The sequence below is a fragment of the Anopheles ziemanni genome, chromosome 3 (assembly GCF_943734765.1).
Source record: "Anopheles ziemanni chromosome 3, idAnoZiCoDA_A2_x.2, whole genome shotgun sequence".
Taxonomy (NCBI): Eukaryota; Metazoa; Arthropoda; class Insecta; order Diptera; family Culicidae; genus Anopheles; species Anopheles ziemanni.
In genome coordinates, this window is record NC_080706.1 from 28,459,825 (window position 1) to 28,604,003 (window position 144,179).

The following is a 144,179-nucleotide window of genomic DNA, read 5'->3' on the forward strand; positions in this document are numbered from 1 at the left end:
ATTTGTCGGCGTATGGCTTAATCCTGGAGTACTTACAATTATACCCAGCAATGCTACCATATTAAACATTAAATGGTATGTTGTTGATTTAGTAGCTACGGTGTGCGGTAAACTGATGTATTGTGAGTTTTCTATTTCAAATATAATGTTTAAAATTTTTTTTTAAAAATCATAATATAATTTTATAAATTTCTTTGTTATTGTTTTCCCTTTGTCAGCTATGAAAATCATGAAGATGAAGGTTTTGTTTTACACATATCTCGCTAAAATCCAATCCTGCCTTGAGGCGTGTGGTCGAAGCATCTGCAACACATAATCATTTATTATAATAAAAATTAAAATGAACTACCGCTGGTCACTTGGGCGTCACCCAATCGAGTTAGCGCCAGCCGAAACCGATTAGTTGCCACGTTTGGCCAGTTTGAAGAAAAGCATGTTGTTAATCATCGACCCATTAAGTACGCGAGAATGGTTGGAAACGGTGGAGGTCGATGGTTGCGTTGGCGCCTGGGAAATGAGATGAAGCTGTTGTTTGCTAACCGTCCCCCTCAACTCCTCTTCTTTTCAGGACCTTTTCCTTTGTGTGCTGCTGGCCCAAGTCAGTACCAGTATATTTACCGTTCAGTTTCATTTTCTGCGTGCTGCTTTGATGTGGCCAGGAAACGATGTGGCTCATAAAATGCTCGTTTTATGGACAATTAAATTCTGCAGCTAATTTCACCACCTTTCAACGGTGCAACCGTCGCTCCGTGTTGATTTTTGTTCGCTTGCATTAAGCGGTGCTGCTGCTTTCATCCTGAGTTTGTTTGTTCAAATAGCCATCGTTCGTAACCTTTGAAAGCATGAAGCTGGTAAGAAAAGCTAGAAAGTAAATTTTTCATCATTCCGGCCGGTTGGCATGTATTTCTTACTATTGTCCAGGAGAAAACCTGTCACTGAATGCGGACATCTAGCAGGAAGCCTAGACTGACTAGAAAATTATGTTAATAGATATTTCGCATAACAGTTATCATGTTTCTTAAAGGAGTCAACTGCTTTTTTCACCAACTTTTTGTATGAAATGAAATCTAATTCTAATCTTCCATGTTTGCAGCAAATTTTTTTTCATGTAATTTATAATTTTTTTTAAGAGAAGGACTTTCTTGGTAACATGTCAGAAAAAAATCAATTAAGGCTACACTCATTGCTGATAAATCGAAATGCAAATCGTAGTGGATAATGTCTGAACCTATCAATTGATAAGCGTTATTTTTTTGTGTCAACTATTTGCATTCGAAATGAACGTAACATGCTTTGGTTGAAAGTTGTTCGATTGCGTCAGCTAACCTGGACTGGAAAACCGTTTTTAAAAGCCATTCGAATTTGCCTAATGCTGTGCAGATCTCAAAAGTGATTGAATGAATGCGAGATAAGGTTGTGTCGCTGGTTGATATATGGAACAACTATCCGGCGAATGGAAGAGAATGTATTTAAAAACTTGGTGTTCCATTTGCACCGAGCTGCAATTTCTGTAGCACATGGATAAGAGCTGGTTATTAGTTTTCTGCGATTGGATGTGATAAATTGAAGCAAACGCATTCGTTGCACAACAGATTAATGGCACTAAGTGTGTTTCCAATCAATAGTTTTTTTTACACATGCAATTCTTTAAAACGTTTTTTTGTTTAAATATGTTAAATACTTGCAATGCACTTGGAAAATATATATTGAAAAATTGTGACAATTTAAGAATGAGCTAAGCTATAATGATGTTAAGTATATGAGCTACCTTTAAGTTCGTGGTATAATTTGATAATTTATACTTTCATTTAACTTATACGCAAGATTCCAGTTCGTTTTTTCTTCTCACAAACGATTATTGTTGGCCATTTCTTTTGTTGCAATTTCACAGCTCTTCGCTGCTGTTTCTAAAAGGAGCAAGCGGTACCTTTGCAAAGCGTTCTCATGTGTATGATTTTCTTCTTCGGAGCAAAAAATTTATTTTTTTTACTAGCATCTACATGGTCCTACCACCTTGAGCTATCTTTTGTACGTTGGAATCACTACGCAAGACATACCCTAAACGATACAGTTCGTTGCAAATAGAGTGTAAAAGCAAGGATAAGTAAGTTGACTCTTTCATTTTTTGCCACGGCTGGTCGTAAATGTTTTTTTTCAGACAGCTAGTCTAGCTTACTTACATAAACAGCGGCAGTTTAAAAGACAAAGTTGCACTAAAAAACGGTAACAGTGAAAAAACGGTAACGAGCGAAATCGCTTTTTGCATCTACCTTATGCATGGTTTTAAGAGCACAGAATAATTTAAAATATTTTCTTTCTGATTTCACTATGTCAAGTGGAATAAAGAAATGGGTAGAATATAGTCAGTGACTGAATTAAATAACTCATCCTTCTCAGCATATTCAAATCATGATACTATTGGTCAAAGTTGGAGTAGAAAATGGCAAACAAACAAGTATTTTTTAAGTATTACTCTCTTTTACGCGTTTAGGGAAATGCATCACTTTGGTTTCTGAAATCTAGTAACTTTGTTTATGTTACTTCTACGGATAATATATTTAACGAATGATTAGTGAACCTTTTCATTGAGAGCGTTACGGTTTCAGACACTTGGTACCATTTGAGATAACTGGTGAAATACGACATCAACAAACCCTTTTGATGGCATAGAAGCCACTCTAATTACACTTGAAGGCTTTTTTCGAAAAATCCTTTCCAAGTGATTCAAGCACCTTAGAAAATGTATGCTTTTCAACTCCGCCAAGACATGTACAAATGTGTCGGGAAGCGTGCGCCAGTAGATAACCAGCTTGAGCTGACAAACGATTCACCGTTCCACCGGAGCGTTGTCGTTGCTCGCGGCAATGCATTTGTATTGTCTTCTGGTCTCTGCAATCGTAATCGCAAGCAAACAGCTGGCTCTGCTTGCCAAGACTAGCCGCATCCAAGGGTAGAGGCCCCGGGATGGCAGGGAGGAATGGTTGGTATTCCCTTCAACGAAACCACGCCGAAAGCTGCCAGCATGTCAGCAAACAACCGTTCAAACGACCGCACTGGCAAATGGTGGTTGGCTGCAACGGTTAGTTTCTTCACGGCGGCCAAGGCCAAGCCCTCTTCCGAACGGTGCTTTTATTCCATGTGCATTTGCATGCTGCTCCGAACGAGAGATAGTGTTGATCTGGTGGACGAGGAGCGTACAACTGCATGCATCTGTCGTGTTCTTTGGGGGTTTGAAGGTTCGTGCGGTAGAATACGGGACGAATTTGTTTGCCAGCGACAGAGCCTGGCACCGGGAGCAGCATGTTTTGCCCCAACTTCGTGCCAAGTGTCAACATCAACGCGAACCAGCGAACTCCTGTCTGCAAGGGCATGTGTTTGGCTGCGGATGATGGCGCCTTCGGTGATTGTATGAATGAGTGAATGACGGAATGAATGAATATATATCCCAGAGATGGCCATGTTTGCGTACATGTGAAACTATGTACCGGTGAAATGGTCGCTGTGCTTTCGCAGGAATATGCGTATTTAACTTCTGCTTCATGAAGCACAAAGAAGCTGCACAGTTGCTCTCTGAACTGCACAAAAAAGACATCGGATAGAAGTGTGCATCCAGGTGAATCTACAGACAACCGGCCACCTAGCAACGATGGGTCGGAGGGTAGCTTAACTATCTTCTCATATTCATTTCTGTAATGCCGTTTTATTATGTGCTGCATCGTTAACAGTTTCATTCGTAAGATAAACAAAACCAAACAAACATCACCGTCTGTATGGATGTGTTACTCTTTATAAGCGAGCGGAAACAGCTTCGCTGAACGGCTTTTTAGTTTTTACAAATAATGTTCCAATTTTGTTTATATTTTTTGTTTATTTTTGACATTTTCTAGTTTAATGTTAGTATTAGGATTTAAGATTTTTGAATATTATTTTACTAAAGGAGCTTTCTGAAACATAAGCTAGCCAACTAGAGTTTTCATTTGCCACCATCTATCCAGCTGCGGGTAACTTATGGTGATTGAAATTGTCGCCCGCGGCACGCTTTTGCACCAACGCCGAGGAAACAAATTAAAATTCAATCTCATTAAAACAGGCTAAGATTGAAAATTATGACTTCAAGAACGACCCCTCGCAGGCGCAAACCCCCCCCCCCCCCCCCATTGCCACTCGTCGCTCGAGTGCTGTTCAAACGTTTGACCATCGAAATGGCAGCTTGTGCCGCGGAAAATTGCAACGCGTCAGCCATGCTCACGACAACTTGCTGACCGCGAGTTTTCACCTCCTTCCGACTCCTCCCGGTAGAAAGCTGGAATGGAAACTATGTTGGCTGTATAGCGTAGAAAACTCATTACTTTCATTTCTTGCTTTTCGATCTCATTCATCTTCGGAAGCGCTAGACCAACGGTTAGTCTCAGAAAGTGCAAAGTGGAGCCTTTGCATTTATGTGCTTGTTTGTGTTGCTATGCTTCTCATCTTCCTCTGAGGAAGTTTAAAGTTCTTCTGACGGCAAGGGTGAGCTTCGGCTTTGTTTAATTTGTTCGCTAGTCTCAAAGTTCGTTGTTCGCCGTTCGCTTCAGTGGATGTATCTCTGTCGACTCTGTTCCTGTTTCTTGCGACTGCTGGTTTTTTTTTCTTTTGCAAAACTCGTTGACGTTAATTTCTAGCGAAGTGGAAACACACGGGGAAGTTTCCTACTTTTTCCTCCATCTATTTAAGCTTTTTCTGTGTGCCACGATGAGCCAGTGGTATGGTGTTACAAACGACTTTTTATTACTTTTCTTCGCTCTATTTGTGACTAAAATGGCGGTAGTTTTGCCCCTAACCGGCCTTAAAATAATCCTGTTTGTTCAAAACTTGTTTTTGATCATACATTAGTGGCTTTTGGTATATGTGTTTGAGGTTGAAAGGGCACATCATTTATTAGCCGTCCTCCATTCTCCAAGCTTTCAAGCACTTCATTTCACTTTATTTGCATTAGATAAAACTTGCTTTATCGCACAATCTCTTCCGTTACCAAGAGATTACAGTTCCGTTTTCCAAGCATCAGCCAACCCCGACCTGTCCGTCATTCCGCAATCTTCGATCGATGATAAAACTGAATCCGCAACGCAAAATCCGTATGGAAAATCCTCCGTTCGTCATTATCTTGGTCGTAAAAATGATCCGCCGTGATGCTGTTCATGGTCGGAGAAACGGAATGAAAATGAAAATAATCATAAATCGGATTCCAACAGCGTTGAAGTGTGAGCTAAAACGTAACCAAACTCCCAGCATGGTTGCAGAGGGGTATATTAGTGCGATGAATATTAAGCAGCCCATAAGCTGCTTCAGGAGAAACTGTGAGCATATTGATCGATATATTTAGCAAGTCGTAAACGCAGATTGAACATTCCGATGAGCTGCGGTTGTACCCGGCCAGTCAATGGAAGATTTTATTCGTTTTGCTTCGATAGGATCTGTGCATACCTAGCTTTGACATATTATCCTGTTCTTCCAATAACGAAGAACCAAAGAAACGTAGTGAAGAAGAGGATGATGAATATATGTGCCTTCAGTCAGGGAGATTTATGGAGAAGAAACACACGTCGATGATTAATTTTTATAGCTTTTGGACTCAATTTTGCAAAGGTCATAAAATCACTACCGCTGCCTGTTTCGTCTAGGCAGTATATAACGTTTTACGCTTGCATGCCTCTGAATCGTAGAGAATGTATATGGAACGGAATCTATCGATGAAGAAGAGATATCGGTTTTTTACTTCAGTAACATGCGTCATCTGATATGTGCGATAGCTTTACCCACAAATAGTAGGCATGCAAATTAGTAAAAACAAAACATTTGACATTTTGCAGCAATAAACAATTCTAGAAATGTGCTAATTTGAAGGAAATAATCAAAAATAGTCAAAGAGTCTTAAGTGACAGCTTGAAAGGGAAATTGGAATGATCCTCAAGCATTCGAGAAACGTCATTCATCAATGTTGTTCTGTTCAACTACACTGTTGTCCTGTTCAAGTTCGGAGTTTGCATATCAGTTTGATTGAATTGAAAATATATGACTTGATTGTGAGAGTCATCTAAGAATCCAACCAGTTTAAACTCGTTGATACGGTGTCAGATGGTGATGCATTGGTATTGTTTTCACAGCTAGCTTTACAAGCACCATCCGAAGCGCACTTGAAACAATTGACTTTTGAGTGCGCCAACTTTAAGCGATACCTCTCGCTGTGAAGAGCATGGTGTGATGGAAGAAAACGCAGAAATATTCCGCCTGCAATGACTTTGTCTGCGAAAGAAACAGTGTGCACTAGGACATACATAACCTCCTCCAAGTGGACGTCTTACTGCGTCGGTAAACCGCAAGCGATTCAGCGATCAAAAGACTATTTGCAGCCCGCAAGAAAAGCAAAAGATAAACTGCACAACTGCATACAGGCGGGCGGGAGGCAACGTAAAGCAATGATTACCAATAATGATTATTATTTTCCTTCGTGTTCAGCGATCCAATCAACGCACGTGGTACATGTTGGTTTCAGCCGCTTGCGCAAGGCACTGCGTTTTGGGTGCCTTTGCTCACATAGCTGAAGCTGAAGATTAATAGGCCCATTAACCATAAATAACACTCGCCGCACCGGGTTTTGATGCTGGAAACACTTCTAGTGGTGTTTTTTTCTTCTGGATGTTGGATATAGGCATATATTTGGTGCAGGAACAACAACTACTAATGGACTGAAACTTAACATAAATAATTTTTTCAGCATTTCAAACTTAAATATTTTTAATTTTTAAAATTATTACATGATTTCAAGAAAACTTGTAATACTATAATACAATAAAAACTCCTGTTTCTCGGAGAAATGTTTAAACGCTGTCGACCAGAAACACGCTGTTAAAACGCTGTTCCAGATGCTGACCGATGAAGACATAATCATATTAATCACTCGCTCTTGTTGAAAGACTCTGTAGATAGCTCTCTTAAGCCTGTCGATCCCCTCAATTAGGTTAAGAAATCATTTTAAAATTAGATAAATCAATTTTCCCTCGTAATATATTCATTGAGTATGCAACTCCATAGCGTACCATAACAACCAGACTACGATGGAGCGTTTGCGTGTTTGGTACTTCCTGTGGCATGTGTCCTTATGAATAGGATTGGTTGAAAAATGAGAAAGTTCCCAAGCAATACTGGTATGTTGTAAAGTCTTGTGTGTGAAATTCAATTTCCGGATCGCTTCCGAAACGATAATGGAGAGGTTTCGAGACTGTGGGTGCGTCACTTTAATAGTCTTACTTCGGAGATAGGCAGACATGGTTATCAACATGTACTAAATATTCTTGTGTTTTGCGTAGACTTTAAGTGATACGTCTTAGGAATTCCAATACAGAAAAGAAAAAGTTTTTCTAAATCAAATCTTTAAAAAAACACACTATGTAAAAATAAGATTACCTTCCTGTTACAATTAATCCCTCTAAACAATATGCATAGGTTTTTCGTTAGACCCTCTAAACAACATAGATGGGATTTTTTCCTCAACCTTATAGCAATATATTTTACGAAATATCGAAAACAATCTCTAAAAATGTGTCTTCTTTTCTCTTTCTAGGTAAGTTGTTTGCGGAACTAATAATATTGATGTACAAGTTATATGTAAGTCGTAAGCCGATTTGTCACATTTTTTATTGATTCTTAAATAATTCCTTTTTATTCCTTATTAGTTTACTTTTTAGACTACTTTGACAATTGAGGGAAATACAGTAGTACGTTCCATAACGTAACCGTTTTGAAAAACGAACCCTTTGTGGTTATGCGTTATGATTCCAATTATATCGTTGACTGAAATCACGAGTGGCCAAGTACCATTAAGGCTACTTTTATGTATACCCTATTTTATACTTTTTCAGCAAACGTACCACAACAAACTCTTGTTTGTTGGCTCGTTCCCGCACTTCAACGCACTTGTTCAATTACAAGCGAACCATTGCAGCACCGTGGATGAAACGAAGTGCCCAAGTGCACTGGAAACAGTGCTTATTTCACGTATTTTTCATGAGTTTGCTGGTGGTTGTTGTTCACAAATGCCAAATTCAAGTGGATTTTGTACATTTTGGAACAGATTCTACGCAAGCATTTGGACGTAATGCATTTTGGAAGTTGTTCTGCAATTCTGCAATGAATAAACCAAAATTCACTCAACAAAATTTTAGTAAAAATAGCAATTTATGTAACGCCCAATACTTTCTCGGGAAAACATAGTTTACATACAACATAGTAGTTGGAATTTTATGATAGTGCTCTTCGTTCGAGCATATTTACAGTCGTTTCCTTTACATTACATTTTTTTCCCAAGGGCATCATTCCATCCAAGATATGCGAAGGATATCTTCCCATGGGTTACGTTCTACCTACGGGAACTTTCTTTTCGCGTCACGTCATCATTTATTCAACGCTTAATTATCGTGCTGTCATCCTGTCATCGTCAGTGTCACCAAGGTACCAAACGCCACCATACGACACTTGGGCTTCCGTTTCCTTATCCTTCGAAAGTACTCACCCTTCGGTCGAACGTATTATCCATGTCGTTTTCTGCCATTGTTTCGACTCGGCCCCTTTAAAAATGTATGCAGAATCGGTTGCAATAACATAAGCAATTTATTACCAACTCGCTAATAAAGCCAAGACGAGGAATAGAATCGATCCGGAACACGGATTCAGTAAGATGCACGAAGAAACTAACAAAGTGTTTCGTTAAACTTCACAATTACGATCCACATTGGCTGGGATAGCATAGAGCTACTCGAATACTGCTGTGGGATATGACAGACGCTTTCTTGGGTGCAAAATAGCCACAAGCAAATGCTACGATGGCGCCGTGCAGACAGTTTGAATGTCAACCGGTCTGCAGCGCAAACCGCACCTTTATTCTGGCTTCGAAGGAAATTATTGGCACTTCCAAGACTCTTTCCGAACAAAGGAAATTAACAAGAGGTAATATTGGTTTGGACTTGGTTATTGACTTATTGATGTTAAATAGGCTGAATTTAATAGAATGGGAATATTCATTACTGCTGACTCTGTCTGATAAAAGTTAAAACTAAAGGGCTGCAATTTCCAGTAGATTAATTTATAATGTTTTTATTTATTCATTAAAAGAATGTGTTTCAGCACCAAGAACGTAGTTCAAATCTCACTTGCAAACGAGAAGGTTTCAAAGGTGACCGTGGCCTTCATACGAGCCGTATCTGCTGAACGGTGCGATAGGGTGAACGGCAATCTAGGCTCATACGTTATAGATAAATCGGCCAGACGGTGAGGACTGAAATTTAGAGTGTGTGCCCTGCCAATCGTGAGACACCCACGCAGCCAGTCAGAACGTGTTGCACTCGTCGACGACCTCTTGTCGCGCTCATATGGCGCACTATTTACCCGATCGCGCGACCAACGTTCGCCAACGGGCAAACAACGGTCTGGTGTACGTTGGACGATGCAGAAGTAATGGCGGTTGTACCGACATAGTACATCCATCCGCTCAAGGAAACAACCTCGTCCCCTCGTTGGGTTACCGCTTTCCACCGGAGTTGCTACATATTATATCAAACCATTACAAAGTTCATTAAATATGTATTTGCCTGTAGCGCCCTGGCGCCAAACGCTTCCTCGGCTCGAACGTGGCGGTAAGTTTCCGGGCCGACATTCGCGCTGACAGCGGTCCGTGAGCAGATGGAATAATGGTTGTTGGCGGGCGCGCGTGTGTGGACAGAATCGATTATTATCGCACGGAGTTATCGGTTCGACTTGCATCCCTCGATTAGGGGGTTGATCGGTTGGGGAAGTCTGACTCGGTTCCCTGCCGGCCCATTGCGAAAAATCGCTCCAGCGGCAATAATGGTGATTGCTTGATTGATTTTTCTAACTGATGAAAAATTGATTTTCTCTCAAACATCACTCTCTGTCTAGGCGAGATCTACTTTCGCTACATTATGAGGAGATTAGTGTTGCTGGGTTTTGCTAGCTTTCTGTAGTAGCATTTGAGATAAATTGAGTATTACCTTTCTAGGCATGCTTTGAAAGATTCTGTTTGCTGTATTTCTTGTAAATCTATTGACGTGTATTTCTTACACATTTAAATGAATCTAGTTGAACAAATTTGAAGGGTTTTGTTCAACTTTAAAAACTTACTCAATGTCGTTCCCTTTTATCAGTTGTATTTACCTTTCAGTGCCTAAAGTATTACCGTTTTACTCATGATTGGACGATTAAACATGAGGTGTCACATTTGCGGTTTGGTTTCTAACCACCCCCATCCCCGATGCTTGGTTCAATTGCGACAGCATGTATACTTGGCATAAATCCTACCAAACAACGGTAACATTAGCGAAACCACCAACAAAGCACAAGGCCTTACCCGAAACTACAATCCACCGTGCTAACGTGTGGCAAACGCTACGATTAACTTTCACCACGCAGACAATTTTCCGCTGCGCCGCCGGATGTGGAACATAAATTTGCGTTCTATCATGTTGTCAATTATTTCGAGATTAATTAGATCGGTGGCATGGAAGTGGAAATTTATAATCAGGAAAAACAAGCAGCACACACGCCCGAAGACGCCCGTATCCATTGCCTACCATCTGAAATCGAGTGCGGGGTTGGGTTAGACATTGGCAGGTCATGAGTCAAGCAGAAATCAACGAAATGGAAAGATTGTCCCGTTGATGGGGTTTTGCGGAAGGTGTGCTCCGTCTTCTTCGCCCTCGTCGCGGCATGTTTTCACCATCGAAGTACAGACGGGAACATGTATGACATGTTTAGTCGTGTAAGCGAACCGGAACACTACCGCAGATAAAGCGAACCGGGTTGAGTTTGAGCCGGGGGTGTTTTAGTGTTGGCGAATTACGCCGATGAGATATGTGTTGTCGGTACCGTCGTTAGTGGGATTGTTTTTCGGGATTATTGTTTATTCATGACAGCGAGTTTCGCCGGCTAATGGTGCCGGTCTGGAAGCTACATCAAGTGTAATGCCAACCAGTCCAACGCGAGCCTACCGGTTGTTTAGTACTTGCAGCAGAACAGCTCCCCATCTAGACTCGAGAGCCATTTAAATAATGATGAAATGTACTATTGGGCGCCACTCAATCCATTACGCGGGGGCATTAGCGTTAAAGGGTAATTTCGAGCCTTTACTTGAATGCGTTTCATATTGGGAAGATAGTTTGTGTGAGTTTTTGGTGCGTGACGACCACAACCGGTTTGTTTGAAAAGGATTGATAATTATTTAGTTGGATTTTTTAGATTTTCGTAATATAGATACCTAATTTTCCTATAATAAATGTATGTTATTAGTTGATCGTTACTATTGATTTTTCTAGTACACAACGAAATTCAATTTTCATTTCTATTCCTCAATTTGATATGTTGAAATTCATGACCATAGAGCGGTTTCTAAGTTTATCGTTCGAACATATTGTGGTCAGTGCATTTGTTTATAAGCCCCGTCTGTTACAAGTTCTCTGTATGAGAGAAACTCAATTTCAGAACTAACCGAATCAACTACTGCATGCTGCTTCACGCCCGCATACTACTGTTTGCATGTTAGGGGAATGGGAAGATCGATCAGATAATCATTTTCATGCAGCGGTACTCACGTAATTGCAGGATAAACAAAGCAATTCGCAAAATGCTCCGCTGTGATTCCCTGATTCCCCGCTGGCGATGTTTTCAAAGGTTGGGAAGTGAGGGTGTTCGAGGAGTAAATTAATTCCTTTGGCAACCTTTAAGGCTACTCAAAGTTTTCCCAGTCCGGGGGTGTGTGTTGATTTGTTGAATTACAAATGGATTAGAGAGTAAATTGGGCGATTAGTGCTGAAACTTGACCGTACGGAACACAGCTGTGAAGAGCATAGAACACTGATGGGCCTTTTTACTTTCTTTTTTTTCGGAATCAATGTTGTACAGCATTGAGGTTGGGCGTGTGTTGGAAAGTTTTGTTTGGAAGCATAACAAATTATTTGAATGAACGGTAAAGGTGAATTCATGGTAAACCATCATGGAAACAGCAATGTTATAACTTAGTAATGTAGTACAACTACGTGAGTATAACAACGAACAGTTTTGTTTAAACGTATGGCGCATATGTTATTTCTTTCAATGTACTTAGTTAAAATTAACCTGAAATATCTCCCCTTCGTGATAAGAATGTCTTGTGCTGACAAAATTCTAGCTACATGTGTAGAGCTCACTAACGACATGATGCTTTCGTCGGTTTTTTCCCACCTTCTTCATCGAAAGGAGAACTGCTCGTTAGCAGTTTAACATAATTGAAAGCAATTGAAAGCAAACATATCGTACGGTGTAAAACGTCAAAGAGTGGTGTACGTTTTTTTTATTATCTTTTCGCAATCATAAATCATCGGAGTGGCAACCCTCGTAGCAGCGAAACTTTCATTTCGTTTTCAAAGAATAACGAGTAGCTGAATATGCAGGTTCTTTACGGCACACGACATACGCCAGAAGTCAACGAGGAAGGAAAATATATGCTTTTCCTGCTTGTTTTTTACACTGAGGGTTCCGTGTTGCAATAGTTTGACCATAAAGGAAGCTACACAAGTGTTGAATCCCACTCCAAGTCTACCTTGGAGAAGGTGTTGCGAAGGTGACTTGTTAGATATTTTATATCCAGTCTAGGGAAAGGTCGAAGAAAACTCACATGTCTGAAAACACGAAGAAGGGGACAAGAATGAGCAGCAAGCGTGAACCACCAACGGCACGCCGTATTGAGCATTTCATGGTTGGTATCTGTTGCTGTTCCGATACGAAAATTGAAAACGGATTCTGAAATATAGAACTGAGGAGGTTTTAATCCAATAAGGTATTCCCTATCAATTATTCCACAATACATACAAATACGTTTTTATTCAAATGGTTTCATTTTTTTCTTTCAAGTGGTGCATATTGTATATACTGCCTAGTAATTTTTTGGTATAGTATTTGTTTTTATTACAAAAATTATTCTTTTCCTTTTTTGTACAAATTGTTGTGCATTTATTTATAGCTATAAGAAAAATATTATGACCAAGTGCAATCAAAGTTATTTTGTGGCTGCTTACTTATCGTGTTTGATTTCAAATCGCATTTTTATATCTCTAATTTATTTCTTTGATGGGAAATGTATTGTGAAATGTAGTGGAAAAATCCCTGTTTTATGGCTCTTTTGCCACGGCAGCCATCATTGATGGCCCACTAATTAACACCCTTAATGGAGACGCCCGGTGGTCCACAGTGAACCGATGATGCGTGACAAACATGACTCATCGGAAATCAAACAATTCGCTCTTGCCATCAGTCTTCACAAAATCGACAGCGTTCTAGAAGCTATCATTGCCACCTCCTAGCAATGCGTTCTGCCTAAAATGCTTTCCATCATTCCATTAGATAAAGCAATAAAGCTGGAACATAAAATCCCAAAAACAACCGACACTCGAAGCCATAAAACGAGCCACGCACACAAGAGAAAGTGAAACCAAACACTCCAACAAAAAGCAAACTTTCCTAGCCGTAGATAAGGTGCCCTGCCGAGAATGGAGAAACGAAGAAAAGGTCAACACGACGAAGAACGCTACGGCACGCATTCCATAAGTCCATTAGGCAGGTCGTAAATATTTGGTCTGTTTTGGCTGTGTAGCATTCGTTTCACTCGTATCCTTTCCACACCACTCGGTGCTGAAAGGATGATAGGACCTTATCGCTTTTTACGATATCGCTTTTCCTCGTTCTCACAAGCCAATGAAAGTGAAATCAAACTTTCACAACAGTATCGACCATATCATCATGCGAAGAAATGCTACTCAATATCCTTCCATGCCCTGGCCACTGTTGGTACAATCAGACGAGAAAGACAGAGATACACAGTCAAACTTTACGGGGAGTTCAAAGTTACGGAGGCCTTGTTTATGTGAGTGTGGATTTTCAATCATAACTTCACGCACCCCATCACGAAACACAATATTTCCGCTCTACAAGTTGTGCGTGTTCCTTAGTGGCCTGATTTGCGGACGATCCAACTCCTGAAGACAGCTTTCGCACTTTATCAACCACTAAACAACGCTAACTTCACCGATAAACTTGTGTGACACATGGTAAAAGCCACAAGAAAAGAAGTAAAGCAAGGAATATAATGGTTGTCCTTAGCCGTAGATGTTCTGTGTCTAGAAATGGAACAAGAAAAACCAGATTTTCTTTGTTGTTCGGCAGAGCTTTTCTATGTTTCAGCCATTCTGTTCCACGTTTATGGGGCTGCGGTGAGAGGTCGAATATTTTAGCCATAAATAAAATGCCTACTCAGGGCGAACCATTTCTTTCAATGTCCTCAAAAAGAAGCAGTTCCGAAAATTGGATGTGATAAATGGCAATGAACAAAATCGTGAGTGGAAGGGCCGCTACGTAACGAGTGGTCCCAACTCATCGGAAACAAAGGACAATGTATCTATCCTTTTTTTTAAAGAATCCTGTAAACCCATTGTTGTGGCAAGTCCTCGTCGCCTACGCGCAGTACAATGTGAAAAACACTGCAGAAAGGTTATCCTACTACTATTTCCATATTTTGGCAGCTGAAAAAGATCAGTCACATGTTGGTGGTGGTCTAGAAACTAGCCGTATTGGAGTCCAGATTCTCGGATTCCTTGAGCGGAAATTCCGTTTCGTGACTGTCTTGACCAGAGCTGCGAATTGGACGTGTCTGTTGCTGCAGTAAGATATGAAGGTTCGCTCGAAATTCTTCGGATGGCATCGTGCAGATTTTCTTTCCTACTAGCGCGTCTGAGGGTCACACTTGGGGGAATTAATAGGATTTCTGATTTGGTGCCAACACATGTGTCCGAACATTCCACCAACAACACATCCATTCCTAAGTGTTTCACAAGCGGATTCTAACTTGCTCCGGAGATACCAAACGAAGCTAGAAAACCTGCTGCGTCAGCAATGAAACTGGAATCTCTCAAGCAACGGGATGGAAAATATCGTCCGGAAATCCTTTTCTTCAACCATTCGACCTTAGGATCCCCTCAGGAAAATCATCCGACAGCCTCTAATACGGGTTAAAAAGATTTGTCGTTGCACTATTCCTTATTGCTAGCGTTTCACCTTCACCTCAGCATGAGCCCGTTTGACACCGTAGCGATGGGAATTTCACGTTGCGAGGCGGATGCAACAACTCCTGCGTCGGGCGGAAAACTGCAGAGAATCTGCAATCTCATTATTGCCTTTTGCTTTTCCTCCGTTTTTCGGAATTCTCTTTGGTGAGATTCCGTTATTTCGCTCATTTTAAACCACGACTGGGAAACTTTTGGTAGCTTCCGGATGGCACGGTGAAGATTTTAGACATTTTGTGCGCTTATCTTTTTTTTCCCCCCAGGGTGACGGTGTTGCATTTTGTCAAGAATTTTCTCGCCTCTTAGTGGAAAATATAGGTATGCCTGGTGAAAGCTTTCATTTTTTGTGTAGAGGCTTTGAGGCACAAATATTTTAGTGCGACAGTTGATGCCAACGCTGCACCATTCCAATTCATTCGCACACAACCAAGCAAAGGTAAACTATTTTGGTTTGTTTTGGCATTAACGCAAACTTTTCATTACTTTTAAAAAGAGTTTTATAAAGCGGAAAATTGTATGAATTTCACAGCTAAGCGAGTTTCAATACATTCTGAAGCCAAGAACAGATGTATGGACAGGTAAATCCTTCCCATACGAGAAACTGTTGAGTAAATCCGCTTACTTCCATCGTATATTCTACGTCATTGAGAAGGTATTTTACTGGCGTCGTGTGTTAGAAAAAGCACTACAAAATTAAAGCTTCTCCCAAACGGAAGCAGCACGAACAACACATTGACTTATTCCGTGGAAACGCTTCACCCGGCAATGGCGTTACCGAATGCAGCCAACCGCAATTCCGAACTCAATTTCTCAGCAATCAGTTGATGCACAACCGTTCCGTGTGGCATTTGTGCAGCTCCAGCCAAACGGAGATCCTTAATTCGATCCCAGCACGACCTGCGTTGTTGCCATGTAGCAAACGAAGAGTGGAGGAAAAACATCGCGAAACGAACCCTCCGCTTCGGACAAATCCACTTTGACATTCATAAATTTATATTAAATTACACCAACTTGTTTGCCGACTTTGGCTCGAGCTTCCCATCCACGGTCGGTTGGGATTACCTCTACACGGAAGGACCAGTTGGGACATGGCGGAAGTGGATTCCGCAAACTTTCCTCTCAAGAACCCTACCAGAGAACCCTCTCCTATCCACGGTGTGCGGTATCTTCAATTTGGATGAAGTTCTGCAGCGTTCCCACAGAGTAGTTGCGCAAAATAAAACTACAACCAATACCCCTCAACGCACCCCCCTTGTGCCATCTCTATGGTGAAGTTTCTGAAGATCCACTACAGTGTGGCAACAAGCTGAGAATTTGAAAAGTTTTTCTTCACCGTATTCCCAGTCCGCTCGACGTCGTTCTTTAAGGGCAGCAGCTGGCGCGTACATTTCGATGACAACGTGCATTCACTAACGTTGCACTATTTTGGACGTCCGGGGTCTGATCGAATTCCTCCTGGAAGCCGTTTCAGCCGGATACGTTGTACCAAGTTGTTTTTAGCATCATTCAAAATTTATTTTAGAAATGAATACTACTTGTGAAACTCACTGAATTTATTTGTATTAATGCTTAAAAAGGAAAATTGAAACCTGGTAAAACGTCACTTAACCTAGGCTTTAAAATTCACAGAATTGCGGAACTGTAGCAAACAATAAATTATATCAAATTTCAATTTCTTTTTGACATTAAGCAAACGTTATCGTTCCATTAAATGTCAAACAATCATTTTAAAGTACTTTATTTTGGAAACGGACGTACTAGTTGGGTGAATACTTGTATTAGAGCCTGCCGCACAAACCGAGCTGACTTTCGAAAAATTTCCCCAAGAAAAAGAATAACTATCATTCAAGGCTTTCGAGAGACAAATGAATGTGCGACGTCTCCGCACGTAAATGTACGTTTGCGAGAGTCTGTGGAAGCTTACATGTGGTAACCTCAATTAGTCTGAAAAGGAAGGGGATACTGCAAACTAAGACCACCCTAAATTGGCCGTGAGACAGCATTCTGTTACGATCTACCGAACTCGACCCATCGTCGAGACTTTGTTTGGTGACGTCCGTGAAAACCCATGTCATCAGCTTCTGGTCGCGTTTCGTCATGGTCCTTCACGTTGGCTGTGGTTCTTCCGGTATTCTGCGTTTTCTGGCGATGATTACACGGCTATTAAGGATTGGGAAGAGAAAAAATGAGCACGGCTCGATTAACGATTTTGCACACGATGACAAACGACCACGTTGTGTTCGTTGCAAACAATGACCTACAAAAACCTCACCTTCCAGCAGAAACGGAAGCCGCTCACTGGTCACTGGTTGGAGGTGCTCTGCAAAAACCCTCAATGGGTGGCCAACAGGGTTCGGGCTATGATTACTTCTTCCATCATCAGCCCTCCCAAAACCGGAATGCTCGCTTTCATCAACCGAAACCGAGAGGGTTCCGGCGCTGGCAGCGAACGTCGTCACGGCTGTCACATCTTAGCCGGCGGGTCAACATGAAAAGTGTTGCGTGCAGATTCCGCCACGGTGCTTTTTCACAGCAGATCCGCCCCATCGTCACGCTTCTTCTGTCACACCATCGCCGTTCCGTTCGCAAAGTTCGCAGGGAGCAAGTTTATGACGTGAGAATGGCAAAAGTGCTTAGTGGGCCACTTTTCTTTCACCCGTTTCACATTACTTGCTCGGTTTGCTCTCCACCCGGTGCCCCTTGCAAGACGTCAATAACTGACGGACTGACTGACTGACTGCGCTTGGCACGGGTTTTTTGTGAAACGTTTTATTTTTTAACATTTTCCTCCGTTTTATTCTCACACTTTGGCAGAAATCGGAGGCAAGTTCGTTCGAACGTGCCCTTTCGGGGTTTGAAGTCAAACGAGATGCGTTGAGTGCGCTTTTTAGTCCCAGTGAAGCCATCGAAGCGCCGCAGTACCAGACGGGGTACTTCAACTAGCGGGGGAAGTTTGGCATCGTGTTCAATCTGTTGACTGTTCCAGACGGTGCATTACAGCGGATGCTTCTCTTCATCCGTTTTGGCCCCCGGGTTGCACAGCGGTGTCATGGATCAATCGTGAACTGCATGTTTGGCAGAAAATATCGCAGCTTAAGCAAACGTATTATTGCACTTTCTTCTCGCAATCAAACTGATGGTGTCAATAATCGAGCTTCTAATACTTTTTTCTTGTACTAATGGTACTGACAATAAAACCTTCTTGGGTAAACAGAACATGTTGAAGTTACTTCTTCTCCTGTAAATTGACTTTTGTAAGAAAACTAACGTAGGACACTAAGATACTGTATTACAAATCCGAAGTTCACTTCTTCAAGGTATCATGGAACCAGTGACTTTAAAATCAATACAGATTTTTTAGAATGGAGTGAGGTCTTCAGCAGCACGCCAGAACGAGTGAATCGTTCAGCAGAAACAAATTCGGGTAGGTTGGAAAGGCAATGAATAGCTTGCGTTGTTAGTAACGAGAGCTTCCGGTAGTACAAATTTCCGAACCATCACGCCCGCACCATTTTCGATACCGCCCAACCGATGTAGGGCGATTGTGTGCAATATCTTCATATTACGTGGAACGGATATATCTGGAACCGGATAGTTTGCGATAGCATGTCCCGAATAAAGTCGTTTTCGTCCCAAAGGCTATCCATACGAATCTTAATCGTGTTCGGACGGTGCAGGGGACAGGAACAACATTACGATTGAACGCTTCCCGTTTTGGCAGACACCTTGTCTGGTCGTAGGCACAGAGAAGGAAAATATAGCAAGAACAAGCATTTTCTAGTTAGACGTTACAGCACAAATTAACCAAAAGGTACTCGTTCCTTCAGGCTCCCGGAAGGACAATACCAATTTGTCCTCGTTCGTTTTGCAATGGAGCAAGCGTTCGGCCAAATGTTCAGTTTGACATTGTAGGCATTACCGATAGAAGAACTCCGGTTTCGGCAGTGTGGCGAAACAATACAGGTTGCCCGGCTACCATCACTCTTTTCCTTCAAACGCGGCGATTACTGGAGCACGACGACCAGGAGCCGCTTGTCCGAACGGACGCTATAAAGCATTCCCAGGAAACCAGAAAACCCCTACAACCTTCGGATCGATGCGGACGCTGGACGAAAATTGCCTTCCGCGAAACACTGGAGGCTCCGTAGGCAACTTTGGCAATTTATGTTGATTGTAATTCCGGACATTGCTCGGTTTTGGGTTGCGATCACACAGCTCACTGCTCGCTGGGAATTTTCCAATTTCACTGGCCGTGCAATCATGGCCAAATCATGGTCTATAAGTGTAGAAGCTTCTCGTTCATGGGATTTAACAAACGAAGGGCAACGTTCAATCAAACTGTAATCTAAAAGAAATAGTTTCTCTCCATAATGTTGTCGATGCAGCTCACAGTAATTATTTCTGCATTTTTCGAACTTGCCGTGAAATGCAATTATAGTTTGCCGTGATCAAAGGTGTGGATCGTTTGATCTGTGCCTCTTGATCGGCGTACATCAAACCAGTACCAAGCAGCCTGGGGAGTCCTCCTTCAATCCCTTTTCAACGGTAACAAACGGTAGAAAGCGCTAGCGCCAGTGCCACACCAGACCGACCTGGTAGAGGACCTGACACAGACCATTTGCTGCACTTTCCGCCACATACATTTCCATTTCGCGCAGTATTAATTTCATTAACGAGACAGTACGATACGCCAGTAGGGCCCTTCGTCGGCTCACCAAATACGCTGATTCTGACCCAGAGAAGAGAAGGAACCGCTGCGTCAAACAAAGTACGCCACGGTGCGAAAGTAACCATCCCGCATGAAACCTTGCGAATGGCAAATGACACGATGAGGAATGGGCTACATTAAAACAGCTGAATGAAATGAATGTAAAAAGGAGAAGTCATAAAACACGTCCATACATCTTTCCGTCGCACGTTCGCTGCCGCACTCCAGCTGCATGTCCATAATTGACGGACGGAGTTGTTGGGTGGTTCATCCGTCAGCTCCAATCCCCGGCTGCCCTCCACACCGGCTTCTTGTGATGATCTTCAACCGGTTTCGACGGTCAGAAGTCGGCAGAGACACACATCGTTTGGGCGAAGGAACCGAGCTATAGTCTCACAGAAGGCAGCCAGAGACAGCGATCGACCGTTTGCGTCTCGTTAAATGCAAAGTAAATAATAAACTTTGGCACTTTGGCACATTTTCTGGCAGGTAGAGGGCTGGTTAGAGAAACCCGAGATCCAAACCAGAGAGATGGAGATTCCAGATGGATCGGGAGTAGATGAGGCGAAAATGATTTACAATTACGGAACCGCTGCGATTCTTCTCCTCGGCCGTTTTGCCCACTCGCGCAGGTTTTACAAATCTTTCCATCATCTCTGCTCTGCGAATGACGGCTACGGCTTTGCGTGTAGCAGGTTTGCCGCAGCGATGAAGGAGATTTATTGCCTCCCTTAACGAGCCAGTGCTGATGCGGATCCCAATTTTGACACCTTCCATTATGGCAATTGTATTGTGTATGTTGTTTTAGTTTCAACCGTAGAGTTTTGCGTACTCGAAAAAGATTTATGTCATCTCTAACAGTAAAAACCAGCAATCCCACGAATTTCATTTGTTTATCCATTTTGTTGTGTTTCGGGTTTTCTCTTCAAAAGTGTCTATAGTTGTACGTCAGAGAATTTTAAATAATTTTTCATAAGTTTGTAAAAAATACCATATCTTCTAATGATTGCCTTTTTAATTATACATTTTTTTTTAAATATTTGAATATTGCTGCTGCTTGTGTAAGGTTGTTTGTTCGATGTATTTACTGGTTGTTGTTTACGTTGCCTTTCTCGTTCCGAGTGCAGTTGTATAGTGCTTATTTTTATTTTCCTTAATAGATACATTCTTCTCTAATTTTTGGTAATCTACAGCATAATTACAACAAAGGAACTTCGAGTATATGGCATGCCAACCGAAACGGGAATATTTGGAGAATTCTGGGTTCTAGAATTTTACCTCTTGTATGAAATGCTTCGAACTACCACTACCTTTACTATCATCTGGCCGTTTCTTTGGGTAACTATGGTTCAGGGACATTATTAAAACATCTTTTATCCAGCAGACTGCCCTGTCGCTACTGAAACAGGGTCTTTCTGTTGACTTTGTGCTGGGTCTGTTGGCATTGTTCGAATTCTCCCAGATGGGTCGAGAGTTCTATGCAAGGATAGTCCTGTTTTGTGCCCCTATCCTGATCTAAATAGCCCACAGTTTGTCTAAACATCCAACTCCCATTCGTTTTCCCAGCGGGAGGAACGAATCGTTGGCCAACCTTCCATCGTCATTATGTTGGGGCAAGAAGGAAACAAAGCTACGTTTCGACCCTGCCCGTTCTCCAACGTAGAGCTAGCTGGACGAAAAGTTTGGCTCAATTCTTGAGGGAAAACTTTTCACCCGCCCATCTACCTTTGCCCCGGAGCGTGGTACGGTTGCATTCCTTTCATCGTTCCGTGCTGCCGAGCTGGTCGTGGTAAGCCAGAAGGACAACAATTTACCCCTAGGATCCCTTATCATGGAAGCAACAACACTCCAGCTCTCACAATGCCCCGGGCGCACTTTATCGTCCTGCGTTGTAATGTTCACGATTTCCTCTTTTTTGTACTTTTCTCTCTTTCCCGCACGCTCTGGTAAACAATCCCTAAATTGTTTTCAACTTCGGGCAAGCTTTAAAACCACCCATTGCATCCACAACCACGATGACAATCGTTTCTTTCCTCCCGCTAGGAAAAAATACCGCTCTCTGCGGAAAAATCTTTCGAGTGGGAAAGATTTCCGCAAAAGGATCGATACGTTTACCTTGGTCCCGTTCGCTGGATCAGTTCCGAAAAGTTCAGATTTTCCCCCCATCGTTTTCTCTTACAATGTTTCGAAGCAAGCATTCATGGTGCCCCGAGCGATTTAGGCAACTGCTTCACCACTCAATGGCACTTGAAACTGCTGCTACGACGAAAAAGTGGGCCATCGTGGCAGGATGGGCAGCAAGTGGGATGTTATCGATTTTCGAAGCTGCCTGAGAACTCGGTTACAGGTTGCTTGGTTCGATTCTGTGAAACATTTTGTTCTGGATTTTTGTAATAAATTCCTGAAACGTATGTTTCACAACCATCAACGATCTAAGCCAATCAACTCAAGTTCTTTTGCGCTGTTCTCAAGTATGGTCACGGAGCAATCTGAAATTTGGTCACGTGCTTGACTGGAAGTGCCTCTCCAATAAATCATTCGAAATTATAGGCAGATATTCGGGAAGTGTGCTTTTGATAACTCCATGCGTACTGGGAAAAATCATGCTACCTTTCAATTATTATCCCCTCGAAGCACAGAATCCTGACAGGAAAAGCTTGTACAATTATAAGATTCGTAAAAATTATCCAAGCGGAAACAGTGATAATGTTATGCTTCGTTGGAAAGGATTGTTAGTAACTGATTGAAAAAAAGTATTTTTTTCATTCAGCATTGGAGTTAAGATGTATGATAAGAAGCATTACAAAAGACATTTTATTTTAGTTTTAGGTTCCTAAATTTGTTGATACATCTCATGTTAACGATTTGATGAAAATATAATGTATTCTTAACACTACATGAACTCGGCATTCCAAATCGAAAATCGAGGTTCATAAGCCAAAACGCATGAAACCTCTACTCCTTCTAAGCTAATAAGCTTTATTGCTTCTAAACACTGCTCTTAAAGCCTTCCAATAGCATCAGCACCGATGATTCACGGCCCGATTCCGACAGCTTGTCTGCTAAAAGCTGCTTAGGAGCTTAGGTGATTTCCGAGACAACTGCTACGCGGCAACGAACATGTAGTGGAAGTGATCGGCAGAGCAGTCCCATTTGTCGTCACAGTAACACAATCGGCGATCGGAGGCTGGAAATGCCGGAATTTCAATCCCGCAATTAGATGCATCGTAAAACTAATATCGAACCACTGTCCCTTCCAGCCACAGCGCTTTAACGCCGTTTCCGACTCCGGATTGCTCCCGGAGTATCTGAATGTGTATTCTGTATAGGGAGGAGGTCAGCAAAGCTGGCAAACGGAGCTTCAGCGAACCTCGGACGTGTTGTTATTGTAGGCCTATTAGGCTCCCTTGAAGCCTCCACCGATGGTGGGCAATTTAAATGAGATCGAATAAAAGCAGCCATCTCATCGCCAGTGGCTAGAATCAGGCATCGTACGGAGGAGAATCGATTGGAGCTCTATGAAAGCTGTAGCTTTTGTGGGTGGAGGAATGCGTCACGGAAGGTGGTTTGAGAGAGGGAGAAAATCCATTTATCATCGCCAACCATCAACTGGCACGACCGTTTGTGATGGTATTTCTGCTTCCACTGCTGCTCGATTAGTCTCGAAAAGGGTTTCCACCGACGCAGCCATCACTTCCCTCCATTTTCCTTCCTACCTCTGAGGTCTTGTAAACGATTCTGCTTCCAGATCTCACGTGGGATCCGGACATATCGAAGGATGGTGTGAGATCAGAGGCTTGCAATTCATGCTACGCCATGACAATGACAGAGAAACGTGTAGTCCACTGCAGGCATCCGATGGTGTGTAACCTTCTGCTTTAGTCCCCACCGGAATGCCAGAGTCAATGGCAAACCCTCATTGCGCCAACCATAACCAATTGGGGCTCCGCCGAGTGCCGAAGTTAATCCAAACTCGACCATACAGGAGCACGTTTGGTGTCAGTTGTGTAGTTTTATGTTACGTTTTCCATTCCATTGCTCTCGCTGGTGTCGTATGGAGAAAAACGGTATAATATCGGAGGCATAAGATCGCCGGCCTCGTTGCCTTACCTTAGCCACTTTACCATTCAAAGAGTCATTACGCGACGCGGACTATTTGTTCGAACGATTTCACTCACAAGCCGGACGGGCAAGAAGTGGCTCCCATCGGGGAGAAAAGTAATCTAAAACGACAACTTCGAAATATACATCCAACTCCCGGCAACGGAGCTCGGTGCTGGTTCTGAAAGTCATGCCGGTAAACAAATGGATCAACCTTCTCCACGAAAACTCCCAACGCTGGTGAACGCCAAACCGGTGGCAGTTCTGGAGGAGATATTTTCTTCTGCGGCGGAGCTGGAGTTGGGGAATCCTGATTGAACTGCCGAGAACGACGTGTTCCGGTTGCTCGGAAAATGATAATCAGCATCATTATCGTTCTTTTACTGTCCATTAAACGGATTCCGTACGTGCCAGCCGCGGGAGACCGTGTGCGTTTGTTGTTTTTGTCGCTTCTGTTTGGTTTTGCTTCATTTGTTTGTTGGTTGGCGAAAATTGTCTCTTGCGATCTGGTTTTGTTTACTTTGCGTCTACTTTTTCGGATACCTTTCCATGGCCCGATCAGTTTGATTGGATTCGTTCGTGGTTCATGCTCGTTACGACTTTCCCGCCCACTGTAATCCAAACGGGCGATGAGGTGGTTAATGACGTCGAGAGATTTCCTTAAGCCAGTTTTCTTCTCTTTCAGCCGCTCCTTATCCATTCTTCTCTTTGTCATACACATGTCGACTGATTAGTTTTTTTTACTTTTCTGGTATCCACGCGTCCCAATCGATGATATTGAGAGGAGATTGATCGGTTGAAAAGTTTTGCCGTAGCCGCCTTAATGATCTATGACTGATTGATGACTGTGTTAGTAGCATTGACCCAGAAATATGTTGAATCACACGTCTGGTCAGTGTGTCGACATCGTTTAGGGGCTGATAAAGGTGCTGAAGGAACATCCGAATCGAACAAAATGAAGGTTTTATTTAAGGCACTGCCTGGTTTTTATGATACCACTGTTATTACATCGATATTTACTATAAAACTGATATTCTTCACATAAATAACATACAAAAGATTTGATCGTTGAGTGTTTATCTTTTATCCAAAATAATTGTTCATTTAAGTTTTCTTGAACACTAATTTGAAATTTCAAATGTATGCGATTGCGATCAACCCTACTCCATTTCATCGAACCGAAATGGTTGCAATCATTTTGTCGATCAAACTTGGTGCTGGCACTTAACCGACTCTTGCTTGTTGGCGTAATTAATTTAATCACTTAAGACAGAACGCAAACAAAAGCTACGAAATCAGATAGTGAACCTATTTTCACACAAATTCGTAAACCGGGATTATACCGGCATCATTTAAATGCACACTACACCAACCGTACCGACCACCACGAAGAGCTTACCGGATTGCAAACCACCCGAAGGGTGGCTCACGGAGCAGATTGCATTTAATTACCGGTCAACACGACACACGGAGCAGATAGTTGGTGGCTGCCAGCAAAATCGAGTGGCTGGTTTTTCGCTGTGGCAATTGTAGGTGTTGAACAGGGCAAAAATCGATTCGCATCTGCATCGAGCAGACACCAAACGACCGGCCGATGTCCGTTGCAGCGCTTCTCGGGAAGCCGAGGATATGTAGCTTAATTATCGACATCAGCACAGTCACGGCCGGAACGACCTCTTCGAGTGGGCGGGAGTTGTCAAGAAATGGTTTTTATAATTACTTCGGACAGCCGCGTGGCATCTCACCTTCTTGAGCTGAGCGGAGAGGCGGATGGAGATCTGATAGAGACCACCGTCGCTTCGTGGTTGTGTAGCTTGAGTTTAGGAACTTGTGTACATACGAGGTACGGTCCTTCACTCTGTTCGACCAGGTGTTGCAAAGTCGCGCAATCATTTCACAGTCGAAGTTTGTCTCTGAAGGTAAGCCCGATTCGATTCTCTAGTATTTCGAAAGGAAACGCCGTTGAATCGTCAGAAAGAGCGTCACTTATCCGTGAGCCTTTGTTGGCGCCATCATTTATCAGCGGATCGAAATGTGTCGCACTTCATGTCGGGCAGAATGCGGGCTGTGTATTTTTGATTATGCGAACGATGCACACTCTGACGGCAGAAGTGAACCATCAAAAACTGTTTGTCAATGAACTGTCTCCACTCTTCCCCGGCTAGGTGTGTAGAATGAGTCGGATTTCGAAAGGGTATGTTTCGAAATGATACTTCAAAAAGGTTCACGCCATCATTCCGAAGCGGTGATAAATGGTCCCCAAGTCCACCTAATTGCATCCCTAACGATCCGTGACCATTTAGAAGGACAACCTGGCTTTGACACCGCATGTGCACTTGAGTGCAGAAATGAAACGGTTCCACCAGAATCGTTCAACAGAGAAAACGATTGCAAACATGTTCGATGCGGAGAAATGAATCGTTTATCCTTTCCCCTGCCAATACCTAGTTCCGCTACCGCCAACTCCTGCTAACAGCAAGCTGCAGCATGTTTTATGCTAAACGACACACTTTTCTCATTTGCTCTTCAAAACTAACGATGAAAGCGAGATCTCAAGAGGTTTCTGATCCGTAAGTTCGTTCCTACATCGTTCACTGACTGATCGACAAATGTAGATAATAATCATGTGCACAAGCCGGTTGCTATTTTTATGACTCTTGACGAAGTCGTGAGTTTCGTGATCGATCACTTTCAATCATTGTGCGGTTTTTATCTTCTTTTCGCCGCGTCATCGAAATGCGATTTGTGACATTTTGTGCTTGTAGGTTGACGTTAGATTTGTATATTTATCCAGCATCATCAAGGAATGAGATTTAGTTTAGTGATATTCTATTTTATTTTGATTTATATTTCATCTTATATTTAAAACGTATTTGTGGATTTTTATACATTCATTCATTTTATTCTTATTAAGTTTAATTTGTTATTGGGCTATAGAGGTATGAACTTTATCCAAAAAATATTGAGTATTAACTAATGATATTCCTTTCTTCTTCTTTCCTTCCAGGTAAGTTTCAACGTTCCTCAAATGAATTGAAATTATTCGCATAATTCAGCATCGTGAGACGGCATAACAGTAAGAATAACATTCATCGAAACGCGATTAATATACGATTGTGCTAATGATTGCACAATCCTTTTCACAACTTCCCTGTATCTAGTGCCTGAAAGTCTAAATCGACATTAGGTAGGTGTCCTTTCTGTATTGGGTATAAAACGGTCGGTAAGACTTAATATTCAAATTCTCCATAACCCAACTTAGGACACATACGGTCACTTACATGATTTGAATCATTTTCTATGAATCGTGTTCTTCGGTTCTCTAAACACACAGGATTCATGGTCAGAGTACATTTACAATACCAGAGTCCTTTAAAAATGAATTATAATGAGGTCGGTTTAAGTGATTATGCCTTTGGCTTCACCCACCTGTGAACCTTCAGGTCTGGTTCTCAGTAAACGCTTTTTAAATAAGGAAAATCAATTTATACTTCGCCCGAACCAACGACAGCGTAACCCTGTAAGCTTCGCGACTACTAGCACACGTACCCAAACGAGCTGTTTTCGAACGAACGCACACAAACTCCATCCGATGATCTGCACGGACGTCGAACAGAAGGTAAAGTTTTTAATTCAAAACCATCGACAAAGTTTATCAATTTTGCTGTCATTTCCGATAGATTCTGGGCTGCTGGTAAACTAAACTCAGTCGTTGCCTTTTCTAGGTTCGACCTTTATAACAATGCTAGCCAATGGCAATGTTCGGGTGAACGACAGCCTTTCTGTCCCTGTTCTTGAAGTTCCTTCCGGCCGGCAACCGCTGTAATCGTCGAAGCGAGAATCTCCCAGCAGGCGGATATTTGCTTTCGAGTTTTCCATCAAATGCAAATTATTCTCCGGGTTGTCGAAAATATTAAAAGTCTAATTAGTTCTGCTTCCTGCCATCGTTTGCACGTCGTCGTCTTCGTTGATGTGGTTCGGTTCGTCAGCTGGGGACCGGTTCCTCCCCAACGCCACGATAGCGTGTCATCCGGTTGTGGGTGGCAACGGCAAGAATATTCTTTTACCACTTTCCGTACAGGAACCGGTGCTGAAATCAAAGCATTTTGGGGGATCCGGGAGACGGTTGGTCGTCAACTTCAAAAGAAAGAGTTTATGCCGGGGGAAAAAACAAAATCGAAAAATGAAAACCGTACCTCAAATGATATAATAATTTGCTAGCCACAGCTCCACTTTCCCTTTACGAAACAATCCTCCTTACACTCTGTGCCATCGTGTTTAACCGCAACCAGCCTTTCTGATGTCGATGCTCGGATGTCGAGTGTCAGTAAAGGTAGTGATTATAAAGCAATTTTATTCAAAACTTTTCTCGAAAGCTCCACCCCAACTCGCACATTGAGGAAACGCCTGTCCTAAGAAACGAACCAGAATGGTTTCGGAACACCAACTGTTCATTTCTTGACCGGAGACACCATCCTCCACTCCAACTTTCTACCATAGTTCGAACCGCATGGATTGACCTCTTGGGTGCGTCAGATAAAGCTCATGATGCTGATATCTTTGGCAATAACGATGAGTTTTATGGAACTGGAAATGGATAACCGGATCCTGCAGTACACTATAACTGTTTCATACTTTTGACTCAACAACATTGGTGCCTGGAAACTCGAGAAATTGATGAAAATTAATGTCATGACCATTCGATAGTACTGGTGCTCAAATAACAAGTCATAAACCATCAATAAAACGTCGTCACGAAAGTTTTGCTAGATGATGATGTGTTTGCAGACTCTCTTCTAGTGTATCTGAGTTTATATCCCAGTAAATCTGAGCTTATTACAATTTATGCTCCGCTTGCCCACATCCCTTCTTTAATTTTGATAACTGGGTTTTGATCATTCTTACAAAGTTCGCTTTCAAAGTTTTCCATCAACTCTGAATATACTACCTCTTTCCCTCTCTCTTTTGCATACGATAACTTCTTGTTACTAACAGGACGTTGTCTCCGAGGTGTCTCTTTTCGGTAGGAGACCGTGAATGCTTTAGGAGTTTTGCTGTGTCCTAACCATAAGCACCATAGCTCTACCTCTACCATAGCTTCACGTGGCTGTAATTCATTCCAAGCGGGTTAATAGGTACACTGGATTATAAAAGCATCAGAAGAACTTTAAATTGCCACTTGTAATGAAATTAGAATCAAGCAGTAAAAAAAAATACCAAAGTTAATTAAACTTATATTATATAAATATAAACTATTATATAAAAATAAACTTATATATTACTGATGTGCGAAGAGTGAATAATCCAATACAACAAAAGTTTGTACAATGTATTTGTTGACTACAGGTGCTACTTTTGAGTAGCACAATTAATATCCAAAGCTAAAACTTTCCGCATTCATTAACGCTTTTCTCATAGGATTTCTTGCTTAATGTGATTCGTTTGAAAACATTGTAGCTTTCCGTGAGCTTTTTCATCCATTCGTAAATAATTGTAATCTTCCATTTGCCAGACAGCCCTTGGTAGTTAAAAACTCCATTTATTTGTCAAATGGGTTTGCACCTTCGACTGCTGGGGATGAAACCCACTTCAGGATAGCAATAAAGCAAAGCTATGTTATTTGTTTCAGGGTTGTAAAATGAATCCCTGTTTACCATCTCTTTTATCACTTCACGGTTCAAACCGTCGTGCTTTTCATTAGAACTTTTCCAATTTTTGCATAAAACGTACCAGTACTTCCCACCGTTATTCCGAAGACAATTTTGCGACGGGCAGGAGAGTAAAAAATGGAAACTCGAGCATCATAACCTCAAATCACAGAACTGTCAAACTCAGGCGACAATCACGCCATCCTCCATCCCGCTTCATTTCTATTTTCTCCGCCATGCTCCAAAAGTTCTTTGTGTACCATTTGCTCTTGTTTTCTTCCCTTTCCCAAGGGGTTTGGGGGTAATCGCTAGTCGATTGCAAACTCTATTTTTCAAGCACGAACGTTTCTCGTTTTTTTCATATTTCCCGGATAAGTTTTGTTGCATAAAAATACTGAACCGTGCGTCAGTGTGCGGCACACGGTCATCGCTGGATCCGGTTGTCACTTCCGGCAAATAGGAGGAAAATGCTACCGCGGAATGAAAGCGGTGTCCGTGTGATCCAATCCAACAGATGCGCGGACAGCGAACTTTGCAAAATAAGTCCTTTTAAATGGAAAATCCAAATGATCGAAAGTGTTATTCACCGAGAACCTTGCAGTGGGCACTCTATAGAAAAGGATTTTATGTTTACTTCGTTTGAACAAAAAGTTGTTTCTTTTGACCGTGTCTGCATTGATTTTGCTACTCCTTTTTTAATCAAAGCCCTTACCGTCATGTTCTGCCCGAAGGCGGTTTTCAATTTGCTGGGCAAGTATTCCAGCAACCTCGTGCCCTGGTTGAGTCTCCGGTGCTGTGACCGATAATTGTTAGCAACGAGTGAACTATCTTCCGTTGCCATTGATTTTGTGCTTCCGGTTTGGTTCACACTGACCAACATGAATGGAAGTGTTTGAATGGCTGCACGGCGAGAGAATGGCAGGATGAATGCAGATGCTTTGTTGTGCATTGCACTGCAGTTAAACGATAAGCCACCGGAAGTAGGGCAGCTTGATTGGAACATCGCAAAAAAAGAGTAAAAGAACTTCCCTTTTCAACTATTTCGAACATCGACTGGTACGAATGATTGAATATATAAAATATTTATATATTATTTAACTCATATCATATATCTTAACTTTTGCTTCCAGTTTTGCAAGGGCAACCAATGTGATGTAGAACGTAGTGTAAAACATGGGTTTGGTTAATTTTATTATGCACTATGTAATGTAATGATTGTAGGCTCCAACTATAAAATGATGCGTTCTACAAAACAAGTTGCTTTACGTGTGTTACGCTAATCGTTGATCATGCTCTGCTATTATTAAAAGAATGCGAGAAGAAGATGAGAGAAGTGCTACTTTTAGCGCCGTTTTTGCTGTTCGTTTTGTTTCTTTCGAAACACGAAGCTTCCTAGTCATATTTACGCCCTATTCGACATGAAGCCGTCGGCAAGGAGAACCACTGCGTAAATCTTCACTAAGAGGTATTAAGAAGATTGCATTACCATGTTCAAGGACTTTAAGATGCGCGCCTTCGGGGCGTAGACGCCTTTGGGTATCGTTTACACAAGCGTTCGAACTTGTATGAAGATTTTGCCGAAGGCATGCCATAAAAGACCCTAGAAGAACCATGAACAAGCGTGTCCATGTTTTAAAACATGTACCTATCTTCAACCGGTGCAAAGGATTAAATATCTTCACACGGCACATGATAGTTGAGAGATTTTCTACGTCCGATGAATCATCATTCCATTGACAAAGTCGAGCTAAATCGAATGTGGACGAAAGTGACGGTGAGCAACTACCGAATTTACATTTTAGGTAATGATAATTTAATAAGCGTGTTCAGAGGTAATTTATCATAGGGTCCGATACATTCACTGTTTTTACTGCATTTCCTCTTGGAAACAAGGCGTTCCCCGCTCCCCTGCGACATGAAGCTTATTTTATAGTTTTCCGTACTTGCCTCATTCGCTTTTACACTCGTGCTGGAAAATTAAACCTCGGCTAAATGGTTGGGTTTTCACCATTCTCTCACTCCTCTGATTTTACCTCAATTTTTCGGCAAGATGCAGACGAGCGTTAGTAGAACTTTTATATTGTTGAATAACTTCAAAAATTCGTTGAAAATGGTTTGCTACCGCTCCGGTTCACATGTCTTTCATATTTGAGAAAAATATGTTTATTAGCAGCATCTGGAAGAAGTCCAAACCGGTGACATTTGGAAGGAAACCTTTTTTTCTTGTTCCTGGTTTTTGAAAGGTAAAGTCCTTTTTCAATCAATTGTTGAAACATTCTATTCCTTCCTCCCCATCCAACCAACTCCCTTCCATGTCGGGTGCTGAACGAAGTTTGTTCTTTGTAGTCTGCAGTCCGGAAATATGCTGTCTGAAAAGATTGTCGGGTGGAACGAGGAAAGCAGGTCGGTCCAATCTCCGAAACTGTGTATATTTGTACATTTTTCAATTTCCTAGGGACCAATATCAGTGCGACACGATCGACCGTGTATCGACACGCTTCGGGCGGCGATACATGCAGAGGTAAAGTGAACGAAGCCGGTCGAATGGAGATACCTTGACAATGTAGATTGGCTCAAGCATTTGGCCGGCAGCCCGACCTGGGGAGATATGATGATAGGCCTTCCGGTGCAGGGGAAGTTTTTAGAAGCTGATATTGCCCAGGTTTGGTGTCGTGTGCAAGTGCGAGCTCCGCTAAGGAAGGCCAAACGGAATGAGAAAATCGCAAAGTGATGCTGGTGCATGGGGTTGTCGTAGGATAACCGCTTCTGCAAAAAGCGGCAATTTAGCTATTGGCAGGAGAGGCTTCACGTGTAAAAAGTCGGGATGGAGAGATCTGATCTGGTCATGTACTCTTTCTCTGCTGTGTTATGAATTGATGACATGTGATGCGGAATTGCTTTTCCATCACTTGCTTTGCTGTGCTCTGCTGGCGCCACCGTACTCGTCTGGACTGGATGTAACGTACAGCAAAGCTACCTGGTGAATATTACTGGCAACATTTACCTACACACGGTAGTATGCGCCAAAGACGAGGCATGTCCTGCCATATGTTTTTGAGCTGAAGAAAGGAAAAAAAGATCAAACCTGGTAGCTCCCGGTATTTGCAAAACATGTACACATTCTCTCCGGTCTGGTTGATTCGTTCGTGCTCAGCTGAATGGGGCTTCTCAAAAAAAAAAAAAATAGAAAAAGTTGTCCGGAACTGAGACACATGTTTGAATATCCGGAATTTCCCTAGAACGGTTTGCCACTTCCCTTTTTTCCATCATCCTTTTCGAACTACGGAAGTAACTTACCGACGTATGATTTTTTATCCGCATGATCGGTGGCAGCAGGTTTAAGGAAAAACTCATGTTTTGAGCTACATTTTTCGTTCAGCATAAACATTGATAATCGAGAAAATCTACTTAAGCATCGATGCGACTTTACCCATCACTTTTGCTGTTACAGGATTTTACAGGATGTTTTGAGGGCACTGATTCAATTTTAGTCTTGTTGAATACGCTTAAATACTGCACTCCTTGCTTGATTCTTGATTCTGCTGACAGATTTCGAAAGGTAATAAATTGAAACGGTGGTGGAAGTTTAAGAAACTGACAAGTCTTTCTTTAAAAATGGGTGCAACTGTAGCGTTCTAACAGAATCGTTTTGTAAGCTGAGCAAGAATGCTTAAGCTGTATGATGTATGCATATAATCCTCTTTAACTCTCTGGTATAAACTGGATCGACAATATTTCTTTTTTCCGCTATTGTTATGAAAATAGTTGATACGGTTCTGAACAATCACTTCTCCGCACGTCATTTGTCAGGCGAAAATAAAAAACCCATCAGCACCTTCCGATTCTTTGCGGGAGATCTCCTGAAGAAAAAATCATCCTCTTTCAGACTGAGAGTTATAAGCCATTTATTTTTTCCGTTTTTGATTCTGGCACGCTTCTCGCCACCGTTGTTGATTCATGCCGATCTGATGCTAATGCAATCCAAAGGCGTTTCCACCCACTGTGGGATGCACATTTTTCTCCTTCCTTTCATGTTTATCCCCGAAACATAGGCAACCGGATCAGAACCGGAGAACCATGGGTAGGTTGGTTTCAGAAGTCGTAAGGAAAACATGATTTGAATAATCCGCTTCATCATCATCATCAACAACGCAAGTCGGAGTTTTGTACCTTGTGGAGACTGCTGGAGCAAAGGTACGTCGATAGCTCTCAAGGCAGGGTCTGGCTATAATTCGGTAGCTTATAAGGTGAAGAGAGAAACTCCCGGGCAAGCGTATGATAAAGCAACAGAAGGGAAAAGGCTGAAAAGACTAAAGTAAATAGATAATCCTCATCATGACGCACAGGACACGGTGGAGCGTTCGTTTCATTGAGAACGTATTATGCTCGGTCGGCTCAATCTTTCATCAATGATTCGGCGCATATGTGTGAGTAACATCAACACATGGCTTTTTCATGAGTCGCTGACTTTTGGTATTTTCAGCGATAGAAAACGTTGGTTTTCCGAATGCTAGCCAAACAAAAAGTACATACAAACCATGGAACACGGAAGCTCGATGGCAGTCACAATGTCAATCGATTGTTGACGAGAATATGTTGTTGTGTGGCGAAGGTGACAGCCACCGTTGGGTTGGTTGAGGAGGAAAGAGAAAGAGGAAGAAGGGAAATGCCAACAAGGCTCCAACGCCATCACGCTACGAAAAATGTGAGCCCGACGGGAATGTTTACAAACCAGCGAACCGTTGCCGGTGAAAGGGTTGAATGGTTTTTCATTTCACCCGACTCTCACCCCCCATGACTGGATGCTGGTGGGTGGGATTTTCCCTCCCACGTCGAAGGTATTGTTCTCGACAAGCGTTCGATTTGTAGTCGATTTTCCGGCGAGATGCCATCGCCGTATCGGATCGTTCGGGAGTGGTTGTGATGTTTGCGGTTTTACTTTCAGCCCATTTTCCACCGCGACAAAGTGATCCCCGATACGGGAAATTTATTTCATTACTCCTGCCCTACTTCCATCCTCCGTTTTGCTTTCCCCAGCGACTTCCTACAGTTGAGTGTTTCGGTAGATGTTCCATCAATTTGCGATGAGGACGTTTGTTGTAAGATGATGGATTTATCCTATCGCATTGTTAGACTTTCTTCTTTTCTTGCCTTGGCTCGCTCCTAAAAACCACCATCTTTTCAACCTTTGCAAGGTTTTGTGTTTGGTTTTGTTCTCTCACAAGATTCATTATGCCTTTAACTTTTCATGTTTCTGTCAAATTTTCAGCTTCTTTTATTATTTTGCGAGTGAATGATAAGGACTTCCTGAAACAAATCTCTTTGGAAATCATTTCAGCTGGTTGATTGTGCACAGACGTAATAGAGGCATAGGCTGATCATGGTGGAACTACAGTCGACTACTACTGGGAGTCCTTTCGATTTTACTCTTCTTGAGCGTTATCAAAATTTTTCTCCAGAGAATCGTTTGATATTCTGACGTTTTCCGGGTTAGTCATCCAAAAATCGATTTCATCTTTCTGATAACTAATTGTTCCAGAACACTTATAAGCAGGGAAAATATGTCTCTAAAGGCATCTTTTTTATACATACATTTTAGAGTACTGACGAACCTTCAATCAGAGAAGAATCAACAAAGTTTGTTGCAATTCATTTATCTTATTTGCACAAAGAGCATATTTCGCGAAACATGCAATGATTGGTTGGTTTGTTGTTGTCTTGTTGTCAGTTATATGTTTTCCTTTTTTTCTGCTTTAAACTACTGTTTAATATTCAACGTAGACTTTATTCATCTGCTTTAAAAATAAGCTTTTAAAATGTGTTATGTTGTTGAATGGATTTACTTTTTTCGGTCCAATCCTCAGTGGTTAAGATAGTTAAACCAATTATTTTCATTTTTATGTATTTTCCATTATAACTGTATTTTATGGAGCCTTATACTATCGATAAAATGGTTACACATTGGAGTCAAACCATTGCACGAGACGGCAGTATATCCAATAGTTTTTATCTGGAACTCCGTTCAACGATAGTGAATTTAGGCGAGAGTGAAGCGTTTCCAAACATGCATACGAACCATTACTAATTCAATTCAATCACGTGTGCAAACAGTATTGGGTTCAAACCGGGCATAACGACTTTCAGGCCAGCAACCTAGCACCAGACAGTAAACAGTTTTAATTTTGAATGCGTAACAAGGAATTTGATTGTCTGCATCCGAGGGTGAAAGTTACGTTTGTCCACAGTAATATTCCTAAGGGATGCTTGGGTGAATCCAAGGGCTCTAATTGATAGAATGAATGACAATCGCGTCGTACTCACCGTGATGATCGTTTAGATTGATCGTTTTTACAATTGGTTCCAGTTTTGGCATGAATTGTCCAATACGTCCTTTTAAATACGGGTTGTGCCTGAAATATGCACCTTTTGATCCATTTGCTTCTCCGTATCATATGCTGGTCGATTCGGTGACCAATTCATATTGAATTATTTGAACTGGCCTCTCCCTCAATAATCCAACATGACTCGTATTCCAGGGCCAATGGGCAGTATAGTATGCTTCCTACTACTTCCCCATCCTACCTTTTGATCGACCTTAATTGTCCCTCAGTTGTTTCCCCCAGTAAATGCTGATTTTATCGAAACCTCAGTCCCTCACTTTATAATAAATTGTCTGCATCAGATACGGGTTTTTAATTGGTACAATCGAACGGTAAACGAAACGATCGTCGAGTTAATTGGAAGACTATTTTTCACTCCCAACTTTACCATTGAAAAAAAAGCTTTGTACGTTGCTTCCGTGCCTCTTCCTCCACTCTCAATGCGGGCCGGGATTTATGAATTTATGCACTGGTTAACGTATCGATTTCACACCACAGAGTCGTGTAAGCGGTCGCTGGAAGATGGCGTAACCTGTTGTGAATTATGTTCATAACAAACACGCATCCCCTTTCCAGGATCGAAGGTTATTCCTGTACGACGAGCATATTACAGGTGGATTAAATGGATTATGCTGTTTGTTTCGGGGTGTCCTTTTGAAACTCGTTTCCAAACCGTATATGTTAGTGTACCCGTTATCCGATTAGAAACCTTACACGGGTACTGTGTTTTCATCCGCGAACTGAATGTTAATCATGAAAAGTTGCCATGAAGACCACAGTGGATTAATGTGGCTCTACAGGAACATCATTCCGGTAATGGTTCGTTTCGAGTATCACTTTTGGTATTTTTGTTTTGCATTATACAACCAAGACCTATTTGAAATCTGCTGCCTAACATAGGTGTACGGAGAAGGTAAAAGAGACCCTGCTTCATCGTATACATACTAGGATGCTACAGAATACCAACATCTAGGCGAAAGATTGATAAATGGCGTGCAATATATTTTAATTAAATTCGCCACACCCTCCATCCGACTCCTCACACGTGCCTGAACAACAGGTAACAATCGCTTAAATAGTAAACATCCGGTGCGGACCTTCTTTCCTCGAGGAGGATGGTTGGTCGGAGAGCTTTCCAGTTTTGTGTCGAGTGGATTTTCTCGCAACGAAATGGCACGCACAAAAAAAAAAGATGTGCAAAAGGTTGTTGAGTAGCAGAGAACAGACTCGTGTTATACAGCCTGCTTCGCGGTCTCGTTGGATTCTACGTTGAAAAGGGGGGTCATAGTGAGTGGGAAGGTCACCTCTGGTAGATACCATGGTGAGGCTGGGTAAGGTGTGAAACTTTCCAGTCGAGCACACCAGCCAGTAAACAGCGGAACTTTGTCGAGTGGACTAGTTTGCTTGAGCACAGATTGGAGATGGAAATGGAATGTAGAACTTGAAAAGGTATTCCTGTTGCTTCCGTGTTGTGAACTTTACTATCTTGCACAATTTGTAAAAAGAAAATCTGAGCGATGAACTTTTCCACTACTCACTACTACGCTAAAATATTTCATAAAAACTGTGCTGCCTCAGCTACGATATCACGCAATGCCGACCAGTAAGTGCGAATTTATTCGGAGTAGGAGATGTTGTCAACGAGCTGTGAAAAGGGTCGCGTCGGAAGAGGGAAAATACTACGGTTCCATAATCACAGACCAGCGAAACATTGTTGCTCTAACTTTCTTCCGTGACGAAGTTTTCTAGATGTCATTCTAATTACGTACCCAAACGAGGTTCCCCAAAAGGTCGGAAGCATTTCCTTTCACCTCGAAACGCAGCAACTCAACAAGCGTAATTTAATTTCCAATCTCCTCGACGCTCGAGTAAACCCGTCAACGACTTTGTTTAACAATCCGTGGCTGGCGATCCAATCGCACCGAACTAATTTGGTACACGTTCGGTAATTTATTAACATTCCTTGCCAGCAACAGCTGTCTTTTACGTGATCCGGGTTATCCGGTGGCGTGAAATACAACTCTTTCCGTTGTAGGTGATTCCTTCCGGCTACCAGCTGGCCTTCAATGCTCATTTACATTCCATACTTTCTCCCGGGCTGTCGCAGAAATGCTGCATTTTCTAATTCAATTTGCTTCAGCCAACTAATGGAACAACTATAGGGAGTCGTAATTCGATTCGCGTTTGGGTTCTGCTAAGGTTGGGGAAGTCGAAGAAATTTCACCCGATGTAGGTTGAGTTCTTGGTACCTTAACGATACGAGTAATTCTTCGACATTCCTTGCAGACTTGGAATTTATTTTATTTTCGACCGTTCAAATTGAAGCATCATCCATGATTGCTCCAAAATTGAAATGCCAATTCATATCTTTCAATAAAAATGAAAAAGAAAACTGAGCTACAAAAAATGAATTCCTATACAGAATGTCGGAATAGTCCCGTGAAAGCCTGCTTCTCAAAGGTTTACTCCCAAGTGTGCTGTAATAATTCCTTCACGTGCATGTTTGCAAAAGCAACTGCCGCCACCGTGGAAACATCCGCATCGTCTCACTCACACCTTTTCCGGAACCACGGGTCGATGGAGCAGACGGGAACGAATTTAGTTAAATTTTTGATGAACAGAAACGTCAATAAAATATTTCTCCTTTCCTACACGTTCGAAGCAGGACTGAGGATGAAAGGGGGAGCAGCGAAACGAGTCCCTGACCAGCACGTAACATGCGTGCGTTGGGATGTTGTTTTGCTTCGGCTTCGGAAATCGCAATTTGCTCCACTGCAACGACGGCGTTGGCCGCCTGGCGGTGCAAATGGGGAAAAAATTGCTTCCTAAAAGGTTTCGGCAAGGGTTTGAGTGTGTACGTGTGTGTCTACTAGGGATGCTCAATTTTTCAAACTGCCAGTTTGACGCTACTATGTGTGGGGCCGTTTGCCTTCCAGCGCTTTTGCAGAATCCTTCGAACGTAAACGCTGTTCGGGAAGGTTTTCCGGAAGCGGGCATCCGTTCGGCTACTTTGAAGGGGGGTGAAAAGGGGTGTCGTCGTCAAATAAGCGAAGCAAACCGGAGACCAAAAGGATGGATCCGTAAGACGACGAACCGGGACGAACCGGGACGAACCGGGACGAACCGGGCCAACCTGGAAATGCACAAATTATTGTTTGAAAAAGAATGCTACGTGACTGGAATGTGCATCACTCGTTCGGGAAACATGCAGCAGCCAGTTTATTTTCTCCCACACCTCCCGACGTGCCATGCTTCACTTCATGTACTACGCTTCCGGCTCAGGATGTTGTTTTGTCCATCACACTCGGGTACTCAGTCTGGAGCCCGCAGGAACCACTGGAGCGTTGCAACGCTTCCGTCGGAGACGTCTGAAGGCAAATGGATGATGGTAAATGAAACGTAACCATTGTCGAACCCCGCACGCAAACTCCAGCCGACCCACTTGCCACCTTTTCGCCAAAAGAAACAGGGAAACTTGAAAAAACTAGAGGGAAAACGAAGCATGATATAAAAGGTGGGACTGGTACATTTTCACACCCTCATTTTGAGTCTTGCTCGGACGGAACCAGCCGGAAATGGCGGCTGTTTGGGGCAAGGAGGAAAGTAAATAGAATAAAATGAAGCAGAACGGGGCGATGGGTTCTACTTTTCCTTCCTTGCTTTGCCTTTAAGAATCGTAAGTCTTCAGGCCCAAGACGAAAGACGCGTCGGCGAGGGTTGATTCAATTTTGCGCTACCTTTCTCCATCGGTTGCTTTAATTGTATGTCATTTTGTTTTAACCGAACTCCTGTGTCCTGTGACCGCGATAAAGAAGGACGCCTGTGACATCGATGGGAGGAAGAGAAAAACAGTTTAACTGATCCTGATTAATTATTCACTGAACGTTTTCTTTGGTAGAGCGTGGCAAGGCTTCTCTTGCTTAAAGAAAAAGAGAAAAGCACATAAAATGTAAAACAGAAAAATAGCTACTTGAAGTATTTAAATGTTTTGTTCTCAAATTTGCCATTTATATATTTCTTTTCAGCTCTTAGCTCTTCTGAAAGCGAAGCTCGTGTTGTTCTTCGTTTTGATATTCTGCTTCGACTATTAACAAACATGTTTAGTGATACTGTTTTTCTTTGCTAATTTCAACGCTTATCGTATCTGGTCGTACTATTCTTTATCCCATTATCTTTCAAGTGCCAGCATGAATCACTAAAGTGTGCGAGAGAAGAAGCTCCGAGCTAGGCTGGGCTAGAGATACTGTTTGTCTAGTCTTATATCTAGAGTTCCAGACTAGTCAGCCTTCCGCCCCGCCCATCTTTGCCAAGGCGATATTAATTACGGCCTTTTTCGCACTCGCGTCCTTTCGATGCGCCCGGTGAAGTAATTTATTCCAATTAATGCTAATTACTCTCCACTTGGCGATACTCGAGGCCAAGACGGTCTAACGCCCGGCGCCACTCCGGTTCCGATTTATCCTCACCATCGCAAGCCACGATGGGCGGAAAAAGGATCAAACTTTCCATGGGTCCCGCGCGTTCTAGAAGTGAAAAGACAAACGCCACATCGAGCTTCGATGGATAAAGGTGTATATTAAGCATTACTTTCCATGTTGGGGTGACATTTAAATTTAAATATTCACATAATTAACCTATCCTTATTCGGCTTCCCGGTATGCCTTCTGCATAATGTAGATTTTTGGTGTCTACCTATAAGCAGGTAGCAAATTAAAAGGAAGGATTGTATCGCTTGATGGGCACAGAAAACCTCCTCTAAAAGCATTATTAGGCTTTGCATAATATTCACTCGGTTATCCATTACCAACGGCTTTTATTTAAGTTAAAAAGGCTGTTCCGGTTTTACCCATAGTTGTTTTTCTCTGTTGATCACGTTCCATTATCACGAATATTTTCATAGGAGAGATTGTGGTCTCGTGCTGCAAAGAAGTGCCAAAACATGTCTTATTTTAATTGCATTCTTGCGAGTGAGAATGATTGGAATATTTACTGCAAGTCAGTCATAATTATCCGAGACAGATCAGTAACCGTTAGCTAGATAATAAGACGTACCTAATAGCATTATTCATAACTGTCACAATTCCAATGTTTCAATTTATCCTCAAAGACACAATTAATCTACGGCAAGATCACTTTATCACTTTCACTTAAGCAAGGTTTATGACACTTTCATCATCAAACCATTAACTTCTTTTTAAACAAACACATGGAACGTTATACCATCTTCATCGTGGAAGGAAAGGATGTGGAATACAACGCCTCTTGAATAATAAACTGCTGAAAATGTTTCCCGCATGTTTCAGCTTACTGCTTGCTTTTACGCTCAGCAGTTTTTCTTTGCGTTCGGTGATTAACCATCCTCTCAGTGGGTTTCGCTAGTCCCACTGTGCCGTGAGTTGTGGCGCACGCAATGAAAATTTGTCACTCGTTTGCACTGTTAACGCTTTTATCTTTCGACGGAAGCCACGAACTGAGCCGGAAGCTCCATTTGTTTCCTTTCTACCGCCCTGAAACGAGCCTCCAATTCCCTGGAGGGCAGGACAGATATGAGCCTCGAATGCAGGAACACGACCACAAGCGAGTAAAACCGCCCGGTGGCTCCCCAAACATACTCGGTGGAACATGTTATCCTTCAGTTCATGAGTTTTGGTCCTTCCCTCACTCAGTTAAAGGACACAGTCGCAGGCAAGGAAACCCTGCTGGGACTTAATCGTACATAATAAACTCACTCGGCCGGATTCGCACCGACACACTCACCCGAAAGAATCCGACAAATGGAAGCCAACCCACCGCTGCCGGTATGTTTACGATTATTGACTTCGTGTGTTTTGGGAATTTATTTCGTTGGTTAATTACTTTTTACTGCCCGATAGCATGCCCGCAACGAATTGACAACGGTGTCCTGGCTCGATTTTGGGAGAAATTTTTACATTCGGACTAGCGAAATGTATCTGTGCATGTTGGTGTTTCTGTGTGACCAACTGTTGTCCTGTGATGAAAAGCGCCCCAACTGCGTACGTGGAAAAAGGAAAATAGAAACCAACAGGAACAGGTTTTTATAGTTAGGAAGGACATTCAGTTAGCGAAAAACAAGAGGGTCGTAAATGTTCGCGCAAATGGCGTCCCTGGAGAAAGCGACATAAAAAGTGTCCTTGAGTAGTGCGTTTTATTATGCTACTTGCTTAAAGCCGTTTACACACAAATACTATGTAAACCTTTCAAAAATGTTGTCATGTAGAAAAATCATCTTCAACAGGACAATTCTATCGTTTTTCTAATCATTACTCGTTGAAATGAATCAGTGTGAAGAAGTTTCGATGAGCTGAAGCTTTTGATAAACATTGAATATTGAATATTAAAGAAATATCATTCTCTTGGCTTCAACAGTTTAGGTCATCTCGCGAGCTGTTGATCTACGCTCCTTGCGTTGCTTTCAATCGTTTTTATTTCCAACTTCTTGTTTCGCTTTAGCAATTTCTTTCCACACCTTCTGTCGTAAAGTTTGTCTCGCTAAGAAAAAACCGGGTGCCCAAGCGATGATTGGCGCTGGCAGACGCCCAGACAAAATATTCATAAACGTAAATTAAATTTTCGATTTTCCTGCCCTTTTTCCTACGTTTGTGCGAGAGTGAGCCAGTAATAAACGGTCGTCAGATGCTGTGCGCGTTTATCGGTCGATTTTCGTTTGTGTTTTCACACCATCTTTTTCACGTGGCGCCCGAAAAGTTTACGTTTGCCTTCAGGTTGCATCATAAATGGTGGATGATGGCTTTTCTCCCCCTTGCTGTGCGGCTTCGGATAGAAATAAGAAAGTCTAAGAAATCAGAGTCGAGGCCAAGGCGGTTAGTGGTGTTTCTGGTATCGTGGGTGTAATTTCTTTCTTAATGGTGAAATAAATTACATTCCATTTAAAGTTTTTAACTTGCAGGAATGTAGCAGTATTAGTAAAGTAAAACAGACTGGGTGTACAATTAAACGGGCGTATAATCAACTGGAACCATACACCCACAACGTGATAAACTACCGTTTCTATGGAAGTTTATTTAAAATAGCTATTGGTGTTTTTATTTCCTTTGTCAAATTTTATACTTTGCAAAACCCAGAAAAAAAATATGCAAAGCGTTTCATTTGCAAGACTGTTTCCTTCTTTTAGGTCGATTGTTTAAAAGGAACAGCTTGCTGTAAAGCAATCTGCATCCAATTTAAAGAATGGGTTTCGATCTTCCTCAAGACAAAGAATTACTACCTGCACCCTTTTCTTCATTGGCTGGCATAACAAGTATCACACACATAAAAAAAACTAAATTTGCCTACGAAGCAATTTTGTGACTTTTCAAAACCTTTTCTTCTTTGTCTGGTTAAGCGCAAAAATCGAAAACGTTTGATGTAGAAAGTGGAAACCTATCCAAACCGAACATAAAACCCCATTCCTCGGCCGAAGATTTCGACGGTTTCCTTTCATCGACTTTCCGCCAGTTGGGGTTCGAATTGTGTGTAAATTTGGCAAAAGTTGCGCTTCGGGGAGTAGAACAAATTGTAAAACATTGGAAAACCGACGCCTTGGGAACGATGTGTGAGAGGAAAATTGAAAATGACTTTTCCCATACGTGCTGACCCGTTTGGGGAGGGTGAGCGACTCGACGAATCTTTTATATAAGTTCCACTAGCGGCTTGGTCCGAAGTATCAGGGGAGTTTTTTCTTTCTCCGGGCAACGCTTTCCCCCTTCGATTCCTTCGTCCCTCGATCCACTGAATTGAAACACGCACGAACGACAAAATAAAGCCGTTTTGGCAACGACCCGAAGAGGAAAAGTTTTATTTTCCCCCCAACGACACTTAAATAAGGACCTGATCAGCAGTAGGATCCAAGCGTTCGGGTCTTCTTACGCGGCAGACTGGCCGAAAAGGACCGCCACAGGAAAGATTGCGTATCTGATGCCATAAATATTTACGGACCGAACGTTGGCTTCTCGCCAGCGACTTCCACTTCCTACAGTCTTGGCTAAGCTATTTCCTTCCTGTTTATTTATTATTTTTTTAACCAACTTTCCCTTTTCCATGCATCCCTGAAAGGAACTATTCTATAGAATGGAAACAACGGGAAAAGAACGGTGAAAGCGTGTTACATGGAAATACTGCCCGTTTCGTAAAGCGTTGCAAAATATTTGCATTATTTCCACCGCAAAACCCTTCCCCTTTCGATAGCAACACTGTGCTGCGGTCAGTTTATAGAGTCTCCTGCATGTATGGGTGCGTTGAAAGTTTTCCACAGGAAGATGCCTTTCCTTTGCTCGATGAAAGGTTTCCGGTGGATGGGTTTTGTTTCTGCCCGAAGCCCGAACCGCCCCCTCTTGGTCACTTGGTCTTCGGCGGTGAATGGAAAAGTTTGTGCACGTTTAGGCTTGTTGACAGTAGGAAAAATAGTTTCCATAAAGGATTGTACGGTGGGTCTGGATGCAACCTCAAGCAATCTCGGGTCGAAGGTGCGGTGCGGCACACCACGAGTTTCGAAATTTGCCTCGAGTACCACTCGGTTGGCATAGCAAAGTTTTGTTTAGAATTTAATAGTGTGGGCTAAGTAGAAAGTTGCTTTTGCCACCGAGTGACCCAAGAACATAAATTAGGAGTTGTAGTATCCAAGTTGATATATTAAGCTCAAGAGAAAAGTCCATTTGATCTAGTGATATTAGATCGTTTTATTTAATTCATTTTCATACAAATTTCAAATTTGTGAATTTCAATGGTTGATAGGAAATGTTTTGCAAAACTTCTCAAGCTATAAACTAGGTTTTTGTTAACCCCATTTGTAAATGCTCTTTCTTTCCTTTGCATGAATTTTGAAAATTAAATTTCAGTATCACATCAAATTACTTGTCTTTTATTAGTTTCCTGCTTGCGTAAATTATATGCAATATCAAGTTTTTTTTTATTATTTCTTTGTCTTTTGGCGCAGCACAAAGTCATGGTAGGAAAAGCCAAAGTATACCATTACCATAATTAGAGCCTTCCGTTGTTTCTTTGGATCCGACCCTATTTTAAACTGTAATGAAAAAGAACGCCTCCCTCATCCACGCGGGGTCAAAATGGGGCACGTTTAGGATCAAGAAAAAAGTCCTTTTTAAAAATGCAAGTAAAAAAACGAGGTGTTTTGCTCCCCGCCATTCCGTTCGGGCTTCTTGGCGAAAGCAGGTTGAATGGGGTGGAAAATATTTGCATTGCCAGTCTAATGCAGAGACTAGAAGTGGCCGGGAAAATTAGTTTCATCTTTCGCCCAATTTCCCCGACACTGGTCTGGACTGCCTTCTTCGCAAAGCCTTCGAGAAAACAAAAATAAATGAAAACATAGCGGAAACCGTGCGGATGGCGAAAGACACTGCATTAAGTTGATTTTTTACCCTTTTTTCTCGAAGTGTTGGCTTAAAGGTAGTATCGTATTTACCCGTTTTTGATAAAAATAAGGCAACCGATAAAAATGTGTTAATTTATTTCGTCTGGTACATTTAACAATTACGAGTAATTGGATGGACAATGTTTCCTTATTTTTTCTGTCATGTTTTATCTCCAGTGTCTTAAAGCCTATCATAAAAGATTCTTCACAAAAACGCCAATGGAACCAGACTGCTCCTTGTAGTGACTCTCATTAACATTCCAAATTAAAAAAAAAACATTCTTTTATGCAAGAATAGTTTTCTATCTATTCTTACTTCTCCGATTCTGATTCCAATAACTACTCTCTTAATTATACGAAACTATATAACCATGTCTACTGGTGACATATTATTAAACTAACATACACCTTGTCCATAGGCATAGGAAAAAGCAATTTAAGCGACATAACCGAGCACTGGCAAAGAATGTACCTATTCAAGGGAATAAATAATGCTGCTAAAACAACAATCGCAATCTCCAACGAGCGATTGCAGCGATAGACACGAGTCGGTGGCCTATTACAGCCTGTGTCCCAAGAGTACGACTCCATCGGTCTAGCTCTTCCTCCGTCGTTGTGGCTTCGATAGAAACTAAAGAGCCTTTACGGTAATCCAGTCTACAGCTTCACCTTGTGGAGCTCAGCTGCTGGTCGGCTCGCCATAACAACCGACTCCGCGACCCTACTGGCGATAAGGTGGGACAAGGCGAGTGTATAAATTTATGGAAACGACAACCATTGGCGGGGTGTCAGATATATATCATATAATTAATAGGGAGTCACGGCGTTCCACCATCGTTGTTGGTGAATTTTCCCGCAGGCTGTGGGGAGGCGTTTTTTCACTCCTTCCACCTTGGTTCATTTTTGTGTTTCGCTGGTGTACGTGGTGTGCAGTCTATCGAGCAATAGGAAGTTTTTTGTAGAACCATAGATCCGTACAGTTTGGTGACATAGGCCTGGAACGGTCCGGCAGAACAGAAGAAAACTATAAACGAACGGTATTGCGTGCAGCATGAAAACCTAGGTGTGGAAGAGCGAATAACCTATACACCACCGTAGGGCGGTTTCCGAAAGGTAGCCGGAAAATTTTATTGTTATTGCCATTTCATTTCGAACAAGCGCCAGATAACAACGCCATTCGTAGGCGCAGCAAATGGCCGGCTGTACAAACAAACGACGGGTAGGAAGGCTGGTGAAACGGTCTCCAAAAACGGACCCTCCCATAATTCATTGCTACCTATCTTGGGCGCCATCCGCTGGAAGTTGTTTGTCGCGCTCCACTTCCAAAAATATTAAGCAAGGTGCTAAACAGATCAATAAAATTATGTCTAATAATTTCATTTCACGTAAGCCCAATCAACGTTCCGGCGTCAGATTGGTGCTGCCTAGAATAGATGGCCCAAGATTGGGAGTGTAATAAATCGTTCAAATCTTCACCCAAGCTACCGGCACTTCCCGTCTCCACCGCTCCAACAAGTCACCTCCAAAACCAACCACGTTCCGGTTTGCTCCAATATTTTACCGGTATCCGAGGCGATGATGATAGCAGGACTCAGGTTTCTCTGAACCGTTTTTCCCTTCAGGTGCGGTGGTTATGGTTTCCTCCACACCTTCTATCATCAACGCAAACCATCGGGCTTCCCCCATCCCGCGAGTCATATATTTTAATTCAATTAATTTTTGCTATCTGATAACCGATAGCGTAGCATTCCATCCCATTTCTTCTCTTCGGGGAGATTTCTCCGGTTTGTGAGTGTGTGTTTTTGTGTGTGGCTTTCAGTCGGCGAGCGCGCGCTTGTGTGCAATCAACGAAGAAAAATCGTGCCAAGATTTTTCATGATATAACAGCGTGGGTTGGTGTCGGCGTTTCCGGTTGCCCGGGTCTCGAATGAAGGTGGCCAAGAAAGTGATTCTGCTAGGATTTTTTCTTACGCTTTCGCCTGCCCGCGGCATTCCATTTCATGCTCATTATTCGTTCATTTTCATTCCTTTTGCAAATCGTTTTTCCCTTGCGTTATTTCCGACAAGGTATCCTCTCGCGCGCTGGTGTTCGTTCTAGTGCTTTCTCATTTGCAGCTATCTAAATTTGACTCCCTCTGCCGTCCATGCTTGGCTGTGTAGTTTTCTGTTGGTGACGGAACGAAAAAATGAAGCGAACGAACGGAAAAATGTGTAATAATAGACGAACCATGTTTTTCTGCAGAAAATCGCAATGGAAAGGCAGGCACCGGTGGCTCGTTGGAATTTTCCGTACGCATAAATCATAGCAATGAATGCTAATAAATCGGAAAAATATTGATCCAAATTGGTACCGGGTAGCAGAGACAGCTTGTTAGTGCATGAAAATGAGATGCTTTTTCAGTGTTTTCCTGTGTCTTCGTGGCTCCGATGGCTCTGGCTGCGATATTTCTGACAAGGCGGTGATATGACACGGCAAGGATTCGGTAACATTCCGCTACACTCCCGCTTGTCGACGAGTGTACGGAACCCGTTGAGAGGGGGTGAAAGGATTCGAAATCGATAAAGCTTATGATGATATATTGAATGCTTCAAACGATTCCAATTTCATGCAGACGCGGGAATTGGCGCATGGGGTGTGAGTAGATTGTGATACATTTTTCATTGGACCTGTTGTTTGTGGGAGCCTTTTGCGAGTTAAACGAGTTTTCAACAAAAAAAAAAAAAAACACGAGGAAAAGATTGCAGGTGGAAACCCTGCCACCGACAATAAATCATTTTTTGTTAATTTTACACTTCACGAACGTTCGACGGTTAGTCTCGCTGCTGTTTGTTCCCAATAAATGGCCTAATCAAACAGCCATTGATTGTCACAGTAACGAGATTGATTACCTTCTTTTTCAAATATGCTAATTTGTTTTGTAACAACTTTGTTCGTCACTTGTAGTCTCTCCTCATGATTTAAACGAAGATGGATATTAAATTTAAATTTGTTTTATATCTATTTGATGGATGACTATTAAATTATGCTCAACACTTGTAACAAGCGAAGTGGTAAACCTTTTCTGCATGTATATTTTTATGTGTTCACTTAGTACAATTTGTTCTGCGTATTCTTTTCTCGTTAATTAGCATGCTTATTTATTATTTCAGAAGTAAATGAAACCGTAAAGAAGTAAACACAAGTACTATATTTTTCATCCTTATCCTACAATAAATATGTTCTGTCGAAAAAGGCAACAAATGAAGAAAGTGAATTGATTACTGCAGACATTTTAACCCCAAAAACCTGTTCTGAGTCAATTGCCCTAGAAATAGAAACACATTTTCCAGGAAGATGCAAAATGTAGCACCTAGACCAGTTTTTTCGTTTTTTACTAGCCTCACCTTATTGTGCTTACTTCAATCTCCCTAAAACTTCGGTTCAAAGGCTACAGTCGGAAGTATCATGCCACTACCCTTTTTTACTAAAATGCAGAGAAAAAGGTCCTTTGCATTCATAAAATTTTTTTTTTTATCCAGCGATGAAGAGTTTTCATTCAGAGTTGCTTTTTCTACACTTTGCTTACTTCTCAGTCTTAACTAACCCATAGTGGACGAGCGAGGAGTATCTTTCTCAATAGTCTTTTGTGCGCTGGCTTGCGAAGGATACGGACAGGGCTTACGGAATCCTCCAGGGAGACAAACTGTGAAGTGTTGCAAGATTCTTTCATTCCTAAGTTTCTTCCCATCTACGGTCCTCCTGCATGGTCTTGCGCCATTTTGAACTACTATCTGTTTTATTCTTCCCTAGCAGAAGGACGACCCACCGAGGATGGTCTACTTTCTACGGGGCAATCTAACATGAGTTTGGTTCTCCTTTCACGGAAGCTCGGTTCTCTCCGGAAGCCCAACGTTCGATGGGTCTATTTCCCGCTTCCAGCGGAAGCCTTAAAGACGAAAGTAGCTTTATGAATTTGTTATACCTGAGCAAACGTGCTACCGTGGTCGGGATGGTTATCTTCCACTTGGAGTTTTTGTGTGTATGTGCTTTTCTATAAGTTTCACTAGCACTCAGCACACCTATCCTGCCTAAAGCCATGAACCGGTGTGTGCGGTTAGACGGATCGTTGTGTTATAAGCTCACTAGCAGGAAGAAAGGTTGAAAACTTTTTCAAAGAAAATTGGTTCACACAACGAGGCGGTTCGGAATTGGAAAAGCTGGAGCTTAGAGCGGAAAAGGTTTGCAATCGACTTAAAGCCACCTTATTTCACTTCCAGCTACGCACATTCTGGTTATTGGTAATCCGTCGGGGCTTGTTTCACCTTTTTTTCACTTTAAGAATTGCCTTCGAAATCGTACGGCCAACGCGAATCTTGAAGCCGTCCACAAAATCAAACCCTTTCATTGAGAAAGTGATCCTTTTTTCCTTCGTAAAGACATCTTGTTTGACCTCAAACAAGCTTCGGCATTTCTTGCTGCGATTTTGTTCAATGCCGTGCTGTTCCCTTACATCAAATAAAATCCTACCGAGAAGTTCCGATGCCGCTTTTCATCTGATAAAGGAAGAGGAAAAGATGTTTTCGGTCCCTTTCAGCCAACTTCCATCCGGAATTCCGGAGAAAAAGTGGAGGCAATCAAATTACATCAGCTTATTTAGCCGCGTACTCGGTCGGCAATCGATGGATGCCCGCAGTTAAATGCTTCGGAAGACAGGACCGTCCACTTCACTGTAGCTCTTTCCACCGCCGTCGAACTAAATCGTCTTCCAGTGCAACCTTTCGCAAGGCGGGCAACCCTCGTGGGCAGAAGTATTATTGATCCGACATCAATGGAACTCCTAATTCGCCAATCGAGTTCCGTGATTGCTCTCCTGACGCCTTCGCAGGCAATCTTTGTCGGATTGGTTTGCTGCAACTTTTCATCCTTACCTCCGTATCCCATTTGTGTGTGCCCTTCAGGTTTGGTTTTGTGGGGTAAAGTGATGTTGTTTTATTTATTTTTTTTATTCTTCTGTATCTTCCTCTTTTTGGTGTTCTTTTTCGGGAAAATCCCGAAAGCTTTTCCTCTCCTCCGGAACGAGGATCCCTTGATTTTTATCCCGACTTTAGTATGGACATCGATTACTTCCGGTCGGTTTCAGCGAGGAGATGGATGATAGCGATGGAAGGTGTCTAGTGTTTGCGTTGGTGTCCGATAGTGTCGTAAAGTATAAGAATTTCTCGTGAGCGAATCATGGTTGTACCCGAAAAAAAAAAACTGGCAGACGAAGATCAATATTTGACGATGGTTGGGCGTGAAACGATGATCGATTTGAGGAGGGACCGTAAAAGTGGCCCCTGTCACATTATTGGGTAAATTGTTTGAATTGGATTTTTTACGTACCGCTCGGTATGACGTATCGTCACACATTTGATTGGTGTTTTTATAACTAGATTGGGCGAACAATTTCAGCACTTTTCGTCGAGCCTTTGACAAATGTTTTTATAGCCGTGATATTACGTTTGATGCTAGAAATAATAGTATTTCTTTGGGTTATATGATATATTGTATCTGATAAATTATAATATGACTGTTAGTAACGAACAGTTCTGGGGAAAGTATTTTTCATTTATTAGTTTATTTACAAATTTATCTTGGTTCTGTATGGTTGTTTTCCAAATCACATTTTCTTTAGCTCGTTCGCAGCTGGTCACATCATTTGCTTTTCAATTTAGATTAATTAATCTAAGTGAGTCTGGCTATTATTTAACTGCAACATAATTTAATGTATGGAACTATCGTTCCAATCCAGCCCCAAATTGTCAGCCATCGCCGAGCTACGGTGCTTTTTTAAAGAGATCAACATCCGTATTGAGTTAGCAATGGGTGTGAGAGAAACAAACTCTACCCGTGGATTATACTTACGTTGATACTGGCTGGAGACTATGGAATTCTTCTGCGGGTTGTGGTTTTTCTTTTGCTTAGATTTTTTTTTTTTTGAACCACTCTTAATCTTAGCAGCAAAGGAATGTTTGAACCTCTTCAAGGGAAAGAAAAGACCCATATATAAATTAAAATAGAAAACCTCGACAGCCGTCCAGTTCTTGAATACATAATTCGTCTAGCTGGAATGTTGAAAGCATGTGACGATACGAAAATATGCATTAGTTATTAGGTTTATTTTGTAGGAGGACGTTCTCTATAGTTTAAGAAGACTATCCGCTACTGCTTTCAACTAATTTTCATTGGCGTTTAGTCAAACGATGCGATGATTTGCTTATCCTTTAATCATTATAATCTAAGTATAATCTTTCCTGCTTCCTGTCACTTGATGCCATCTTCAATGTTTAGAAATTTTATTTTGCGAAAAAACGATGAAGTTTTCATCTTTCGAAGAATAACTTAAAGGGCAGCATAATTAAGAGAGAACAAAAAGGCCTATTTTTGCTACCTATTTTTGCTCTAGTGTTTAAACATTTATTGCTTAAATCAGCAGTTTTAGTGTGGTACTTATGATATGAGAATCTATTAAAGTGCGGTAATAATAACATTGATACAACATTTGAGTAAAGTTAATCAGGCAGTGAACCAGAGAACAGAGAATAGTATTATTCGCAGCTGAATTTAATACACAAATAATAAGTCATCATAACGATGGAATGTGAATACTCATATTAATCGTAGTGCATAAACGGAAATTACTCAATGTATTCAGAGTGCAATCAGCGAAAGCTCCACCATGAAACGGAAGGGTACACATTGATATTCCGTATCCGTACACCATAACCGGACCTGCACCAGGCCAACTTTCATTCCGGAGAACAATTAAGGGCACTTCCCATCTTCCGCCAAACGCATTCGACAATGCCTAAGCAATGACAGCAAACGATGCATAAAACAGGACCACTATCCCTGCGCTACTGAACCAGTTCATACGCATAGCGGATGCCTTATCGAATGACTAAAATATCGCCTACCATCGCTGCGTGCTATCGTACTCAAGGCATGCACGTGTGCAGAACAGTGACATCAAGTTTGTCACAACAGTTGCACAGCGTCCCAATAACATATTATTGTTCGACGACGACGCATCCCACTATATCCAATGCAGAAGGACGAACTGCTGGTGGGACAAAGCTCCACTTTACGTCGGTATTTGTATGCGGGATGAAACAATGGGTTTTCATATTTCAATATTTGCATACTGCTGTGAAAATTTGTATGTGCACCTATTTGCACCGGCAATGTAGCTATCGTAGCGTGTACAGATCACGGCGCTCCATATCATCTTTTGACGGTTGTGGTGGTTGTTTTCGTTCCCGATCGGTTTATACTGGGTCATTGTTGGCACTGGCTCTCTATTCACGGCCTAGTCGATATTTTGATGACAAAGCCGCACTAGTGGATAGCGATGCTTTTCATGTTTACCAACCACAGGTCAGACGAAATTTATGAACTTTATCGAGCAGGGAATGAGATAAGACAAAGTCCAGTGGCAAAAGACTCCTTCTTAATGTCCTAGCGCGAAAGAAAATCGATCGATTGGAAGACTACAGGTTTCCTATTCCGCAACATTTTACGAATATACTCTACCTCCTTTGTCCGAGTGGACCTGTTAATCTTGTCATCCCAGTGCTCTTGATTGTTCACCGCACCAAATGATAATTATGCACTGATTAGGAATGAACGTTATGCACCAGCATCTACAATAAGCACATTTCGGTTGTTTGTCGACCCTGCATACAAACACCTTGGCCGCAAATATGATGGCGCATTTGTGTGCCCCGATAAATACCGCATCGAACCGCACGGTCACACATTAGAAAGCTATTGCGCATTGGGAGGGATGCGTCTGTGGGCAGAACTCGGCCACACAGTCATCCCGTGCTGTTCATTTATATTATGGTTTTCAATATTTGCTTATCGATTCCGGTTGATGGAAACCACGTAATGCAGTTGGTGCTGAGCATTTGGAATGTATTTAAAATACTGCATAGCGATTGATCATCCAACCAGACGGGGGTAATTGCCGTAAACACACCAAACGATTGCGGTTATGCGTATCTGATCGATTAAAATCATGCATATGATCAACTTGTAACTAGTCAATTTGTTTTTCTGATTTCCACTGGCTACCATCCATCAGGACACCATTAATTAAAACACATTTTGTAATTATATTTTCCCATTCTTTTTTCTTTCTTTCAGGTAAGTGGATTGGAATCAATTTACTGTGATGAATACTTAAATTTACTTCCATTTTGTAAGTATCAATTTTAATACCTGCACTTCAGCTTAACATCGAGATATCTCATTGCGACGTGCAATTTATTTAACGCCCTTTTACTCCGGAAGGATTACACCATAACCATTGAAAACTTCTTCTTCAGCTGCCTTTCATCGGACTATCATTCCGTACATTTGCATACAAATTGCCGATGGCTCTATTCAACGCCTTGAGACCACTGCCGCACTTTTGTCTTCGGCTTCGGTTGTTGATCCGGTTCTAAATAAAGTGAAATGGCAGCACATTCTGCTGGTCGACTGATTGCTGAAAAATTAACATAGTTTCTTCAAGTATTTGGAAAACGCAATATTCCCGAAGCGTTTTGCGTGCAAACACCCGAGATAGACAGTTAATGGGCTTACGCTTGAGCTCTTACTTTCTGCTTCCCTCGCTTCGGCGTTACCATCCGACAGGGTGAAGCCCGAGGACATCAACCTTAAAACGAATGGCGAAGAGAGGCGCAAGTATCATTGGAACAGAATGACGAAGGACTCCCATCTAACTTTGCGCTCAACGTCTGAACGTGTAGCTAGAGTATGCAATCGGCCTCCCGGCGTGCCCTCCTTACGTCTGACCTCTCCAATGCAAATTGGGACACGCTAAATGGATAAAAACCTTTAAGCGATGCCCGTAGTAGAGGGAGTAGGGAAGAGAAGGTATCAGATTTACGATAACACCAAAGCCATTCAAAAGTCCTATCATGGTGTTATTGCCCCTGCCTGCCTGGTGGTAGTATTATCCTTTTGGTCCTGTTCGTCGCCGTGTCGGGAAAATCCTTTCAACCGACATCCGACGACGACCGTCGCTGTGGAGAGGACAATCGATAAAGATTCGACATGGCGATAGCATCCGAACCACGGCCAACATCACATTCTTTAGCGAGCACGGTGATACTTTTAAACATCGTCTTGGAAAACCACCAGCTACGCTTTGTCTAACAGCTGGATGCAGTTTAGATAAAGTGGATCAATTTCATGTTCCTCCTCTGATAGCTCACGACAGGAGGGAGAGGAGAAAAAACCACTTTGAATAGCGTTGCGATTACATTGATGGCAATTGCATGATTGAACGATACCCAGCAGCGACAAACCTCTAACTTAGTCTTCACGAACGGTTGAACTAGTTCCCGTACGCAAATTGTATCATTTTTCAGAACGTCCCTAGCCTGCGTCGGATCCTTGGGAAGTAATATTCATACATTCCAATTTGGGCGGTACGATGGGAAAAGATCGCTCGCACGGCACGAGCCTCTCGGCACCTATCTCGAGTGAGCATTTAGTCGGTTAAGTATTCGCCTCACGCAAACTCATCCGTTTGGCGGCCGGTGGAATAGAACGAAGGTGCGGAAATTGCGGGCGTTCCTGTGGATTTTCTTTTTTCCAACTGACGAAGAGACGGTTGAAAGGCGCAGAATGATAGATGAACTAATATTTTATTTCTGAGAAGTGTTTCTGATGTAGGTTGCTTGTAGAACCTCCTGCTAGTAACAGCAGGTCCATCGGAAAAAAATGAATGTCCCTGCTTGTCTTTGGCCGCATGGTTCCATGTGAAGGTGTGTAGCATCGCATCAGAATAAATTGCCGTTTGTGTTGTTTTTTTTCATTCATGCCTAATGCTCTAGCGTAGATGCTCGAGATGTTTGCTTGCTTCTCTTATGTTGTTGTTCTTCTTCGTTGTTCGGTTCTTGAATACCTTAAAGAAAAATGGCAAACTCCACGCCGTCAGGTGGAAGAGGTATCCAATGACAAACTCACCACTAGCCATTCAAATGGTAGCAAATGACTTCATCCCACTTTATCGATCTGGTGCGGACTTCTTGCTGTGCGGCCATTTGTAACGAAACAGCTTTGCACACGGGTTGGGAGGCTGTTGTTTACTCTGCATGCTTGATGACTCCGGGGAGCGATAGAAAAATTTGCATTCAGTAAATTGTTGACGACAGTCACACGCACTTTTTGATCGCATAAAAGGAAACTCGGCAAGTTCATTCCACTACGGAAATTCGATATCGGTGTCGATTATGACGATGGAGAGTACTTCTGTTTCGGCATTCTGGTCTACTCTCGAGGGAACCCTTTGGCTTTTTCGGTATCCACCAAGGGTGTGTCACGCCTCTAACACGGTTTGTTTGACGATTTCCATTCGAATAATCGAACGATTTGCAGAACATCTAAAAAGAAAAGAACCAACCCTCCTTTCAGGCTACCACTTTTCAATTTCAATTGAACTCACCCTGTTTGCTTGTCACGAGGATATGTAATGCGTCCTCGCAGTAAGAGGCAAACTCAACACTGGAACAGGAATTGGAGTGTGGAAAATTACATCAGATGTGCACACACTACCAACACAATATAACGCCTGCTCTCGACGGTGGACCACCGCATTGTTGGCGATGTCTCGTAAATGTCACTTATCTTGATGGCGTAGAAATCGAGTCGGGTTTGTCATCTGCCCGCTTAAATGCGCTCAAGAGCTCGTTCCCGGCCCAGACATCGCCGGGCATTTCCCAGCGTGCAATGAGTTCACGATAATGTTTAATCAGCTTACGGCCCACTTTCCACACCGCTGCAACTTCCCGGGAAAAGCTGGGATCAATGAAACTTCACCCATCCCCATTTACCGCACCCCGTTTTCGCAGGGTGATAAGTGGCCCATCAAGATGGTTTCGCTCCGACGGCTTTCAATTGGTTCGTCTCGGTACCGGAGGAGCTCACTACCATTTGTGCGAAAAAAAAGGCTTTTCACTGTCAAGTGTGTGATGTAGGGATTCAAAAAGAGGTTCAGTAAAAGGGCTACTGTTTTACGGTATGTTTACAGATGGTATCACATGTGAAGCCAATGTACTTTTTTGTTGTCATGTTCAATAGAATGAAAAATAATACTTTGAATGTCAAAGGATAAGTCTGGACAGTAATCCTAAGTTATTAAGTAATGTTTATAATTTCTTTATAAAATATCATATAAACCAGGAACTATGATTAAACTAACCGAATTAACTCAAGCATAAAATTTTATGCTACGGTCGTAGTTTCCTTTTTGAAAGCAAATTGGGACAAGAACCAGTAGCCTGTTGCGTTTTTCTTGAGCGTTTTCAAAGTCCAACAGCCCATAGCGTGTGTTGATGAGCACGAAAGACTAATTACTTTCCACATCGAACTGATGAATGGTCAACTTCCGGTCTACTTTAGACGACGCAACAGGCCAGCCTAGGGTCGGTTTGTCTTTAACCTTTCGTTATCTTCTTTCTCTTCCTTACGCAAAGATGGACCAGACTTGATTCTGCGTTGAGTTTGTCTGCATGATTTCTCCATCCATCTAGCCCTTACATTGTAGTCCACGGTTATGTGATGTCTACAGCGACCACAACATCGGCGACGACGACGTTTAAAAATATTTATGACGAACCTTGCGTCCCGAACTGACCATATGGATCGAGCCCGAACGACTTTCTCTCCGTAGCATAGTGTTCGTTGAGAAACGGCGTAAAAAATGTTGGCCATGTCCATTCCTCCACCAAGTCGCCACAGTGGGAGGTCATCTTTCGGTGGGGCCGTTTTTGTCTGTTGCGTCCGTTTTTTTATGCGTGTGTGTGTATTCTCTAGAGACTTTGGATATTTGTTGCAGACCCATTCGGTTGGCCATAATGCAATCAAACACCGAACCCATAAAGTGGCTAGTCCCGTTCGTATTCGTGACCCACCCTGTTTATTTTGGGGAGACCATAATTAAAACTCGCCCCAAAACAGAAGCGAAAGATCAGCTCCCCGTTTACAAACAAACGTGCAGTTGGGTGCACGTGTTGCGCGCACTGCTGGGTTTATTGATATTTAATAGGAGACTACATTTTATCAGCTCATAAACATCATACACCGTGTGTACCTCGGTTATTGGGTCTGTTCGTACGTGTGACCGCACACAAAGGCGTGGATTCAATGGTTGTAATTAATTTGAACCATCATAAATCAATGTTTGCTGTTGACTGGAGCAAATGGATCGTACAATTGAACTTCAGCTTAGCTTCAACGTTGTTAGCAGATGAAAAAGGTTTTCCAAATGAAATTAGACGACAAAAGAATGGGTTTTAGTAACAATGTTGTTGTTACAGGTTGTCTGGGCTAGGTTCACGATTGTGGATAAAAATATCCTACTAGCAAACGATCAACTTTCTTACATAGTTTAATGCGATCACTATCTTGCATAATTTGCATACGATCTACGATCTTCGTACTCAAACTGGGTCATCCAAAGAGCCATTGCACCTCTAGGAGACGAATCGGAGCCGGTTCAGGATCCATCTTTCAAACTATCGCTCATCGTGTTGATCCAAGAGCAACATAAAATGCGCTCAGTCGACAGTTATGCGTCTTAGGCCTAACACCCTAGGGCAGATATCTTGCCCCACATGGGAACCCCTTTCACTTGGAGACAAGCCTCAACTGCATCTCTGAGCATCTGTAGAGTCTTAGGAGACGGTAGAATAAACCGTCCATCCGGCGACGGCGAGTCCGTCAGCGTGGAAAACAGTGGTCAGAGCTCTGAGGTTGTTGAGCCGATGCGGTCACACGAGTCAGTTAATTATCGGGGAAATATATTTCATTCATAAATTTTAATTAGCACAATAAATTAGAGGGACGGACCGGAGACACCGTGTGGAAAACCACATGCCGCAACGGGAGCTATCGTCACGTGTTTTGAAGTGCGCAATGAATATTATGTTTATTTCACATAAATTCTCCACCACTCCTCAAACTCCTCTACGGTATCCCCCCCCTTTCGGATTATTTTGACCTTTTTTTAGTTGAGACTGCAAGAGGAAAGAATGTTACGGTGCATCGTGGGAGTGCGTGGAGGGTGGCTTCTGGTCTTCTGTTTCTCTCAATCAGACACTCTTCAGTTCTTTGTAGATTTGGCAGGGGTGTAGCAGCAACAATTTCGTTTATAGATGCGCTACGCGTTTCTTTTTATCTACATCACTTAGAGTCGTGCATTCTTCGTGCGTTTTGAATTTCCTATAAATAAACAAATCGTTTGCTTCACCCTCTTGCATTCCTCTTGTAAAATTCAATCTTAAACGTGGGGAAGTTTTGAGGAACCTCACAAAATACGCAGACTCATAGAATGACTGACAGTTTACGGTTGATAGGTTCTGTGGAATTTGATTTTAACACCAATTTGCTCCTGGGATATCGCTTGCTTTAAATTCAGATTCAGAATTATGGGAATAGTGGACGTATATAATTAGTTTCATCGCACAATAAAAATCATTTACGGGCTTCTTAAAGAAAAAATAATCCTATCGAACAACCTTTTGCCTAAAACAAGATGAGTAAATTGGAGCTCGTGAATGCATTAAATAGAAAAAGTTGACACCATTCTTCATGCTTTCTAGTAGTGAAACAAATGAAACACTTTGATAAATGTGCTATTTCAAAGTTGTTAACCAAGCCCGGTTCTGATTGTAACGTGAATTATCCAACCCAATGGTGCGCAATGAACTGTAAAGCATGCCGGCATGTTTCTTTTGCACGTACCTCCCGAACAATCGAACGGAAAAGTAATAACCGAACCAAACTCCTCGTCGTTGAGTCGTTTGCAATAATGCAGCAAAGCAACTCAATTAATCATACATCGTACCATGGTCTCTCGCTTCGGTCCGATGCCCGAAGGCCACGTTTGAGCACGGGAACAGCGTCACCGGGCCTCCATCGGATCTGGCGGGAAAATAAAACAACAACACAGACTCGAAAAGCTATAAACATTATCGAAGATCCCACCGGGATACAGAGATCCTCCCCTGAGCTGGACTCAATTCCGATGCAGTCTCGTTGCGGTGCGAGCAGGCGTAAAATGTCGACCATTCGCGACCATCGGGTTTGCCATCGTGGTGAGAGGGAATGGGGGTGATGAGAGGGGATGATGATACTCACTCCCTCGCGCTATGAATCCGCCGGGTGTGTGGCACTATCGCGATCGATCACTTTTACTGACATTCGCCGTTCGGTGGAAAGGTTTAGCCATCGCCTCGACAGGAAATCCCCCGATGCTTGACCATCAAACAATCTGAAGGAACGCCGATTCCAACACGGCATGACGTGTCGCTTAGAGCGGTTTTTATTGAGCTACGCACTATACAGTTGCATCCAATTTTGACGCAGCACCGTTGTAGTCCATTTTGGATCGATTTTACTCGAGGCGATTCGTAAGGCCGACGTGTCATCAGATGCCCGCCTTATGCTTACACCAACGACGCCGAGCCAATAAATCGGTGCCGTAGGTGATTGTAAATCGATTAGCTGGCAGCGAGCCACTTACAGGCTTCTGTATTGCACAATAACAGCGCATAGGCAGCGATAATGATTTCCCAATGGTCGTGCTCCATCAGTCATAAGGGAGAAGCCCTTAAAGGTACAGTGTACAAAATGGAGTCGTCATAGGAAGAACGACATGTGTCTCCACCATTAACTCTTAAATAACCTTAAAGTTCTGTTACTCAAGTAAACTTCTTGTGGATCAACAATTTTGCAACCTAGTATATTTTAGAATCACAACGAGAGCTCAAGCAGTAGCAAGCGAGTTTGCTCGTTCAGTTCTGCAAAGTTCTACTCCACATGAGGTCGCGAAAGTTTATGGCTGACTAATCGACAGTACCTACACTGGTTCATTGGTTCGTTTTCGTGTATCGACATTGTCTCCACGGATCCATTGCTCGGAGCGCTCGTACTAATGAAGCTCCCAGTGCTCGAAACCGTGCCGTTACTAACAACCCGCCGAGTGAACGAACGAACGAGTGGTTCCCGTACAAACCTAATGCAATTTCCTTCCACTTTACCCTAATTTGATGCGCCTGGATCGATTTATGTTTATTGCCCCGATTACGAAGAGATTCCGGCATAGACCCCCGGGAGACAAATGGTGATTCCGACAGTTGTGTCTCGCGTACTAACGCTTGCGAAGGAGAACTCGTGCCGTAGTTGCATGCGATGTGGCATCTAATATGAGCACACGCTTGTGTGGCACGGTGGTTTGGGAGTCTAATTAGGGAATGTGGAAGTTATCGGATCGCTGTCACACTAGGGATTTTGACAACCGCGAGAAGACTGTCGGTAACGGGAAGAAGAAATGCTAAACACTCGTATCCAAGAGGGTGGATAATACACGTACGTTTCACCCATGAGCTTTGAGTTGACACGCAGGAAGCGGCGTACTTTATGGAAAAGTGATCTAGAATAGGCAATTTTTGACGCGGTTGCTTAATTTATGACTCGTCTCTGTTGCCATTAGAGATAACTTCACGAAGCGACTGAATTTTGATGTTTTGCTAGTGGAAAGGTTAATTTTAGTAAAACAGGAGAAGTAGTGGAGAAAACTATACTTTGAATCGGTATCATTCATCATTATCTGTTCGATCTATTTAGAGCAGACTTCCCACAACTTTCTTGGTTCATTTGGTAGCACTGACAACAGTGAGCACGAGGCTCCGTCTTATGTACCTCCGCCTCTTCGGCCATTATGTAAATTACATTTCAAACAAATTACATTTTCTCTGCCGTATCCTGTCTGTTTTGACATTTATGCGATAAGATTAATGATCTCGATAGATAATTTATACTACCGATTCAGAAAAAGCGTTGCAGAGATGCACCACACAACCGGCAAGCGAGTCCTACCCGCGGTGATGTGACAGTTTTTGTTTTGTCTTTTGCTCGACAGGAAACCTACAAACGAGGTCCAACATCGTTTAATGTGTTGTTGGACATGGATGTTGTTGGTTGTTGTATCTCTAATATATTCAAATTGACTCTATAGCCCCAAAAGAGTCAGTAGGTCTATTTGTCTTGGCTGAATGCCTGAGATTGGGGAGCGATTGCATACACGGCCCTGTTGAAGACGGTATGTTACGAGTATTTATGTCGAATTTCGACAAATTTATATTTAGGTATCTGGTGCATGGAGGTACGTGACGTCCACAAAATAACCGACCCCTGCATGCGGATGTTCTTCGTTTGCGCAGACCGGAAGGTATTAATTAGTTACAGTACGGTTATTTTCCCTAACCATCCAGTTGGTCGACAACTCCGCCTAAGACATAGTTTGTCCGGTGGCAAGTGGATCGGGCGTGGTGTCTCCTTCTTTTAATTTCGACTGAGGGGGTTTGTTTTACTATGGCAGACATATTTTTCCTGTTTTTTTCTTTTATATATATGCAAGGCCACTCGAACCAGGGTTTGACCATGTATTTGCAACGATGCGTTTCTTTTTTCCGGCGAGGAGTTGCATTCGGGAGGGTTTAGGAATACCGTTCAACCGTGAATTTCGTTACAGACGCCATCCGTTCCGAATTCGTTTCAACGTGACGCCATGTGAGGGGAGAAATTATGTCCACACGTCCCCATTTGTCCAATCGGAATTTCATATACGCTCTGTTTGGTGAAGGTCGCTTACGATCTGATTTTGTTGAGTTTGAAAATTCGGGGTAGAAAGTATGCGAGCTGAAAACGAATTAAGATTGTTAGAGATCATTTTTCCGAATATATAGGAAAATAAGTATTCTCCAGGCTTACGAAATTGTCTATCTCGATGATCATCTTTGTTTTGTTCCTTCAATACAAATTTATTTTTCTTGTCCAAAAATTGACTCATGCTAATTGTTTAAAAATCAACTAAACTGACATTGAACAGAATGTGTTCGTAAAATATTTAGTCACTGAACCAACATCTACGTCAGCTCGACATGACTTGTTTAATATTTAAATTAGAACACTCTCCCGTGCAAGACCGTTCGATTCCCAGGAGTAATAAAACTCTCACCAGAAGTTCGCACCGGCGCTTCGATCCTGAATAATTGCTCCCAGAATCAACGACTCGAGGAAAATCTCGAGCTCATCAAATATAAATTAAACTCTGCGCGCCACCCTCCCCCCATGCCCCACGTTCGCTGTCAAAGTTCATAATTTTATTAGCATATTTCGCCCACTGAATTATCCTTCCGTTGGTAACATCTTGAAATAAACCCGAGCAAGGTTACGATTGCGTTGATGTTTTTCGCTGGGTTATAGCATTTTATTTCCAGCATGCGCTTCATCAACTCATCCTGTAGCAGACAAACTCTCCCCTCCGGAAAAAATGGACCCCTTTTGTCCGCCACTTCAGGGCTTCACAATCACGGTGTGTCGGTGTGTACACAGTTGTCGCGTGCCGGATGACACTGATGAAGACGAAAGGAAAGACGGAACACTGCTCGGTCGGTCGGCCGGAACGTAGCATAATAATCATAGCTGTCATTTGACAGATTCCACCGACGGGATGGCGCTATGGCAGAACGGATCAGAACAGGCTCGGATGGAGGAATGAATGCTACACAGAATTATGAACCACGAACTGTACCATATCAACGATTATACAAACCGTGCTTCCACTCACCAGGGGAAAGAGGTTAAGAGAATTTCACCCTCAAATTCTCTATAGTATGATCCAGATGGGACTGTTTGTATGTTTCTCAACTTCAGACATTGCTGAAGGTAGCGCTAGTTATAATTTGCTTCCACTCAGCATCAGTTTCTTTCGTGCTTATTAAAAATTAGTCCACCAACGCACCTAATAATCTCTCACCATCTGTCGATGTACACGTTTGTTCTTGTGGGTAACGAAGCACAAAAACAAAGTACGCATGACCCAAGATGTGACTCAGACGTAATATGTGTGTACAGGCTCGCAAGTGCCGTATCAGTGGCCTAAGATTTGGCCGTTGACAGCACATTAGCAGTGGAAGAGATGTTGGCAGGAGATAAAATGGCACGAAAACGCAATATCAGAGGAACACGTTTCCTTGAAGCAAATGGAACATCAGCATCCTGTCACTTTTTCCTTATCCCTTCGGGCCAGGCATTTACTTCGCACACTCAGTGTTTCTTTATTTTCCCCCTCCTGCCGTTGGGCGCGGGTGCCCGCTGCCCTTACCCTCTTCTTTTTGGCAGGGAAAATCGTCATGCTTTGCTTAGGTTTTGCGTTTTCCGCAGAAAAGGCGAACAGTTTTGTTACATCGTTCGCACATGCTGTTCCTTTTAATTTGGGATACATTACACACCGCATTATTCACGTCGTATTCCGGTACTGCTCCGGCCATGGCTACCTTCCAAACTTATTTTGATTATTGCATAAGCCACCCCCACCACCGTCGGGCTACTGTTCGCTAAAAGTTGCTTTGAAGGCGTACGAAATGTATAAAGCTAGGTCCGTCCCGTATTTCACCGAAGAGTGGAATGGAAACGCTGCAAGGGTGGGAAATTCCCAATGGAAGAATACAACCCCAATCCAATGGTGCCCGCTCTGGTGGAACCGTTAGGGATAAACGTGAAGTCAGAATATCTTCCCGTCGACGCCAAATCGACCCTGTCACGCGTTCCGTTTGCGTAGTTGGTGCAAAAAAAGATACCGGAAAACCCTCGTTATTTTCCCGACTTTTACGTCGTTATGCTGCTTTTATGCGCTCCCGTCTTTGGTGCTGCAATAATGCCGAGGAAACACTGACACTATTTTGCCATTCTAGCCAGTGTAACTTTTTCGTCTCATTTGTCCCCTTGGTTGGATGGTGAAGGGCATGTTTTTGATGGGTGTGTTTGAGACATTTTCGTCGTCTTTTTCGTTTGAATTTTATGAAGATGTTTGCGTTAAGGGTGTCTCTTCAGGTGGTTAAGTGTGTGCGGAGGATAAAGAAATTCATGCACTAAAGGGAGTTGCTGGTCACCTCTTTTTATGATTGTGTGTTTATTATTCAGCTTCGTCCTATTTATCATCAGTTTGTGTAACAACATAAATGTGGTACCTTTTTTATGGGGTAACCGTTTGTTTTTGTTGTATTATTTCATCTTAAGAGCTTTTTGAATATACTGAACCATTTCAATGGTTCACATTTATGTTTACTAAAATCTTGTTTCATTTATTTGTAAACCAGTTTCTACAAATAGATAATTTCTAAAGCAATTTGTTAAATAAACTTGTTTTGTGATTGTTGTTCATCCAATAAAAGTACACATAAAATCAGCATAATTGCATCAACCTTGAGGGAAATAGAAACGGATGTCCCAACTCAACATCGTGCACCGAAGATCGCAAAATATTCACCCTCGGGCAAGTGCATTGAGCATTTTTGAGCGAACACGCTGTTGAATTCCTATGGCAGTGCTGGTGTATTACGACCGCAATGGGCCCAGCCATCAACCATACAGCACTTGTTGGCCATGGGCTAGCAAGTCACGACCGCTTCTTCGAATACACCGGGCGATCGATGCGCGCATTCCTGCGCATCGGTTGGAGCACAAAACATAAAATAAAAACGTTGCAGAAACAACCCGGCAAAGCCTCTCCCTGCTTTCTATCACCGCGGATCGTGGGAGAAGCAATGAAAAATTCAGCAATCAGTTGAGCGCAGATTGGCCCAAAGTGATGCAGGCAAGGCGAATAACGGCTGCAGCAACGCCAGAAGGTCAGCCGCGAACGGGATGGAACGGTGCAAGAAAATTGAGCCAATATTTCGACCGGTATCGAGCGAACCGCCAAATTGCCGACCGAACGTTCTTGACCTCAGCAGTTCCAGCGGATGAACTTGTGCTGTGATGCTGATCCACCAATAACATCGATGTGGCTGGTGCTGGAAGTAATTGGTGCTTGCGAAGGTCTCGACAATTACTCATTCGTTCCCGACAATTCCTTTCGCCCGGTTCGGTTGACCAGCTTGTCGGCTGTTCAGAGGAAATTCTTTCCAATTCTTCAGCTCGCTATATGAGATGATTGCCTAGAAACGACCTTTATCCATTCCATGGCATTCTGTCACAGATACCGTTAAATCCGATCAAAATCATTCCAATTCCGTGCAGGACAAGGTTCGAACGTATTTTTGTCACCGTTTTGGTCCAAGTCACATATTCTCAAGAGTTGCCTCAGGTCATCTAATCTCATCTGTCCCATCAGATTCGGATGCGGGTCCGAGATCACGATCAAGATCATATAGGTTACTGCCGTCATGCACTGCGATGATAAACTTTACGGCCGTCACCAAGCCTTTCCAGTTGAATTCGATTTGAGTGCATATAATCAGATTTTTACGAGGTCCAAATGGACTGAAATGAGATTAGCCCCCAGATTTCCCGCCGGTGTGATCTTCCCGGTAGGTCAGGTTGAACCTTTTTTTTCCTTTCGTTCCAACGTGAATTCCTTCCCAGTCAGAGGCTAGTAATACGATCCCGTTTGATCGGTATTGTGTTTCTAAAGAGGAAGCTTCGTCCGATGCTAAACCAAGCTTCATTTCATATGTGAGTTGATATGACCCTAGAAGCATTATGTAAACGAACGCCTGGAGCTTCCTAGGGAATCGATGGGAAATTCAGTTTTCTTATCATCCTTTCTAATCCATTGTTACGGTTGCCGAATAAGGCTGAAGATTTATGGCAACGATGTCAGTGAAGTTTTAAAACAAAGTTAAGTTTGCTTTAAGCTTAAAGAAAATAGTGTGTTAAATTGAGCAAGATATGACTCATTATCCCCCGAGTTATAGGCGTTGTAATATACGCGGTAGCTACTTCTAACACGAAGCTGGGCTCGTGTCAAGCAATTTGTATAAACTTTCACCTCATCGAGGTCTAAAGACTCAGTCTGGTTGGTGGTGTCTATTTTTCACCCCACAACATTATCCCCCGGCAAGCCACACAACACAGATTGAGCTCAGATCCCGCCTATCCCGCCCCAGATCCAAAGCCTATGTTCTCCCTAGGTGCCATTGTGACGAGTATTCAATTGTTTATTGTTCAACCATTGGTGCAGATCCGATATGCGGAGAGGGACAAGAAATGTGGAGTTGACCACAGACGACCACACCGGGTGTTAAAAAGGGTCAGTACTTACCGCATACTGTCGGGCACAACAATCTCGAGTGCAACGAAAACCACTTGGACAAAACGACGCTGGCGATCTCCTTACAAAACCGGACGTCGCCCAGGGAGGCCTTACCCAAAAGGTGGCAAAGGAGAGAGAACCAACCGAACGCTATGGCTAATGTGATATCATCGCTTCCCGGGATCGCCATCGGCGCACGATGGAGTGTAAAGCGATCGCTCGATCTTTGGTTTGGTGTTTGGTCAATGTATTTTTTCTCTAGGGAAGGCAACAGTTCAACTGGAATTGGAACAAAGACACAACCCAACCCTCTGGATGCGAAAGAGAGCCGTGTCCAACTGCACATCGGTTCCCAGTTCGGTTCCAACTCTCGACGTACTCCGCAACGATCGAAGCCACAATTCGTGACTCGTGATTCAGTCGCGTTAGGCGACCCCAAATCGGGTGGTTCCGAAGGGACCCTAGCGCGGAAAGGAGTTGGTGGTGATGTTGTTAGCCATTTCTCAAATTTATTGACCAGTCTCAGCCGCCGTCCGCTGTGTCGTCTAGTCTCGGCTGTGTCCAGCTCCAGACATCCCAGAAGTGTGCCCCATCCAACTCCAGGCTCTAGATAAGTGTCCGTGCGGTCGTGCCACCCCAGGTCTTGGAACGGACCGACGCGTGTCATGCAAATAATCGCGCGACCGGAATCGGTGAAGTGGAAAGTTAAGTTATTTTATTTGAACAGCCCTTACCAACCTGGACCTGAACCCAGGCACAGCCGACCGCCAGGTCTGGAAACCAGGAAATGGCCATTGTTCGATTGCTGCAATCCATGCGCTATTAGAACTGTTATTATTACCACCATTGGGTGTATTATTATTATTTTCTCAACGAGAGAGCATGGGTGATTGTTATTACTATTATTACCACCCCCACCGATTGTTCTGTTTGGAGGAAAGGAGGGTAGAAGCAGAGATAAATAATTTATAGGAAATTGAGCCGCGTTTGGCGAGCATCGCCAATCCGTCGTCGTACATTGTGCAGCTCGGGGATGCATTTCGGTTGGCTTACGATTTAACCGTGGAGTGCCTTCGTCTTCTTCTGCTCTTCGCTACGCAGTCCGATAGGCAACCGCCCTTTGGATGAACAAGAAAATCCCTTTCCCCAATGGCCCAGGGAACAGGTCAAACGCAAATCAGTTACCCTTTCCTTTGCCCGGAGCAACTCTCTGCTCAATTAGTACAATTTTCTTCATCCGACCAAAAGAATACTATCATTCGCTGGGAAACCGATGACCCCTGCGATGGCGCCATGCGGTGTGAAACAATGCGCCATCTGTAGACAATCTGGAGGTTTTTTTTTATGGTTATTTGCTTTTAGAGTCGCCAAGAAAAATGTTCCAACGTTACAGTATTCAGTGGAAGAGATTATTAGTTGCAGAATTGTTGTTTGTTGTTTGGGGGTGCCCATGGCGCAGCGGTAGCGCGAGGAAACACCACGCCACAGGTGTGGGATCGAATCTCGAGTCTGGCACCCTCCGGTATTACGAACGGCTGACCACCGATCTATAATATACCGTCTTTCGGTCACACAAACTCTCTTCGGAGAGAGGCCTTGTCCCACTAGGGGATGTTGGCCACATAAAAAAACAAAGAATGGTTGTTTTCCCTGTAAGATAGCGTAAAATTTGTACTCTGCACAAAGTAGTTTTTACGTTTTTCAACAAAATCAAATTCATTAATTCTTTCACTCACCATTTAATTAGCTATGACACTAAAATATTGGCTTATCAGCGTATAAAATAAATGCATCGGCCTCACGTTGCGCGAACCGTTCGCTCGTGATATGATTTATTCTACCCTGATTAATACCTTTCACACGAACACCTTGTACATACCCTGCTGGGTCGCTGTATCTTCCAAGCTTCATTCTGTAGACCGTTGGTCGCTTGTCGTCGTCGTCGTCGTCGTCGCCGGGTGTCGTGGGGTGTGCGTAGACATAAATTTCAACATATCGCGAGCGCACATGATGCATCACTCTCGGTGCAATAAATTACAATTACGCGAAACAATTAAAAGCGTGAAGTGGGCGGACAACATTCATCTAACCCCGTGTGGAACACATGAACTTCATGCGGTCATGCAGAAATCCGTGCCGTCTCGCTAAATGTACATTATTATCAAACATAAGTGAAGTTTGATAAGCTGCGATTAAATTTCCCGCCCGGAGTTGCAAAATCGGCGGTCCGTTGCGTTTGAATGCTGAAGGTGTTGAAAATCACACTGTACTGTCTGTCCCACCAGAGATGGTTAATTAATTTTCCACCCATTCGAGAGAGAACATTGAGGAACGGATGGTAGGTGACATTTGGGCCTCCAGGCTTCACGGGAAGACCACACCATCGTTGTGAGTTCCGGACGGCGCAGTAGGCGTGATGTTGGTGTCAGTTCACGTCAGTCGTTTAATGCACTTTCATCACCATTCCACCGAATCAGAGCAGGCGTTTGCGTTTTGCTTTCTTATCTGCACTTAACATTTCAGCTCGAACGCTCTGTATAGTCAGAATCATCAACAGCATCGGTTAGTGAAAGTGCATAGCTTCGCGGTTGTCATTGCGTTTTCCTCGGGCAGAAGAAGAATCGTATCTTTCGCAACACCATAGAGAGAGAGAGAGAAAGAGAGAGAGCCAAGAAATGCCACGCTAAATGCATCAACAGTCAACAGGTTAATTTAAATGTCGGGTATGAATATTTTGTAGCATTCAATTAATCTTGCTCTACGATGGACTTGCGTTGGCCAGTCGGCGTCAGCAACCAACGAGCTCCACCGGTTTGTAGATCTAGAAATAATTTTCCGGTGTTTATTGCCAGCAGCTCATCGCAGCTTGACGCTTTCGCTTTGCATAAATCACCATAATAATTTTGCGATCCGGCCGTGCCGTTTGTGAAACTGGTTGGCCTGGCTGGCGATAATGAAACACTTTGGCGCTGTGTTGCAAGTGTTTGCAGCCGTTCAACGGGATGAAGACGGTCTTTCTCCAAAGCCTACGCCAACGAAGAATTTCTTCAACTTCGTTCGAAACCCCGAATGCTGTTGACGCCCGGATGGAAAAAAACGTAACCATTCAGGGCACATCCATCTTCGACCACACGGTCGGTTTATCATCCACTTTCGGTTCGCTCCGTGGGTAAGATGATTAGCCATCAATCATTTTTTTCCCCCTAAAATGAGCCTCGGTTCAAGATGGTACGAGATAAGGTACACTGCACGAGAGGCAGTAGCTGGAAATGTAGGATTCTTCCCGGCGTTGTGGAGGCTTTTGCAGGAGGTACAGAAGAAGGCACACCATTCACACATCCTCCAACGCTCGTTCTCTCACGATGGTCACGCTTATTTTCACGGTACGATTTGTGCCACTTCGTCGAATGGATTAAAAATGAATCGAGAGGAGCAAGCGAGAGAAAGAGAGGATTGTGGAAAAAAAGAACCGGAAAACCGAAACAACCGGAGCTAATCATGAAATTGAAAAACCCCACCACCCCCAATCATCTCCCTCACCCTGCAGAAAGGGGGGTCCCAGCTTCAATGAGCAAAGCAGTCGATGGTACCAAAACCGGCCTGCCATTTATCCACCGGATCAACGGATAAACTCTAAAGCGTTAAAACTAATCATCATTATGTTCGACCCCCCACCTCCCTGTTGGTGCCCTGGAGAGAACCGTGTTCGGGTTCGTGATTTGATCGAGAGCCGGTCGTGGCCGACAAATGGGTGCCCATTAGCCGTCAAAATTGGTGCTTAATATTTACCCATTTCTCAGGTCAAACTTTTGAAACCGTCAACGCAAAACCTGACCGGGTCCAAGCCGATGGATTGCTCACAATGTTTGGCTGTCTTTTACAATTGCCTTCGAAACGGAACCTGGTTGTTGTACGAGCTGAATGTGTTTGTTATGTACTTACAATTGCAAAAATATCATCCGAGTTCGGAGAATTGTATTCCCAATCGATAACTTGTATTTTATTCCATACAAATAGTTCATCCTGACTAGACTAATCAAGTTATTAATTTAAAATATATTTTGTTGGCCCTTAGTTTACGCATAAGATGCTCGTTTTTTCCGCACACGATGCCATACCAGGAGTGCCCACTTGCGGACTCAAGTGCTAAAACGTGTGTATATTTAGCGTAAGTGATCTTAACACTCTCACCGTGCGTACTCGGACGGCGCAAAAGGATCTGAGAAATGCAAATTTCCCACCAATTGTTCCACCCTAAGGGCCACGTTCATGTTTCTCTTATTGTGAAAGACTGCGAATAATTGAAGCTCACCCGCGGGCTGAACTCGCGCGAGCCGTTTTGAAGATTTCCATTTCCGAAGTACGCACCAGCCAGGAGACTGTGCGGGGGTTCGGCGGGGGCGTTGGCAACGATGATGATGATGATGAGGCTTGCAAAAACAGAATAATTGAGTCGTTAAAGTAAACGACGCTACTCAGTCTACACTTGTACGTCGTGTCGTGCCCTTGGGAAGGGCGCCAGCAGGAAGTGGCTAACTTCTTTTTGCTGTGAAAGGTGCGTTTGGCCTTTTCCTGGATTTCATTGTTTTTTATTCATCTCTCCCTCTCTCTCTCTCTCTCTCTCCCTCTTATCGGAAGTACGCGATTTGCGGCAAATGCCGAGGCAATTGTTTACGGAATTGTCATTATCATTGTCGTTCGGGTGAGAATGGCTTTTCAAACTTTTGTTTTTCATTCGATTCACAGATGAGAAAATGACGGTTGACTGAGATTTTTTGGAGGTGATTTCCAGTGATGACGATTCACGCATTTTAACGATGGTTGGTTTTTATAATCCAATGTATTGTTATTGCCACAAGTGAACTTTTCTCGCAACCGAATGTTGGTAATCGTCTTACATGGATAATTCTGACACTAGATAACACGTCACATAACGTATAACACTCATCTGAAAGTGTGTAATTTATGTGATATCCGATAGAACAATGTTCATATGCGAACCTCTCTGCCAGATGGGCGAAAACTTCAAAGTAATAATCATTAGCATTCGCAATCCCGGATACCGTTAGCTTATCTCGGTCAAATGCTCCCCCAAGACTTTCTAATCACAAAGTTCGGCGCACGAGAAAATTACATGCTTTCGATTCGATGCCTTTCTGCATACTCCAAATTTTCGTACCACACACTTCCATTCACGGCACGCAGGAATGGAAGAAACTGGAGTTACCTCTTGTGCCATTGGGGTCCTTCGGGTGCGTCACTCTTCGGCTGCGATCAAAAGACGCGCTTGGGAGTGGCTTCGAGGCGGTGCTTAAGGCGGGTAATTAAGGTGCTACTGTTTACGTTACCCTCACGGCGTACCTTTGAAGTGCTCGAGGTGCGTCTTACCTTTCATAAGCGTCGGCAGATCATAAAGAGGATCATTTGGTTTGACTTTGTCGTTGGGCGGCCACCGATCGCCAGGTACGGATAGCGTCAAATTATAGCTGCCGAATTGCGTTCGGTATCTGGACTTTTTTTTTTACTGATAGAAAGTTTGCTCAGATCGCCTCGGCGTAATTTAATGATACTGTTTATGCTCAGGAATATTTTTTTATCGTTCATTTGGTACTTCCTGTGTTTTTTCCTGGGTTTCGATTTTAGCTGGTTCATTTTTGCAACGGTAAAACCAACCCATTCCGTTGTCCACCATCTGCACGTGAAACGATCCAATTCTCGTCAAAGGGCAATATTGGCAGAGAGAATCACAGCCGGACGAGACATACCAACATAACACGCAATCGAAGCGGACACACCAAAATGCTACTGGAATTCCCGGCAGCGTCTCAACTGTCGCCCCGGATTCGACATCGGTTGAAACCCGCTTCGCCATATACGGCGAAGCTGAACAGGATCCGCGTTGTTCTCGATGTCCAAAGATTTTTCATCGTCTTCGTCGCCCTCTTATAGCGACTCGGGCAACATGGATGTGCCTAATTAATGCTGTAGCAATTTTTATGGCTCAGCTTCAGCACCGAGCGCCGGTCCGTTATCGCGCCGGACGAACCCTCGAGGAGGACAGTCGTTTGTTAGAGATGAACTTAACAAATTTGCTACCATGAATCTTGTGCGGATCTTTTCTGTTACCCCCGCTCCGCAGGTAAGGGTGGTTGATGTTTATGTGATTTGTTTTACGACACAAATGATGTAGTGGAGCCGAGAAGCGCCTTTCGTTGTCTTCGATGCTAGATAGAGGATAATGATTCGTTCCTGTCAGTGACGTTAATGAATTTCTCCCGCGAACTTTCTGCGAAAAAACAGTTTTTTTTTGTCGTGCTATAATAATTTTGCTAAATGGTACTAAACATGCTCTTTATTCTTTAATAATACATTCACTTGTTATGTGTTTATAAAACACTACACGAGCAGTTATATTAGTTATGAGAGGGTTCTCATAGCACTTGTCTTTTTATAACTGGTAACGTACTTTAACAATGACAACCGTCCAGAAAATGACTTGGAATATTATGCTGTTAAGAATGGTACAACTCACGGCTCTGTTTCGTATCGATTAAATCATAATCATATAACGGCTATCCTTGTTCCATGCCGTGCTACCGGTTTTCACAGTTTCGACTAAACCCAGGGACAAAAAATATCCCCTTTTTTGGAACATCCGTACGTCCCCGTTCTTGCCGATATTTTACTCGGTCCGAACCCCGGTCAGTTCATATTAGGGACAAATTTAATTAACTCCCCACTATCGGTCTGTCGGATCCACACCCTTGCTGGACCTCTCACACACACACACACGCGCGCACACTTTGCGCAACCATATAATTGTAGCTGAGTGTTTAGAAACCACCAAAATTATAGGTTCCTAAATTAATGATGACAGGTTCTGTGGGGGTTCTATTTTTGTTATTCATGATTTAAGTGTATAGCGTGTATCTTTCTTTTTTTGTTCTTCCTCGGTTCGCTACCGTTGGCTGGTTCTTATACACATAAGGAACCGTTTTTTTACAGGCGAGCAGGATGTTGTATTTTCTTTCGGTTTTATTTCGGTTGGTAGTTTCAAGTTATTTTATGTCATCTTCCCACACGTTTGCGGGGCTACGTGTTCTCCACAATTGGGTCGTTTAATTTGGTTGAATTGTAAGACTTCCACAGTGTGTCCTTTCTTATGAACCTTCTGTTCAACAGATTTCTTGTAGGATGGTACAAGTCTTTGAAGTTGGTTCAAGTTTTCTGCCATCGATGGAATGTTACTGAGAATATATTTCGCTGGTCTGCTTGAACAAGCCCAGACACCGGTGAACGAAAAACAAGCCGGAATCGAAGCGACATCGATGCTGTCCAGTGATATGAGCGAGTCAATGGTTCGGAAGTGGGACGAAAAAGAAAATTCTGTAAGAAGGCACAATTCTGACAAACCTGAACGGTGGCATCTCACGAACGAAACCAGAACTTCAACCGTCCTCTTATGCCACCGTTTCACAGCTATGCCAAACGGCAAACTTCTACCACACGATGGAACAAAACGAAAAGTAAGACGGTTAACAACGGACTCCTGTTTTGTTTTGGTTCGGTTTCCGATCGAACAACGGCGACATGAACGAGTCAGATCTAGATGTGGAGCACCAGAAGGGGCTGGAAACGCGAAGATCAGAAGATCGAATCACGAATACATGAACGGGAAGCACACCGGGAGTTTCTCGATAAACGCGAGAAGCATGAAACGTTAGAATCGACCGAACAACGTCTTCGGTGTACAGCAAAAGTTACTGCCAGACAGGGCGCAAACCAGAGTCAAATCAAATTATAAAATAACACAAAACATTATTGGAGCGACGGGAGATCGACGGGGCGAAGCAGAGACCCCCGGAGTAGCGCTGGCAGTGAACATCCTGGCGTCGCAAAATGGCCCATAATGGTGTTCGCGGGTCTCGGCTATTATGGAGCACCCCGATAACTGTCTACTTCCTCTGGCTCTGCTCTGAGACTCCAGCGGCGCAATAGATCCTACCGGCGTTACGTTACGTTTCGCTATCGTACGCTTTCTTCCTTCTTCAGCAAAAGATGGTGCCCGAAAAGCCGAACAAACGAAAGCCCCTCAGTCGTGAAGCAGCGCTACTTGGGAAGCGCTTCTCTGTTGATGTCGAATCGAATTTTCACGGGTAATTCGAGACATAGTCGAATGGTGCCGGGAGCATATAATTTGCTGTTGGGCCCAAGCACCAATCAAGCATAGCTGATCACATTCTGCCTATTCGACGTGACCACCGGGACTGGAGTCGATGCTTGGTGGATGTCTGCCTAACGGGAATGGCACAATCGATAGCCGTAGAAGTCGTGAACGATTTCTTTGGCGAACAGTTCCCATGACTCTGGTCACAAATGGTTTCGAGTTGAACGAACCATGCATCAGTTCATTGCGGCGAGATATCTCCTGAGAAGACCAAATCTTGGGAATATGATTTTCGAATTTAGGTTAATAATCGTTGATTCAATTACAATTAACGATTCTCACCTTTAAGTACGTAAGTCGTACGATAATAGTTTTGAAAACATTCATTCACGACTTGTATACAATATTTCCTAATATATTCTGAAAGGGACATTTATGTATGAACCGAAATAAGAGTTTTAATATTGAAAACTCATCATTATTATCCTGAATAAACGAAAAAACCGTAAGGCAGCATAAATACATAACAAAAAATTCGACAGAAAGAAGCCAAAAAAACTAGCAATCAATAATAATCACCTTCACAAAATTGGTATATTATAGGAGATGACTAATAGAAGAAACAAATTAAAAAGCCAATTAGAACAAAACCAATTAGCGCAAGGATAGAGCATAAAAGATCGAAGTCACAGCAACCTTCAAACATTCACACTCATTTTAAACAAGAACCGAAACTCGTTTGATTAGAAAAACACTAAAGCCACTGCAGTGTTCACGAATAGAATCAAACATAAAATCTCAAAATTTATTGCTCTTTATCGTTTCCTCATGTCCTGAAAAAACACGCAATGCCACTTTCCTGTCGACAAATAAGTTGTGTTGCAGCAATGTTTCACCATGTTGCTTTCGTGCGGTTGAAACCAATAACACATACTTGCGAACGCAAACAAACGCCACATCGTTTGGGTCCTCCGGCAAACACCTCAGTCTGCAATCCATGTTCGACGAATGCACGTGGTTTATGGTTTGCATAAATTAACACTGATCGCTTCGTAGGGTCAGGGATTTGGGTCGTTGGTTACGCGAAATGCCACAACCGAAAACCGATAAATTGCCAAATTGTGCGAGTCACAGTCATGACGGTTCACGCAATTTTTGCCTCCGGGGGCGAAAACATTTGCGAACCGTTTGCCTGATGCAGTTGTCGCTGCATCACGCTGCATCATCGATGCCGAATTCTTTCTATGCTTTAGGCAGACTTATGCGTCGGCATGCTGCGGCCATTTTCCACCCACTTGAACCCGTGACACGAACACAGCCTCTGGCAACCGGTAGATAAAAACAATGCGTCCATCGCGATATTGTTTTAGTTTTTTTATCGATAAGGTTTATGATTTTAAAATTTATTGTATCTTCTCAACCCGACACTATATCCACTGTTTGCCGTTCCATTTATGATCAATTTCTTTCCTGATTGATTGTGTCCTCAGGGAAGCAAGAAGGTTTTTCCCCCAATTCACGTACTTTTTTTCTCTTCGTTTCGCGGTTTTCGAAATCGATAAAACACATGAACTGTTCGACGTTCATGCTATATGCCCTGGAGTCGCAATGAAATTGCTAAATCAAGAGTAAAGACAAATTGTATTTTTGTGCGATCGAAAATTGATGATCCGATGGTCAAAAGTGGACAACAACAAAAAACTGACCAAACAATATAATAGCGACTTGCGCCAGTGGAAAGGATGCACCAAAACGGAACAGAATAATCTGTTTACGGTCATATTGGTTCAGCGCACGCGGATCGGTTGTTTAACTTGCTTCCCAAGGAGTTGCATAATTTTGACAAACTTCCCACTGGCTACAACGATTGGCTTTTGGCGCTTGGCACGGGATGAAAAATCATCTCTTCCGGTCAGCCGCTAATTCACTGCACCCGGGTTGGGAGATTACTGCGAGATGAGAAATGTGTTTCGTTTGCAGCGAGAGGGGGAGGCGGACGGGAAGGGAAAGCTGAACAACCCTGCCTTCGGGGAATCAACCCGCTCCGAGGGTCGTAAAATGGAAGAGAAAAGCCACGAGGGTTGCCTTGCGTTGAACTTGTTTGCCATAATTTGCAACGAAATGGAGATTCCACCGGGAAACATTCGTACATCCCGCAGGCGCAGGTACCTACAGAGCCGTGGCAACCTTTCGATCCTTTCCTTAATGGAACGACATGGCCCGCGAATACACACACACACACACACAAAAGGCAAAACGCAGCTCGGTAGAAAGGTGGCACCATAAATCATATAATGATGTCAAAATTTCATAAAAGTGTAATTAATCATGGTGCTGGCGGTGCTTTCGTTGGGTCTTCGTTTTTTACGCTTTTCGACAGGTTTTTCAAACCCTTGTTGCATGCTTTTTGTTTTTGTCGTTAACGCATTTAGCTCGGTTTCATTTAAGATGCTTTTTAATATGAAACCTAGCTTTTTGCCTTGGATCGAATAAAAAATTGAAAATATTAATTGTACCGATTCGGTCCATGGAAACGGTTAGCAATTGAGTTATAATCGTTTGAAGCCGTTTTTTGCATCACACCGTAATTGAGTTGTGGCCTGACTTTTCTTGTTTGTCATGGTTTCATTTTAGAGAATTAAAAAAATCCATCCAAAAATCCAAAAATCCAAAAAAGGGTTATATTAATTTGCTATATTACATTATATTACATTATTTAGCTTTTCTAGGAAATAACTTAGCGAAACTTATATCTTTTTCGAAATTCAAATTCAAATACATCACGCTCGTTTTTAGCGATCTTTCATGTACCAACAATTTATTTTCATCACCAATGAATTGCTTTTTTCTCGCGTTCTCCTAACGACCGCCAATATAAACCCCAAGAAATATGTTTATTGTCAGCAATGTCTTTATTGGTTAATTTACTCCGGTGCGCGCTGTTCGATTCCTCCACCACTGTGGGAATTCCGCCGGGAATTGTTCACGTCTCACGTCAAACAAATGTCACCAAAGTTCGCCACAAGCCTTGTTTCGAAGATTTTATTGAATCCTAGACCCGCTGACACTATCGACCATCGCGCCATTCCGGGACAGGAAAGGTAATAAACAAAACAAACACCACATCCTCTCCGGCGCCGACGTTATACAAGTCAGGCAGGCTTCGAACGCGGCAAAGAAGCTGGAAAGCACCTTTTACGGGGCGGACCCGGCCTGCGACTTCCCAGCCGACCGGGAATGGCCATGACGGGTTTGGGAAAATTGAAATTTATTACTGCACCGGGGCAACGCAACGGTGAATAACGAAAAAGGTTCAATTAGTTTTCTCAGCCCCCCCGGCGAAGGTTCGAGCTGCCAAAAACAAACTATCACAAATTGGATGCAGTATTCCGTCGGCCGCAGTAACGGCGGTCTTTTGACTTCGCCGTCGAACTGGGTTCCTTCGATCCGTCTCCGTGCTGGCACTTTTTTACTGGTGTGCGATGATGGAGATCCTGCCTAATTTAAAGGTTCCTGGATTATTTGACGTCTCATATGAGTTTGTTTGTTCTTAGTAACCTGCGAAGTCGATCCAACCTAAACTAACGAACCTTTACCGGACCCTTACCGGAAGCCAAGGTACGGGAGGCAATGCGCAATACATATTCGTTAGAAAAACAGCAGCAAATAGTCGCCTAATAAAAAGTTACGACTCCCCTGGTAGCAGTAGCTCCATGTAAGCCTCGGCGTTGATGCTCCCTACGCTTGCAGGTTAACCATCCATAACTCCCCACGCGCCCACGTTGGCGTTCTGCTATGGCGACGGATCATAAACAGGTCGTCGGGGCCAGCGGGGTGATGCCGTGCCGGGCGACATTCTGGCAAACTCTCTTGGCTCACGTTGGTCCTTGTATTCTCCACAGACGGACGGCACTAAACAGCCTTTTTCCAATAAAAGGTCTGCTGAAAAACATTGCTTCCGGAAATGAGCACAAAAGAACCGGGCTGCGAGGGTACACGGCCGAGCCCGGTCTGATGAAGGATGAGCCACAACGGATCATAAAAATTGTCCATTAGTTGCCGACACCGACTCCGACGTTCCCGGCGGTACCCTGGAGTAGTCCATTGAGCCCTAAAATCTCACGTAGAAGCAACAGGGTTTTAACCACCACTCATCCTTTTCCCTGTTGCCGGTCAATTGCACCGCACTGTGTGCTGCTCAGTCTCGGGTGTTTGCCCATCCTCCTCTTTTCCATTATCCTCCGAATCAAATCCATTCTTTCCGGAATGTCGGGTCCCGGGATTGAATGGTTGTACTGATTTAATAATACCGTCGCGACGCTTGTAGACGCCATGGTAAAAGTGTACCGCTTCGTACCGGGGGGCCAAACTTTATCCTACGTGAGTCATGCCTGAGCCGCCGGCTTTTGGGTTGAGATCCACTGCAGTGCCGGAAGTAGACGACGCGGTGGAAGTATCCTGCAGCCATCCCGTTGATGGTTCCTTTCAAATCGATGTGAGTCATGTACCTAATGGTGGAGAAGTAATGGGTGATATCCTTCAGAGTTTATCGCCGCAGTGGGGAAACAGGCAGGGTGAGCGAGAGGTCACCATTTCGATGGCGGCTAAGAACCTTTTTGAATGCACATTGAAACTGTGATAAGTTTCAACTCTACAAACGAGTGGGGAGTGTTACCGTTCATTCACAATTGCGTCCAATTTGGTTTGACAAAACGCTCGCAATGGGAGAAGTGCTAAAATCCTAACCTCGTGCTGGGAACTCAAGAGTATCTTGAACTCGTTTCAACGCTACAATCGTTGTTCAAACTTTCGTTGAATGGAGTTATTAAACGATACTCTTATGCAAGCTATCGAATCAAACTGTAATGGTTTACAAATGTTTCACCCATAAAACTCTTTGAAATTATTGAATGTCATCGATTTAATTGATTTTCGACGACTTTTGAGAGACTCAAAGTGCTGAATAGAGAATCGAAAAGTATTTTCCTTTTTGAAATATTGATGCGACATGATTGCCGATGGCGCAAAAACCCCCATCAAACTCGGCTCCACTTTACATGACACTAATAAAATCAATCATCTCACAATTCCAATATTCAATCAGTGTCAAAACCAGCCTGACAATAAACTTTCCACTTATAAAAAGGACTCAACAATTGATCGTCAATCGGCCACTATGGCACTGATTTTCCCGGAAAAGCTTTTGCCATCGGCAAACACAATATAAAATAAAACACTCACAGCTCTCTGACTTTGACACACACGCAACGATGACAATTGGGATTGTCCTGCCCAGTGCGTATCGCGCGCTTCGTCATAATGCATAATCGATGGTGACAGGCGACAGATAAATTATCTCCCGCGGATTGTCGCCTCGCGATCGCGACGAGCTGTGTCCGGATAAGGACGAAAACAAAAGCTGCGCGTTACGCGCCACACTACCAACACACAATGCACTCGAGGACCCGGGCGCGCGAGCCATAAATATATCGCGGGTGGGAAAAATAACACGTATAATTTGTTGACCGAATGTTGGGGACGCGCGTGGAATGGACGTTAATTAAGTTAAATTATTGGATTCCAATTTAATCTTTTGTCAATAAATTTCCACTCGATTTCCATCGCGCCAAAGATATCCAGCAAGCGAGTGGGGGATAAAATCCTGGTTTCCCGGCTTACCCTTTTGTTTCCACAACACTTTTACGTTCGATTGGATTTTATTGGTTTTTCGAAACTGACAGTTTTTCCCGATCATTTGTGCACGGATTGTTGATTTAGCAGCGCGACCGGTGCCACTTCATAAGCGCTTAACTCAGGGGAGTTTGATAAATTTGTCAAATTAAATAAAACAATCACCGTGCAAATGGATGTGCCTTGGGTCGTACGTGCAACAATGTTACATTTGCGCAATTAAGGTGAAATAAAAGCGACCCGTTTTCCCGCTTATCACACACATGAATCGTAATCGAATGTAGCGCGTGGGTATGAAATTATTCTCTTTTACTACTTATAAGGCCCTCCGAGCTCACGAGGGGACTTAAAAATCCATTACCGGGTTGCGATTTCAATTTGCTCTTCTCACTACCAACGCAAATCCGGGACAAAACTCAATAAGAATAAAACATGCATGCGCCGCCTCTTTGTCTGGCGACCATGGCAAATACTCCTGCCGAAGTATGCTTTTACGGGCAAGTAAAGCATAGCACGTTTGCCCCCGGATTTGCATATCCCAACCCAACCTCGCTTTGTTTCATTCCCTTCCTTCCCCTCCCCGAGTGGCCACCGTCGCGGCATCCTTAGCATTTTTCCAACATACTTTATCCTCGCCACTCACATGAGGGAATAAAATTGTTAAGAAAACCCCAAACATGAAGGAAACATTCTTTCGAAACTCCCAAGAAAACTGGAACCGGCAGGAAAAAAAGCAAAGTGAGGAGGAGTACGAACGAATTCAACTAGAGAGAAAAAAGATTTGTACGTAAGATTCAAATGATGGAAACCGCACACCGAAAACCAACCGCAGCAACCACACGTGGGCAAACACTTTTCCTCCGGCACCGGCAGGAAAATGTAACTCCGGTCGAATGTCGGACGCTGGAGGCGGCGAACGGCGGCCGGGAAAATAGAAAAGCGAACCATTGACACGTTCTCCGTGTCGGGCTTTTCTTCCCATAACAATATTTCACGTCCCGGCTTTCGGTCGTGCGATGACTTTCTGTACGGCCAGCGCTCACAATGGTAATGGGGGGAAAAAAGTGATGGTGATTGAAATTGAACGCAGAAAAGTTGGAACAAAAGTGGTGGGCACACTGGTACGAAGATATGAACCGAACGAACGAGAATCACATACGACAGCCGCAGCAGCAGAACGAAAGCCGATCCTCCGACGAAGAAAAATGTTGCAGTGAAATTTATGTCCGAATCAAGACGAATAAAAATGCCACCATAGTGGAAGCTGTGTGGGGGTTGGAGTTCTATTACCAGCGGGGGAAAAAAGAGTGGGGTGGAGGAATGGCGAGGGCGAAAATAGAAAATTTGAATTCACTTTCGTGTCACGGTTGGTTTATGTACACTTCAAGGAAGTGAAAATGAAGACGTAACAACTTATCAGTCACGTTTGATGTTTTAAATTTTTCCACTCCACCACGCTGTGAAAAACAACTTCTTTCTCTTTTTTTATTTGTTTGATCAGTAATGTCTTTTGAACAGAGTCTTTCATGTTCCGATCCAAAATCTAAAATCAATTTATTGAATGGTTGGATGAGTATAATTGCAAAGAAAAACTTTTGATGACGACGAAAAAGAGATTTACTTTTTCTTGGTTCTTTGCTTGAAACTTTCTCCAACTATTCCATCGTAAACAACTCTATAAATCATCTTTTCCACGGAAGGAGCGAAATCAACACCACCAGGAAAATGATGCTTTTCCGCTACATTCGCATCTAATGCACTCGATCGCTGATCGCTCATCGTTAGGAAAGTGCAAAGAAAGATAAATGAGCTCCCCGTTGCACTTCATCAAACTGTCCTTGGCGTACACTTTTTCCTACACGATTGCAACCATTCGCATCCGATGCACTCTAAGCGCTGATGCAATAGAATAAAAATAAAAACTTGATCGGAAAGTTTGCACTCCTATTCAGGTCGGATGATTTCAGAACCGTTCATTTGAAAACTACAGTGATGTGATTTCCTTTTTCCATTACGGCGGTGGTACAATTGAATAAAGTGCGGGCAAAATAACGAACTGCAGGATGGATATTGGAACTCCGCCATCAATGCCACCCCGCCCACAACCGGAGCTCGGTAGACAGAAAACTTTGTGGAAACTATTTTCGGATCGTCTGGAATTTATGACGAACGTCGGGATTTTTCTTTCCGCCCAGTATCGGTGCGGAAGACGTCGCTCCGGAGTTTATTACCGGCTGTGGGACAACTTTCCTTGCTGTGGGAGGGTGGTGGATGTGCACATGTGTCGGTCGGTCACTAGTTGTTTAGTCTGTCGCGGAGAAAAAAACGCCCCTACGAAGTGAAGACTTTTGATTTGGAATGCGAGACTCAAGCAAACATTTTTCATCGTTTTTGAAGACATGATACTTTTTTCACAAACTTTTTCACCATCACTTACTCTCTTCGGCTTCCGATGTTGTTTTGATATGAATTAATTAACTACCGGAAGCGTCGGAAGATGTTCAACCTCCTGGTGCGAAAAGCATTAGAGTGTCGGCACTGTATGTAAACAAGGTTTTCCCTGCGCTTCAGGCTAAACGATGCGAAGAAACCAGTCCCGGGCAGACGTGATAATGGGAGATGAACTTAATCCGAGCTCCCCATTTTCTACCGCCACGAGCTGCATCGATCGGCTGAAGAAAGTGATTCCATGTTTGCTTAGCAATTACGATTCGGTAACACAAACATAAACATCACACTGTCGGTGGCGTTGCATCTTACCACCAACGCCACGTTGAAATCGGGTAATGTGATGGACAACCGTCCTCACGGGTTTGTGGATTGATGTTTTCCGTTTGGAAGCCTTGGAACAGCACAGCGGGACTCCCCGAAGTCCACTCCATGAAATGGATAAATAGTCCCGCTAATGTTTACAGACATCTTTTAGTGTGATATCTGTTACGAATCTGAGTGTATTTTTAGAAAAAAAAAAGAGTGAGATGCCACAATAATTCATCGGAAGAAAATCTATTCATAATAAATAGCATTTATCCTTTCCATCGAATAATATCTCCTAACGGACGTTGCGATCCCCTGAGGCCACCCATTTTGCTGCGTAGCACCTACATTTATTTTATTTTGACAAATATATTTTGAATCGGAAATGAACCGGGAAAGTCGAATGTCCCCGCCTGCAAATGGTTTACTGAATAAGAGAGTATCCTTCAAACGATGATGCACAACAACCACGGTGAAAGCAAAAATAAATCTTTTGAAAAATAAAATCGAAATGATATCGCCTTAGACCACCCGGCAAAGGGAGGAAAATATTGACAATATAACAATAAAAATCTGGCAAACTCTACCGTCCACACAAAGCATTTGCGCAATCGAAAACCTTCCCAAGCGGTGTTTGATTTAGCAAAACGGATTGTTTTCTTTTAAAAAACGAGTCTTAATGCCCACCCCCAAAGCGTCATGGTCCAGTTTCGATGGAGAAAAAGAAGAAACCATAAAATGAAATAAAATCACCACCAACCAATAGGGAAAATGTCTGCCACTAATGTTTCTTGGAAAAGTGCGCCCCACCGGAGCCACACGGTGCGCCTTCTTTCGTGGTAAAACACAGCACGATACCAAGAATGTCTCCGCAATTCGACCGGCAAGGCAAGATCTTGAAATCATCCCAACCACAACACGATTCCCAGGCGATAGTTTTACCATCCAACTGAATTTTTCGAGCACATAAATTATAAATATTTTTATTTTTATAAAGTCATCCTCGACCAGCGCTTGCGGAGCCGGATTGGGTTGGGAGGTGTTTCCTTCGATTCCTTCTGAACGTTCGGGCCACATTCTGGATCGGAGCACCGTCTTAAAATATTCATCAACTTCGAAAGGGATGAGCAATGGTGTAGTTTTCTTTTTATTTTTTTCATCCCGTTGGCCGAACATAGAGTTCGTTTTTTAACCTTTCTGTCTGTTTCTCACTGTATGTCCTTTATCATCCTTTTTTCATGCCTTAAGAAGGGTGTACTGCTTCGCTCACGGTCTTTTCCGGCTTCTTCCAACAATTCGAAGCTTCTGGATATTATTTTTGCCTTTTTTAAGTGTTTATGGAATGGGAACAGAATGAAAATCACAGAGACGCCAGCGAACCGAAGAGTCCTTAACGTCTTTATCATAAATCGGACATGGCAGATGCACTGGGCTCTCTATATATCTTTTGCTGCAGTAAGAAATGTTCCCTCCGACGATGCTGCACGGTGGGTTCGATTGAACATTAAAAGTTCTAGAGTTCTCGACAGTCGACAATTTCAGGAATAATGCAGCCTTCGTTCGGCAGCGAAGGGTGTGTTCGCTCTTGAGTGAAACATCCCGTAAAGCGAGATAGTCTGTCTCTGATTTGGTCAGATGTTTGCCTTGCGGAGATTTATTGAAATATCAAATTATGAAAAATGAAGCAAGTTGTTCTGCCAACGCCAGGGATGATGTATAACCCCGACGTCCCACGATCATTTGTTCAAGGACGAAGCGGACATCACGGGCATGGTTGAAATTTTAAAGCTAAAAAACAAAAACGCCCCAACCATCTCAGCAAGATCTCTGATATGACCGGCAAACTAATGAGTAATTTATACGAAGTATTATTTGTTTTTCGCTCGTTCCTTGCATCCCATTTTTCGCTACCGATCTTCCCAGCGTCCTACACTCGTTTTTGGTATGTTCAACAACGTAAAAAAAAGACGATCCCCTGCAAACACGTAATCCGAGACATGACGTGATGAAAGCTGAAGGGTGCACAAATTGAAGATTTATCGCTGATAGCACCGGCGTGCAAAGAAGCGAACCGTAAGATGAGCCGAAAGATGTTCTTACGGAAAGGGTTGTTGTTTCAGGCGAACGTCCATGTTCCACATCTCAACCGTTTCTGGCAGGTTCGTAGGTGTAATCGGATCAGATTTGACATGGAAGACATACTTTAAGCATTTATCAAAAATATATTCCGTAACACGCGATCCAATAAATCATCCATATGAATTCGAATATGACATATTTGATCCTGAGATATTCAAAATTTGTTTAATCATTATTTTTATAACTCCACAAAAGTATATTGACAGCATGCCAGTGTTCAAAGTTAAGGTTTTATTTGGCTATTTTCTGATTTTCTCAGTAGCAAATTACATTAACGTTGACAAATGTCAAACATTAGGATTTCATTCTTGATTATTACTTATACATAAGATAAATGTATTGTCCGTTACCGTACAAGTGAGTTAATTTATTGTAAAGAATAATTCCAATTATAAGGCAAGACGCATGCACAGAACAGAACGAAGCAAAATGCACGGTTCATCACGCGGTTGCTGCTATTTTGCATAATCAAATCATCTTGTCAGGAGCCATTAATTTGACATATTGTTTCGACCCGCCCCGGCCCGCCTTTATGCATCGCACACTACGAGCCGTGGATTTCTTTTTATTGCGAAGGTGCCTTGGTCAAATGCCGAGTAAATGGAGTGAAATAAAACATTTATGGCGCTGCCCCGGTCCAGACGGTTCGCTGTATAAACAAAAGTATTCATAATTCTTTAAGTCTTATACCTGTACTTTGGGACTTGAAGGGAAAACGAAACGTCACCCAAAACACCAACGCAACGCACGTATCCACGTTCCGACCGGGAAAGCGTTCGGGATGCGACGAAATTTACGACCGTCGGGGCAATTAACGTTGGATGATGATTTTTGCCTGTGTTTAGCGGACAGTCAGGGTGAAAGCTTTCCCGTCTCTTTCGGTGCCGCTGTCCTCGAGGACCTGCCCAAGAAAGCAAACCCCCAACGGAGGTACAAGTCACACGCGCGTCCAGACGGCTAGACTTCACCTTCCACCGGTAATATATTGACGATTCAGATCGATTCCGATGCATCACTGCCGGTAAGAAGGCTGATCCCACCCAAAATGGAAGACCCATTAATCACCGTGTTGGTATTAAGAGGGGGAAGAAAAACCACATTTTGCCAGCTCAAACCACGCACCTCACCAACCATGGAGAAAAGCCGCCGACACATCGCACGCAGCGGTCAAATTAAATTCGCTCCAGTCACAATTTACGACCGTCGTTCGTCCGTATTGTGGTTGAGATTTTTTTTAGTCCGGAGCAATGGATGGAGACAAACTCCCTCTTCCTATGTATGCCCTGTCTGTACCATTAGTTAAGCTTTCCGACTTCCTTCCTAAGGTGGCACGGCAATGTGAACAGCTAAGAAAGCAACCAATCACATTCAACTTAGTCTAAAAATTATATCGAATCAAATCCCCCGCGATATCAGCCTCGGCTTCACAACAAAATGACAACCGCCATCTATCTCACCACTCTTATTCATTAAACTGTACTTATGGGAAGCAAAAAATGCAAGTAAGGTAACGCGTAATGCTTTTTGAAGATGGAAACATAAACGTATCACTTTGTCGTTGGCTTTCAATCTCGACACTCTAATAGGCTTACAAATGCGCATTTTCCAGTCGCTTCTTCAGGAGAATCTCTTATAATCAGATTGGGTGGCTTGCGGCCTGTTAGCGGGAAGGTGTTCTCGGAAAAATGCCAAATCCGAAAAAAAGCTAAGATCCCCCAACAAAAAACACCCGCCTAAGAGGGTGGTAGGGAAACATTGGGTATGTGAAAGATTTATGGTACATCCGAGATATGCCGCGCTGATTGGAGGCGTACGTATTCATCCAATGGAGTGATATATTGTTGATCCCCCTTGACCCTGGAACTGTTGCATTTTGGTTTCTTATCGTGTTATGTTGTAGAAGGCATTATCCTACTGTCGAAGTTCCATGGAGAATGTCTACGCGCGAGTTTGAACATAATCTTAAACACGTGTTCAATGGGGAGTCATCGAATTTTCTGAGATTGATAGAGCTGTAAAAAGCGCCTGGTTTGCCTCTTTATTTAAAAAACAGCGTGATTTGAAAATTTGTTCTTCTGTCTGTTTGTAAAATTTTGAGTTTTTTTTCTTGCCAATCGATATAATTTCCCCCTCTGGCCAACTGAATATATCGATCGAGTTTTTTTTCGAATGTGTTGCTCCCGACGAATCAATTGTACTCTTCCGAACCGTACAACATCTTAATTAGTCTCGAGTACCTACTTCTCCAACGTAGCTGGACCTTTTTTTAAAACCAAAAACTTCGGCTACCTCGGGTATGCCTTTATCTTTTATCCCTTTCTTCACCCTTATCCGACCGGTAATAATTAATCAGTCAATTAACTGTTCCTTTTTTCTTTCTTTTCCCCTCTTTTTTTCCAGGTAAGCACTTCCACATTCTCCAGTCGGTAAAGCGATCCCTTAGCGTCCTCCAACAGCCGCGAGGCACTTCAGCACACCGCCAGAGTGCAATTTCTTGCCACTAACACTGGTTAAAGAACGGTAAAAAGGATGATCAAATTCAACGCGTTGGTGTTGGAAAACTGATAAGCGAAGAAGAATAACAGGACCGATGGAGCGGAAACCACCGGAATGCATCCCAAACCCCGTAACACCGGAAAGTGAAGAAAGGTGGCCACAGTGTAGTAGCGGTGTACGAAACGTGCCCTGCATGTATGCGCTTGCCGGGAAACGAAAACAGGATGATTTTATCTGAAAGCATAAATCAGATTAAGTATTTAACCTCTTTGGTGGAAGTGGAAAATCAATTTGGCTTGAAATTTACTCGACCAACGGTTTTTGTTATCGAGTTTGCCTTCGCACCTTCGGACTTGCGCGGTATAAAAGGTCTTCAAACCTCAAACTTGCCACTCATTGACCATTGTGGTGAGCCCACACCGCCTTAAATTGTCAAAGGCGTTCGACCCAAAGAAGGGATGAAGTCATAAACTGTGTTTTTTGTGACTACTTATCGAACGTTTTGGTTTTGTTTTTGCCAAGCCTGACTAGCTGAGGAATGCTAGAAGGTAGTCAATATTTAAGGAGTGTCTCGGGCGTGAAGGATCTTGCATCATAAACACATAATTTTTTAAACATAGACGTAGACATACTCTGTAGACATGTTTGCACTTTGAATTTATAATTATATATTCAGCAACAAGTTAAAAACTGGAGATTACTTTGAAAGGAAAAGGACAACTCCCACAATTTGTTGTTTGTTAAATGGAATGTGTTTGCTTATCCGTTATGGTGATCCATTGATATAGATTTTTTTGTCATTCCAAAAATCATACGAACTGTCGATTCAACATTTCGATTACCCAATGGCGTTTCAGCTGTCACAATAACCACTTCCCAAAACCAACACACTTCACCAAAGGCTCACGATTATGAGTCGGGGCCTTTTTAAAAACGTGGGAGCAAAGAAATGTTTTCTTTTTAGGTTCGATGACATCGCGATTTCGTTTGGCCACAATCAAGGCGATTCGATCACTCATCAGATAAGTCTCTCTGCCTCCAGTCAATCAATGCACATCGAATGCACTCGTGTCGTAAACGATCCGATCAAAACTTTGTGGGGAAGAAAGTAATCCCCAACCCACGAACATGTGGCTTTCGGCTTTGTTGGTCCAATGCCCGATGGAATCATTTAGAGGCCCCGTCATTCACCTTATTTCTTTCCCGGGACAGTCAGGGAAACGCCGCGTCATTGTTTGTCAAATCTGTCACATTGGTTGAGCTTCCGTAAATCCATTGGTCCGGTTATTCGGAGTTTTTTTACTGATCTTCACCGATAGGCGTCGGGTGTTTACCAAGGCGTGACGTTTGTGTGGCAAGTTTCCCTTTGGTCGACGGCGTTTTCGAACCACATCCACCTTTTCTTGGTTATTCGGTTGTGTTCTTTTTCCCTCCGTCACCGTGACGACCAAATACCATAACATCAGGGCCGTGCCATTCATGTCACACGGAAAGGGGTACCACGGGGCCGCTTTAACACATCTGTCAACATAATTTTGAAACCAACAGGCAGCAGGTTGTAGAACGAAATAATTAACAGGCGCTCTAGAACCCTTCGGGACCGCTTCGGGGAGACGGACAACCCAAAACCGACCGTGTTGCAATGTTTAGGAACGCCTCTTCAGCGGTCGGTATCAACGACTCCATTCTGTCAGTAGATACACAAAACCGCACAAAAGTAATGGCATAACATAAATGCATCCCTGAACCTGCTCCTCAGTCGCTAAGCCGAACGACATGGGCACTGTCAGCTTATGATTATATGCGTCTGTCATGCGAGACAGGACTTGAGAATAGAGCTAGTTTTTTTTTTCTACCGAGATTTGAGGTCTATTTCTGTTCTAGGCCGTATTCACGTTACTATGCTTGGAAATACCAATGTGGATTATGTTGCATAGAGATGCGTTCCAGACAACAATCCGGTTCACCCTTCAGTTTATTGGAGCGGAATATGGCTCTCGGCTGTCAGACTGAGTACAAAAAGAGACTTTTTTTCTTATCCTCATTTCACTGCTCACTATTGTCATCATCTTAACTAGAGTAAAATTATCTAAATTTACTGAACAAATAGACAGTTCTTTGGTGATTGTCACGCTTTCAGTTTTCTTCCATTTTTTTAAATTTCAACATACTAAAAATAAAAAGGGGTTGAAGTTGGTGAAGGAGATACATTTTAGAAAATATGTTTCTCATTCTACAACAATGTACACAAAATACTGCGTAATGAAACCTATGTTTCTAATTATCAAAAGTGCAACACGACTTGATCAGGGTATTCTATTAACTGCGTACCATAAAATCAACGAAAGTAAATTCTTGCAAGCTAGGACTACTTATTAGTCGGGTGTCCCTTGACCCGGGATGGGTTGGCATAACTTCATCATCACGTACCAACAATCTCCGGGACATCATCAATCCATCGCACGACTGCGGTTTAATTAAACGCTCGAAATATTCTTCAACGTCGGCTAAATTACCAATTTTGGTCACCGGTGTTTTCTTGAACATTCCGTTCGGTAGTGCGGCTATACCAAGAACAACGTATCCATTCCAACGTCTCCGGTTACCACCAACTTCGGCGCCGCCACAATATTGCTAGCTCCGCAAATTGCTAGTTCCCTAGCGACATACACACCTACCATTTTGACTTGCACATGCCTTATGATATCTGTAAACATACATAATTACATGCTCATCTACACCAGCATCCGTAGTATATCTGGCTGAACCGAGACCAAACCCGCAAGGATATTTCGTTTCCAATGGTTGTATGTGCGCCTTCTTTCCACATCCCCCGAAAGCATATCCCCCCAAACGGATGAAGACTGCCTCCTTAGCTCAGCCTTCACTTACACTCGCAACCACTAGAGCCTGGAAATGGATGTATTTTCCCGTTTGCATCCTAGCCACAACCCCGCCCGTACTAACCGGTTCTCCGTAGATTTGTAAGTCAAATCTGTCCCAGCGCTCAAGAAGTGCTCTAGGAATGGCGCAACTCTCGCCCGTTGGCGTCGGAAGAACGTTTACTAGAAGACCGTCAAAGGGGGCTGGTACCAACAAGATGAAACCTGGGGGTTGTGGTGGGTAGACCCATGTTTGCCCGTCCTCCAACGCAGCCAATAAATTGCTCGACTTTTGTTATACTGATGCTCAGATCCTAGGGAGTATCTTCCGGCTCTCCGGTTTCTGCGGTAGGCGAAGCCGAGCTGGAAAGGATTGCTGGTAAACCAATCTGTTATTACAAACGAATCGGTGTTTCTTTATCACTTAAGTAAACAACACCCACACGGGAAGCTTATCTTGCGTGATGAGTTAGAGGAAACATGTCAACACCAGGGATATGCACAAATCCGTATTTTTATTTCTTGAGATTGGATGAAACTAAGGATCTAAAATACAACCTGTCGAGATTGACTGACGTTACAAATATTTGTAATTTACTCGAAAACTATTTTGGTCCCTGATAACCCTCATCAAATCCAGCGAAAGGTAGAGAAACAATGTTTAAATTTATCCCGCGTCCTTCGCCGAATCTAAACATCAACCTGTTTGAGCATCTTCTCACTCCAACGGACCAAAATGTGATCAGAGGAATCGGAGGACATCCTGGTGTGCAAAGAGGTGATGATTATAAATTCTAATCAGGATGTTGCTAGCATGGCCACGGTGTTGATGAGTTCGATAGCTCGGGAAAGCTGCCATTCTCGCATCATTGCGCATCGGATGAGACAGAGAATCTGGATGACCGCTGAAAGGAGCAGGATGTATGCTCTTTACGAACATAACACGGTTATATTGTCGACAGCGTGCTCGTGTGTGTCGCAGTATCTGCAGACTGATGGATTAAATTCGACGGCACTTGCGGTGACACGAAAACGGTAACACCGGGTGGCCTCATTTCGTCGAGACCCATTTATTACCCGCCATTAGCATCGAACATCAGACGGGCTCGGCAGGATCTCCGGGTGTTCCAAGCCCCATTGCGTGTCATGGCGCACTGTATGTGTCCACCACCGCCTCGACAGGAACACATAAATGCATGCAAATACACGCCCGAAACCGCGACGTGTCGGTGGAGTCGCGTTATCAGCTCATCAAATTCCATTCTCAGTTAATTTATGAACCTATTCAAACCCAACTTCATTGTTATTTTGTTGCCTCATCGCTAGATGTCGCTGTCGATGCGGGACGGAACTGACCGGGGGAAGGGGCTTGATAGTAGATTAGATGATCATCGTCTCGACTGTGAATCTAATATGCATCAAACATGCAAACGCGCGCTCACATGTCACCATCGATTTGTCGCGCTCGTTGTGTTTGACACACGGATGCGAAAAATTGCATTCCATCAACAGTCGGGACGGGACGCAAACACCATGGGATGGATATGCAAATTTTACGCCATCGATTTCTACCCTGCAGGGTTTCCTCGTAGAACATGAACATGTGGCCAATGGCCCCCACACCGGTTTGTCATGCTGAGCGCCACTCCTCGAGTCGGTTTGAAATCTAAAAAACGAATCTAAAAACATGTGGATGTAAGGTGAATACTGTTTCAGGAATTGGTTCTGCTTGAAAACCCTCTTTCCAATGTATTAGCAGCATCACACGTCAATGTTGACAGGTTTATAATAAGATGTCGAATCCATGCTCCATCCAACCGTCCATTCCGATTGATCTGAATTGACGGAAATTTGCCAATGAATAAGAAAAAAAAATGTTAGTAATCATTTGCATATCACAGCTTTGACACATTTCGATGCTAAAACAATCGTTATCGTAATCAAAATTCGGATCATAAATTCTCATATACGATTAATATTGCTAATATATATGAAAATATATTTAAAAGAAAGAATAAAAAAAACAATGCTTTTAATTATGTATAAATAAGGAAAATTATGCAGGTTGCATTGGTCAAAGATCAATGGTCTCTGTAGTGAAATAATGTCTAAACATGATAATAATGTCTGTATAAAATTGTTCCCTTGAAATGAAGCGATAAAGATTGTGCAACCAAATACGTGTTCCGGCTTAATGTCCCGTTAATCCTTAAATCGTGGCAGGGTATTGTGTGAGCTTTGCATTAAAAATTAACCATTTCAATCACTCGCCAGTCAAAAAGGTTAATCCACCAAAAGCTTTTAAACGGAGGCAGGAAAATTTAATGCGTCACAAACACTCACCCCAACCAATCGCCCGTGGCATGAAGTGAACGCTTTTTCCCGAAAATGGGGGAGAAAAACCGGTGAAACTCGAACGCTAAAAGGTGCGTCAGCTGTTCGTGGCTCATGATGTCATGGAGCTCATCATTATCAATGGCAGCAAATGTTGCTGAGTCGGCAGTGGAGAACTGCCTCGCTAGTGCTTCATTGGGTTTTATAATTTTCGATCCGACACGAAAATCTGCTTACTCTCCGGTAATGTGCGTAGTCCATACATGACATTCGCATTATCCTTTTAGTGCCCAGCCCCCTTTATAGCCGAGTGGCGTTGGCATGTCATGGCCGTTTTTCGGTCACTCATGAAGTGGTTGGCATTTCAAACCCTTCCCCTCCACACATGTCGAGGGCACTTGAGAATTCAATCACCCGGTTTTTGGGATGCATGGTGCCATTTTTCTCACACAATTTGGGTTTCGGTGCCCTTGGGTCTTCTGCTCTATTTTGCTCGCTTCGTCACATACTCAACCGACTCTTGCTCATATGGTGCTAGTGCTAGATGTTATAAAAGTAAAACCTACCACTATCATAATACGAACCCGCTTGAAGTTATGAAGACTGCAGTTGATTGCAGATTCGTTTGCATTTTAGTGTATTCACTTCTCCTGCATCGTAGCCCACGCCAGGCACGATGTGTGCCTCGAACTCCCAGCTTTACCGTTCACATCCTCTCTGCCTCTAAAAGACCCGTATTTTTATTTCCTTTCTATCAAATATTCCCATCCGATGCAGGTTGCACTTTAGGCCATGCGTTGATGTCGAGGGTCGGGTGCAACATTTTATTTATTTTCCTTGCCACCTATTCAGAGCAACGCGTTGGTGTACTTGGCAAGAGGATGCTTCTGTGCCATTGTATCCACAAAATGCAGCTGCTGAAATATCGGGCCAAAAGGAAGATTTACCACGTCGTCGTCTCACCTTCGCATCAATCCAAACCCGGGTGAATTCAACCGTGTTCCATACATCAGCCAGTCTATCCAGAATACCCACCACCTTGCCTCTGGCCAGCTCGGTACACTTTCACTTTACTTCTCTTTCTCTCTTTCCTAAAAGTGCAAACACTCGTAAATCCGTTGTGTAAACATTCGTTCGCATGCCGAATCTGGGATGGAGCATAAATTCTGGCAGAATGTGTCATGAATATTAACAGCTGGCGGAAGACGTGTGCGACGATGCAAAGCAGAATTTACATTTTACTTTACATTTGACGTCCACCTTTTTTTGTTTGTTGTCACTAGATAGAAATGTCGCCATTTAGGAATCGCACTCTCCGCTGCGCATCTATGGGATTCTATTTCCTCTGCTTGTGACGTTCGAGACGAATAGCTCCCTCAGGATATCCCGTTGGGTTATTTTTTGGTTAATACAAATCAACTCATAAAACATCAAACAACATCGGCAACCAATCGGTCTAAACCGCAAAAATGGACAGAAGTACGAGTGGTCATATAAAATATTATAGAATATCTACTGGCCTGATAGGTTACCATAAACGAATATCGGAACAGGACCCCCCCCCAGTGGTGAAGAGGAAAACCTGCATGGAGTATCATCAAAATAATTTTGATACAAGCTGAACAAGTTGTTCACGCTGTTCAATAATTAGATACGGGTGACATTCTCCATTCTCCATGGGTGGCGTTTAGAACCTCTCCATAGTTGGATGGACTTCCGAAAAATGTTAATTGCAGCGAACTCGAATACACTCCAGGGTGCTTGACCTCCATAAAACCATTTGTGGTATTTGCGCATCGCGCATTTGAAATATATTTCAAGCTAACATTTTTTTCGTTCCACATAATGTCACACATGTTAAAGTACGTCAAAACAATGCTATTGATGTTCGTCGTTTGTTCTCAACATTTCCTGGAATGGAAACATCACAATCATCATTACGTACCCGTGTATCCTTCGGTTTGGAGATAACATAATGACGATAATCGAGAAGGCTGCTTTCCCTGACACTCACTTTAGAGTGGTTTTGTTTGATTTTAAACACACTATGGCACATTTTCCATTGCCGGTAGCCATTCCAAGAGCAGACGGTCAACTTCCAGCTCCCAACACTCGGCTCCGTCCGACTTTAATCGACCGTTCCGACCGGTCGACAGGACGACGGAAAATGTTGTGTCTGTGATTACGCTGCCTACTTTCACTCCTCGGGACGATGTCGGAGCCAATCAGCCGTGTTCGTAAATGGCTTCGCCCGACAAAACTAGTCCGAGCCACTCATCTCCGCGCGTCGTCTGTGTCGACGGCTTCGGGCCATTCCACTGCAGATGAAAGCGAAGATGAAGCTTTCAGGCGAAAGGTTCAGGCTCTACGGTTCGACCTATGTAAACATTTAAATGCTTGTCCCTTGGCGCTCAGGTCCACTTCATCTTCAATTTAATTTAAAAGAATGTTCCTTCCACTTCGCCTAATATGATTTTGTCACTTTCAAGCATGACTAGCTTTTTGTCGTTTAAGGCAAGAGGCTGTCTTCAGCACCGGATTGGATAAGACACTTCAAGCAAATTCATAATAATAAACCTATGGCGTTGGCTGTACTCCGTAGTGAAGGCCTGTCAGGATCTTAAGATACATCGTTTCTCGGGCTTTTTTGTTTCTCTAAATTGTGCCGGAATGAACATATATTTACATTGGGGTAATTGCCAGATCGTGCAATTATGTTTTCATGTAATTATTAGTATTCTCATTCTACCGGAGTACATCCTATACTTAACTGTTTTGTTGGAATTTTTATGGTTTCAAATTAAAGATACTTTAAACATAATGCGTTGACGTTCATTTTAAAGGAAATATTTGTCTCAGTTTTATCTTCTGACGCATCATAAAATCATCATCAAATCCATCGCTAACTATCTTCAAAGGAATAGACTTTAAGAAGTGCTCTGTTCAAAGTTCATCATTGCTTTAAAATGTCACCATGATTGAATCAAACAAATCAATCTAATTACCGGTTCTCGCATGATCATAGATCAAAGTGTAACCGATTCCCATTTGAAACTCTACTAATTACTTTTTCTTGTCTTGTTTTCTCCTTTCCAGGGATCTGCAAGGCAACAACATAAGTGTCATCTACGAGTCGGACTTGCAAGGATTGGCGAAACTGCGAATACTGTAAGTAACGTTTCCCCTTTAACATACTCCATACGTAAGTTTCTCGCCGAAGCCAACACCGAAGATGCACAAACGCCTTTTACCAGTGTCGGTTGCCTCTCCCGGTTGCGTCTTGCGGTAATTAAATAAAACCCCAAAATTTCCCCCCTTCAAACGACACGAACTATCAACTAAACTAGATGAGTGTTGGCGTAGTGTTTTACTTTCCCACTCACGAAGGGTGAAGAATGCACAGAGGAACGACACTTTTTTAAACTAATTACTACACAACCGGGAACATCGCCAGTTTTACCCGCATGCAAAGTGAGCGCGCGGAGAAAACACACTAATAGAATGTCCTTCTTGCTCTTTTTCGCCACTTCCGGAAGCGGTGGCTTTTAATAGTGTTACGCGAAGTGCTTGCTTAATAGGCTATGATGGTCCTGATGGCAAAGAGGCGCCATCTGAAGTTGTGATCAACAGCGACCTCCGGTTCGCGGAAATGAAGTTACACCATGCAGTTAAACCAGTCTAACCGAGTTAGGGGTCTGGGGTTTTTTTTTGTAATTTTATTATACTTGCTATACCGCCCAAGGAGCACTACAATGCGCTGCTGATGAGGTGAAATGGAAGCCATTAAACTAAACCAAATTGCGCTGAACCTTAAATATTCATGGTTGATTTGGGTTGTCTACCTGCTAGAAATAAAGGTTTAAAGACATCCGGTGTGGAAATATGCAACTCCGAGCCTATAGTCGAGGTGGTTAAATCATTAGCAACTTGTGTTAATCAATCCTAAACAGGCGGCCAGTCTATGACGCTCCGGGGACCAACGTGTTCGAATGACACTGTTTAGTGTCACCATAAAATCGCCTCGCAGCACTGTGTTGCCTCGTCCCTAGTGATTTATGCATACAGGCACGCTCTTACCTGTTTACAGAGCCCTAAAGCATAACATTATTCAAATCGAAGCCCCTGGGGGAACGGTTTAAAGATTCAACCCCAAGCTCAAGCGATCTGTCCCGAGCATGTCCTTCCCATTTGTTTATCATTTAAATCGATTCCCAATCATTTCCTAACTTTCATCGATTTAAACAGACGATCGCGCGGTCCGGCAACGTCAGTTCATCGTGAAGCCGTGTAGATGGTGTGATGCATTTTACTAGTTCATCTCCCAGCGGGAGACGGACGATCCCTCATCGGGACCGCATAAACAACCAATGCTGGACTTTAGTCAAAATGCTTACAAATCCCCCATAAAACAATTGTCCCACTTTCCCTTACCCATCTGAGCTGCTCCGAAACCGGCGATGCATTGTGTCGGTTGGGTCATTAATTTGCATAAGTGGAATATGAGATATTTCAAACCGCTCCAGCGAACATGTTACATGCTGCATACGAATGGCCGTTGGGATTGGATCCTGTCCTCTTGGTTTTTGGAGGGTTTTAAGTAATTACGAAACCTCACCTTACAGCCGCTGGGCTGAATAACGTGATACTCTAGAAAGGTTTACTGCCAATTCCGTAGACGGTCGACGCTTTAATGAGAGTTCATCACCAACCTGCACAGCATGTGGTGATAACCGCGTGACACCTCCGTAATCAACTGCTAAAATGGAACTGGTTCATTTCTATCTCTAGAGTAGCGAGTATTTTTTTCCCCCGTCGCCGGAAATGAATAATCCGTTTCACACCACGCTGAAGCGAAGCGAAAACCGCATATATCAAAAATGAAACGGTCACTTAACAGATAACCTCTTCCGGTGCCTGGACTATCTCACGCCCCAATCGAACGATCGATATCGCACGGAATGATCACAACCATCGACCGACGGTTGCGGTGGATTAAATTTCAATTAATTTATTATTCAAATACGATACGGCTACCATTCGCGCTTGCTTCCATAGGGAATCGATATCTTTCTGGCGACGAATTTAATTAGCCACCGCTTTCGCCATTCAAAAACGGTTCGTGTGTTTTTTGTTTTGAAATATTTTTGGATTTTATGTTTCGATAATTCATCAACCAATATATAGTTTCTTTTTTCATATCGTATTAAAAACATGTTTACTGACAATTCAATGTCACTGATATAAAATACACTCCAGTTTAAGTTCTTATCACGATTTTTCCAAAGATAAACTCTAGAAGATGTATTTGAAGTTTTATCCGTATTGTGTAACTTTATCTTTTACTCATGAGTATCACTCATTCCTTATTTATCTCATTTTATCTTATTTATTTTATCTCTTAATTGACTTCGAGAAGCATTAGGAATATTGTTCAAGACGCTCGTCTAACTTTAAACATTTTTCTCTTTCTTTTCTTGATTTTATAAATCTGCAGGCAGTTAACAGACAACCATATCTACAACATCGAGAAGGATGCCCTGCACGATCTGATATCACTGGAGCGATTGTAAGTAAACAGTTTTCGTTTTTGTTTCTTTGAAATCTCGTGACAAATTAGTTCCCCTTGGGCCCATTCAATATTTTCGATTGGAAGCCTCCCTAACCTAACACGGAACTTTGAGAAAGGAATCTCGCCCCCTCGTCTTATGCAAATTACCATCAAAATCACACCACTCGTCTACAAACAAAACCGTACGTTAGGGTAACTTCTGACGTGTGTTAGAAAGTAAACCAAAATGAAAAGGAACTGCTTTTGACACTCACATGACAACCAAATCTTTTGCCACGCGCAAATCGCACGAGCGCGCGAGTCAACATTTTAAAAGGAACCGCAAAAAGAAGTCCCACAACATGTGTTAACTGACAGGCGGCATCAAATCACCTGTCGCAATGCTAACGCTCCCTGTCGCAGTCAATCAGGTTGCTTTATGGCGGTTCCGATACTTCGGTGTTCCGTATGCAAATTTTGTTGTTATTTATCACTCAGCTCGTTTAGCTACATTTCACTCCTACAAGATCGCAGCGGGAGAAGCTATCATCTGTTTTGACAGAAATCGGGAAGCTTTTTCTTTTTTGCATCCGCTAGATCCGCGAACGAGTGAGTTTTTTTTCGAATCCCCTTTTTTGTATGTTTGTTATTTGTCACTATCTTGACATTCCATTGACAAGGCCTTCAGCAAAATTTAAAAAATCGTCCAAAACATGCTATTCCAATCTCATTTCATTCCCAAACCGACGGCACCCTTCTTAGTATTAATTTATGCGCAATTCACCAAATGGAGGATAATTTACAACTGTTTTACGTCAAGGGTTTTGCAATCGAGAATAAAATCGATTGAGTTATTATTGCCCACACGTCGACCAATGGCTAATTTGTAAAGCTTTTATATTTTCAACCCGTTTGATGAAGTGATTTTTATTTGTCTGCTGCTTTTTGCGTAAGCCATTCAAATATATCCTCTTCTAAGATGCCGATGGAAAGCAATAATTTATGCACACAATGTGGTGTAAATATCATGTAATATTGCCTTGGGTCATATGACCGAAAAGATTTACTGTTTATGTTCCTAAATGATGTTTTTAGTAGGTTGCATGTGTTCAAAGATTCTCCAGCTCCTGTAGGTGTGGTTCAGTATAATGAAATTTTAATCATTACTAACCGGAGCCACGTTTTGAGTGCCACTTGATTGTGTCATAAAAACGACGTAAAATACAGAATCAAACAAAAACCAAAATCTTTTACAACAGAAAAATAAACAGCTTGCAGAACGGAAGAAGATTTTCTCCATTTTTCCTCCCTCTAGACACAAAATAGCGAGGGAAGGTTGGCTTACGTCCGGTCGCTCGTTAAAAGGCCCCCTTTGGAGGCAACGCTGGTGGCCAGTTTCTGTCATTTCCCCTCACTTTCGAACCCTCCTGATCCGATCCGCGAGAACCCCTCGGAAGGCAGCGGGTTTGCATCTCGATTGGAAATCGATTTCCGTTAATTATCCGATGACTCTCGTTATCCTACATCGAACCGATCGACTTGACGTAATTGATCACGCCTTCCTTCATTCTTGGGCTGGTGTAGCTGGAACAACGTTTCTGCCAAGTCCGGCTTGAAGTCTCGCTCCCCAACAACATTTGCCTTCGTCCTCGTAGGCTTCGATTCTGACACGGAAATAATCGTTGCTGTGTCAGCATAAGACAAAAACCCTCCGGACCGAACATTATCGAGCATGCGAACAGTCAACAGAAGGCGTGTTTCGAAATGCGACACATTTTTAATTAAGTTTCGATATGCTCACCCTCAATTCCGCTTCGATTCATTTTCGCAGCTTATCCTGCCTTTAGACACAACACAGCTTCACGGCAACATTCCAAGATTAAAATCTACTCACCCCACACACTATTTTGTGTTATGGTTATTTCATCATTATTATAATTATTGTTATCTTATGTTTGTTTCCTTTATTTTCAGACGACTTAATAGCAATCGCTTAAAATCAATACCTGATAATTTTTTATCCAGTGCCGCTAATTTATTACGATTGTAAGTAGTAGAATGTAGTGATTTGTTTTCGTTTCAGATGTGTTGAATCGTTTACGTTTCGTTGTTCGATTTTGTGTTGTTTTGCACAAAAACCTTCCCCATGAGGCGTTGTCTAACCGTCCAATACCCATTCTTATAAGCTTTCAATTCCAAGAGTGTGCCTAATGGCCCAAAAAAAACTATAAACAGATGTTTTGTTTTCTTACTCTGCTTCAAAGACGGCAAATTTGTTGATTTCTCCATGCACGTTCACTGTCGTTAAAGATTTATCGGTTTGTTTTGCTTTCGAACCGTTTCTGTTTTAGAGATCTTCTGATCGCTCCCACTTCCACCATTAGAACGGCGATTCGTTTAGGCTTTGCATGATTTACGTTTCCTACATGGCAATGAATGTTTTACTAATTATCATCATTTGTTCGTTTTCTGTTTATAGATTTTTACATTTTATTATAGCTTTCATCCATGCTCACGAATGCTTTGAACATGGTTTACTTTTGGTTGAGTTGTGTGTTAATGAATGTTAGTTCTAGCATCTTCATTTTTATAAGTTTTTGAAAAAGCAATTTATAGAGTATATTTTTCCCCGATGTGGTTTCAAAATAAATATTATATTATTAGTTTTCCTTAGCCACTACATGAATGCAGCCATTGAAAACACAAAAACGAAACACTAAACAATAAACCATAATTGGAAAGTTAAAAAAATAATCCATTGAGAATCGTCATATGAATGAAATTGATGTCTATTGCATACTACTCAAATGTCTACTAGAAAAACAGTATTATATTTGTCCTCAAACCGAACGAAATGAAATTAACGATGACTTGACGTTTTTCAGGGACCTTTCACACAATGCCATCTCCGCCGTACCGAAGCGTGCGTTCAAAGGAGCACCGGCCCTTCGCAGCCTACAACTGGACAACAATCAAATCACCTGCCTGGACGAAGGTGCCGTGAAAGGGCTGACCGAGCTAGAAATTCTGTAAGTACCACCGGGAAAAGTCCACCGTGCGATGAACATTGTTTCCGACGTGCGGGCAGCGACCACCAGGACTTAATTTCAACGAAATAAATTAACTCTCACACCTGACTTTTTCCACCGTCCAACCACGATGGACGTCTCCCCTTTTTCCCCTTCGGCAGGACACTGAACAACAACAACATTACCACGCTTCCGCGCGACATGTTCGCCGGAATGCCGCGCCTTCGAGCGTTGCGCCTTTCGGAGAACCCATTTGCGTGCGATTGTCATCTTTCCTGGCTGGCCCGCTACCTGAAGAATGCATCCCGCCTGGCCCCGTACACCCGGTGCCACTCGCCCAGCCAGCTCAAGGGCCAGAACGTGGCGGACCTGCACGAGCAGGAGTTCAAATGTTCCGGTAAGTTGGATGCACCCTCCCGGTAGAAGTCGACGTTGGACAGAGGCCGTGTTCTTTGGTACAGTGTTGTACGTGAAATGTTCCAATGGATAAACAATCCACCGAGTGTGTTTGCACGATGTAACTCGATTATTTTCCCCGCGGAACAAGTATCGACCAATATCACAAACTTCACTGTAACATGCCGGAACTCCCTTTTTGATGCACGCGAAGAGCTTTGCTTGGTACCGTCTATGGGAATGGCAAGGTAGGGCAAAAACATCAAATTCGTGCCTTCGGTCCGTCAAGAATGGGACAATCTGGGAGCGGCCTTGGAGCAGCAACAAAGCCCTTCCTCAGTGATGCGAACGACATTCCCATTAACTATTTTCCTGCTTCATGCTCCCCGAAGCTTCCGATACGACATTCTCCTTCAACCTTTTGTCTTTTCCATCGCATCCCAATACTCCATCCGAAACCAATCAATGAAGCAGTGATAGGAGAAGAGTCAGAAACACCATGTAGCTTTCATTACAAATCCCACGATTGTGAATTGCAAGTGATTTGCATATTTGTTAAATTGCTCCTTCGATGTATCGATTGTCTCCACGGGAACAAACACGAAAGATCTTCGCTCGAGTGGCCACAAACATACATGGCATTTCGGTGGTTTTGTGAAATGAGTCGTACTCGGAGCTCACCGTCGTGCAATGAAGCGCATCGTGATGGAATTTATTCCTTCATTTCTTCTTCCATTATCTCATACACACTCCAATAAATTTTCGACATGAATTGTGGTTTGGTGAACACACTTCCTTCTCGGGAAGAAATGTGATCCCTCCGGAGGTCAACTCACGTTCCTTCGGGGCCGTGAGCTCGGTGTCACGGTCAGCGAGCATGTGCCTGACGTGGTGCTGGATATGAATACAAAATTTCACGTAGCATAGGGCAGTTTTCAGATGCGTGAGCAATTTTAAATACCCTGAGCTAATTTTCCGTACGCCTCTTGGCAAATTGCCATGTTTGAACTGTGAGTGGACACAAAATCTGGCACTCATTAAGTGCTAGGTTTTTTTCCACTGCATGCTCATAATTATAATGCCGTGTTGTGCTGCAACGAATTTTCCTAACACGTCCGCAGTTGGCGCAAAACCATATCAAACGTGCTGGGACAGTAATTTATTTTGCACCCGCATTCTAATGAAGTTGTCGAGTTGTTTTTTTCTGTCGCTTTTGTGCATCGTGTCACACGGAGTTGAAAATTGCATTCAAAAGTAGTAGCACTAACATGGCACGAATAAAAAACCGTTCACCTCCCGCGTTTGCGACATAAATGACCTGGAAAAGGAAATAAAAATCCTCCGGTGGATTGCCCAATCAAATCTGCCACAAAATGGCATGGCTCACTCTGCAATGGACGTTTCAAACGGTGCGCCTTTAAAAGCAGGTCACACACGTAGATTTTTGGCTCGGGAAAATAGGCTCCCGAGCGTCCGACCCGATGCGGTGTACATCAATTTTCCTCGTACGCGTCGACGTGTTTCCGGGAAAACCATCATCCCACCTCCGGAAGGAAAACTCATAAACCTCATGTGCTCACCACCATCGGTAGCTATCATCAACGGCACACCAACGCCGCTTGTAAAAACCGCGGAAACGTGGCCATCCCTCCCGGCCGTCTCTTCATCCCTCCGGTGAAATTTCGGGCTCCGACACCGGAACGCAATCTCGGCTTCAAGCGGACTGTCCGGTCGTCTACCTCCCGCTGACCATCACACCTCGCAGACGGAGCAGGACTCATTTTCCGAGCCTCACCCATGCTGGTGTTCGAGGTGGGTGGGCATTACGTGGCCGGGTAACGTACCATCGCACGATTGGAAACACTTCCTACGTACGTGACACTCATGAATATGTAAATGTTAATTTATGCCACCTAGGCGTCCAACAACGTCCCGAGGCAGAACTTTTGTTAACGCGTCCATTTTCGACACACTCTGGTGGGTGGGTTTGCATTTTCACACTTTGTGCAGCGTGCAGAGATGAAAGGAGCGGCCCCGTTCGTGCCATGTTCCTGGAGTGGGACTAGAACTTGATTTTTATTTCTATTTTCACACAGATACATGTGCGTTTGGATCAATAAAATCAAATTACTGGAAAAATAATCGCCCATTCAACCGAATCCGTCGAACGCTACGACCGACTTGTTCTAGCACTCTTGTCTAGACGCATACTGTCGGTTACACATGGAAGAAGCTGGCTGTATGTCTTGTGGATAGGATGGTTATGGGAAACATGTTTTACATCATTGGTTTCAATCCGTTCAATTTTATTCTCAACAACTTGTAGAACACGTAGCTCATTCGTTTTTATATTGATTCTTATTGCGTTTGGTATTTTACCCAGCCAAGGAAAATACATAACATTTGTATGTGGCTTGATGTATAATGTCCCGGTCGCTTCTTTTGGTTTTATGTGCCGTTTTTTCATGATTTTAATATACGAGAAAAGAAAACGGAAAAATCTGTGTTGCTACTCAATCACATATAGCATCAACAACGAGTTAAATCGAGAGATTTAAAACATTTGGGAAATGTATAAGAAAACAAATGTCGTCAAATATAAAATATCCTTTTCTTTTAATCCAGTAGAGCACACAACCAACCAAACACATTTGAAAACCGGGAAGATTATTTCAAAGAATGTTTTCCTCCTACAGCGACTTGAAATTTGTCTTTCTTTAAGGCGCATTAAAAAATAATGCAATCCATTAAATTGCTCTCTCCTTTTGTAACAACATTATTGTAATGTCGTTTTTACCTCCTCCTCCAAATCCCATCCGCAGGACTGACGGAAAACGCGCCGATGGAATGCGGTGGCCGCAGCCTTTGCCCGCATCCGTGCCGCTGCGCCGACGGCATCGTGGACTGCCGGGAGAAAAGTCTCACCACCGTCCCGTCGATGCTGCCGGAAGACACCACGGAGCTGTACGTATACTTTATCGGCCACGGAGGTGCGCGAGCGCCTCGAGAGAGCCCGAAAAACATTAATATGTAATCCAAATATTTTTACAGCCGGCTCGAGCAGAACTACATCACCGAGATTCCACCGAAGGCGTTCGCCAACCACCGGCGCCTTAAGCGGATCGACTTGTCGAACAATAACATTTCGCGGGTAGCCTACGACGCCTTCAGTGGACTGAAGTCCCTCACGTCACTGTAAGTATGCTGTGGGGACTATCCTCGGACCGTATTTCTTGCCGGCGGAGGAGGGTATTAAAATATTTAGCCCAAACCGACCGAACCGAAAAAAAGGGGGACTGGAAAAATTCTTATCATAAGTAAGCAGTAAGGGCTCCAACGCCTAAGCTGCCCGCAATATATAAGAAAACCCCGTGGCACAAAGCCATTCGTAGGCAAATGACAGTGTGGGACCGTTTTTTGGTCGCTCCCAAGAAATTGTAACCCGCTATCTTAGCCGTTTGACTCACCCATTGCGCACTTTCTTGTGGGTTTGCCGTTACAGCGTTCTTTATGGTAATAAAATCAAGGATTTACCGGCGAGCGTTTTCAAAGGATTAACCTCACTCCAGCTGCTGCTGCTGAACGCGAACGAAATCAGCTGCGTGCGAAGGGACGCTTTTAAGGATTTGCATAGTCTGAGCCTGTTGTCGCTGTACGATAACAACATTCAGACGCTGGCCAACGGCACGTTCGACTACTTGCGGAGCATCCAAACGCTGTAAGTATTTTTATGCACGTAAAAGTAATGGCACCGAGCGACAAAAAATAGCTATAGTGCGGCCAGTACGGTTCCTTGTGCGGCGGATTCGGCAAAGCAAAACCCAAGAGACCATTGTTGTTTGTCGTCTTAATTTACTGCTTCCCCGCTTAAGGATTAAACCGTCTCAAGTCGGCACCGTTTAACATGCACTAACCCCAATTGATTCGTTTTTTTACAGACACTTGGCACGCAACCCGTTCATCTGCGATTGCAATCTCCGCTGGCTGGGCGACTATTTGCACAAGAACCCGATCGAAACCAGCGGGGCCAAGTGCGATGCGCCCAAGCGGATGCAACGGCGCCGGATCGATGCGTTGAAGGATGAAAAGTTTAAATGTAGGTTCCATTAGAACGGTGTATGCCTTAAATGCTGCAAGTGCTAAATCGGATTAAAATACTTTAAATCTCTCCCTGCAAAAACACTCCCATAGGCACGGAGGACTTTAGTAAGATGAAAAATGCCGGCGAGTGCCGCATGGACCAGGAGTGCCCGGCGGCCTGCCATTGCGATCGGACGACGGTGGACTGTTCGGCGCGCGGTTTGAAGGAAATTCCACGGGATATTCCACTCTACACAACGGAACTGTAAGTGTGAAGCCAAACGTAACGGGAGGCTGTCTTACTCGTCTCGTTTTTCTCCAAAATCCTTTTCTAACGAAACCGATCACCGAACATCGCTTCCAGGTTGCTGAACGATAATGAGCTTAATCGCATTAAGTCGGACGGTCTGTTCGGTCGGTTGCCGAACCTGGCCAAGCTGGACCTTCGGCGGAATCAAATATCCGGCATCGAACCGAACGCGTTCGAGGGGGCAACGAAAATTCAGGAGTTGTTCCTGAGCGAGAACAAAATCGCCGAAGTGCACAACAAGATGTTCCTGGGGCTGCACCACTTGAAGACTTTGTAAGTTGGGTGGACTGGTATGTCTAGGGGTGGAGTGCTTTATAATTGTTCTTTCCTCTTCAGATCGCTGTACGATAACATCATTAGCTGCGTGATGCCCGGATCGTTTGACTTTTTGACCTCACTGACACAGCTGTACGTAGGAAGGAGATGATTTTAAGGAATGAAAAATAATGAACACATCCCTTTCCGTTACAGCAATCTCGCCTCGAATCCCTTCCGGTGTAACTGCCATCTGGCCTGGTTCTCGGATTGGTTGCGCAAAAAGCAACTGAACGGACCACCGGCTCGCTGCACATTTCCCTCAAAGGTGCGCGATGTTCCGATCAAAGATTTACCACACTTCGATTTCAAATGTTCATCGGACATGGATCAGGGCTGCCTCGGGGAAGGCTACTGCCCACCGTCCTGCACCTGCACCGGCACGGTCGTACGATGCTCCCGCAACAAGCTGAAGGAAATCCCTAAATCCATCCCGGCCGAAACGACCGAACTGTACCTGGAGTCGAACGAAATCTCAATGATACACTCGAATCGGATCAATCATCTGAAGGCTTTGACCAGGCTGTAAGTTTAACGATACACGGCACGTTTGCTTGACGGATTCTGAGTTTCATTTCAACCAACCAAACATATCTTGTTTTCCGCAGGGATTTGAGTAACAATAAAATTGGTATCCTTTCTAACCACACCTTTGCTAATTTGAGCAAACTTTCCACGCTGTAAGTACCTTCATGGGAAGGGTCACGAAGAAACGATGGATTTTAATCAAACTTTTTGATTTACGCATTGCAGGATCATAAGCTACAACAATCTCCAGTGTGTTCAACAGCACGCCCTGTCCGGGCTGACGAATCTCAAAGTCCTTTCCCTGCACGGCAACCAAATTTCGATGATTCCGGAGGGCACATTCAACGACCTACAGTCCATCACGCACATGTAAGCTTGGCATAACGTTGCTATTACCAAAGAAAGCATTTATTCAATGGCGCAATTGTGGTTTTCGTTGCAGTGCCCTTGGAAGTAATCCCCTCTATTGCGACTGTTCCCTGCGGTGGCTCTCGGAGTGGGTCAAGCGGGACTACGTCGAGCCGGGTATTGCCCGTTGCGCCGAACCGGACCCGATGAAAGATAAGCTGATCCTCTCCACGCCCGCCAGTCAGTTTGTGTGCTCGGGTAAGGTCAGCAACGAGATCCTCTCCAAGTGCGACGCTTGCTACACGTTCCCGTGCAAAAACGATGCCGTATGCAGTGCGCTCCCGGAGCGGCAGTACGAATGCAAATGCAAACCGGGCTACCACGGGGCGCACTGCGAGTTTATGATCGACGCGTGCTACGGAAACCCGTGCCGCAATAACGGAACCTGCACGGTGCTGGAGGAGGGACGATTCAGCTGCCAGTGCCTGAGCGGATACTCCGGTTCGCGGTGCGAGGTGAACAACGACGATTGCGCCGGCCACAAGTGCCAGAACAATGGAACCTGCGTGGACGGGGTCAACTCGTACAGCTGCTCGTGCGCACCGAGCTTCACCGGGGAGTACTGCGAGAGCAAGATTGAGTTCTGCGGCAAAGACTTTAACCCGTGCCAGAATGGGGCCAAGTGCGTTGATCACACGACGCACTACAGCTGCGAGTGTTTGCCAGGCTACCGAGGTGTCAACTGTTCGGACAATATCGACGATTGTGTGAACCACATGTGCCAGAACGGTGGTACGTGTGTGGATGGTATTAACGATTACACGTGCGAGTGCCCGAACGAGTTTACCGGCAAGTTCTGCGAAGGTGCACCGATGGTGGCCATGATGTACCCGCAAACTTCACCGTGCCAGCAGCACGAGTGTAAGTTCGGCGTTTGCTTCCAACCGGACCCATCCAGTGCGGACTATGTGTGCAAGTGTAGCCCGGGGTATTCGGGCAAACGGTGCGAGTATCTAACGAGCCTTACGTTCTTGCACAACAATTCGTTCGTCGAGCTAGAACCGCTGCGCACCAAACCGGAAGCGAACGTGACGATCGTGTTCAGCAGTACGCAACAGAACGGGGTACTGATGTACGATGGACACAACGAGCATCTTGCCGTGGAACTGTTCAACGGGCGCATTCGGGTTAGCTACGACGTCGGTAATGATCCCGTGTCCACAATGTACAGCTTCGAGATGGTTGCTGACGGCAAGTACCATTCGGTGGAGCTGCTAGCCATCAAGAAAAACTTCACCCTTCGGGTCGATCGCGGACTCGCGCGGTCGATCATCAACGAGGGCTCGAAGGACTATCTGAAGCTAACGAGTCCGATGTACTTGGGCGGTTTGCCGGCGGAACCGGGTCAGCAGGCGTACAAGCAGTGGCACCTACGTAACTTGACCAGCTTCAAGGGCTGCATGAAGGAGGTTTGGATCAACCACAAGCAGGTGGACTTTTTGAACGCCGCCCGGCAGCAGAAGATCACGCCCGGCTGTGCCATACTCGATCAGGACAATGAAAGCGAAATGGATGACGATTTTATCCGAGAGAGTCCCGTGATTCTAAAAGAAGTAAGTATGAACTGGTAACGATTGGAAATTCGTAGAGCATCGCTAACATCAATCTCAATCCTCTTTTAAGGTGAATCCTTGCGAGAACCATCAGTGCAAGCGGGGAGGCAAGTGCGTGCCCAACGGTAAGGGTGGCTACACCTGCAAGTGCAAGAAGGGCACCAAGGGCAAGTTCTGTGACCAAGGTGAGGGATCCGTATCGCTAGTGATCGACGAGGACCCGTTCAAAACTTCCTCTTCCGGTATAGCAACAATTTTTTGATATACTTTTACCAATCGATTTGTTTTTTCTTCGCAAACTAATCAGACCAACTAATGTTTGTGCCTTGTTTATTTTGTTTTTCAAACAACAAGAAAACCAGTTAATTTTAAATGCAAACTATTGTTTAATACAAATTGTGTGTTTTTTAAAAAAAATTGTAATTTACTCTTTCCGTAAAAACTGGTTTTCGTTTAATTTTGTCACATTTTGTAGAAAAAAACAAACACTTACAAACAGTTTTTAATTTATCATAATGCATGTTAAGCGGCAATGCTTTTTTGAAGTTTTTATTTGGTTGCCATATTAAAACATTTCAAAATTCCGATACAACGGAAGAGTAGGTTTTTGAAATTGCATGCTTTTGTAGGTTTGGTCGGATAATTTTCTAAACCACACCGTGTCCATCAATATCTCATACTATATCGTGTCTTTCATCATGCCCTCTAGCCGCCTCCACCTGCCGCAAGGAGCAGGTGCGCGAGTATTACACCGAAAACGATTGCCGCTCGAGGCAACCGCTCAAGTACGCCAAGTGCGTCGGCGGCTGCGGCAATCAGTGCTGCGCAGCCAAAGTCGTACGCCGAAGGAAGGTAAGCGCGATGTGAGAGGGGAACTAGGCTAGGGAGTTTATGTTTATATGGTTTCGAATTGTTTCAGGTACGCATGGTGTGCAGCAACAACAACAAGTATGTAAAGCAGCTCGATATTGTACGAAAGTGCCACTGTACGAAGAAATGCTACTGACTGCAAGACGCGACTACCCACCCAACAACACCACCATTAATAATATCTGTGCAGAAAGTAGCAGAAACGACGGCCACGGGCAACAGTGGCACCGACGGCCAGCAAAGTGGCCCCGTAGAATTACGAGCATCTAGGTTAAGTGAAACTAATTTAAACACTACTCCCAACAGTAGCCCTAGCAATAAGTGGATCAACTTTGCGATCGCATACGACGACGCAGACGACGGCGAGATGATGCAGAACGATGCGCCCGCCCCGGCGCCATCGCTAACCGTTGTCCCGATCGGTGGTCGACCGGCGGCGGTGGAATTGAACGGCACCACCGCCAACGCGGACGACTTCCGGAAGCTGATGAGTCAGCTCGAGGAGATGAAGGAGAAACCGCTCTTCAGCGAGGACGAGCTGGAAGAGGCGACCGAAGAGGACGACCTGGTCGAGGACGAAGACTACAATCAGAATGAGTACATTCGTCGGTACATTGAGGAGCTGGAGGAGAAACGTCGGCAGGCGGGATTCGTCGACGATGACGATGATGACTACTACGACGATTACAGTGCCGAGCAGGACGGGGACGAGCAGGAGAAAAAGCGAACGCAGGCGAAACAGACCCAGGGGGAAGGCCTGCCAGTCCGGCCGGAAGGAGACGACAGTGTGATGCAGGACTACCTGAGTAACATCAAGAGCAAGTCGGCACCGCATCGGTTCAAGTCGAAGTTCGACGACTTTGACGATGACGGCGGGGGCGAGGGGGGAGAGTTGCTGGCGGGCGGCACCAACCGGAAGCTGCGCAAGAACGACTCGATCAAGATCATCTCCACGCCGAACGGGAAGGTCGGCATCGTGTACAAGGTGGAACCGAAAGCGCCCGAAGATGCCAAGGGTGCGAAGACGGGCGAGGGAACGTCGGCGGGTGCGGGAGCTACGGCAGGGGTCGAGCAGAGGCAGAACAAAATCACCCCGGTCATTACGGCCGACGGAAAGGTGGCCCTGCTGTACCGTGGTGCCTCCGACAATGGGGACACGTTCCGCAACAAGTACGAGCCCATTACGGCCAAGGACATCCTACAACTGATCGACAATAATAACAATAGTAACGGCAGCGCGACCACCGATGGGGCGATCGGTGGTGGCAGCAGTGGCAGTAACACTAACAACAGTATTAAAAATATTACCAATAATACTATTTATAATAGTCATAAACATTACGATAATAGTTACGATAGTTTTAATAGAAACATCAAGAACAATGTGATCGTCGACTCGGCCCGGCCGGAGGCGGGAGGAGATGACTCGCGGGAGAACAATGCCGCCATCGGGGTCGTTGGTGGTGGTGGTGGTGGTGGTGTTCCGACGGTGGTACCGTACCCTTGGGCGACCTCCACAACACCCATGTCGAGGGGTGGTGGTATTGTACGCACCCCAACAACGTCCGCGCCGAGCAGTACCACGCCAACCAATCACTTCTACGGTGCCGTCGAAGACCCGGCCCGGGAAGTTCCGCTGGATGGTGGCGTGTCCGGCCCGTCGGATCGGCAGGAAAACTCTCTCCTCATCAATCGTCCCCTGTCGGAGGTGCTGGGCATTCGGAAGAACCAGTACTTGGAGACGAACACGATCAAGATACCAAATATCGAAACATCGACCAACAAAATGCGCATCACGAACAACAACAATCTGCTGTCGTCGCTGCTGCACAATCTGTACCACGGAGCGGCCACCAATGGTACGGAAGGGGCCGCGGGGGGACCGCAGCACCACCACAATCATCATCCACACGACCGGCTCGCTGGCCATCGGGCCCATGCGGAGGAAGAACAGCGCCGTGCCGGGTACAGCGTGAACGGGTTCAGTCGATCGCGGTTCTACATCAACCGACGGACGACCCCGGCCTTACCGCCTCGCGTGATCAAGGAGGAGGAAAGTGAAGAAGAAACGATCGTAACCGGGCCCGAAGATGACAACGCCCTGCCGGAGGTGGTCAATCTTGCGATCATACCGGCGTTCGAGCACGAGATCGACGAAAAGTACATCCGATCCGGCTATGGTGGGGACTTCCATCGGCGCCACCGGCACCAGTACAATGTGGCCCCGGGCCAGCCGGCGGTACACTGTGCCATGCAGGCCCTCGTCGCCTGCGCCGTAATGGCCACCTTCTTCGGTATTATCGGAACCTACTTTAGGTCGCGCGTGGTTGACCACATTCGGGTGCTGTACTGGTAGGATTCGTGCGGTATTCGATCGAACTACCACTACCGGTTACACCGGAAGTTGATAGTGGAGGTACGATAACACGCTCCCCCTCGGAGGGAGCGAGAGGACGGCTCAAATAGCTGGTGGGAGTCGATCGAATACCTTGCGCCAGTTCAGTGCGCCACTTCATACGGAGAGTTACTATTCTGACCTGTAAAGATTTCTCAAGCCGCGCCGCCAGGAAGTCCATCGGAGGGGGCTTCTCGGCGCACTCCATGACAACGTTTATAGCCACGCTTAAAAGTCCACGCCATTATTTTTTTTTTTCTACGAACCTACGAGCTTAGGATTGGAAGAACTGACACAAGCAGAAGATGCAGGTGGAGCAAGAGAGGACTCCGCACTGGAGTACAGTAACACGATGTAAGCCAATGATTGCGGAACATTAGTAGCTCGAACCCACAAGTGTTGTTATCCCTAGTAGCGATGTGTCCCTTCATGTGATGTGAATGTGTCTGAATTGCAGCAAAACCAACCATTGTCCCTTCCCTCTCGTGCACTTGAAGGCACAACCCAAAGAAGGGTCGGGTTTTGTCAGGATGTAGGTAGGACGCTACGCCGTAACAATCACAACTAGTACCATACACTGTGTCGTCGTATCAAGGATGTCATCGTATGATCGTTTCGATGTTAAAACGGCACGTGGAAGAAGCAACGCCATAACTGTATCATATGTTTTTTGTTTTTTGAGCTTAGAATGTAAAATGCAATTCTTTGATTCTCTTTAATGGCCACTAACAATAGCAGAATCCATTTACGGACGGCGGATATGCAATAACCGTAGGAAGCTATTACACCTTTTCTTTTATTCGCCACCTCAGAGGCAAACCTTTGATTCGTGGTGAAAGTCTTCGGGAATGCTTTTTGGGCAAGAAGACGAGTTGTAAAAAAAAGGAAACGAATCAATCATTGAAACCAGAACGATAAACAAAACTCACTCTTTGGTCCTAGATCATAGGCTGATTAGGCTATACATAGACGGTAAGGTTTTGCAAACTTTTCAAACCATTACCCCCGCGGAATGCGAACGGAAACGGAACGGAGAAAAGAACACCGAACTCCAAGACGAACGGAATAAACGAACAAAATAATAATGATAATAATAATGGGTAGTCGCGCAATTACAAAAAACACTTTACTGAAAGTTACACAACGGCAAATCGGTTCGTTCGAAACTAACAAATAGCGTTACGCAATCTCACGCGGGGGGGAGGGTTAAGGATAAACAGAAACAATTTAAAACCAAACGGAAACTACGCAAACTGTATCCAAACAAACGACAAAAAAAACTGACTGGTTTAGTTTGCGAGTAGCAATGGAAATGGATATACAAAAAACAACATCGGTGCACCATTATATTGTTACAGTAATAAAATTAGTTGTAGAAGTTGGAAAGCTCAGCGAGGAAATTTTCCCCCCATAAATGGCCATCGAAGAAGACGAGAGAATGAAGATAACAAACACGCAAATGCAAACGCAAACGCAAATCGGTATAGGAATAAGGAAACGAGAAGAAGAAAAAAATGGAGAAATGGAAAATGCCTTTTTAGTACGAGAAAAACAAAAACACACAAACACATAAACATACAAAACAAAGAAGTAAACTAATAAATGCACGGTGCGCGAGATAAGGAAGGATACGACCACACAGCAGAAAAAAGGGAACGGGCAAATGTCGATCAGGATCGCAGTTTTTTATGTCAGCTAAATCTAACGAATGGTAACGGGATTGCTGAAACCAGCAAAACCATGAAATCAATAAGCTAATAAGAATTTTCTGAGCTAAACGACTTTTCCCTCCCCTCAAATCCATTGCCAGATACATACAATACTCTAGGGAAGCTGCCGGCCTGCCAAATGGTGAATGTTTAATGATTTTCAAACGAAATAATACTTTCATGGATCGCTATAAAAACCAATTACAAAACATTAAACGGACGGCGTGTAGCTAAAGGATATTTAAATGTTGATTAGTTTTGGCACAGAGAGTATTTATTAACTGATTGAACTTGTTTAATTCCTCATTTTGCCCTTAAAAACTATTTCTTTTCCTTTACAAACTTGCCACCCTTTTTCACTACCACACAATGTGTTTGTTGTTTTTCTTCGTAAGAACCCTTTTCCCGCACACTTTTAGAAAGCAAAATGGAAGCTCTACGTTCTTCTACGATAGCCGATAAGAACCGAATGATGCTTTCCGCGGGAACGATCGTCTCCTTCCTCCTAAACATAGAAACAAAAACCTGGAGCAAAACAAGCGAAAAGCCTCCACAAAATTATTCTGTACGGGTTATTTTTGTAGTCGAAATGGTCGAGAACTTAGACATGTGTAATCTCTATCTATCCTGTGTACTCAAACCGTGTATACTCCCTACTAGTGTCCGACACCGGTATTATCGATCATTTCAAGCTGTTCCGTGAGCAGCACACTACTGACGACACTTTCTTTACTTCTTCTGCAACGCGTAATAGCTTTATCTTTCGTGTGACTCGAGCTTGCATATTTTATTGTATTGAGTTCCGTGAAGATGCGAAGGATTTTCTTTTTTTCGTATTGCTTTTCCAAATTACCTTATATACACTGTACTTTCGTCTGTCCGGGTACTTTCTTTTATCTTTGACTTTTCATTTAACACCATACTCGAAATTCTGCTTCGTATTCAGCATTTATGATGGTACACGCGAGAGGAAATTAAAATTTATGTTAACCTGCATTGTTACAAAGTTATAATGAAGTAAGCTAAACTTTTATTTAAAAAATCCACAGAAAAGTATATAATTGTGTATTATAGGAATAGCAGCTAAATATATTGTCTTTTTACAAAAAGAATCGAGCTGTGTCTTTCTTGTCTATCAATGATCAAAATTTTGTTATACCAGAGACGAAAGAAATGTTGATTCCAAGTGGTAAGATAGTAAGAGACTTTTCGCGAAACACCAATGCTCAAAACACACAATTCACAGTGCTCAAAACACACTCCGAATTACTTGATTCTGGCTTCGCTGATACCAGGGGTGCAGGATCGCTCGGATATACCACTTGACGCTTAGAGATCGCTGGGAGAAACCTAATCAGATTATCCAACCATTCACTTCGATCGTAGCAAATAAGAAGTAAATATCGATAGGTTTGTGATTAATACCCGAGCTAATTTATTGCACCAGCCCGTAACTATTACAAAAAATGATCCTCCCTTATATTATTATTATCCTCAAAAACAAAAGCCTACAAAAAATAAAGCTTCTTACTGAGTCTTCTATATCTGGTAACTATTCAACTTCCGGAAACCGAAAGCGAGGAACACCTTCTCCATCATAAGGGCATAAGGGTCGAAGGACGAAATCTAACTAAACTGGCGAAAGATTTTTTATGTAATTAAAATTACTACCGGTTATTTAAAAAAATTTCCGTCTCAACCAAGATGATTAAATACTGAATATATAAAGTGTGTATATATCTTGGTCTCGACTACTCAAAACTAGTGGGGGAAAATGTGAACCTTTCGAATCAACTCCGGACTAAGATCTGAACTTCTGAATCCAAATCCTAATCTTTTCAAACCTGCACCTAGAACGTGCGAATTTTTTCTAACATTTAAAACATTTTTGCATGATTCGTCTGGTTTTGGAACAAATTTGATGGTATTATAATTTTAATTGAATTCATCAAATGAAATCGCAATCGAATCAAATCGAGTCCTAAAAGAATCAGATCTGATTCGAAACCATCGAGTCTTTGAATGATCCCGATTTTGCCAACACTAATCAAAACATTGAAACCGGCGAGGTGGTTCGGTTGCGGAATGTTTACATGATTTCATTCCATCATAAACCTTTGGAAAAAGTTGTTCACGATGAAAACGTCCGATAAAAAGAGTGCCAACAAAACCAGAAAGAATGTACTGGTTCAACCTTTAAGAATAAAATTGTAAGTATTAATTCCCAGCGTTGAAATCAATCGCTGATAATCTATCCGCCGCGAGCTGATTTTGTGTTTGTGGTGATTACAAATGCCCTATTGTATTCACTCGCTAGGCAGTGGTACGTTAACCTAGACTAGATAGATTACAAACAGTCTAGGTACTATCTAAATAGTTGATTACTTCCGTCCTTCCAGACCGAAACTATACGATGAAAGCGCCGAGCTGTACTCGTTACTGGAACCGGTGGAGAGGTAAGCACACTGCGTTCGTGATAAGAATTTACACCTTGTTTACGACGACATCCGTTTCTCAATCCGTTCTCAGGAAGTACATCGTAACCGGAACCAATAGTGTCGTTAAGCTCTTGGAAAATAGCCAAGCTGTCGCCCTTCTTATACCCAGCACGTACCATCCAAAGGAATTTGCACAAATCCTCATCAGCATGGCCCGCCAACGAAATCCATCCATCCTCGTAGCAGTAGTGTCTTGGGAAAACACATTTAAACACCCGAACCATATGATGGCACTGACCTGCCCAAACGAGGAAGTACAATCGCCCGCCCTGAATGGTTTCCTACTCCGCCTGAAGGATTTATTGCTGGAACAAGGTTGGTGTGAGGAACAGCACAACGTTTCCATGCCGGAAGCGGCAACGAGAGTAAAGAAAATCGACGAACCTATGACGGAGGAAGAGGTGAGCAAACTGTACATCTTGGAACCGGTATCGGGAAATGGCGCTGGGAAAAGAAAACGCGAGGATCCGTTCAAGTCGGCCGATTTTATTTCATTCTCCGATACCGACAAACTCATCACCATCAAGAGTAAGCCAACCAAAACCCGACCGAATCAGCAGCTGATCGATCGGAAGGCGGGCAAGAAGTCCTACATACCGCTTACAGTTAATGTGGTACAGGGTAATCCCAACCGACAGGAGCAGATGAAGACGAAGAAGAAGAAAAAGAAACTAACTTCACAATAAAACACTCTGCCCGCTGTTCTCCCTCCGGATCGAATCGAACCCCCGTTTTTCTCATTACTATGATCCAATGACCACGTCCTCCGAACCTACAACGCCCAAACACGCACATAGTCAACCAGTAGGGACGCCTCGACGCTTTCGTTCTCCTCCAGCTTCCACGTCGGCAACCAGTTGGAGCGTGCGTTCCAGAAATCACGCGCTGCCGTCGGCGAGTTATTGATCCACGGTTTGTTACCGTTCGCATTCACGGCCGGCGGGGTATCGGGGAAGTAACCGTTCGTACCACCGACGGCCAGATTCATGAGGATGTAAAACTCCTGATCGAACGGTGCCATCTTTCCGCCGGAAACCCACGGATTCGATGCATTCGGGTCGCGCTGCTGGAACTGACCTAGCTCCCAGAAGTTACCGTTCACCATGAGCACCTGCTCATCGTCCACGCTGAACTTCAGGAACTCCGGTGTCCACTCCAGCTGGTACCGATGGAAATCCTTATTGTAGCCCTGCCCGGGCGGTGTTACCTTCGACGCGGTAGCCATTTCGTACCCATTCAGGCCCGCGTAGGGACCGAAGTGAAGCGTCGAACCGGTGTGCTCCACACCGAGCTTGTCCCCGTTGATGCTGTAGTCCAGATTGCCGCGACTTTCCATCAGATCGATCTCTCCCGAAGCGGGCCATGTGCCGTACTGATTGAGCTTCGGCATAAGCCACAGTGCCGGCCACAGCCAGTCACCTGTGGGGAGTTTTGCGCGGATCTCCACCTTGCCATACTTGAAGTTGAACGAATTGACCGTTCGCACGCGGGCACTCTTGATGGGGTTGATGTAGTTCTCCGGATTTCCCTGACGTTCGCAGCCAAAGTCAGCTGGATTGGTGCAGCTGAGAATGAAAGGGTGAAAAATTGAGGAAAATGAGAAAAATATACTAATTGTCCAACAACACAATTAGAAAAGCTTCCACCTACTAATCGTAAGGGGTTCCGCCGTGAATTTTCAACAAGCCACTTGAAAGAAATCCTTCGCCAGTTTCATCAGCGAGCAGCGTTGGGCGAATGTGGAAGATTCCTTCCTTGACAAACGAATTCCGCCGACTGTTGAGGTAATATTGAAACTCCCAGTTCTACGTAAAAGAAAGTAAGGCTGGAGGTTAGTCTCTCGATTCTTACGCACTTCACCAAGCAAGGTTCACTTACACCGCCACCACCGAGCGTATGCTCGTGTTCCCATTTCTCCAGATCCAACCGATCGAAATTGTCCTCGAAGATCAGCTCACCGGGACAGTATGCACTTCGCTTCACCAGCTTCCCACTGGCCGTCGTAACCGACGCACGCTCACAATCCAACGGCCGCTCATCGTCCGGAACCGCCGGCCTTGGCTCATCGTCGTCCCCGGCGTACGCATCGATGCACACGGCAATCAGGGCCGCCGACAGTCCCACTATGATCAGCAACAGCGGGATCGTTCTACGATCGAAGAATCCCATTTTGTCACTCCACTCACTGCGTGAACCTTCCGTAAATCACGCCCACTCGTAACTGGAAACGTTGAGCCACGGGTGGGACAGTTTTTATACAGTTCCCCTGGCGTCACCGGGGCCATCGATTACGCTGTATCGGCAATCGATATCACTTTATGCTCACATCTACTGGTCATATACCCGGTTTGCTCCAGTCTAGATCGTCCCCGGTGGTCAATTCGATAGCCGAATAATCCGTATCTTATCGGGACCGATTTCACCAACCGATATCTGACGCGTCAATGGTCATTACCGTTTTTAGCGTCACGGTTGAGGCGCGTGCGATATGTACAACAACAAATAATCGGAAATTGCACATCGGGACCACCACGGTGGGATCCAAAAGTGAACAATGCATCGATGGGGTCGCTTTATTGTCGGTTCCCATGTTTTTTTCTAGCGTGTGTTAATCGCTTGCGCCGTGGATTACAAGTCTCCCTTGCCCGAAGCCGACGAGGAAAGTTAAATGTCCGATTGTGATCGATCTCACGTTATCAAAAGCATCCATTCCCACGATTTCGGTGCAAACGACATTAAGCGTTCGAAATTGAATGGTTGTTAACGAGGCTCGCGTGTCCTAGAAATTTCTATTGAGATATTTTTTTCTTATTTGAACGATAGGACAGGTCGAAAAATAAGAGTATGCTTAGAAGATCATAACAATTATCGTCTTGTGAGTGGTGAAATCACGACAGGAAGTTGGTGATAACATAATTGAACAATTTCGAAAGTGTTAGACAAAAGAGCTAACATTTACTAGTAGACAAGTGATAAGATACTGACCGCTATTTGTATAGAGTCATATCTCTAGCGCCTTATAAAACCTTTCTTTCACTATCTGATGTCCTTAGCCGATGTCCAAAGTCTTGTAGAAAGGCTGCATATATTTGTTTGGGTGCAATTTTATATTTATTTCAGCGATAACAAGCGGTACGTACTATCAATATCAACACCACGAGATATGTCCACCAACCCATCGTTATCAGTATGATAAAGCCATTCGGGTGTAGTATCAAAGGGCCCAGACGCGAACGTAATCGATCTGCAGTGAAGATTGCTTGCCCCGATTTTCGGTCATTCGCCAGATCGGAAGCCAGGAGTTGCGTGCGTTCCAGAAATCTCGGGCTGCCGTCGGTGAGTTATTCGTCCATGGTTTTCCCCGCGGGCCGTTGCTTGCCGGAGGGACATCCGGGAAGTATCCGTTCGTGCCACCGACGGCTAGATTCATGATAATGTAGAACTCCTGATCGAACGGTGCCATGCGCGTACCGTGAATCCAGGGGTTTTCCGTGCCGGGAGAGATGTTACCGAAGTTTCCACGGTTCCAGAAGCCCGTTCCGGCGTCGATTTGACGCACCAGCTGGTTGTCGACCGAGAATCGAATGTAGTCCGGTGTCCAGGTCATCTGGTAGTTGTGGAATCCCGTGTTCCAGCCCTGCCCAGCGGGAGTGTTTCTGTATGCCACGGTCGTTTCCCACCCGTTGAGGGTCGGAGATGGTCCAAAGTGTAGCGTGGAGCCGAACTGTTCCGCACCGATATTGACTCCGTTCGAAACGTACTCCAAATTACCACGTGACTCCAGCAGATCGATCTCTCCCGAAGCGGGCCACGTTCCGTAGACCTGTCGTTTGGGAAGCAACCACACGGCAGGCCACAGCCAGTCGCCGGTTGGCATGCGGGCACGGACTTCCATCGTTCCGTACTTGAAATTGAACGAGTCGACCGTCCTAACGCGAGCACTCTTGATCGGATTGATGATGTTCGTTGGGGAACCGGTGCGTTCGCAGCCCCAATTTTGAGGATTCGTGCACTGATCGGCCGGTTGGCCACCGTGGATGTTCAACGTGCCGCTGCTCAGGAACGCCTCTCCAGTGTCGTCCGAAAGCAGAGTGGGACGAATGTAGAAGATACCATTTTCACAGTAAGAGTTCGATCGATGATTCAGATACCATTGAAACTCCCAGTTCTGTGAGGCATGGACAAATTGTTTATTAGTGAGTATCTAGGTAGTAATATCGACGATGTACTTACTCCACCACCGCTGAGGGTATTCTCATGTTCCCACGTTTCGAAGTCGAGAGTGTTAAAGTTGTCCTCAAAAATCAACTCTCCCGTACAGTATGGCCCCGCTCGAGCCCTAGTGCCACTGGCAGTGGTCACAGAAACAGTACACCTTTGATTCTTCTTCTCAGCCAACGATACCGTGGCAAGTAGCACCACGCCTAATAGAGCAACTATATTCATTTCTCACCGTTCCGACACTGCTTCACTACAAGAAGAACACCAACCTCGGGCGGCGGTCAGATACTTTTTAAGCCACCGACCTCGCCTTGGAGCGATTTTATAGACCAGCCTCGAACAAGCAAAACTGTCGGCATTAATCCACCGACATTCGATATCGATCATCCTGCACGAGCGGAGGATCTTATCGATCGAACTTTGACTTTTATTGGCCCGGAGACTCCACGCGGGGGTTATGGATTTTGTGGATTAAACCGTACGAATACCGTGCTGCAATAAGTCTGGTAGAGCATTCTAGTTCCATCCACAAGGCCTCGCGTGATGGACCAGTTATCGGGTTATGTTCATTTTTCTCTTGCACGGGGGGTTATCGTTATCGGAACCAATTTTGCTTGAGTATGCACCGCGTAAATATGGTTGCTCATCAATTGGTTGCTTGATTTTTTTTACTTTGATTGAAGTAAATATCATAAATTATTGGTCATGTTAATCGTAATAGATTCTTCTTCTTCTTTTCTTTTCTGGTCCGTTCACAGTTGAGCACGTTGTGCTAACATGGCCTGGTGCCAATCCTTCTTCAGGTAGCTTGGGCCATGGCATCAGTTCTCCACCTCCGGTCGCATCAGATGTCCCGTAGGCTTTGCTCCACTTGGTCCATCCAAAGAGATTACTGAGTGAGGCCCATAGAGAAAGACCACGGTCTTATTAGCGTGCATAATATGGCACACTTCGTGCGTGGGAGAAACCATCTCCCAGGAGTCAGGAATTTGTGGAGCCCACAGTAGGCCCGATTTCCCTGAACAATGGGCCTACTTAATTGTAATAAATTATTTGGCCAAATTACTTTAATTTAAAGGAAACAATTGTACTCCTTCTATTTTCACGATGGATGCTTTCATTCTGCCATGCTAATGGTGTCCATCTTGTCTAGTTTAACCGATTAGTTCAAACCATATAGCTTCTAACGGCAATTCAACGGTTCAAATATTCAAATTGAATTGATGTGTCACCTATTGCATAACTTTCAGGCGCAAACGTGGAAAAAATGGCGACGATGCGTCGAGTAGGGGGCCTGGTAAAATCCCAAATGAAGCCCCCCCTGCCGAAATCGCTGTCGTGGCTACACCATTTGTGAACGGATGTACCTAAAAGGTATGCAATGGTCGAAACAAATGCCGTTGTGTGAACCGTTAGAATTGAATGTCTCGTTAAATGAAAGATTATGGTTATACTGGAAAGGATATACGACATGAACTCCCTCATGCATTACTTGCATGATGAAAATTCGGCTACGCAATCAACCTAGGGGTGTGGTATGAGGGGGGCCCATGGGCCCCCCTTATTTCACAAATTTATAACAAACTCCCTTTTTCGGTAGACCTAGCGCAGTCCGCTCGCTGCGCTCGCTGCGGGCGCGCCGCCGTTTCAAACTCATTTCTTCAGTCCAACTCATTGGTTTATGATGTCCATCTTGCTCAGTTTAACCGATTAGTTCAAATAATTACAGCTTCTAACGGAAAATCAACGGTTCAAATATTCAAACTGAATTGATGTGCCACCTATTGCATAACTTTCAGGCGCAAACGTGGAAAAAATCATGACGATGCGGCGACTAGGGGGCTTCATTTGGGATTTTACCGGGGGCCTCATTTGGGATTTTACCGTATACTTATATAATTGGGAAATTTAAAACGGTAAAAGAGTAAATGAGGCCCCGGCCGCCATGTTTTCGATCGTGGCTACACCTCTTGTGGACGTTTAAACTGAATGTATGCAATTGGTGATACATTAATTCGTTAAATTCAACCTACGAGTATTTGAACCGTAGTGTGTACCGTTAATTTCGGCTACGCAATCAACCTAGGGGTGCGGTATGAGGGGGGCCCACGGGCCCCCCTTATTTCTCAAAACTATAACAAACTCTCTTTTTCGGTAGACCTAGCGCAGTCCGCTCGCTTGCGGGCGCGCCGCCGTTTCCAAATCATTTCTTCGGCTAAACTCATTGTTTCATGCTGTCCATCATGTGTGGTATAGTTTACTTACTAGTAACTTAACATGTAAAAGTATATTAACCCGCATTCAACCTCCACTGCGTGATTAGTTTAAACCGTTATGGTCTTTTAAGCGAACCGTTAGCGTTCAAAAATTCGAAACGAATGCATGTGTCGCGCTTTGCATAGCTTCAGGCGCTAAATGTGAACCAGTAGGAAGAGGAGAATCTAGCCCGGGGCCTCATTTACTCTTTTACCTTTAAAACTTAAGGTATAATTAGGGACAGAAAACAAGGACAAGTAAAGTTGTGACCAGGCCTTTTTGGTAAACAAAACTAAGAACGATTGTCAAAAATCAATGGCTGCCACGACGAGGCTTTTGAGCTCACCTCTATAAGCATCCACCTTGGTCAAGCTTTATCAAAACAAACCGCCAGTCGTTCCTCGACCGGCGTTTGTGGTGGGTTTACGTGATAATTTAGCTCTGCTTAATTAAGTAAGAAATTCTACACAGTTGTCTCGAACCTTCGACAGCATTTAGCAACTTTACTGAACATGTACTCCGTCATAACAAGTAAGTGATACGTTTGCATTAAAATTGTTTGCTTCCTCGTATTGGACACCATTCTGCCAATAGACAAATGGTGTGTTTTTTGATAATGAAATATAACTTCCTCGTGCATACAATTGCTTGGCAATTGTTTGAAGGCCAGAGTATGAAGTAAAAAATATCTTTTTTAGTTAGCGATACTTGTGCTGCTGGTACGGCAACTGATACTAGCGGACCGCATCTGACGACTTTAATCAAACAGGCGTTTGATACCGAAACCGTAAACTACCTGTTGATTGCGGACGAGGAGGAACTAATCAAAGTAGGCTAGATTACACAACTGGTTGCAATATTTTCCCAATCTATGAGGCGATTGTCAATGGTGTTTTATTTTTATCTTATTCTAGAAATCACTTATCTATGCATGCGATGTGCTGAAAGTTCGTGCGATCTTCACTACCGGTGGAACGGGGTTCGCACCTCGCGATGTTACACCCGAGGCCACACGAGCCGTCTTGACTAAAGAAGCACCCCAACTGTCGTTGGCCATGACCTTGCGGAGCTTGGAGAAGACCAAGTTTGCCGTCCTTTCGCGAGCCGTATGTGGGGTTCGTGACCGGACGTTGATCGTGAACTTCCCTGGGAGCAAAAAAGCCGTATCGGAATGCTTCGAATCGATCGTGGACGTGTTGCCGCACGTCTTTAATCTGCTTAACGAAGGAGAAATCGAGGCGGTCCGTGAGACACACCGGAAGGTGCAAAAGGACGGGGAAGTTCGTGCATCCTCGGGACATCACGTATGTCCACATGCCACCGGGAAGGGGGGTGACGATCGCAACTCGCCGTACCCGATGATCGCGGCAAGCGAAGCGTTGAAAAAGATTCTACAGCACACTCCCGCTTCGACAAACCCCCCAAAAAAGCAACTCAGTCGCATCAATATTCCACCGTTCCGAGCGTCGATAAAAGACGGTTACGCGGTGAAGGCAAACGGAGGGAAGGGAGTGAAAAAAGTAATTGGATACGTTTCAGCTGGTGACAGCATCATCACGAGCAACTTCACGATCGATGAGTGCTACAAGATCAACACCGGTGGACCACTTCCTTCATTTGCCGATGCCGTGGTACAGATAGAAGATACCAAGCTTGTGTCACGTGAGGGTGATTATGAAAAATTGGTTGAAATCCTTTCCGAGCCTTCACCGAACCTGGATATCCGCCCGATTGGAAGTGATTTGCGGATAGCGGAGGAAGTGTTTCAGTACCGCTTTCCACTCGAGGCAACTCAGCGCGCACTTCTTGCGGCCGTCGGGGAAAAGCCATCAGTGGAGAAGCTGAAAGTGGCCATTCTTTCAACGGGGGACGAGCTGCTGCATCCATACGATACAGATGCAACGGTAGAGCAGGCGAATCAGGAAGGGAAAATCTACGATTCCAACACTACCATGTTGGTGGAGCTGATTCGCAAATTCGGTTTCTCGGACGATCAGTGTGAAATACAGCAGAGAGTCGTGAAGGATGAGTAAGTAGTTTGTCTACTAATTTGCACCACAAGGGCGTTTTTATAACAAGCATTGTGTAATTACTTGCTCTCTTTGTTCATCCCGTTCCGCTCGATATTTTCAGCTTCGATTCGCTTGTGGAGGTCATTCAGTCACTGACCGGAGAGATGCATATTATCATCTGCACGGGTGGCGTTTCGATGGGCGATAAAGATTTCGTTAAACCTGCCCTGCAGAAACTCGACTATAAGCTTGTATTTGGTCGGGTAAACATAAAGCCTGGCAAACCTTGTGTCTTTGCGAGCAGCTGTAAGACACAATTTTTCGGATTGCCCGGAAACCCCGTTTCAGCGTTTGTAACGTTCCACTTATTTGCTCTTCCCGCGTTGAGACAGTATCTGGGCACGATCAATCAAACACCTACCCAAAGTGCCAAGCGTACTCTGCCCATTATTAACGTAGAGGTATGTAAGGATGTGCTGTGTTATGTTTAAAACTGCATGCATTAAACGACATTTTCTATTTCATCTCTTTTAAGCTCTTGGATGAAAAGTACGACCTTGACCCTAGACCAGAATACGCTAGAGCATCCATCGTGTCTCGAAATGGAAAATTGATGGCCAGCATCACTGGTGGACAAATCAGCAGTCGACTGAAGAGTACAATCGAAGCTGATGCTCTACTTGAACTACCTGCAAGAAGTGACGATAGACCTAGCATTAAAGCAGGAACAATATTGAAGGCGCATATCTTGCGTTTCGATTTTATTTCAAGTTATGAGTGAGCTTATGTTGGTCTGTTGTAAGCAAACCAGATGTGGTGGCATTTGTAATCTTTCCATTTCTTCCAATGACGGTTGTAACGTTAGTAGTTTACACATTACCATGAAGTGCTTTTCAAAAGTTTAGGGTTTCATTAGTTTCCGTGTTTAAGCTCTGAGTTCGGGAAAAATGTTCTTATCCTACTTCTCATCAGTTTCCTTGAATGACCGCAAATATGCAAATTATATTATGGTTTGAAAATCTGTTAACGAATTTTTATTTAATTAATTTTATTTTTAAACCGACAGCACTGTCAGCTTACTGACAGCATCGGAGATGTTTGAAGTTAGCATCTGTCAAATCTCGTAGAAAAAAAGAAGGAAAAACACAACCAAAGTAAACAACGATCGTGTGGCATACCGTTGTGGTTTTGACTGTCCCTGTTTGTGATTTAAACGGACCTAATTTGGTTAAAAATGAGTGATAATCAAGCGGGGATAGTTTTCCTTCTGTTGTTGTCTTCGTTGCGCAGTGCCTGACGAGCCGTGAAGTGAATGAAGTAGCACATCAGTATAATAATACCAAGGGGCAGCCAATTTAATGGAGCAATTCCCCCTCCAGAATCCGTCCGAGAGAAGAAGTTGTTGGATATAAAGTACATTCACACCCGGCAGTACTAGATCACGAACCACGTCGACATCTTGCCAACCCCGTGGACCATGAATCAGGAGATACGTCTTCGGTTGAAGCACGTGCTGGTGCTTGTATCGATTGTGGGATTTTTGTTCTTTTACTCGCTCGGTTCGGGCCAGAGCTGTGATGGTGGGGAATCACCGGTGGAAGCTGGGAGCGGACGGTGGGCTGCGGATGGTGACCGTGATGCTTTCCTGCCGAATCGAAAAGGGCCAACCATCTTTGCCGTCACCCCGACCTATGCCAGGCCAGTGCAGAAGGCCGAATTAACGCGGTACGTCATCGTCGTATTCTCAAGATGCGAATGTAAATGTAAAGAAGAACGGCGAGAAAAATTCCACAGTTCAATGCCAAAGATTACGGTGCTCTTTGACCTGTGGCATTTTGAATGGTTTTGAAATCAATGTTTCTCTATCAACGATGTAATCGTTTTATTTTCTAATGCCCTTTTAGTCTGTCACATGTGATTCGCCTGGTGCCAAACATATTCTGGGTTGTAGTAGAGGATGCCCCGAAGACGTCACCGCTAGTAACGAACCTATTAAAACGCAGCGGCCTACAGTCCCGCAGCGTGCAACTGTTTGCCAAAACTCCGACTAATTTTAAGCTTCAGGGCAAAGATCCGAACTGGTTGAAACCGCGCGGAGTTGAGCAGCGCAACACGGCGCTCAAGTGGATCCGGGACCATCTAAATCGGGAGCAACGTGCAAACGGCGGGGGAAATACTGCAAGCAATTCCATCGTGTACTTCATGGACGACGACAATACGTACAGCACGGAGCTGTTCGATGAAATATCGAAAATTGAACCGGGCAAGGTAGGTAACCCGTTGGGAGAAATTTGTTATTCCTTGTTTGATTACTTTAACGGCCCAATTATTTGTTTATTTTCTCAGGTTGGTGTTTGGCCAGTCGGGCTAGTGGGCGGTTTGATGGTAGAAAAACCGGTGCTAAACCGGGACGGTCTGGTGCTCGGGTTCAACAGTGCCTGGAAACCGGAGCGGCCGTTCCCCCTCGATATGGCGGGTTTTGCGATCAGCTCGGATCTGCTGCTCGAGAATCCTCAGGCGCAGTTTAGTTACGAAGTCGAACGAGGCTACCAGGAGAGCGAGATTCTACGCCATCTAACGATCGCACATGATATGCAACCGCTGGCCAACCAGTGCAAGGATGTGCTGGTTTGGCACACCCGCACCGAAGCGCCGAAACTCGATGCGGAAAAGTTGCTGCAAAAAGGTGGGAAGAAATCGAACGACGGTATGGAGGTGTAAGCACCGTCGCGGGCAGGAATACGGAAGAGGCAGCTACACCTTGAGAGCTGCCCCGGTGATGGTAGTGCTTAAGTTAGACTAAGAAAACACTCGCTGTACAGGAACAACTCAGTGGACCACGAGCACGGCGCATGTTGGTGGATGCATTTTAGCGTTTAGGAAACCTGTTGAATCATCTTCGATCTTATTTAATCTTCATCAAACGATCCTACATTTACATTCGATCGCAAATCATCGGGCGGACGTCTTTTAAAACCCAAATTACCTGTTCCTATTACATCATTCGCTATCGGTGATATTGATTGCGACTAAGGTTTAGCGTACGAGATGCATTTTAAATAATTAAAAATACAAAACAAAACGAAAAACGTTACAGTGTATGGGTTTATGTGATGACACAATTAAATTGGATAGGAATTATATGATGTTTTGTAAAATTTTAGTTCATATGAAGGTTATCTATATGATGGCAAATTATAATTTTCATGGATTCGCCAATGTAAACCAAAATTTGTTCAAACCCAAGGTCTCAACTCTTTCAAATAATTTCTCGAAATAAAACCGATTTTGTGAACTATCTGTCTCAAGTTTTAATTTGAAATTCCTCATTGCTACTTTTAGTTACTTGAATTTGATACATGCTAGTACATTTTCTCAACCTTGAAGGATAGTTTTGAGCTTGTCTTAAAGAGTCAGGACGCAAAGAAAACGGTATCAAGAGTCAAACGAATTTAGCAAAACTTTCTAAAATTATTTTAAACATCCAAAAAACCGCTTCTTCTGGAGTTTCGGCGTGTGAGCCATTTATGTCTTTTCTTTCTGATACATTTTTTAATTTCCTTAAAACTTAAACAACATTGTTTATGAGCTTTTCGAAAAGGTATTCAAAAAAAAAAAAATACCTGATTTCAAGTGCCTGCGGCATATATTCTACACCAGCTGGCAATGTGTTCGACTTTCCTGTGCATAAATATTCATACTGCACCTTACCCGTTTTGCAACGCGTCGCTAGTTAATCAAACACAACAACAGATGAAAGAATTAATTTTCATTCTTTTCGATCACCATATGAATGACTGTTGTTGTGCTTTTCCGATCCATTTCCATTCGCTAACGGCTTTATTTTCTTTCGCTCAGAGTACCGTACGGAAAGTGGGGAAAAAAGCTCTGGCATAAATAAATAGTAATTGTTGATTTGCAATCGAACTGATTTTGGATGCATCATTGCCTTCGGTTGTTAAATTCAGTTCATTTTCATCTATTGATTCCAGCCGATTCCTTTTCGGCTAATTAATTATTTGTTCTGGGGAAAAAGTTTTCCCTGGAAAAGATGCTTTTGAGTTGTTAAACTAGGTTTTTATTTTACCATCCACTTAATTATAAATGAAAAAAACTGTAGCTATAGTTTTCCACATGCACACACATTATTTATTAGGTTGTTATAAAACGATTCAACTTATATTTACTTTCAACCGCATGCCTGGAACCAATTTTTTGTCATCAATTTTCCGGACGATACTGTGGATAATTTTGGATTTGTTATCCCATCTTGGCCTTAAGTCACGCCCTGAGACACATCTGTTGCGACACGTGAACGTCGAATATTGCCCAAAGTGTTGGTCACTTCCCAGCTGACCAATAACATGACGTCCACTGACGCAAATCGTGCTCCTTCCTGCAAAAGATTGTGTTCCATGCTCGTTGGGGATTCTGGCGCCCCCTGACCGCATTTGTTCTGGTGTGTTTATTGTAATAGCCCTCCCTCGTTGCCGCGAAGAACGGTCCCCGCGCGGGCCGACGAAGTTTCGCCGGAAGAAAATTGTTTCATTATCGACACGGCCAACAACAGTGGCGAAATGTGTTGTGTGCTGCCTACGTGATTTGTTTTGTAGCATCCGATCCGATGCCAAAATTGGGTGATGAGCCTTCTGCTGGAACGTCTGCCCCCCGCCATGGAAAAGTCATTGTCTTAATTACATTTCTGCCGGATTGGTTTTTGGGGAGTTCGAAGTTTTGGAGCTGGAGATGGGTTTATCGATTTTCTTCCTGCCTCCGCTGGAAAGTTGATCGAGGGGTCGTCAGATCGTCGACGGTGACAAGGTTTTTGCTTGGGAGTGTGAAAGTATTTCGAGAATGTCATCTCCGTGATTGGGCGAAACATTTTCTAATCACGCCCTCCCTCGATGGTGCGTGTAAAATCGCACTTAAAAATCAAAGTTTTTCCGCATCGGACACCCGTGACCAACGGAAGAATAGAGATTTAAAAGAACTTTTAATAAGCACACGATGACACGGATGAAATTTTGGAAAACAAACGTGTTTCCGAGCATAGAGGATATTTTTTATTTTCGCCCACAACATGACCCAACTGTGGCCTAGAACATACTATTACTTCTACCATGTGGCTTGGTATTTTGGTATTTTCTTTAAATCATCTTGTACGCAACATTACCCCAAAATCTGATTTATCTTTTTTACCTCTGGAGAAGGTTCCTGATGGATGGAAATAAAATTGTCATTTGTATTCATTTATTCCATCCCCAGGAATAATACAGCCCACCCGATGGGTGAAAAATGTGTCCGGTTCTTGCTTTAAGGGCTGCGTTGAAAATGATACACACGGGTTGTTTCGCTAGTCTGGCCGGACCGGACAAGGAAGGGCCAACCAGTCCATCCTGCCCCGAAGTTGGACCGGTTTATCCCGGTGCGTAACGCTGCAGCTCCCGGTGGACGTGACTGGAAAGCCTGATTCGGTACAAACGAAGACTAACAGGCGATTCGGCAGCGTTCCGTCAGGACAGGGCTTGATCTGGACGTACCTAATCCTGTCCGAATACTGTCTAGATTGATTCAGCTACTAGTGATCATCTGAACAGGTTCGTAGGTTCGAAATGTCGCGGGTTCAAAATCTCCCCAGCACGAAGGTGGTTTAAAAGTTTATGATTTTTGTGATACGTCTCTCAACCCATTTCCAATCAGAGGATTTGTTTTGGCAAAAAGCCGTTATTGGTAAAGTTTCCAAAAGCTTCCGGATATCGTTGGAAGAAGAAACGATCACACAGGCATCGTTAAACTTTCGGATTCGGCTTTGCTCGAAACGTTCACTTCAAACGGGTTCATTATTGAAAGAAACGAGTACGAGTAGTTAACATGGCCTACTTCGTTAGCAACGAAGTGTCGCAGAGTGCAGGGTAGGCTTTGCAAAGAGCTTCCCATTCCATCGGGAGCTTCCCGACGCAGCAAGGAATTCAGTTGAAGCCATCCATCTAAGCGTATCCCTTCACTAGGACACTCTACACTGCGACGCATTCGTTGCTTGTCTTGCTGACTTCCTTCCATTCCCCAGGGGGCCCGTGCTGGAAGTTGAGACTCAAACCGCACTCTCACCACCCAGTGCTTGCAGTGGCCGGGCCTTGGCGTCCCAGGGCATGCGACGCACACAGGGTGACTGCACATTGAATAAGAAATCCAATTAGGGATAAAACTTCCTCTCCATTACCCGAACAAAAAGACTGACTGAGTAATCTCGTTACCCCTTCCGAAACCGCGCGGGTGCCGAGCGGAGAGGGAAAACAAAAAAAAGGGAAAACAGAGACTCGGCTCTTCACGCCACCAAATCGAATCGAAAGAAGACGAATCCGAGCCGGGGGTGGAAAAGAAAAAAAAACATGGAGAAAAGCAGAAACGGGAGAAACATGCCAACACGCTTCCTTTGGGTTTCGAATGTTTTCGTGAAGTGGATCCGCACGGTGGAAAATTTAGTCAGCGCATCCATATCCGTTTGTTGTTTCAATCCCATCGGACATGAGGTGCTTGTTGTGTCTTGTTGAACGTTTTCCGGCTTTTCCGGGGCTGGCGGATTCGATCCAGACGAAAAGTTTAGCCTGCGTCGTGCTGGATTGTGCGGAAACGTTCGGGAAGGAAGGTGACATCTTGGTGCTTCATTTTTCCAGTCCCCATCCAGACGATTTCACCGTCTCCCCGACTGCTCTTGGGGTGGCTCTGGTTCGCGTAAACAGTAGTCTGTTTGCTAGACTTTTTTTTTGGTTCGTTCTGCGTCGTCCCCAGCGTTGTTGTTGTAAGAAACATGAGATGCTAGAATCCCGTTCCTACGATGGAGGCAAACGGAAATCGACTGGTTTCCGGGCCGTGCTAAACAGAACTTTCTACAAATAGGATAGGAAAAACACGTCCCGCGGGAAGACAGTTGCGACAGCGGGTAAAAACAACTGCAGAGGAGGAGCGTCCGGGCAGTTTGACCAAAGTTTGAGCACCATTTAATTAGAATGATTAGACGCAATGCCCACAGAATGCGACACTTTCTTCGAGGGCTTGGCTTTCTTGTTGTTGTTTCAACGTAGCGTCTACCGAAGGATCCGAGAAAAGATATGTCAGGAGTGAGAATTTAAGGAATAAATTATTTCTAATTAAACTTTTTACACGTTAAGATTTGTTCTACTTTTTTACTTACTTGCGTTTACAACTACATAGATGAAACACAAATTTGTAAGTTAATTGATTCTTGGAATTGTTTTTATTATATTTAAATTAAAACTGATCTAAGAACAGCACAAGAGGCCAAAATGTATATTAAAAATATTCGTTTCCAACAAACTCACGTCCTCACAAAGGCAAAAGCGGTACAAAGATAATCATTTTCACACTCCGATGGCGCTGCACATAATTGAAGTCGTAAACATTGTGCCCGTGTGGTTGGCAGGGATGTTCCGGTCCATTTTGGAGCGGTAAGCGCAGGAAGGTGACGATATTTATTAGATTTTGAAGATCGCCTTCGCACGTGTCTCTGTGGACGAATATCTCCTTTAGGATCCGGTTCAGGAGGGAGATAGACCCACATAGAGGTTCGTTTCTGGGAAAATGTCGTGGTCATGATTTCCACCGAAACGGAGAGCATGTTTGATGCAAAATGTGCACTTTCATCATACGTTCAAACGGATGCGAATGAAGCCGTACTTCATAAAAGGAAAAGAGAATTCAATTTCCAGTTAAATGAATATTCATAAATTGCAGGAAAAGCAAAAAAAAATGTATGTTGACTGAAAGCACTCGTCTGGTCAAAAAATTTATCCCATTTCTGGCTTCATGACACATGTCGCTTCCGACAATAGGTAATTAAATTTTCCCTCACTTTTTCCCAACAGCGAACTGAATCCTCTTTGCCCGATGCGTTTTGGCGGCCCGTGGTGAGTTTTTCTTGAGTAGGGTGCCATCATGAGCTGGGTAAAGAGCAAAGGAAAAAAAAAGTTGAGTTGTCATCTAAACGATGTTTAGAGAATTTATTTCGTTTTTTATCAGTGTCTATACCTGGTCGTTCCGGACATGATGCGTCGCTTTGTTGGTAATCCGTCTTGACAGGGGATTTTATGAGTTGTGTTTCCTTACTTCAAATACTCATCATAACTTTTTGGTTTGGTCATTACGATGCGTCACGAGCAGAGCTGGCATTCACTGGTTCATTGCAATCGTGGCATGGTTTCATGAATTAAATTTTAATTTCATTCTTGCCACTTGTTGAAAATTAATATAAATAACAAATTATAATTGTGTAAATATCACGTACAACATTCTTGCTTTTAAAGTTATTCATTTTGTAAAACAAACTCGAGAAAATGTACAAGAAATTTATTTTTCATTAAATTTGTCAATATTACCGATTTAGTTGCAATTTTGCCGTAACTTTACTCCATTATACATTTGCAAAATTAGATTGTGGTTTTGTAGATGGAAAATAGCGATTATACAGTTTAAATACAATTGTCTGATGCACTAGTAACAGTTTATTTAAAGTTGAGCGTGGGGAAGTAATTCGAACCCTACTTTTTGGATTGTTTATATACGTAATGCATTATCATTTTACTTAATCTCAACCCTTCCTGGAGAGCTTTCCGTCTCCTGAGGGGGTCGGTCAACAATGTTAATGCGAAAGTTGGCACCGTCTACATCGTATCCTTCCACCGTGAACCGAGCAATCTTCCGGTCACAGTCATGGGGAAAATGCCATTTTCCTTAACGGCGGTGCAAACAACTTTCGCGAAACCTTCGACCGCTCGGAGGCAAGTTGGAAACGTAGGAAAAGTGTCATACAAACGCTGGAACTATGCATACCATTACGATGCATATGTTTGCGGTACGTGCTACAACGTGAGAGCGTACTTTAATAGAGATACTACAGAGTAGCAACTTTGCCCACACGTTCGCTACAATATATGGGTACGCCGTTGTGTGCACGCTATTCTTCCTCCGCTGCAGATCTACATGTATTTACGGGGGACACTTAGCAAAGACCGCAAGGTACTATTAATTTTACCGGGCACTAAAACTTCTCCTCAAACCACTGCCAACGTGGGAAAGGAAGCAGGTACGTAGGGGTTTGTGAGTACCTTTGTGGAAACCAGTTACAATGAGGGTCAACCGTGGCCAAGAGAAAGAAATAGATTCACGTAAACAATAGATTTTTCAAAAACTCTATACCAACTCTGAGTTAATACATTCATTATTTAGCACACTTTTAGTATATCAGTCATAAAAATGTAATTTTATACACTGCGTACATTTTTTTGAACTCAACACAGTCTTCAAAATCTCAAACGGATTTTTTTTCAGTTTCCAGTTCGGTGATCCATTGTATATTGCAAGCAGCTTTAAGTAGCAAAACAAACACTTGCCAAGAGAAATGTGTTGAATGTAAAATTGTCAAGGGCGCAATGTGAATTAACTGTTTAATTTCATATGACTTTTTGGGAATGTTCGTAACTTACTACAGAGGATATCTAAACTCAGCAAACACTATGAAGATAAAAATGTCAAACCAAAACAAATTTAAAGATATGCATTTACCCAGTTGTACAGTTTTTCGCTAATGTGATGGAGTCGCCTGGTGTTTCATAATAAACCACGTGCGTAGTTTTTGTATTTGAAACAAAAAATTAATTTCAGCCAAAAAATCAGTTTCAAAATTTTTTTCCCGTTTTTATTCATACCTTAAAGCTGATACGAGCTTCAAACCAACAAATTTATAGCGTTTGAAATATATCCCCCCATGAGCAACTTGGCCGTCCTGTGTCGATGAGATGATTTATTGGTAAAGCTGAACGGTACATATTTGTACTCACTTCCCCGAAGCCCTTGACGTTCATTGTTCTGTATGTATGCTTTCCAAAATTTTCTCTTTAGCCAGACTTTTCTGTTGATTTTTATCCCATTCGGCATCAAAAGTTGAGAGCAGACCTGGCAGGAGGTGGGTCTTGGTAAAGTAAATAAAAAGGTTTCTTGCTCGATTTACCACGTTCCAGTGAAACACATACGGGGGCAGTGGTTTGAAGTGTTTTTTTTTGGGTGGATATAAATAGGTCCTGTACGCCAAGCTATATTCAACGTTGGAACGACTCGTTCATTCTACTTCCGTCTGCGAGGCGAGACAGCTTTAAGCTGTCGTTCGGCGAATACGAAATTGGAACGATCATAAAACTCAACTCCGGCCGACGGCGTAAGAAAACGAACTCTCCATCCTGTTCGCCGTTCGATCCATTTTAGAGCACGAAATAAAAAAAATGAAACAAGATGAGGTGCACAGAAATCCTTACGACAGTTCCAACATTGTTCGGGCCGGCCGTTTTCAGGCACGTACACCACTGTCAACGCTCGGTCACACACAATCAATGTACTCCCCACCGGCCACCACCACGCCGGACCACGGAAAACCGCCCAGCGGGAGGAAAATTGGTAACCCGGAAGCCGGCAAATCGAGCGACCGCACCAAAACAGAAGCCTCCCAGCGCAGAGAACGCAACATGACACCTTGCGCGGTGTATAACGGGATAGCGTGTATGTGTGTGTGTGTGCGTGGGTGGTTGCACCGACAGTGCGGCTGCAATTGCACATAAATTCACTTGACTTATTGCCCACGGTGGTTTGCGAAATTCGCTTCGACGGCCTGCCAGTGGATGTGTCGCTTTTATTTTATCCTTGACTTTCCCGTCGTTCGTTCGAAAGCTCGTGCTCGAATCGGTTCGATTGTGCAATGACTTTTCCTGCTAGTCGGTGGATGTTTGTGTGCTGGGGAAATTGTCACACAGCGCCGTCGACAGCGAACGTCTATCGTCCCGGTGGACATCTCGCTTGCTATCTTTGTGTCCCGACCCAGAAAAGGAGTTTGCAACCGAAAACAATCAACCACTTTGCCAGCTGTGGGGATGTTTATCAGTGGCTTCTGCATGGGGCGGGTGTGTGTGGGTGTGGTTGAGGCAGGGAAAAAGCCGGGACGAAAACCCAGTGGACGTGATAAATGTTTGCCCCACAGCTCGACGGAGCAAAACTGTTGCAACTCGGTTTCAATTGACTGCGATGATCCTTTCCCGTTTCGATGGTACATTTTCTACTACTTTGTCGGATTGAGCACGGTTGAACATGTTACTTAGAAGGATTTTAAAAGTGAGAGGAACAACTTGAATGCCCAACATTTAAACAATCTACTCAGAATGTTTTTATGAAGTCAATCGATATAATTCCTATTGTTTTCTGTTTAAGGATTTTATTTCAAACCGATTCCTATTTGAAGCTGTAATTCGATGATATTACAAAAATAATTCTATCACATTCGGTTTGATAAAAGCACAATAGAAAATGGAAACAAAAGGAGAATAGATCCATACGGATTTTATTCAAAAAGATTCCTATTTCAAGCTGTAATTCGATGATGTAACAAAAATAGTTCTATCATATTCGGTTTGATAAAAGCACAATAGATAATAGAAACAAAAGAAGAATAAATCCATAGGAAATTTTCCATTCTGTTTTTCCAGCAAAATCTCTCACTTGCAAATGCCACCGATCGTTATCGTCAAAACGGTGGCAAACGATCCGGAAAATGCTGCCGGATATGACAGCAAAACTGTCGAAAAATATCCAATTTCGTTACCAGCCCACGCTTCCGGTGCAACGATGCACTCCCGGTCAACGGCATTAACCTCAATCTCGCCACCGTAAAAAAATGGGTTTACAACCCAAAAGCACATCTGCCCGACCGGTCGGTATATGCTGATCTCCATTTCCGGTGCGGTAACATTTGTCCGTAATGAGAATTATTTTTTCGCCGCCAAACTACAATTACCATGTTCCACCGAAGCTTCCGAGTAAATCGAGTTAATTAGCGTTGGGGAAAAGGGACTCATAAGCGCATGTGACGTGGTGGATTGTTACACGAGCTGGCTGATTAGTTGATTGGCCTGCTTGATAGGCCATAATGAAGAATTAGCGCACGTAACATAATTTCCAACCCAGAGTGTTGGGTTCAAACAGCTAATTGGTCATCGGTGGGATCGTTTTTTGATGGCTTATTAATTGAAGGCACTCTATCGTCGAGTTTACCGTAAAACCGATTTTATTTGATGAGCTCACCATCTACTCAGCAAAACGCAACTGATCCCCATCAAACTCCCGCTAGGACCGGGAAAAGCGGGCGCATTTAAAACCATTCCAAAGGACGATCCATTGAATCTGGAGAATTTTAGGCCCGGAAATCGATTCACAGGCCGGGCCCGGGTGGGTGTGTGTGTCTGCCATTTGTGGCGACCGTGCAGTGAACGCACCTGATGTCCTCATGATATTGATGCCTCTATCGCAGAGCGTATTGTCCGCTTCCAGCAGCGTCCAATGCTTTTCCGGAGGCTGCCGTGTTCGGCGTATTGTTCCCATTTGGCCCCGGAGAAGATCCTAAAATTTGACGCACCATTAAACGTCCATGTTTTATGGACCGGAAAAGTTTGCTCCACTCACTCGGGCCGCTTGTACCTTTTTGGTTCACGGAACACAAGCTCAAAAGTTAATCGAAAGTGGTTTCGTACCGGGTAGGATGAATCTATCGAGCTGCTTTAAGGTAATTAAATTTTATGTCTTGTACCGTGGAACATTTTGCGTGAAAGCGAAACAAAGAGTGTCAGATGCGCTTCTGCTGGAATCAATCAAGTGCCAAAGTTTTGAAGGGGAGGCAGTTTCGTTCTCCCCGGTCGCCCGTTCCAATGTCTACAATGGAAGAATGGAAAAAGGGTGGCTTACAGGACGTCCTTTTGTGAACGGTCCAACGGTAGCTGGCGGAAGGATAATAATGCAATTATCATAATTTTGATCGCTGATAGGACAACAAATAGGAACGCACACCGAGTGAAGTATCATTATCGAAAGTATCTAATACTGCACCATCCTTGCAACGACGTCACCGCTTTCAACACCTGTCCATGGGTCCAGGGAAGTACTAGAAGGAAGGTAACGGAGAGGGTGCATTTAAATTGCCTTTGCGAACACAAATTACCCCGCGGAGAGATAAATGCTTATCGAATGAGAAACAAATGTGGAAGCAAAATTTGCGACATCGTACAATAGCTTTCGGCTGAAGGAGCCATTATTTTATAATGTGCTAGAAAACAAAATACAGCTTGAGATAAATCACGTCAAAAAGGGAGTACAGATAAGACGCTTAGGAAACATATTAGAACTGGTGGTTCTCGAATGAGATGCAGGAATCGTTGACAAATCGTGAAACAATTCCTGTTTCGTCTTGCCAAACCCAGTCCCGAGCAATACCGTAATTTTCGCAAGGATAAACTTTGGTTAATTCGTTAATTTTACCAAAACATGTTGAAATATGGAATAGCTCCCAACCGGAGGGGGTATAAATCTAATCATTAGCATTATTTGCTTGCAGGTAACGATCTCATTTTCTCATCATTGTGATCATCATTGCAATGTACGAATTTTGCATACCAAAAACCATCCCGCATCCCGCAATTGGGATTTTCCTTCACCTCAACCCTGTGACGTACGTGCCCGGAATCAGTCATTTCCACAACCAACCCGAAAACTAAGCACCCGCGAGTGAGTTCCATTCTAAGGCAACGATAATTGTCCCCTGCAATCTTATTCACCTGCAAAACGTAGGAGTTGGGGAGCGGTTCGTCGTCTGCTGCCGTCCCCGAGTCACAGAACAAACAAAAACCCTATAATCTCTGCGACGCAAACTTTTGAAAACGCGGTTCAGTGTAAACAAATCGAATGAAATCCGTTCCGGGTGCGGGTTTTCTCCCTTCCCGGATGGAAAGAGTTTTCGCTGGAAAGTGTAGAGATATATTTACATACCGCCTGTTCGATGCTGTAGGTGTGTGCTAGAATGGATGTGGGTATCGTGTTGCTTTTGACGAGTCCAAAAATACGTTGGAAATTAACCCGGCACCCTTCGTCATGCACGTGATGGTCGCGAAAACACGCTGGGGTGACAAATTTCCCTACCGGACGTTCTAATTAGTGAACCTCGTCGTATTGGGTGTGAGATTTTTCGCCAGGGGTTGAATCAGGTCCTTTTCAGGCTTTCCGAACCAGATCATTCCTGTTAAGACTGGATGATAGAGATGGGATGGGGCTAAGGCGAGGCCAAATTCTTGAATTGAAGCCCTACCGGGGAAAATTCTCTCCATAGATTCGCCGTTCCGCCGCGTGGTTGATTAGATCTGTAAACATCATCTGCAGAACGGTAACCCACCGGAACCCACCGGAGAGAGGTCGCCGAGTAAATAATCTTGTCCGACACGCTCCGACCGTCAGCAATGGCACGGTCGGTATTTCCCAGCGTAGGAAAACCCCGCGAACGATGACATCTTGACGTTTCCGGGTAACCTTCCTTTAGATTATGATGGAAAATACACTCAAAATAATTCACTCAAGACCAAACGTCATCTTCACCCAACCCGAGAGAGAATAAAACGGGCACAAAGGGAATCGTATATTTGACAAATAAATACTCCGCTTTTTATTAGAGACTTTAGAGCAAACAAATGTCCAACCGGTGCGCTCTAACAACAAACTGGCGTGTCGCAAATTGATTCACAAGTTGGCGGCCAATAAATTAAACCGCAATGATGAAATGCTGCAAAATTATACCACCTCCGAGCGTGCTGTTACGGTGTACATAATCATAGTAATAAGCGTAATTCCCACGGACGCGCTTTAGTGCACCATTTGTATGATTTATTCCAACCGTGAAATGGTTCCCCCGGCGAACCCCCTTCCATTTCGCCCATTTTCGAACAATACGAACTCTACCATTTGCCAATCGATTGGACGGAAAACGTTGCACTCGCAAATTTTGAGCTGACTTTTCATCCTCGCCCTTCGAATGGGAGGTTTTTCAATTGGGGAAAACATACAGTCAGTGTCGTAGCGTGCCGGTGGTATGCAAATCAAATCCTAAACACTTTTATTACACAGCTGTAATGCTTGATTACGCTCAATTGGTTGCAATCAGCGTGCAGAGTGCTTGCTGATGTTACTATTTTGCTGCACTCGGGTTCGATTGCAGGGTTTGGAATAAACAAATGCTGTGCTCCGGTGAGCATAAATGGTGTCGTCAGGAGGAAGTGATCAAAAAAGCAAACACGTGCCACAAATTGATTTATTGTCAAGGTACCAGGTCTTGCTGTCGAGTAGTAAATTGTTTAAAATATTCGAAATGAAAACCATGAACTTGTTTCATATGTTACAAAATGAATAATCTTCTCGCAAAAAATCAATTCAGTTTGTTATGCATCTTAAAGCCAAAATGTAACTTCAATGGGAACTTATGTTTTTAGAACATATGCTTTGAAATTTTCCTTTCTAAATAACGAGAATGACTTACTGCAGGTAAATAAAGATCAACTGCTTCCACGCTGCTTAAAATAATATTTTCCTCCTCCATGGAAATCCCAACTCAACCTCCGCGAACTAAAATGGAGTAACAACCTCATTGGTAATGCTTGCCGACGACAACGAGTACGACGTGCAATGGCAAAGAAAACTCCTCCCCAGACCAGCTGCTGGAGCGGCACGTGCTTTCAATTGAAAAACATTACTCCAGAACTGCCGGAGCAGCTCTCGGCGGATGGCGAATGGTCCTTCCGTCCGGGGTACGCTCTTTAATGGCGGCAACACAGTAAAGAAGGCAGTAAAGTAGGTTAATTACGTGCCTGTCATTGCTAAAAATTAGTATTCACCTCATAATCTCTGGATGGAACAAACATTCTCCTTTCAGTCGCCCTCCTCTTTATCTTGGCAAGCATCGGCATCGGTTCACTCACTCCACTCCGTCGTTGTCCTTTATTATTTCTAACTCCAACACAGCGTGAAAGCTAACGGATCCGTTCAGTCAGCCCATGGGAGGGGGTTGGAGAAGCCCCGAAAGGAGCCGGAAAACCAAACAGAAGGCACAATTAATTTGTTGTGAATTTTAAAAACTGGTATTAAAACTGGCTTCTTCTACAATTCCACTCGTCCACGCAACAGTGGGAAGGCGCCAAGTGGAGAGATTCAATTAAACGTCGATTTGATGTCCAATTCAACGCTGCCCGAACCAGAAACCTTCGAGCGCCGCATCTCCGCTGGCCCCGTGCCCCCCGGAACGAGTTGAAAAGAAATTGTCCCCGGAAAATTTTCGTCCCGAAAGCGCTGGGTCGGTCGCTCGTGCCGGAAATATTATCGGATGCTGCGCGTATTGTGTGTGTGTTTTCCTTTGTCTTGTTGTCTCCGTTCCTGTGCTGGAGGAATCGCTTGAGCGCCTTGAGGAACGGGTGCAGGATTTGATTATTGAAAGAATTTTAAATTTAATTTTAAATGAATTACGCCCGGTTTGACGTGCCCGGGATGAACGAAACGGTGAAACGGGATCAGGCGACCTTTCGGCAGAAGTTTTGCATTATTTGGATTGTTTTCGTGGAAATGACAAATCGCTTTTCAATCGTGTCTTTGGCATTGCATTTTTGTTCGAATTTTGAATCTTGTTTCGTCCTCTCGGTGCTGCGAAGGAAAATACGGTCACTTGTCACGTGGCCGCGTTTCAAAGGGTGACACATTTTCCCATCTCCAAGTGAACTCATGTATTAACGTACTCTTCGTTTAATTTCCAGTGAAGGAAAGCTGGCGAGCAAAAATATGCAATATTTGTCACGATTTCTCGATTTATTTTGAAAGTATAATGGTGCCATCTGCTGGCCCTAGCAAAGCCTGGCCGAGTAGAATATAAATAAACAATTTTAAATGGTAAATTTCCGCTGTTTGCATTAAGTTACTCAAAGAAAACTTAATTATTTCGAACATCCGTTACAAAACTCTCGAGCCTTTTCAGTCGTGTGAAACAAACAGACAGATTCAAAAAAAGTAAATGTAAATATCACTGTTAAAACAAGATGTCCTATAAATCGCTTTATTATGCCGCCGTCCGTTATGCTTTTGGGAAATTCCGCATCATTGACACTGACACTCGCCATTGCGGCGTGCCTTTGAACCGTAAGATTTTTATTTAATGAGATGAGATATTCCACCTTAAACTTTGTTCACTTTTGTAGCCCTCTGTCGGCTGTCCCAGTTTCCCGTTTTCCGTTCGACTCCGTTTTTCTCTTTCGGTGACCAAAAACTCCATTTTGATGATGCGATAGGAATGCGGTTTCCCGGCACTCTGGCGTGTAATTAAATTCCCGCAACCATCTTAGCTATCTCATGCCAATGAATTCCTTCGACACGAAACCGGAAATTGGTGTGACCGACTGGCGGGGAGAGTCGTGGTGGTCGTTTGTAACAAGAGTCTTTTTTTTGTTCTACTTGTCTTCCGTTTTTTGTTGGTGGTTCGGTTTTCCCTTTTGTGGTGAGAAGGACTTCGCAAGCATCTTCGTTTCCTTTACTCCCCGTCTTTGCGAAACCACAACACCGGAAGCCAACCGAAGAAGCAAAATATTTATGCAACCTCATTTGTTTTAGCCAACCTCGTGTCGGCCTTCCCGCACGCGTCGTGGTTGAATTTATACATCCAGAGCTAGAACCCCGCAGCCCCCCGTCCTCTCTGGTTCCGGGCGTGTTCTATCTAGTGAAAACTTTAATAAGATTCGCTGTCGTTTATCGGATTTCCTTCCGATGCTCGGCCGGCCATTTCGACCATTCTCCTGGCACTGGTTGCGGTTACGACGTTATGCGTTGCTCGTTATCTTGTTCTAGTTGTGGGCTCCGGCTTCAGCTGCCGGTCGCATGGAACTGCCCTTCCAAATGACTGAACGCTCCCCAGACTTTCCCAGAGCGAGCTCGCACTAGAGCGGTACAAGGCGTTTAGTGTGTTTTCCTTTCGAGCATTTAATCCAACTTACAACAAGGCTCGTCCGCTTTCTTCCAGTTGTTGAACATCAACGTCCTTCTTGGATGATTTCATTTTGTTTTGGTTTTGTTTGTGATATCCTTCACGCAGCAAAGCGGATTTATGCCCAAGACTTTCCTAATCCATCATCATTCTGTCGTTTACATATTAAATTAACATTTGCATCTTGTTGACTTTAAATTGAGGGAACAGGGAAACTCGGGAAAACAAACAAACAGTCGAAACGGGAATCTTTTGTCACCGGAAAATCGGGTTCGACACTCGATCTCGGGTGGGTGGAAAAAAATTACTGCATAGGCCAACGAAACTTCGAGCCCTTTGTGGACAAAGACGCTTCCCGAAAATGTCACGTTAATGCATCACCGAAGCCTGCGATTCAATTCCCCGGAGGCTTCCCAGTCGGAAGCATTTGCCTCCTTTTTTTTCTCCATTAAAGATAGGCCTAGTTTTTATTTCCATGCCCGATTTCCCAGATGCAAACGAATATTGATCCCTGCGTTCGCCTGCTTCCGGGCGAAAACCTTTCCCGATGTGACAGGTGATTTTAAATGCAATCGAGCGGAAGCCGGAAGGCAAACATGACACGATAATAGAAAAACGTGATTTATGCGGCTCGATTCGTCTTAACCGTGAGTGGCAGTCGATCCGTCGTTTGAGGATTAGGATATCGGGCTACACACAATGCATCGTTTCCGTCGAGGAGGCTTGCTTCAGGAGGTGTTTGCAATTCGAGGAAAGCATTCGAAGTGTTTTGAACGGCGTGATGTAGTGTGCAAGTATATTTTATTTTCGTTTAGATTTCTTTAAGGATGAAGAGTCAACATCGAAAACAGCATTTGAATAAATCTCAGAAACATGTTTTTAAACAATTTATAATCAAGAAAAAGAGTCTGCAATAAAGAAATCCTGGGAATGTAGAAATAAATTTTATTAAATAAAAAATTTATCGAGTTTAATATAATATTTCTGCAGAATTTACCTTTCACGCCACGTTGAAAATCAATTACCGGAAGCAACAATGCGAAAGACATGTTCTTCGTTTGATGGACCGAAATTAAAATTGACTTGTACATACGACTGGAAAGTCCACCAGCCATTGAAAACTAAAGCCCACACGCTCAACCCAAGGGCAAATCATTAAAATCTCATTTATATTCACCCCTTTCGGGGAAAATACAACG

General features: G+C 43.7%; 6 protein-coding genes across 6 annotated transcripts in view; 5 read left to right on the forward strand and 1 right to left on the reverse strand.

The window, feature by feature from the left end:
* Positions 1-7,604, forward strand: part of LOC131284474 (protein slit-like) — an 18,800-nt gene extending 11,196 nt beyond the window's left edge. The window contains exon 2 of the mRNA XM_058313333.1: positions 7,601-7,604. Within this exon, the coding sequence (XP_058169316.1) occupies positions 7,601-7,604 (4 nt within the window). The remainder of the gene's footprint in view (positions 1-7,600) is intronic.
* Positions 7,605-9,148: 1,544 nt separating this feature from the next.
* On the forward strand, positions 9,149-112,358 carry LOC131284475 (protein slit). The gene is given in 20 exon segments (XM_058313335.1): positions 9,149-9,303; positions 96,062-96,133; positions 98,460-98,531; positions 100,488-100,559; positions 101,399-101,542; positions 101,704-101,939; positions 104,761-104,902; positions 104,990-105,133; positions 105,441-105,656; positions 105,877-106,034; positions 106,130-106,283; positions 106,383-106,601; positions 106,665-106,736; positions 106,800-107,168; positions 107,252-107,323; positions 107,397-107,540; positions 107,614-109,132; positions 109,203-109,374; positions 109,842-109,984; positions 110,052-112,358. Coding segments are annotated over 20 exon segments (6,582 nt in total).
* Positions 112,359-116,242: 3,884 nt separating this feature from the next.
* LOC131284476 (uncharacterized) lies at positions 116,243-117,322 on the forward strand. The gene is made up of 3 exons (XM_058313336.1): positions 116,243-116,316; positions 116,506-116,562; positions 116,636-117,322. Exons 1-3 carry the CDS (start codon positions 116,243-116,245, stop codon positions 117,288-117,290), a joined length of 786 nt encoding a protein of 261 aa, XP_058169319.1. The 3' UTR covers positions 117,291-117,322.
* A 54-nt stretch (positions 117,323-117,376) lies between these two features.
* Positions 117,377-121,050, reverse strand: LOC131284477 (uncharacterized). The gene is made up of 5 exons (XM_058313337.1): positions 120,838-121,050; positions 119,828-120,772; positions 118,483-118,785; positions 118,255-118,409; positions 117,377-118,169 (listed from the first exon to the last, which is right to left on the reverse strand). Exons 1-5 carry the CDS (start codon positions 121,048-121,050, stop codon positions 117,377-117,379), a joined length of 2,409 nt encoding a protein of 802 aa, XP_058169320.1.
* A 2,543-nt stretch (positions 121,051-123,593) lies between these two features.
* Positions 123,594-125,978, forward strand: LOC131287123 (molybdenum cofactor synthesis protein cinnamon). The gene is made up of 5 exons (XM_058316142.1): positions 123,594-123,612; positions 123,780-123,910; positions 123,996-125,110; positions 125,215-125,554; positions 125,629-125,978. Exons 1-5 carry the CDS (start codon positions 123,594-123,596, stop codon positions 125,872-125,874), a joined length of 1,851 nt encoding a protein of 616 aa, XP_058172125.1. The 3' UTR covers positions 125,875-125,978.
* A 283-nt stretch (positions 125,979-126,261) lies between these two features.
* LOC131287161 (galactosylgalactosylxylosylprotein 3-beta-glucuronosyltransferase I) lies at positions 126,262-128,044 on the forward strand. The gene is made up of 3 exons (XM_058316185.1): positions 126,262-126,818; positions 126,998-127,361; positions 127,440-128,044. Exons 1-3 carry the CDS (start codon positions 126,571-126,573, stop codon positions 127,812-127,814), a joined length of 987 nt encoding a protein of 328 aa, XP_058172168.1. The 5' UTR covers positions 126,262-126,570; the 3' UTR covers positions 127,815-128,044.
* The last annotated feature ends 16,135 nt before the right edge of the window (positions 128,045-144,179 follow it).

What these genes read in the sequence shown, in the direction of transcription:
- LOC131284476 (XM_058313336.1), top strand. Translation starts at nt 116,243, where the DNA reads ATGAAAACGTCCGATAAAAAGAGTGCCAACAAAACCAGAAAGAATGTA. An exon ending in CAACCTTTAAGAATAAAATT is followed by an intron (nt 116,317 to 116,505) that starts GTAAGTATTAAT and finishes CCGTCCTTCCAG; the next exon opens with ACCGAAACTATACGATGAAA. An exon ending in TTACTGGAACCGGTGGAGAG is followed by an intron (nt 116,563 to 116,635) that starts GTAAGCACACTG and finishes ATCCGTTCTCAG; the next exon opens with GAAGTACATCGTAACCGGAA.
- LOC131284477 (XM_058313337.1), bottom strand. Translation starts at nt 121,050, where the DNA reads ATGAATATAGTTGCTCTATTAGGCGTGGTGCTACTTGCCACGGTATCG. An exon ending in ATACCCTCAGCGGTGGTGGA is followed by an intron (nt 120,773 to 120,837) that starts GTAAGTACATCG and finishes CATGCCTCACAG; the next exon opens with AACTGGGAGTTTCAATGGTA. An exon ending in TCGATTACGTTCGCGTCTGG is followed by an intron (nt 118,786 to 119,827) that starts GCCCTTTGATAC and finishes TCACGCAGTGAG; the next exon opens with TGGAGTGACAAAATGGGATT.
- LOC131287123 (XM_058316142.1), top strand. An exon ending in CAGAGAGTCGTGAAGGATGA is followed by an intron (nt 125,111 to 125,214) that starts GTAAGTAGTTTG and finishes CGATATTTTCAG; the next exon opens with CTTCGATTCGCTTGTGGAGG. An exon ending in TGCCCATTATTAACGTAGAG is followed by an intron (nt 125,555 to 125,628) that starts GTATGTAAGGAT and finishes ATCTCTTTTAAG; the next exon opens with CTCTTGGATGAAAAGTACGA.
- LOC131287161 (XM_058316185.1), top strand. Translation starts at nt 126,571, where the DNA reads ATGAATCAGGAGATACGTCTTCGGTTGAAGCACGTGCTGGTGCTTGTA. An exon ending in CAGAAGGCCGAATTAACGCG is followed by an intron (nt 126,819 to 126,997) that starts GTACGTCATCGT and finishes ATGCCCTTTTAG; the next exon opens with TCTGTCACATGTGATTCGCC. An exon ending in CGAAAATTGAACCGGGCAAG is followed by an intron (nt 127,362 to 127,439) that starts GTAGGTAACCCG and finishes TTATTTTCTCAG; the next exon opens with GTTGGTGTTTGGCCAGTCGG.